Below are 124251 nucleotides of genomic sequence, written 5' to 3'. Positions count from 1 at the left end.
TCCTTAGAATTTTGAAAGAATTCATTAGCTAGAAAATCATTGATTCCTGAAGATTTTTTGGAGGTAATTTTTAAATATTTATGCTTCCATAACTGCTCTCCTCAGATATTCTATTTCTTAAGCAATTTATGGTTAAAATTATAGTCTCCAGAAACTTTCCACATTAGTAAGATTTTTCAAATTCACTGTCAAATAATTTTGCATGACATGATAATTTATTTTTAAAAACCTCCCTTGAGGCAAGGAACATCCTAAGAGCAGGGATACAGCAGGTACAGATAAGCAAGAGCCTTGCCTTCACGGAACTCATGCTCTAGTGGAGGGAGTGAAAAATATTTAACAAACAAATAAGAGGATATCAGATCATAACAAACCCTCTATTTAATTTGCTCACTAAAAATTTCTAGTTTTCTTTCTGGCCACAGAGAGTTTTGCTGCTCTTCCTGTTGGATTTAGATATGGCCATGTGATTGCTATCCCAGTGAAATGTGGACAGAAGTCATGTGTCACTTCAAGCTCTGTAACCTGCCACATGTCCCTCTACCATGACAGCCACGACTTCTGCTGCAAATTATTGAGCACAGTAAGTCACAAGGCCCAACTGGTATCAAAGCTTGGGGGAACTGGTATCTCCTTCGTGAGAGGAGTTGCAAAATCACATTGCCAAAGGAGTAGATTCAGGTAAGGGTGAAAAATTGTGAACATTTTGCAATCAACAGACAGCAATTATGCTCTGCTTGGATTTTTAAGTTTTCCTTTTTAAAAATCACTTTCATTTTTTTCCTTAATATTTAAAAATTTTTCAGTCGAGTACCGATTTCAGTTGTATTTAAAACAAACCCAAGTACGACTATTTTGATCTGTTTCTATCCACAGAACACTCCGGACACCAAATGTGTGGAGGTTTTTTTTCTCCTACCAACCAGTTCTGCTGCTTTCTGGGCACCCACTGGGTGTACTACAATTAAATTCAATTCTGATGCTAACTACTCAGCGTTGGCACAGACCCCACAGTTCTACAAGACTGCCTCCACTTCAGATGTCAGTCCAAAGTGTGGGCAATCTATACTTGGGACTTACCAGCTACGAAGTTGGGGGGTTTCCATGACCCCCTCCTTATATTTTGCTAGAATGGCTCACAGAACTCTGAGAATCATTTTGCTTAATGTTACTGATTTAATTATAAAGGATACAACTCAGGAACAGCTGCACGGAAGAGATGCATAAGGAAGGTATGTGCAAAGGGCCAAGAAACTTCAATGCCCTCTCTAGGCATGCTGCCCTCCCAGAACTTCCATGTGTTCACTAGCTCAGAAGCTTTTGAACCCTGTTAGGGGTGGAGCTGAAAGTTCCACCCCTCTAATCACTTATTTGGTTCCTCTGGCAACAAGCCTTCATCCTGAAGCTAAACAGGGCCTACTGAGAGTAACCTTATTGGCATAAAATCAGATATAGTTGAAAGAGGCTTAAAATGAATAATAAAAGCTGTTCCTCTTAACCGTATCACTCAGGAAATTCCAAGAATTTTAGGAGATTTGGGCCAGGAACCAGGGACAAAGATCAAATATATTTGTCTAATTATATCATAATATCACAAATACATTTAGACCTACAAATTTCCATTTGAGTAAGGCTTTGGGTATCCTACCAGTTACCACACATTGTGGTGGTCTTCTTTTTTATTATTCTGTAAATAGTCTAAAGTTGTAGTTTTTCTTTCTGTTTTGATCTACTAGCCATTTAAAGTTATGTTCTAAAATTTTCAAATCATCGGGATTTTCTCTTTATCTTTGTTATGAGTGACTACATTACATTTTGATTGGAGGACATGTTTCATATAATTGTGTTGCATCGAGATCAATTATTATATGGGCAATTTTTAAAAATGTTTCATGGATGCCTGAAAAGAAGTTGTGGACATTTTTAAATTGTATGTAAAGTTTGAGATACATCTGTATGTAAATTCAAACACATTAATTAGAATACATGAAGTCTTAAAGTACACACACATAATTTATCATAGAGTAGTATGTTAAATATCCTATTATAAGCAAGTTTCTGTCCATGTATCTTCTTTTTTGTTTTAATTATTTCAATGCTTTGTCATTGATATATGAAAGATAATTATTGTTAGTTCATCATCTTAGATTATGTATAATTTAATTTCTGGTCTTTATCAAGCATTCATTTAGATCTGCCTGATTAAAGTGGATCCCTATCAAGTTCCTTTATTCTGTGTCAGGAAGCAGGAATTTCTGTCCCCTTCAAGGTCCTTCTAGCCAGAATAAGAATCAAATTGACAGGAGACAGATTAACAGGGGAAAATCAAATTTAATAGCATTCATCTGGGGAAACCACATGGACAAGGAAATTCCAGAGATAGGTAAAATGAAGTATATGTCATTCTGAACTAAGGAGAAGGGGGTTGGGGTCTGGGACTTCAAAGGGAAGGAATACAAATTATAGGAAGAGGAAAAAGAGTAACCACTTGGTAGACAACTGTTTGCTGGGCTACTGGGGAAACAATGGGACATAGAGGACTTTGACCAACAGGTCTTGATAGGTTCCTTCCTATTATACCTAGTTCATACTATGGTGATGGTTTCCGTCTTGCAGGAGGTCCTGTATCTAAATTCTTTTTAGAGGGCTCCTGGATGTCTCAGTTGGTAGAGCATAAGACTCTTAATCTTGGGGTCATGAGTTTAAACCCTGCATTGGGTGTAGAGCCTAGTTAAAAAGAAATATTTTTAGGCAGTTGAGAGGGAGGTAAAAAACCTTTCCTGACCTGCTGAGTTTTTATTACTTTTTAACTAAAATTATCTTCATGCTAACGTGGCCCATTTTGGGGCAGCCTGCCTTTGGCCTCTACATCTGATAATAGAGTTAATGGTTAAGTGATCTTGTCTTTCACATCTTGGGGAAACTAAGATAACAAAGAAGTACAAACAAGTGTATTGCTTGTTGTGATCAAAATGAATGTATGACACTCACCTATCAAAAGGGGAGGACTGGATTAAAATACTAAATTTAATTATATCCTATTTATTCAATTATATCCTATTTATAAAAATCCCAGTTCAAATGAAATACTATTAGTCAAACAACTCAATTGGCCACCGACAGTAAATGCGTAAGTAAATTGCGGTATGTTCATGAAATGGAATACTTTATTTATTTATTTATTTTAATTTTATTTTTATTTTTTGAAATGGAATACTTTATAGCAATGAAATTGAAGCAGAGCTGGACACAATCCTCAAACATTAAGATGAATAAAAAAATGACAGACAGGAAAAAAATTTATTACTGTTTAATTTATACAGCTTTCAAAAACTTGCACCCAGGGATGTATTCCCAGACAGTAAAAGCATAAAACAAAAACAGAAAGTGTTTGCTTTAAGGCATGAACAAGAAGGGACACAAAGGGACATTTAAGGTTGGCAGTGTACTATTTCTTAATTTGAATTGTTGTTCTGTATAAGCATTCATCAGACTGCACATACTTTTTTATTTTCTTTTTCTTTTGCACATAAATTTTTCAACACATGAATCGAGCATTTTATTAGTTTCCCATCGTGCTTAATAAATCATCACATATTTAGCAGCTTAAAACAACAACATCCATTTCTTATCTCACTGTTTCTTTTAAAAATTATTTCATCTTTAACTTTTCCCCCCAGCTGTATTGAAATATAATTGACTTGCAACACTTGTAAGGCTAAGGTGTGCAACTTGTTGATTGGGTGTATTTTACAGCAAAATGGTTACCACCATAGCATTCGCTAACACCTGTCCCAGTGCATAATTTTTCAACATAGAAAATTTACCATTGTAACCACTCTGTAAGTGTACAGTTCAGTGGTGTTGACATTTCACATTGTTGGGCCGCCATCAGCACCATCCACCCTGGAACATTTTCATCTTCCCAAACTGAAACTTTCTCCCCATTAAACAACTCCCCATCTTCCCCATCTCTCCAGGCCCCGGCAACTACCATTTTACTTTCGGTCTCTATGGATTCAGCTCTTCTAAGTACCTCATAGAAGTAGACTCCTTACAGTATTTGTCTCTGTTTTCTCTTTGGCTGTTAGCCAGGGGTGTGCTCTCAGTTATGAGGAGGGACTGCCAGCCTTTCCCTGTCACGTGAGGACAGCTGTGGGCCTTCTCAGTGAGGAAGCCTGATTCTGCAAACCAGCAAGGGAGAAAAGTCTCTCTCCTGGCTACTAAGGTAGGGTCTTATGATGCAGCATACTCAAGGTGGTGACGGCCACCTTTGCCATGTTCCCTTGCTTAGAACAAATCACAGTTTCATCTGAATTCAAGAGGAAGAGGAAGAGATTTGGACATAAATGTTTTTATGCACTCTTCTGTATGATTACTATATTAATAATCCTCTTGCCCTGTTGGTGGGAATGGGAACTGGTGCAGCCACTCTGGAAAACTGTGTGGAAGTTCCTCAAAGAGTTAAAAATAGACCTGCCCTATGACCCAGCAATTGCACTGTTGGGGATTTACCCCAAAGATACAGATGCAGTGAAACGCCGGGACACCTGCACCCCGATGTTTCTAGCAGCAACGTCCACAATAGCCAAACTGTGGAAGGAGCCTCGGTGTCCATCAAAAGATGAATGGATAAAGAAGCTGTGGTCTATGTATACAATGGAATATTCCTCAGCCATTAGAAACGACAAATACCCACCATTTGTTTCAACGTGGATGGAACTGGAGGGTATTATGCTGAGTGAAGTAAGTCAATCGGAGAAGGACAAACATTATATGGTCTCATTCATTCGGGGAATATAAAAAATAGTGAAAGGGAATAAAGGAGAAAGGAGAAAAAAATGAGTGGGAAATATCAGAAAGGGAGACAGAACATGAGAGACTTCTAACTCTAGGAAACAAACAAAGGGTGGTAGAAAGGGAGGTGGGCGGGGGGTGGGGGTGACTGGGTGACGGGCACTGAGGGGGGCACTTGATGGGATGAGCACTGGGTGTTATTCTATATGTTGGCAAATTGAACACCAATAAAAATAAATTAAAAAAACATTAATAAATTAAAAGGATAAAATAGCACAGATAGGTAAAAAGATGGCGATTGTCTACCTACCTATCAACTATAGTAAATTAAAAACAACAAAAACAAAAAAACCAAACCAATGCAGGGCAGCAATGGTTATCCCAACCATAGTGGAAATCAAAGAAAAAGCATCACATAGAATAATGAAGGTCATTTTATACTGCCCATATTTCATAATTTTTGTTTTGCAAAGGTAATTTTTTTCCATGAATGAATGATTTTCAAGATTCTTTATTATTCTTTAAACTTCAAACTTTTTTTTTTAATTTTTATTTATTTATGATAGTCACAGAGAGAGAGAGAGAGAGGCAGAGACACAGTCAGAGGGAGAAGCAGGCTCCATGCACCGGGAGCCTGATGTGGGATTCGATCCCGTAAACTTCAAACTTTTAAAAGCCTGTGTCTTGGAAGAGATCTCTATTTATTATCTTTATCAAAATACGGTGATGGCTCTCCTAAGGCTAAAGCTTTGCTTAATGCTGGAAAACGGATGTCAGTTCTGTCTTGAACAATGCTTTTATTCCATTTGGTTTGACTGGATTCAATTAACTTTGAGGGAATGCCACCATTCTTGGGAGTTCATGTCACCATTTCATTTGTCCCAGAGTATCTATCCCTGTCTTTTTTCTCTTGTCATTTTCATCTCCTTATTCATGTCCCATGTGATCAAGAGTGTTTCTCCAGTTTTTCTTCTGTATCACCAAGTTACAAATTTGTCTTTGGTAGCATCCAGTGTATCTGTTTTATGTCTTCTCACTGGGTGTTAGTTTCATTGCCCTTCCTTCTTATTTTGGCTTATCTCCTCATCAAGGCCCCTTCTTGTTCAAGAGAGGCAGTTCTTTAGGGGAACAAAAGTAAATAAATATTTTCCCATTTTTCTTCCAATCCAGAAAAAGCATTTTCCACTGAATTATTTGGTCATCAGAAAGCTTTTACTTTGTGCTGTAGAATTTCTTCATAGATCTTATATTGATTTTAATTCTATTGTTGGTCCTAGAAAGAGGAGAGTTCTATGTAGAGCAAGTGTTAAAGAATACTTATGTCAGCTTCAATCAGAACTCTCAGATCTACGCTTCCTTGGGCTACCTGCAGGTTCAGCTTGAGTTTAAGGCTGGACCTACCTTGCTGGAAAAACAATGCTGGCTTTCTTTCCAAACATAAAACTCTTCAACGCAAATACACAGAGACTCACATTGAAATAGCTGTTACTTGATTCAACGAGTTATTCTTTTTAAATTTTTATTTAAATTCAATGAATTAACATATAACATATTATTGGTTTCAGTGATTCACCAGTCATATAACGCCCAGTACTCATTACATCACATGTCCTCCTTAAATGAGTTCGTATTTGACAGCATAAGAAGGCAAATAAGGATAGGCACCTGGCTTATTGTATATTTGCAGACCCCTCCTAGTTTCATGACATTTTTTTTCATGTGGTAAAATAAATACATCATCACTGGACTCAGAATAAATCTATGTGCATCTAAAGCTGCAGTTGCAAAGAGGCAGAGAGGATTTTAGGAGAGCCTTTTGAGGGGCTCTTAACTTTGCCCCTTGGCCTGTTTTTCTGGTTAATGCAATGCTGCTTGTCTGGAATGGATTTTTATTCTTGCCTTTGGAGTCAGCTTCCCAGATACTTGAACAGCTGCTTATCTGAGGCAGATCCTCTGTTCTGCTCCATGCTCCAAGGCCTTTCTTCTTGGAGCAACCCTGCTCATCAGGGCAGCCTCCCTTCTCATCTTTAAGTTGGACAGTATCCCTGGGGCCTCAATTCTATCATCCATGGGTTCTCTCTTTTCTCCTTCCCTTTTCCCTTCCTTTCCCTCTACCTCCTTCCTTTTGTTTTCCTGTTTTCCTTCCAGCCTATTTTTCTCTGCAAAAATTGACTAGATTGAGACTCTGTGATGGCCTCAGCTGTGTCCCTCAAAATTCATATGTTGAATCCCTAACACCCAATGTGACTGTATTTGGAGACAGGGCCTTTAAGGGGGTAATTAGGACTACATAAGGTCAAATGAATGGTTTCTAATCCAATAGGACTAGTGTGCTTACTAGGAGAGGAACAGGCAGCAGGGACACATGAGCACAGAGAAGACACCCTATGGAGACACAGCAAGAAGGCAGTCATCTGCCAGCTGAGGAGCGAGGCTGGAGGAGAATCCAGACCTGATGACACTTGGGTCTTAGTTTTCCAACCTCCAGAACTGTCAGAAGTAGGTTTGCATTTAAACCACCCCGTCTATGGTTATTTTGGTATGTGAGCCCTAGCAGACTAATACACGCTCCATCTCCCCTGTCATTTGGCTCATCGGTAGAGACTCCTGGGGATCCTGGCATATGTCTAATTTTTATCCCTAATATCTGATACTGCTGAGTTTTTCTTACATTTTAGATTTTTTATGGCCCTTTTAATGGGCATTGGGAAAGAGGGGTCTGCTTGGCCTTCCCTTAATCTCCTCTGAAACTTCACATTTCTTATGATCTCTCACATATAATTTAGCAGTTATGTCCTATCTTGTTCCATTCATTAATAGCAACAGCTTTAATATCATCTGCCCAATTAACCTATAGCTTGCCAGCAGCAGGTTATTATGCTCTGTAATTCCTGTCTAACACCCGGCTACACTTAAAAATGCTGGAGGGTTGGTGGGTTGATTTAAAACCTCGAAATGGATCCAGGGCACAGGGATCTTCTTGATCCTTTCCGTTTCCCAGGTTCAGATGGTGAATCCCAATTCCATGAAGAGGGAGGGTGGGGGGGCTGGGCCTTTTCCCAACAAATATAAGTTCCAAAAAAATTTGGAACCCTCAATTCTGGTTTCCACATGAAGTGATGTGCTGGTCTGTTGTTTTCCTTGGGGACTTAGAGGCAGATGTAGACAAATAGCAGGTGAGGGGGAAAGAGCTGCTGGAGCAGGCTGAGGCTGTAAACAACCAGAGCTATATTAAGAAAGGTCTCAAAAAAAAAAAAAAAAAAAAAAAGAAAAAGAAAAAAAAAAAAGAAAGGTCTCGCATGGGCAGCACTGGTTTGGATGCTGCCACCCACTGGGCATTTCCTGAATTGACCTCAGTCAGCTGCTCAGGGACAGGTGTGGAATGATTGAGATCTTGGAGTTGGGAGGAGACTTACCCATCCTACCTGCTGGTGTTTTACAAAGTCCTGTTGTGGTACCTGAAATGATTTTAGGTCGTATACCAGATGATTTCAGGTGGAGACATACTCATGTTGGGTGCGCGTGAACACTGAATTGCTTTTCCAATTTTCTTTCAGTCTTTTTGATCCCAGAAAGGAGAAAAGTATCTGTCTGGTGCCGGTAGACTTTGTACTCCATAACCGTCCTTTCTAACAGAGAAAGCATTTTCCCTCCTACGTTGTTTTTCTGCTACGACCATTAGATAATAACATATGAATGTCTTTCCTCATGTAAACAAGGTGACTTCCCATAGAGACAAATATTAAATAATAGTGGAGGTGATATTTGAATAGGGCAAAATTTGTGAAGGTAGTCCACAGTGAAATTGCTGGCATCCCCTCCTCTCCTTTGCTTCTTTTTTTTTTTTTTAAGATTTTATTTATTTATTCATGAGAGGCACAGAGAGAGAGAGAGAGCCAGAGATACAGGCAGAGGGAGAAGCAGGCTCCATGCAGGGAGCCTGATGCGGGACTCGATCCCGGGACTCCAGGATCACGCCCTGGGCTGAAGGCAGGTGCTAAACTGCTGAGCCACCCAGGCTACCCTCCTTTGCTTCTTTTGTAATCTTTCACTGAGAGGCTGAGTTGGGATAGTTGGGATCATTAGTTGGTGGTATCTGTTATGACCAGGATGACCAAAGGGAAGGAGAGGCTCCCCTAGAAGTAACCAGAGCTTGGCATCTGGATGGATCTTCACAATGGCAATGCCTGCTACACAGAGACGGTCTCCTAGCAGCCACCCTTCCACTGGTCAGCAGAAGAAAGAGAGAAGAACAGTGCTGGGAGAAAGAATATAAAAATTTGGGAACGTAGTCTCTGTGGCGTTAAAAGGCATAAGAAACCAGGGATTTCCAGTCATATCAAAGGGGCATATAAGCTGTCCGTGCTGTGTGGAGGCAACAATGCTTGCTGTCAACAGTTGTTGATCTTGGGGTCTTAAATCATATTTTGGATTTTCCCTTTCAATCCATCAAATAATTATTGTTACATGTTATATACTTCAATGTAGAAAAATATGAAAAATAGAAACTATGTATAAAATCCCTATGCAGAGCAGTTAGAAATCTCAGTTGTGCAGGTAAGTGAATTTCTTCATTTTCAGAAGCCAACTGACTCACCATTAGGAACTCCCATTCAATCCGAAGGCAGGCAAATTAATCGAAACAGTGCCTCATTTTTCCAGTCATTTCAGATGAAAACAGTCAATCCTGTATTTTGTCTCTGGTCCTCTATCCTTCTTCCTTGATGGCACCTACATTTCTGACATTATGGCTTGGAGATGGAGAGTGGGGACCTGGCTGACATCTGCTCAGGATCTTGGGAGTGGATTTCACCTCCCAGTTTCTGCGGACGTAACTCTTTTTCATCATTGGTCATCTGACTTTGGTTCTGTTTCCTCCTCTCAACTGTCTGCGGCCTTTTCAGACTCCAGCCTCAGAGAACCCATGGCCTTATATATCTAGCAGTATATACAATAATGGAAGAAATATATATATTATATTATGGAATTATATATGTATATGTAAAATTATACCTATATTAAGGAATATTATGTACGTTATATATCCTTTCTATGTTTATATCTATCTATCTATCTATCTATATATATATATATATACACATATATATATCCTTTCAAAACGTTTCCCCCTTCACTTTTGAACTTAAAGAAAATACTTTGCCTTTTCCCCTTAAGATTTGGAAACATTCCTTATTCAATATCACTTTAAAAAACTAAACTTATTTTGAATCTACAGATTTACATAGAGTTGTAAGAAATCATAAAGATTCCATGTACCCTTTACTGTTTCCCTGAACGGTTACATTTTGCAAAAGTATAGTGAGATATCACAAGCAGCATATTGACCTTGATACGTCAAGATACAGGAGTTTCCAACACTACTAGGATCTCTTGCATTGCCCCTTTTTAGCCATACTACTTCCTTCCCACCTGGACTCCCTCCTTCACCCTTGGCCACCACTAGCCTGTTCTCCATTTCTATAAGTTTGTCATTTCATGAATGTTACATAAATGGAATCATACAGTATGTAAACTCTTGGAATTAGCTTTTTATTTTTTTTTTAACTCAGCATAATCTCTGGAGATTCACCCAGGTTGTCTATCACTAGTTTGTTCCTTTTCATTGCTGAATACTACAGTGCTGATATACCACAATTTGTTTAATTATTCATCTGTTAAAGGACATCTGGACCATTTCTAGTTTTTGGCTATTGCAAATGAAGCTACTATGTGCATTTGTGTACAAGTTTTTGGGTGAAACTTGTTTTTATTTCTCTGGGATAAATACTCAGGAGTGCAATTTTTGGGTCATAGGATAGTTGCATATTTAGTTTTTTTTTTTTTTAAATGGGTCTTTTAAAAGATTTATTTGTTTATTTTAGAGAGAGAGTAGGAGGAGGGACAGAGGGGGGAGAATCTTTAAGGAGCCTCCTGCTGAGCTTGGAGCCGGATACAGGGCTGGATCCCATGACCCATTGAGATTAGGACCTGAGCTGAAACGGAGAGTTGGATGCTTAACCAACTGCATCACCCAGGTACCCCTTTAATAGACTGTTTTTAAAGAACAGTTTCAAATTTATAGAAAAATTGAGAAGCTAGTACAGAGAATTCTCATATATCCCTTATCTAGTTTCCTCTATCACATTAGTATATTTGCCACAAATAATGAACCAGTAAATTTCCTTTAGCTATTCCTTCAGAGGAGATACAGTAGGCTGAATGGCGGCTCCCACAGTTATTGGGTCCTAATCCTTCGAGCCTGTAAATGTTATTTACATGGTAAAGATTTTGCAGATGTGAGCAAATTAAGGATGTTGAGGTAGGGAGATTATCCTGGATTATGCAGATGGCCCCTGAGTGCAGTCATAGATGTTCTTTTAAGAGCAAGGCAGGGAGATGTTTGACATAGACTGAAGAGGAGAAAGGGTGACCACCGAGGCAGAGACTAGACTCATGTGGCCACTCCAGTGGAGTTCAAGGAACGCTGCTCTGGAGACTGGAAGAAGCAAGGAACTTATTCTTCAGTCCTTCCCTGGAACGTTCCAAAATTCAGAAGTTACTAGAAGAATCTAGAAGCTTCTCTCCCTTTCTGAAGACAGCCGTATTACTACTTTCTTGCTTATCTTTCCATAGATATTTGATGCATATACAAGCAAAGTATGTTTGCACTATTTCCCCCCTCTTTTTAGCATGTACATTGTTCTGTTCCCTGCTTTCTCCCCACTAATGAGAACTCTAAGAGATTGTTCTGTATAGTTTCTTTTTTCCTTTTTATGTGTTCATTATATTCCATTGGAAAGATAGATTAGGATTCATTTAACCAGTGACAATGTTAGTTCTCAGTGTTTTATTATTGCAAACAGGTATTAATGAATTTTGTACATCTATAATTTTGTTTGCATTCCAGTATATTTGAATATCCCTGGGATAGGTTAGTAGATGTGGAATTTCTAGGTCAAAATATTGGTGGATGTTAGGGACTGACTTGTGTTGTTTTGAAATTCATCTTGAAGCTCTAATCCTCAGTGTGACTATAGTGGGAGATAGTGCCTTTACAGAGGTAATTAAGGATAAATGAGGTCATAAGGATGAAGTTCTAATTCACTAGAACTATGTCCTTATAAGAAAAGGAAGATACACCAGAATGCACACCCAAGGAGAAAGACCATGTGAAGACCCAGCAAGAAGGCAGCCATCTTCAAACCAAGGATACCAGCCTCACCAGACACCAACCCTACTACAACCTTGATCTTAGACTTCCAGTCTTGAGAACCGTGAGAAAATAAATTTCCGTTATTTATGCCACCAAGTCTGTGGCATTTGTTATGGCAGCCTGTGCAGACTGTTACAATGCATAAGCAATTTTGACAATTATTGCCAAATTACTGTCCATGAAGATTGACTTATTTGTATTTCGTCCAGTCTCTGCTCTTTTGCTAATGGACTTTTACATTATGTTTAACTGTTCATAAAAAGACAGTGCTACATGAACATCTTTTAAATTATTTTTTAAAAAGACTTTTAAAAATATTTTATTTATGTATTCACGAGAAATACAGAGAAAGAGGCAGAGACATAGGCAGAGGGAGGAGAAGGCTCCCTATGAGGAGCCTAATGAGGACTTTGATCTCTGGACCTGAGGTCATGCCCTGAGCTGAAGGCAGGTGCTCAACCATTGAGCCACCGAGGTGCCCCTAAAAAAAGACTTTTAGAAGTAGGTTTTTTTTTTGGCTTTCTCACTAATCATTGTATACCTGATCAAAAGACAGCCAGATACCTGCCTTAATCAGAAACCCAAATCGGACCCAGTTATACAAAAACAAAAATTTTAAAAAAGGAATTACTGGCTCTTATAACTCAGGAAAGTGTGTAATCTTTGTGTTGCCCGCCAATAACAGGAGAGGCTCTAAAGTTTCAAACATTTCACTCATTAAATTAAACTTACGATGTTACCCCAAATTTCCAGGAAGCCATGGTTTCTTAGAAGATTCACAAGGCAGAAGAAAAGATCCATGCATATGTTAGTGAGGACTTGTTATGGTTTTGTGGGACAGAAATCCAAATCAACCTAGCTTAAGGAGAAAATGGAATTTCTTGGCTTTTATAATGGAAAAGCTTATGAGGTTGAAGCTTATTTCAGGCATAGTTAGATTTGAGAGTTTAAATGATGTCATCAGTTCTTTCTTACTGCCTCTGCCCTTCTCCTGCCTACTTGGATTTCATGCCCATATAGATTTTGTCATAACGCAACATGATTGCCTTGGCCACTACAGACTTATGAAATCCTTTGGGTGCACAACCTTGGAGAGAAGAGAGTGGCGCCTTTCTCTCAATTGTTCATATCCATCTCCCAGAAAGACTCTGCCTGTGACGGTCCTGTCACTGTATTTAAGGGATTGAGAAATTTGATAGTGGAGTTGCCCTTGGCTCAGTGAGGAAGGTAGCGGGGTGAGACTGACCACAATGTTAGTCACTATAAGTTGGGGAGGAGTTGGCCTCAGATGTCAACTTTCTTATAGAAAATAAAAAATAGGATGTTACTTGCTGAAAATCCAACCAGAGCAAAAGGATTTAGTTGGATGATTCAAAAGGGTAGTCATTTTAGGCAATGATAGCTTTAGGTTGTTCCTCAAGCTATACACACCCCGGTGATAGGAAAGTGGCATTTTTGGAATTGACAGTCCCCATCCCCTTTGGTGAATATATATGGATATCTGTAGGTCTCTCTGACTTCAACTTTCTAAGTTTGCATTAATGACTAGGTTAATTTTCTAGGGCTAACATAACAAACCACTACAGACTGAGTGGCTTAAACACCAGAATTTATTATCTCACAGTTTTAGAAGCTTGAAGTCTGAGGTCAAGCAGAGTTGGTTTCTACTGAGTCTGGTTTGCTCTCTCCTTGTCTGGCTGTCTTCTCCCTATGCCTTTATTTGGCCTTTCCTCTGGGTGTGTCTGTGTCCTAATCTTTTCTTATAAGGACACCAATGCTTTTGGATTATGACCTTATTTTAATTTAATTACCTCTTTAAACACTCTATCTCCAAATACAGTCACATTCTAAGATACGAGATATTAGGAATTCAACATATGAATTCTGAGGTGACACAATTCAGCTCGTAACAATGACCGACCACCTCATTTCGGTTAATAAATTCTTTTCATATTTTAATATCTGTCTTCAGGTTTTGTTCAGCCTGGAAATTATTGTATTTTCTCCTCTTGATGTGACTTTTCACATCTTTGTTCTGATTTGTTGTGGATTGATTTTATAGTATAATTCTAAGAAGGCAAACTTAATTCAAATTTTTTTAGAGGGTGGATATTTCTCCAGTACGCACAGTTAGCACCAAGTATTTATTAAATGCCTACATAGCATCAGACGCTGAGCCAGGCATTTTCCTCTAATTATCTAATCTTCATAAGGATTCTGGAAAGTAAGTGTTACCCATTTTTACATAGGGCTAAAACGAGAAAATCATCACTCCAGTGTGGTTATATGAATGGTTCAAGGTCACAGAACTACATGCAGGTGACAGAGCAGAAAATACGTCTCATATCTCTTGACTCTTGACTCATAATCTCATCATCTCTCTCTCCCCTACCAACTACTCCAGATTTGTTTATTTTAATTCCACATTAGACTGCATGTTCCTAGAACTCAGAGGCAGCTGTGATGGTTACTTTGAACTGTTAACTTGACTGGGTCACAAAATGCTCAGATACTTGGCTAACCACTGTTTCTAGCTCCTCTGTGAGGAGGTTTCTGGATGATATTAGCATTTGAATCAGTAGACTGAGCCAAACGGTTTGTCCTCTTCAGTATAGATGAGCAGCATCCAATCTGTTGAGGAACTAAATAGATCAAAAAGGTAGAGGAAGAGAGAATTCTCTCTCTCTCTCTCTCTCTCTTCCTCTCTCTCTCTTTGCCTGACTATCCCAGCGGGGACATCAGTCTTCTCCTGCTGTTAGACTGGGTATTAAACCACTAGCTTGCCTGGGTCCTAGCTTACAAATGGTGGATCATGGGACTTCTCAGCCTCTGTAATCATAGGAGCTACTTCCTCATACTAAATTCATCTCCTTGATATCTAGAATCAAAATATTTCCTATTGGTTGTGTTTCTCTGGAGAACCCCGTCTAATACAGCAGTGTCTAATGAATATTTCAGGCAGAGAGGATAGCAAGAAGAAGTATATACGGACTTTTTGACCAGTACAAGGACCAATGTGGTTGTAGTAAGTGGGTGGAAAAAGTAATGCTCCTTGTTTGTCCTTATGAAGTCTTTGGGTTTTCCTCTAACCAGGATGGGGAACTACAGGAGGGTTTTGATCAGAGAAGTGAAATGATCTGACTTGTAATTTTGTCAAGACTAGAATTTGTTGACTGATTGGATCTGAGGATTTAGAGCAAGGTGAAGGAAGGATGACCCTTGAAGTTTACCTTGAACTAAGAGGTTAAGTGAAAGAAGATGAAAAAGACTGTGAGGAGAGAGGGTTTTGGGGGAGGATGTGGAGTTCTTGAGGCAACATTGTGTTCAACTGAGTGCTAAGCATCTTATGTGTATTATTAGCTCATTCAATTCTCCTAAGAACATTACTACTACTATTGTTCCCATTTTCAAATAAGGAAATAGAGTCAAAGAAGTTAAGAAATGTGCCCAAGGTCAAACAGCTTGTAAAAGTAGGGACTAGAATTTGAACTCAGGTTTATGTCCGTCCAAAGTCTGCAATACCCAGAACCATAGCCCAATACCATACAGATAATAATGTCCATATCTGCTCATTAAGACTGAGGCCTAATAAGTATCCTCAGACTTGACCATCCAAAGGACAACTTCTTCCTTGGGTAGGTGGATAAGGGAAGTGCCCAAGATGAGACACTTGATTCACGCCCCATTAGTCAGCTTGGGCTACCATAACCAAATACCACAGAATGGGTGGTTTAAGCATTAGGAATTTATTTTCTCACAGGTCTGGAGGCTAGAGGTCAGAGGTCAAGACAGCTCAGGTTTGGTTTCTTTGATTTGTAGTTGGCTACCTTTTCTTTATGTCCTCACCTGGCCTTCTGTGCTTATGCATCCCTAGATGTGTCCTAATTCCTCCTTGAAAGGACATCAGTTGTATTAGGGGCCACCCTAATGACTTCATTTTGTCTTTATTGTCTCTTTAAAGGCTCTATTTCTAAAAACAGTCACATTTTGGGGTACTGGGGGTTAGGATTTCATCATGTGAATTTTGGGAGACACAATTCAACCCATGACACCCACCTTCAGATCAATAGACATAAACCTTAACTTATTTTAACATTGCACTGTACTGTTACTGATTGTTAACAAGGAACAATAGTTTTGTTGGAGAAAGGGAGTCATGAGTCCAGGTTGCTAAAAGGCCACTGAACGTGGAGTTGATTCCTGGTGCTCACATATAGTCTCTACATAATGGTTTGTGGGTGATGAAAACCAGAGAAACCTCAAAAAAGAATGAGGAGTTCTGGGATCCCTGGGTGGCGCAGCGGTTTGGCGCCTGCCTTTGGCCCAGGGCGCGATCCTGGAGACCCGGGATCGAATCCCACGTCGGGCTCCCGGTGCATGGAGCCTGCTTCTCCCTCCGCCTGTGTCTCTGCCCCTCTCTCTCTCTGTGACTATCATAAATAAATTAAAAAAAAATTAAAAAAAAAAAAAAAGAATGAGGAGTTCTGAGAATTCTTCATGATGTCATGTTGCTGAGAATATTTTTTTTTTGGTATAATATATGTAATATGTGCTAGTGAAAGATAATCTTGGGTTTTTTTATGGTTGGTGAATTTTTGGAGGGGCAGAGGTTAGGGGCATTAAAAAGATTGGAAATGTTAAGGAAGGTTGGAGAAGAATGATGTTTTTTCTTTTTCTAGAAATACAAAGGATAGCAAATCTCAACTAAAGCTCAACTCAGCTAGCCATGCTCTGCCCCCCGCCAACCTTCCTGTCACAGTTATTTTTTAAGATTGTCATGAAGACAAGAAAGTGTAGAATCCAAATTGGTCTATAGAAACTTATATAATGAAATTAATTACTACTACTAATAGCCATCCCTAGGTGTGGAAATAAAGATATAAACATTGCTCTTTTCTGTAATGATAATGGCCAAGTGGGATTTTATTTGCATTTGGAAATTGTGCTTTCTGTTTGAGTGGGAGGGATGTCCCAGGAAAAATTTATAACAAGATAAACATTTAAATCACACAATAAATAATAAACTTTTTTTTTTTTTGGAGAAACATTACAGACAATTCAATGGCAGATTTTTGCACAAAAAAATTAGGGATTAATTCTACCTTTCCATCTCTCTCCAGAACCTCTATTCATAAGTTGAAAAGAATATAGTTTTTAGTTAACATTTGTCAAAAACGGGGATCCCTGGGTGGCGCAGCGGTTTGGCGCCTGCCTTTGGCCCAGGGCGCGATCCTGGAGACCCGGGATCGAATCCCACGTCGGGCTCCCGGTGCATGGAGCCTGCTTCTTCTCCGCCTGTGTCTCTGCCTCTCTCTCTCTCTCTGTGACTATCATAAATAAAAAAAAAAAAAACACATTTGTCAAAAACGTCGCAATTTTTCTCATTATATAGAAAATCAAGCCACATAGTAACTATGGACAGAAACACAGTTAAATTAAATTGCAGTTAAAGTTCCTTTGTTTCAAAGTATCTTTTTCTCACCCTCCAAAAATTGTGAAACTTTATAAACCCCCAAATTATAGGGCTTGGGACCGTTGCCAAGTATGGCTTTTTCTAAAATTGTCTTTTGCTGTCCTGCAATTACTCATTTCAGGCTATTATGTTTCCTCGAGGCTGAGAAAGCTCATTCCTCAAACTTGAATTCTAGCTTTAAGAAATTTTTATAAAATTCATCCTATACTTTTGAGCTCATTCTTAGACCCTATACAACTAAAAAGCACAAGGAAGAAAGAAACGGCTTCCCATATTTGGAGTTTGAAGATGGAACGGATGTCACCAAATTAGAAAGGATGTCAGGTAGAGTCCTAAACACTGGACATCACTTCTCAGTTCCTCAGACTCCTTCATGAGGACTTCCCTCGTGTCTTCACTTGTTTGAGGATCGAGGAGAAGGTATTTATTACAGATTTTCTGGGGCCAGTTACCAGTAGTGAGTCTCATGTTGGACTCTTCAGTGGAAGACTGCAGTTAACTAGGGGTGGGGTCTTGAGCATGTTGCTTTGATTGCCTAAGCTTTTGGCATTGTTTCTTAGTCTATAGGAATTATGGAGGATTCCTACAGAGGTAGGTGATGGTGGAGGGGAAGATTAGGGAAGATAGAAGTTGGGATAAGAGGCGGAGGGAAGGGAACCAAACTTAATGACTCCTAAAATCAGTTCATGGACTCAACTGCATGAGACTTTGGAGTCTCCTGAATGGCTTTTTCTGATAGACTTTTTGGACCACACGATGGCAGTAGTTGTTTAGAAACAGCCTCGCTCACATCAGAAAGCCCGCTGCGGCACTCCTGAATTTGTGGAGAATGAGCTGCAGCTGACGTTTAGAGCAATTAATAACACATTAGAAAATTTACTAACAGGGATAATCCACATTGAGTTAATTAGAAAGCAATTTCAAGATTGGGGAAGTGGGGGAGGAAAGAGCATGTAGAGATGCTGGCTCTACGCTACCAGTGCTGTGGCAAGTTTGCATTATCACCGAAGGCTCTGATCTAGCAGTGACCTATTAAGGTTCTGCTTCTTTGCCAACTCAAGTTCCTTTCCAGGCTAAGGGAAGCCAGATGGCATGGGGGTGGGGGAAGGAGGGATGCTCTGTTCCCAGTGTAGTGGAAAGAGTCTTGTCCCGGGATGCTAGAGACCTGATTTGTAATGCTATTTCTGCTACTAATTCCCTCCTGTGACATTGAGCAGGACACTGCCCTTTGGGGACTATTTCTCACCTATGAGATGTGTTCATTGGGTCAGATAACCTCTAAGTTCCCTTTTAGCTCTGGCATTCGAGTTGGTGATGTCAGGAGGCAAGAGTTTTGTGAGCTGGAGATAGATAGATACAAGCTTATATATGTAATCACAATGTCAGTAAATAGCATCTGCTGGATTATGATAAGAGCACAAAATGCCACATTCACACACTCGGACCACGGCTGCAGGAGTAGATTTTGACTGATAGCGGCTTGAGCTTGTGGCTGTCTGGGAAGAAATTGAATTTGAAAAGTTCTCTTAAAAGGGCCTGCGGAGAACGAAGGGGAATAAGGGTAGGCAACTTGTCAAGGACAGTTGGGGGCGTGGATGGAGAGGCAGGGGAAAGGGGGGACAAGCCTGCCAGGCACAAATGCCCCGAGGGAGCCAGGCCAGGCCAGGGACTGTGGACACTTCCAGGATTAACCACAGCTAATCGCTCAGCTGGGAGTGCTGTGCTCAAGGCTGGAAACTGGCATCGAATCGTCCAAACACTAGTTTGGCCTTTTCATTCTTTTCCTCCTGCTAAATTTGGCCAAGATCTGTCAGCAGTGTTTTATTTTTAATTTGCTTGGAACAACGTGGCATCCTAGGCAGCTCTGATTTTGCTATTTTATGATGGAAGTCCAGGTTTGCTCCAGGTGGGATTCGTCACGTGGGAAAGATCTGGAGCAAGAATAGTGGGTAGAATTTTAGTGGCCAGGAAAAGGGACAAGGATTCATGGCTCAGCATATTTGTCCTGATGATTCGATGGAGGTCTTAATTCTCAGCAGAGGACAGGTGACAGTGACACATTTTTGACATGGATGGGAAAAAGACCCTGGGTAAGAACAAAGAAATATTGGAAATCCTGACCTTGAAGAATCTGATATATACAAATCTAGACTTTCATAAAAAAAAATTAGAAGTCTATTTTCATATGCATCCAATATTTTATTTTGCCTCATTTAAAATTCACTAAAATATTTTTACTTATTTGTAAATCTCATGGATTTTTTTCCTATTTTTAAGGTAACACATGACTGATAAAAAATTAGATGATATAAAAATCTATGGTAAATATGGTTCAAAAAAAAAAAAGAAGAAAGATAAAACTCTGGCTAGCTGGTCTGACCCTCATGTCGCTGTCCCCTCTGGCCTGGTGTATACTCTTTGAGGAATTTCTGTGAGCATCTAACTTCCCTAAGAGAAATTGAAAAGAATTCCATTTATGAATTTTTGACCCTAGAGAAATTTTCCAACTCTGGTTTGGGCTTGAAGGGTGACCAACTGACCCTGTTTGCTTGGACTTTCAGGTCTAAACTCAGGGAAACTCACTTTCCAGGAAAGTGGGATGATTGGTCACCTTAGTTTCACTTAACTTCTAGGTGAGTCTTTAGAACTGAAGAGTACCTGATCCTTGGAAGCTGGGACTGGCTGTTTTTTCTAATTCCGTGAGATATTTCCTTCAAGGTGAGGCAAGAACATCTGGCCCTTTCTCTTTCTGCGAGTCCCGTGAAGATGCGGGGTTTTGGAGTAGGGGAGGGCGGATGGATGGGAAGGACATTGTCTTCCATGTCAGCCATGCTGTGCCTCCTCTCTACCTCTTCCCACTGAAGAGGACTTCAAGGCCACAAAGCCCACCCATCTTGGAGGCCCTCCATCCTGCTGATTTGAATGTGGATACCGTCTTTAGGAGACTCTCAGCTCCCGACTGCCCAGTCTCACAGTATCATGGGAACCTCAGGTAATGGGTCTATCGCCTTGGGCACAAACACACCTAGAAGGATTTAGAAGCCACAGGCCATCTCTCCAAATATTATTGCAATGGCTTCTGTTCTGTCTTTATCTTAGTAGAAGCTGTGTCCCCAGGACTGTTGTACAGTTAGGTAGGCCCAAGTGCAACATAGCGGAGCCATTCGAGGAGTGTCTTATGAGGCCAGGACAGCACAGAGAAATCCTTGCACCTGCCTCTTTGACAGTTTTTGCTAAGAATCAGATGTCAGAGAATCCCCTCACATATTAGCTAGACAGAGAGGTACTTTGGGGAATCAGGCCGGCCTAAGAACTATGAAAAGCGTTTGAAACAGAGATGGTACTAAGTATATAGAAGTATGTGAGTCATCCTCCCACTACTACTACAAACTGGCTTTCAATATGCAGTGGGGTGCAAGTGCTTAAGGACTCCACATTCACCAGTCAGTGGCTGTGTGACCATGGATAGGTTCTCCATTGCTCTCAACTTCTGCTCCTCTTTAGAGATAATAGTGTTAAATGTGTAGATTGTTGGGAATGTGAAATAATATGTAAAGCACTTAGAAGCCTGGGACCGAAATGATCAATCCAAGCTGTAGATGAGGAGATTATGGCTCCCGGTTTAACTAAAGTATCGAAGACCTAAGGCAAGATTCAAATCCAGGTCTGTTGACTTCAAAACACATGACTTGTGTTTTGAACTCAATGTTGTTACCAGGAGCACAACCTTCCCTGACTCAGAATTGACCGGGCAGCAGGATTCTGGAATGGGTACGGATACTATTTCAAAATAATAATAACAATCCGGGATCCCTGGGTGGCGCAGCGGTTTGGCACCTGCCTTTGGCCCAGGGCGCGATCCTGGAGACCCGGGATCGAATCCCACGTTGGGCTCCTGGTGCACGGAGCCTGCTTCTCCCTCTGCCTCTGCCTCTCTCTCTCTCTGTGACTATCATAAATAAAAAAAAAATTAATAATAAAAATCCTCATAGAGTTAGTATTTGATGGGTATCTACTAAGGGCAGACACTGTCCCAAGTATTTTCCCGTGATAACTCTCACCGTACAAGCTCACCGACCCTGAGGTATATGCCATTAGTATTTCTATCTTACAGACATTGGAAACTGAGGCACAGAGCTCTAGAATCTTTTGGCAGAAGCCAGAGCTTATGTTGACAAGCTCATTTCCAACCCAGACAGTCTTGGGGAGGGAGCTAGCAGCCCTGGCAATGCTCCAGCACACACCCGTGACACTCAGGTCCCCCCGGCCAAGCTTCCTGAAGAGCCAGGTGTCAGCTGGAGCTGGGGGCTCCTGGCCTGTGATTGGCTGCTAGCATGTGTGGTTAGCCCTCTGTGGTGGGGGAGGCGAGGAAGGACAGTGGAAGCTGATAAATAATGCAGCACCTGCTCTGGGGTACAAGAGAACAAAGAGGGGGAGGAGAATACACTTTGCCTTCTCTTTGGTATCAAGTAATATCAACCGAATTACAGCCATCCCAGCACTTTGGCCAGGCGGCCTGCTGAGCAAGGTAACACTCGTCACTTTCATGCTCTGAGCCACAATATTTATTACATTTTTATGTTTCTAATTAGGAGGACTTGGGCTTTTTTTCCTTGCAGGGGACAAGGGGACGGATGAAGGGAAGCTGATAACAATTTGATTTTTCTTTCCCGTGTATAAAAATCGGAGAGGACTAAGAAGCTAGGTTTAAGAAGACAGCGTAGGTTCATAGAGAAGATGCCGATATCCAGATGGCTGTAAATGAATGTTGGGGGCAGGGGAGACCTGTAAGGAGTGCTTCTTGAATGAATCCGTAAATGAATTATCAGAAGGAAAGGTGTGACTCTTGGAAAAGAGATGCTGTGCTTGTCTAGGCATGATAAGTAATCAGCAAACGAATTCTAGGGTGGGAGGAAATGTTTCCCAGGTATTCCCAGGTATTGCCAGCAATTTCCTGAACCAGGTTGGACTGAGCTGGAGACCAGCTTCTCTCAACGCGTGACCCGTGGGCTACTCGTAGCAGGATCAACCGAAATGCTTAACACCTGCAATTTCTGGACTCTTTCCTAGACAAACTGAATCGGAATTTCTGGAACCTGATGGTCTGCATTATTTTTTTTTTAAACACAAGCTCCCCTATAATTCTAACACATAATAATTTTTTAAAAGATTTTTTAATTTTGTTTATTCATAGAGACACACGGAGAGAGGCAGAGACACAAGGCAGAGGGAGAAGCAGACTCCATGCAGGGAGCCTGATGTGGGACTCGATCCCGGGACTCCAGGATCACGCCCTGGGCTGCAGGCGGCGCTAAACCGCTACGCCACCAGGGCTGCCCACACATAATAATTTTTAAAAATACCTTATTTACTTACTTGAGAGAGAGTGCAGAGGTAGAGGGAGAAGCAGACCCCCACTTAGCAGGGATCATGACTTGAGTCCAAGGCAGACACTTAACCAGCTGAGTCGCCCAGGTGCCCCTAATAGATAATAATTTTGAGAATTGACACTATAGAGACCCTATGCAGAGATTATGTTCTTGAACTGGGATTCCTGACCAGGGGTTGTGACAGTGCCCTTCTCTTTCTGAAGTAGTTCAAGCAAGAAGTTGCCTGGGGGGAAGGAAAAAAAAATCTTAGGGTCATTTTGTGGATGGCTGAGACTTCTAGAAAGGCGGCTGATGCTGTCAACTTTTTGAAGATTGTGTTTGGCAAACAGTAGAGAATAGTATTTGTAGAGTGGATGAGTGAATACGTGAGCGGGGTAGGTGTGACAGCCAGGGGGTCACCCTTGGGCACACAGTGGTCGTTTGGAACATTGTATATGGACCAAGTCAAAGATGTGAAGAGGGGAGATTGTGGAACAAGTGCTAGGATGTAGGTGTGTGTAGGGCGGGGGCTGGGCTGGGAGTGGGAGGTGGTGCTGCTGCGACCCTGCCTCCTGACCTAACTAATTATACAGTCACCAAGGTGCAGCTTCTGCCCAGGGCCAGGCCACCCCAGCCTAGTTTGTCCAAATGAATCTGTGCCCTGTGTTGACAAAGACCCCACAGCTGTGATGGCAGGTGATGGCCCCACTGAGATGGCAGTGCCTCCTGGGAACGGGGCTGAGCCAGCACCCCAGGCTGGTCTGAGGCTGGGACCTTTCCTTAGAAGAGAGATCAAGCGTTTGTAAGATTCCCGAGTGTCAAACAATGACCACAGGATAACGCTTACATAATCCCAGCTTCGTGATCTGTATAGGCCCATATTTTGGTTCCCTTTCTACACATTTACCAGAAAAGAAAGATAAGGATGCTGGTCAGATTTGAGGCTTAGCCAGGTCTTAAAATTTCTTGGGGGTTGGGAAGGGTGGATTTAGGAAGAAATAAAGAAAAGTGACAATGGGTATGTACCTATAAATCTAGTCTTTAAAACATTTTTTTCCCTAAAGTAAATTGATCACAACATTTAAAAAAATACATGTTTGTTGCGAAAAATTAAAATGACGTAAGAATGAATAAAATAGAAAATTAAAGAGACTATATTACCAGTGTCAGTTCTATTTTTTAAGATTTTATTTATTATTATTATTATTATTATTTTTTTTTTTTTGAGAGAGAGAGAGATAGTGAGAAAGAGCAAGTGAGAGCACAAGCAGGCTCACTGTTCCTCCCCTGAGCAGGGAGCCTGACATGGGACTTGACCCCAGGACCCTGGGATCATGACCCAAGCTGAAGGTAGATGCTTAACTGACTGAGCCACCCAAAGGCCCCTTTTTTCTTTTCTTTTCTTTTCTTTTCTTTTCTTTTCTTTTCTTTTCTTTTCTTTTCTTTTCTTTTCTTTTCTTTTCTTTTCTTTTCTTTCTTTTCTTTCTTTCTTCTTTTCCTTTCTTTTCTTTTTCTTTCTTTCTTTCTTTCTTTCTTTCTTTCTTTCTTTCTTTCTTTCTGAGGGTAGTTCTATTTTTGGAGAGTAAACATTGTTAAGATTTTAGTGCATATCCTCCCAGCAGGACTGTACTTCCAGGGGTGTGATCAAATGTGTATAAAGGGAATCCTACTAGCTATCGTTGTCCTGTTCTCTGCTTTGTCGTGTATCTTTCCGTATCATTGATGCATATGGATATTGCAGATATGTATTAATTCATATAGAAATGTTAAATGTCTGTATTGTTTTCCATGGTATATCTGGATCTTAGTTTATTTAATAATGCCCTATTGGTGATTATTTATGCTGTTTCCTATTTTTTGAAAGTAACAATTTTTTTTTTAAACAAATCTCTTTCTGCGTCCCGGCCTCTCTCCATGTAATATTCACTGTGGGAATAACCTGTGGAATGTTTATTCCCACCCGAGAAATAGCCTGTGAGAATGTTTCTATGGAATAACTTCCTAAAAGCAAATTTATTGCACCAAAGATAAGATATACTTAAACTTTTAAAAAACAGTGCTAAATTGTTCACTAGAGATATTATACCAATTTATACTCCTCCTAAGAATGTATGAAGATACTTACATTTCCCCATACTTTCATTAATGCTGAGTAATAATATTTTAAATCTTTGTTAGCCAGATAGATAAAACATACCTCATTAGATCTAGTTATTAAAAATTCTATCTTCTTCTAAAAGTAATACATGTTTATTTCAGAAAAAGTAGAAATCATAGGTAAGGATTAAAAAAATAAAACATCAATGGTGGGAGTGCCTGGCTGGCTCAGGGGGCGGGACGTGTGACTCTTGATCTCAGGGTTGTGAGTTCAAGCCCCACATTGGGTCTAGAGATTACTTAAAGATAAAAATCTTTTTTTTTATTTTTTAAATTTTTATTTATTTATGATAGTCACAGAGAGATAGAGAGAGAGGCAGAGACACAGGCAGAGGGAGAAGCAGGCTCCATGCACCCGGAGCCCGACGTGGGATTCGATCCCGGGTCTCCAGGATCGCGCCCTGGGCCAAAGGCAGGTGCCAAACCGCCGCGCCACCCAGGGATCCCCCCCCTTTTTTTTTTAAATAAAACATCTATAGCTTCCACAGATAACCACGATCAGCATCTCAGTGTATATTCCTCTCAAGGCAAGAAGAATAATATCCCTTCTACCCACTTCTTGCTTCTAGTTTGGATAAAGTTTTAGCAGTTGAGTTGAAAACAACAACACATTCAATTTGGATGTCAATGGCTAATAATTGGTTGGTGACGGTATGCTTTCTTTGGGAGTATTTAAATAAATGTATTTTGGCAGATTTTGACATAACGTTTCCAGCCAGTGGGAGTCAGGAGAGGAATGGGGAGGGAGGGGAGATAGTTCTAGAGTTCTATCTAGGGGAGATAGGCCTCCAACATGCCTTGTGGTTGACTTACTCATTGAGAAAGTTCATTATTTAGCTCCAGAGATGGTGATGCAGTTTTTTTTTTTTTTTAAATAAAAACTCAAAATATTATTTTGGAAATCCAGAGAACAAGCATGTTAGAAAAAGCCTGGGTAGGACAAGTCTAATGGCATGAAAAGGCCTTTGGGAAGGAGTTCTAGCCAATGGGGGAGGGGAGACCCAGAAGGCCTTCACACCTGACACAGGACAGAATTGAGGAACATAACTGAACCCTAAGCAATGTTGAGGTGTTTGCTGGGCTGCAGGTGAAATACTTTTGAGGTTAATGAGACCTTTGAGACTGCAGTTGTTTAGATCTCACACAGTCCTGCCTATAGAACAATTTCACAGGATTTCCTTTTTAACTGTGTCTTGGAAATTGGCTTTTAGTTTTCATTAAGAACATCAGTCCCTGCAGTCTAGAGCATACAAGATAGAACAGACTTCAGTAGTTTAAAGGGATGACTTAAAAAGAAACTTCGGTAGCAGCAGTCAGGATTAGCCACTGCACCTCCTTCCCCCCAAACCTCGTTGTCCAGTAATGACCTCCAGGAGGGCCTGGATGATTTTTACCTGAAACTCCTTGAATTTTTCACCTTAAAAGTCCTTTAGGATCTTTGTTATGAGCACACTATGGTTTGTTGCAGGTTTAGAGAGTTCTGTGGGATTTTTTTGTTTTGTTTTGTTTTGTTTCTAATGTAAGACACAGCCTTATAATCTACAGCAGTGTTCACTAATTAAAATTGTAAGCATAATTACTATCCATGATACTTATTATTAGTTAGCATTCATAAAGCCTCAAAATTCACTTCATCCTTTCAAGTAGTGAGTAATTAGTTTCTTTGAGTTTGTAGCTCTAGTATCCCTTTATGACCCGTTTGGAAGAAATAAACAACCAATCTCCCAGGAGACTGTTTTAAAAAGCTGGAAATATATTGTCCAGCTAGTACAATGAGGCTAATACAATGCAGAAAATATGACTTTTCTGTGGTTTTTACTAGCCAGTTTTTCCTTGTATTTATTCAGCCTTAATGCGTACAAGGAATGTTGGAGAGATAGAGATGAATCACTCGAAGATTCTGTCCTCAAAGACCTTCAGGTTTTGGTGGAAAGAAAATAAGATGGTACATATATACGTAAATCGAAGCGTAGTGGTGCATGTTGGTATAGATGACCTCGGGCACTGGCAAAGCAAGGAATGACTGTTCTCTGATGTATGTTCTGCACCTAACATAGTCTCTTAAAATAGGAGGTTTAGGGACACCTGGGGGGCTCAGCGGTTGAGCGTCTGCCTTCGGCTCAGGACGTGATCCCGGGGTCCCAGGATTGAGTCCCACACCGGGCTCTTTGTATGGAGTCTGCTTCTCCCTCTGCCTGTGTCTCCCATGAATAAATAAAATCTTAAAAAAAAAAAGGAGGTTTCATAAGTAACTTTTTGGAGGATCAACAAATGAATGAATAATTGAATGTTTTAATTTGTATTCCTCCCGAGATGCATCAGTGGGATACTGATTTTTTTTTTTTTTTTGGTCTTAATCTGACTTGTTTTCATTGTTCTCAGGTATCTCAGGCAGCATGGCTGTCTCTTTGCCACCCACCCTGGGACTCACTTCTGCCCCAGATGAGATCCAGCACCCACATATTAAATTTTCAGAATGGAAATTTAAACTGTTCAGGGTGCGGTCTCTTGAAAAGGCACCTGAAGAAGCTCAAATAGAAAAGAAAGTTTCCTCCGAGGGGAAACCCTCTCTGGAGCAATCTCCAGCAGTCCCGGACAAGGTTGATGGTCAGGACGCAGCCCTGAGTCCACCAGCATTGAAAGCTCACCCCAAGTTTCTGAAGGAACCCCACAATGATGGGAAAACAAGAGACAAAGCGATCCACCAAGCCAACCTTCGACATCTCTGCCGTATCTGTGGGAATTCTTTGAAAACGGACAGGCGTAATAGGAGGTATCCGGTCCACGGGCCCGTGGATGGCAAAACCCAAGTCCTTCTACGGAAGAAGGAAAGGAGGGCCACATCCTGGCCAGACCTCATTGCCAAGGTTTTCCGGATCGATGTGAAAGCAGACGTTGACTCCGTCCACCCCACCGACTTCTGCCACAAGTGCTGGAAGGTCATGTACAGGAGGTTTAGCAGCGCCCCACGCGGGGTTTGCTTCCCGAGGAAGGCGGCCCCGGAGTGGCTCCCCCACGCGCCCTCCTGTGACCTCTGCCGCGCTGCCCGCCAGGGACTCAAGAGGAAGAGTCCTCAGCCAAGTGCACAGCTCAGCAAAAGGCTCAGAACCGTGCTTGAGCGGGCGGGCAGGGCCCGTGGGCACCGGAGAAGAGCCCGGGCCAGGCTCTGCGACAGCGGGGCAACTGGGAAGGCCTCCGACTGCGGGAACGTGCACCTTGGTACCGAGCTCCTGGCGGTGGACTTCCCGGCCCACTTCGTGAAGTCCATCTCCTGCCGGATCTGTGAGCACATCCTGGCGGACCCCGTGGAGACCACGTGCAAGCACGTGTTTTGCAGGGTCTGCATTCTCCGCCGCCTCAAAGCCACGGGCAGCCACTGTCCCTGCTGCCGGTATCCCTGCTTCCCTACCGACCTGGAGAGCCCGGGGAGGTCCTTTCTGAGCATCCTGAACTCCCTGATGGTGAAATGTCCGGCCAAAGGGTGCGACGAGGAGGTCAGCTTGGAGAGGTACAACCAGCACGTGGCGGGCCACAAGGACTCCGACCAGACTTTTGTGCACATCAACAAGGGGGGGCGGCCGCGCCAGCCCCTGCTGTCGCTGACCCGGAGGGCTCAGAAGCACCGCCTGCGGGAGCTCAAGCTGCAGGTCAAGGCCTTCGCCGACCGGGAGGAGGGGGGCGACGTGAAGTCCGTGTGCCTGGCCCTGTTCCTGCTGGCGCTGCGGGCCAGGAACGAGCACCGGCAGGCCGACGAGCTGGAGGCCGTCCTGCAGGGCCGCGGCCCCGGCCTGCAGCCGGCCGTCTGCCTGGCCATCCGCGTCAACACCTTCCTCAGCTGCAGCCAGTACCACAAGATGTACCGGACCGTGAAGGCCATCACTGGGAGGCAGATTTTTCAGCCGCTGCACGCCCTGCGGGCCGCCGAGAAGGCCCTCCTGCCCGGCCACCACGCCTTCGAGTGGCAGCCGCCTCTGCAGAACGTGTCCTCCAACGCCCACGTTGGCATCATCGACGGCCTGTCGGGCCTGTCCCCCTGCGTGGACGACTACCCCGTGGGCACCATCGCCAAGCGGTTCCGCTACGATGCGGCCCTGGTGTCCGCTCTGATGGACATGCAGGAGGACCTCCTGGAAGGCGTGAGGGCCCGGGGCCTGGACGACCACCTCGGGGGCCCGTTCACCGTGGTGGTCAAGGAGTCCTGCGACGGCATGGGGGACGTGAGCGAGAAGCACGGCGGCGGCCCGGCCGTCCCCGAGAAGGCCGTGCGGTTCTCGTTCACGGTCATGAGGATCACCGTGGCCCAGGGCTCGGAAAGCGTGCAGGTGTTCGAGGAGGGCAAACCGAACTCGGAGCTGTGCTGCAAGCCGCTGTGTCTCATGCTGGCGGACGAGGCCGACCACGAGACCCTGACAGCCATCCTGAGCCCGCTGGTCGCGGAGAGGGAGGCCATGAAGAGCAGCCGCCTCCTGCTGGAGATGGGGGGCACGCTGCGGACCTTCAGGTTCATCTTCAGGGGCACCGGATACGACGAGAAGCTTGTCCGGGAGGTCGAAGGCCTCGAGGCCTCGGGCTCGGTCTACATCTGCACCCTCTGCGACGCCACCCGCCTGGAAGCCTCTCAGAACCTCGTCCTGCACTCCATCACCAGGAGCCACTCGGAGAACCTGGAGCGCTATGAGGTCTGGCGCTCCAACCCCTACCACGAGTCCGTGGACGAGCTGAGGGACCGGGTCAAGGGCGTCTCCTCGAAGCCCTTCATTGAGACGGTGCCTTCCATCGATGCGCTCCACTGCGACATCGGCAACGCGGCCGAGTTCTACAAGATCTTCCAGCTCGAGATAGGCCAGGCCTACAGCAAGGCCGGTGCGTCCAAGGAGGAGCGGAGAAGGTGGCAGGCCACGCTGGACAAGCATCTCCGCAAGAAGATGAACCTGAAGCCCATCATGAGGATGAACGGCAACTTCGCCAGGAAGCTCATGACCAAAGAGACGGTTGAAGCAGTCTGTGAACTAATCCCCTCTGAGGAGAGGCACGAAGCCCTGAGGGAGCTCATGGACCTTTACCTGAAGATGAAGCCCGTATGGCGATCTTCGTGTCCTGCAAAAGAGTGCCCAGAATCCCTGTGCCAGTACAGCTTCAACTCCCAGCGTTTCGCCGAGCTCCTGTCTACCAAGTTCAAGTATAGATATGAGGGCAAAATCACCAATTACTTCCACAAAACCCTGGCCCACGTCCCCGAAATTATCGAGAGAGATGGTTCCATCGGGGCCTGGGCCAGCGAGGGCAACGAGTCTGGCAACAAACTGTTCAGGCGCTTCCGGAAAATGAACGCCAGGCAGTCCAAGTGCTACGAGATGGAAGACGTCCTGAAACACCACTGGCTGTACACCTCCAAATACCTGCAGAGGTTTATGAATGCTCACAATGCGTATAAAAAGTCCGGCCCTCCCTTCGACTCACAGGCAGGCTTAGGCGATCCATTAGGCCTAGAGGACTCTCTGGAAACTCAAGATTCGATGGAATTTTAAGGAAGGCAGATGCTTTTGAGTTGGTTTTTTGCAAACCAGTTTTCCCCTGGGTTGCACTGGGGCCTTCTCACACCCTTCACTCCTATGTGTGTGTGTGTGTGGGGGGGCTTTGCCACCCAAGCAGTGGTCCATAGGAGAGGCCAGCCGTGCTGAATCCATGTCAGGAATGGATAACTGATGAACTGATTGCCCGAACCGTGTAGGGAGTTCAGAAGAGCAACAGGAGAAATCAGTTATTTGAAAGCTCAATAACTGAGAAGAGGAGTAACTGCAGGGGACCAGACATGAACAAGGAAGTGCGTGTGTGTGACTGAGTGACACAGAAAATCAAAGTCAGGGTTATCAAAGAACAGCCAGGGAAGCCTGGAAAGGAATTTGTCTTGTGGGATCCGTTCCCCACCCCTTCGGTTTAGCATAACTTTGTATTGAGATATGCGTGTTTTTTTTTTTTTTTAATGCCATTTCTGTAGAATTCCTTATTTTACAAATTTCACAGATCTGGGCTTATTCTGCAAGATCCAAAACTCTTTAAAAACTTTTATTGGATTTCTCTACCAATAACATCTTACACACTTGGATGGCATGACCTTCACAGAGTGCTCTCAATGCGTTTTCTTACTTGGGACATTTATGCAGAAATACCTTATATCCAGGAAAATTTTGGAAAATCTGCCCCCCTTCTGGGTTTCAGTGATGTCAGCATTGAGTGACTGTAAGAGTTTAGGAAGTCACCTGCTACCATGAAATTTTCAATAATGAAGTTGGAAGAATAAAAAACTGTTTTCTACAGTTATTTGTTGAATCTTCTGGTAATACATTTTTACTTAGCTGTCGGTAGCCAAGTATGCTTCTTATTTTTACTTTTTTAATTTCAATTAATTTAGCATCTCCAGCGCTTTTCTATAGGATCTCGAAGCCACAGAGGCTTTTAAGATTTTTACTCACTGTGTAAAAACAGGTTTAATGTCTTACTGAAAATTTCTGCCCGATTTTCTCCAGATGAAATCTGGGTCAATTTTGCTAAGTCCAGATTTCATGGAGTCTTTTCCTCTGCAATGTGTTACTCTTTCTATTAAGGTCAGTCTAATTTCAGTGTATTCGGATTTTTGTAGCTGGATACTTTTGTACTCTTCTTACTTGCTAAGTTTAGATGAAGCCTGTTCATAGCGCAGGGGAAGGGTTAACATTTGTAGAGTGGGTTTCCCCCCACTTTTGAATATTTTCACATTCATTTTGCTTCATTTCTCCTCACAACAACTCTGTGAGGGTAGACGTTGTTACTATTCCCGCTTGATGGAGAGTTAAATCATCAGCCCAAAGTTACGGTGTTGATAAATGCCTAATCTGGATGCAAAGCAGGGCTTTTGTCTCCAAATTCCATGTTCTTTCTACCAAAATAATTAACTACCTTTTTTTTTTTTTTTTTAATAAGACAGTGTCATAATTTGTTTAGGATCCCAAACTAATCACTGCAGTTTATAATTCTTGGGAGCAGGGATGGCTGGGTTTTATAAGTCATTATTGTGCTTTGATAGAAGAAAGTTATGGTAAAGCTCCCAGGAGCCCCCCATAATCTCTGGTGGCTCCAGTTATTTGGAGACTATTGTCTTCATCCTTAGGAATTTGGGAATTGCCAATTGCTGGCAATTTAGAGCAGGCATGGGATTTTATATGCTAGTGAGTCATAATGATATGTTGGTGTTAATTAGTTTTTTTTTCTTTCTTTGATTTTATTGGCCATAATTGCCACTGTTCATACACAGTATATCAAAGAGCTGTGTAATTTAGTTGTCAAACGTGTGTCAGTGACATTATCCTAAATGATATGCTTTTGGTACTTATACAGGGATTGAGCCCCACAATTTCCATTAAAAAATACAGCAGTTTTCCTTGCTTTTCCTATACAGCATATATATAAATTACAAAGACATTTGTAATTTAGTTATCAAAAATATATACACATTTTAATTGTATTTTTTTCTTGAAAGTGTCGAGTTTTGTATTTTGCAAATTAACGGCCTTCTGAGCCACCCCTTCCCTTCCTCTCATTTAATTCTTACAGCATGCCTCTGCACTAATAAACAGCTAAATTCATGTAATCATTCATTTCCTGAAGCATGCTGGTGCTGGTTATTTGTAGATTTTTTCCCCTCATTTTCACCCTGTTCCTTGATTGGTGGCACTGTAAATGCATTCCAATATTAAATTCTCCTTTTCTAGCATTGTAGGAATGCATGTGACTAACAGCATGATTTATAGCACAACCTTCCCAATAATCTCTTAATCAGATCACATTTTGATGAACCCCAGGAACATCTGGCTGCAGGAATTTCAATATATAGAAATGCTGCCTATCGTGGTTTTAGCCCTCATGGTTGAGATTGCAATACCCAAGACCTGGTTTTATTCTTGCGTTTTAGTTTTGACAATGCCCATTGTAAGTCACTTACTCAAGAAAAATTCACCACACTGAATGGAGCATTTTTGAGGGGGTATAGACTGGGGCTTCAGAAGGGCAATGCATTTTCCTCCCATGAAACCAGATTCTACAAGTTTTCCTGTCAACCCATGGAGGCGGGGGCGTGGGTAGTACAGGGACCAGAGATAACAACTGATGAAGACTTGTTGAATGGTCGGGGTGAGGTCAAGAAAGTGCTTTGGGATTAATAAACATGCCCTGTGAAGCAAGAGCAGGAGAAAAGATGTCTTTTCTTTCCAGGTGAGCTGGAATTGAGGTTTGCCTCAATTTGTTTTCACGAAATATAAATGAAGATAAAGATTTTGTGGGTTGAGTATGTAGGTCTCGCATTACATCAAACAGAATTCAAATTCTGCACAGCCAGGAGGCAGGATTTGTAAGCACCAGCGGTGTTTGGGAGGGTCAAAGCATCATGTGGATGCAAGTGATTTTTGATTGCAGCTGTGTATATGTCTCCGGTTTTTGTATGAGAGACAGGCCATTCTTTTAATGTAAGGAGGTTTTAAGTAAGAGTGGATATTTTGTTTGATTTTTTTTTCTCTTTATAGTAATCTACATAAATATACCTCAGCCATCATTTTTGGTAAGATTTTTGTGCAGAACTGCACTTTGCTTTATTTTCTTAACAAATAATCATAAAGTTTGTTTAGCGGCTCCCAAGAGCCTTCTTTTTTGTGTGTTAGGGAGAGTTCAGGCGCCAGAATGCAGTGGAAGTTATTTGATGCAGGTCGCCTGTGTTTCCGTGGCAAATGTCTTCAAATTAAACAAAGTATGTGTTTCAATACTTACTTTTATATTTTAATGTTTTTACTCCTTATAAGTATTGTGGTTATTGTTAACTTTGTTTTAAGCATTTGAAATAAACGTTTAGAATTTGGAAAGAGCGTGTATTGTGGTTTATAGTCAAATAAGACTACTGAGTGCAACATTTGAAAGAATGAGGTAACGCATATTTCTTGGAGGAAATACAAAATAAATTTGGTGGCCTTTAGAATAAAGGGCAACAGGATAGTGATTAATAGGTATAATTTACCCTAATCTCGGCTGAGACCATTCGTTTCTGGATATTTGAAGTGAAGAGTAAGCCTTTCGAAGATGTAGAATTGGAAAAATCAATGGACTCTTTTGAGAACCTGATAAGAATGTGGGCCTGTTCCCCAGAGAGTTCATGTTTTCATATACTCAAAAGTTTGGTCAGAGTGGTTGACTTGTCCACGATCACATGGACTGTGGCAGCACTGGCCAGTGCTGCTCCTGATGGCAATGATGATGGTGATGATACTATTACTACTACTAAAACAACATCTGCCTCTTAGCAAACAGGGTGGAAGGAAGGACACGTGGTTTTCTCACTGGATCCTTTCAGGGGGGTACTGCGATTACCTCTGCGTTGTGCACGTGGTCGCTGAAGCTTAGCTCAGCCTGTAAAGGGCAGTGCCACAGCTCCACTGTCCCCCCACCCCCCACCCGGCTCTGCCCATCCTACCCTCACACGACTGGGTGGTCTCCTTGTAGCCATGAAGTGTGTGAAGCAGCTCAGCACCCCCTTCGCTGGAGACCTCCCAGCTCTCTTCTGCTCAGGACGGAGATTCAGTCTGGCGCTTCTGTGCAACTGTACCAGTTTGTAAAATACTAAAATATGTCTGTACTTGTAGGCAAACAGCCTGTGTCCTGAAGGCCCCAGTACCCTTTCAGCTCTGGCAGCCCGCTCCATCCTCCAGGAACTCACCATCCAGCAAGTCACAGGTTCATACCAGCACCTCAGGGAGCCTTCAGGGACTGCTCCCGCCCCATTTTCTTGGATTGATTGCTTTTTTAAACCCTGCTATCCTTGCCTTGTTTTGTCTTTTTTCCAGCTTCATTGAGCCATAATTGACAAACAGAATTGTGTATCACGTGCATGACACGCTGATTCGATATATATTGTAGGGTATTTGCCATAATCTCATGAACATATCCATCATCTCCCATCATGACCTTTTATTTTGATGGGGTGAGGGTGTTTAAGATCTACTCTCCTCAATTTTAAGTGTACAAAGACAGAATTATTAACGGTAGTCACTGTGCTGTTCTTTAGATCCTCAGAACTTACTCATCACTGAAAGTTTCTACCCTTTGACCAAGTATTTGAATATTACGCCTGCATTAGAGAAGGAAGCATCTCTTCACCCTTGAAAGCCTGGCTAAATTCTATGTCACTCCTGATACCCTTTCTAACTGTTTCAGCCTTTATTTTTATTTTTTGAGAGGGTAAGAGCAATAGAGTATGTGAGTGGAGGGGGAGGGGGCAGGGGAGAAGGGGCAGAGAGAGGGAGAGAGAGAATCTCAAGCAGGCTCCATGCCCAGTGTGTGGAGCTGGATTCGGGGCTCAATCTCAGCCTAAATCAAGAGTCGGATGCTTAACTCACTGAGCCACCCTGGTGCCCCTTAGCCGATATTTTAAGTACATATGTATAGGATGCCTTCTACATGTTTGCTTGGCACTAGACATACAGTGGTGAACAACACAGTTTCTGCTCACTGAAGAGCTGGGTGGAAGCAAACATTAAAACCAAGGTAAGCCTGATAGATGCATCATGACACGCCCTAGTAGGTGTTATGAAGAAGAAGTACTGAGTACAATCTGAGGACAGTAGGATAATGGAATTTAAACTGGGAGATTGGAGAAAGCATCTAGGAAGAAGTAACCTTTGAGGAGAGATGGGTAGAACGAGTGAGGGGTATAGACCTGGAGCATACTTAGCCGGTGGGAAGACCCTGAGGTAGAGAGCACTTGGTAGAGTCTAGGAACAGAAAGAAGGTCCCTCTGGCAGGATGGGACTGAGCGAAGGCGGGGAAGGGGTCGTGTGTGTCTGGAGAATCAAGCAGAGGCCTCATTTTGCAGGGCACGGCGGGCTGGGTAAAGACTTTGAGCCCTACCCCAGTGCAAACGGAGATCTCTGAAGAGTTTTAAGCAGGCGATGGATGTCATCCATGCCAAGCCAGGGGTGGGACACGAGTGAAATGCTTTCAGAAGGTACAAATGTGAGGGGATTTGTCCAAGACTGAGAAGGGTCACTCATATTTATTTAAATGACAGAGTAGCAATTTCAAACCTTTTTGATGTCCAGTATACATGCCTGCTAATGCACACGTCTCACTCCCTCAGACAACTGTGGCCAACCCTAGGCAGGAGGACACCAAGGGAGGTTTGGCCGTAGCATCGTCTTCTCATGGATTTAGCATTTCTTCCTATGACAGTTTTCCTCTTTCTCTTGGGAAGTTCCTTTGCTCCTTAGCTTCTATATAATCTCCACCCCCACCCCCCCAATAGTGACAGTGTATCTCTGCCTTTACAAAATCCATGCTGAGCTCCTTGCAGGCCAAGAGGTTGAGCTTGAGCTCCTGAGGTGTGATCAAAGTTGCATTCAGTTAGGCATCTTTCCATTTTTGTCTTTAAGAAGTTCCTTGGTAAGTTTTCACCCACAGAGATCAATTCTCCAATCCTCTAATACCCTCTGGATGTCCTAAAAGTCAACTCAATTCTGACATTAACTATCCAAAGTTAATGAACAGCTAAGTCCCCTAAGACTGCTCCCCACCCTAACACCAGACACAAATGAGAAGGTGCTCGGGCTGCCCACACGTCTGCCTGGTCAGCTACAAGTCTGAAGGTCCCCCCAACCCTCTTTCCCAGGTTTGGTAGTTCATAGGAATGGCTCGCAGAAATTAGGAAGCCACCTTCCTTACCTTTTACTGGTTTGTTATAGGGGATGCAAATGAACAACTAGGTGAAAAGGTCTGGGGATGCCTTGAGTCCTGAGCTGCTGTCCCCATGGAACTGGGGTGTGCTATCTTCCCACTCCAGAAGCTCTCCAAACCATGTTGTTTAGGGGCTTTTGTGGAGGTTTCATCATCTAGGCACGATTTATTGAATCAATGGCAGAAGTTGGGGAGTGTGGTTGGGGGTGAGGCTGAAACTTTGAAGCTTCTCATAAAGGCTTGGTGTTTGCGGTGACCAGCCCCCTTCCTGAAGCCATCTAGGGCTGTCAAGGGTGGCCTCATCAGCACAAAAGACTCTCAGGGCACCTGGGTGGCTCAGTTGTGATCTCAGGGTCATGGGATGGAGCCTGGAGGTGGGCTCCCAGCTCAGCGGGGAGTCTCCTTCCCCCTGTCCCTCTGCTCCTCCCCTCATTCTGCACTCTCTCTCAAATAAAATCTTAAAAAAACAAAAACAAAAAACAAAAGACTCTCCTATCACCCTTATCACTCAAGAAATTCCAAGAGTTTTAGGAGCTCTATGCCAGAACAAGGGACAAAGACCAAATATCTTTCTATGATGCCGCGTTCATATTTTTTAATGGTACAAGACTGGTGATTTGGTCATCTTTTACATACACACCCAAACCCCTCCTCTTTTGAGTTATCACTATACATTTTGCACAGCACTTCAAGCCATCTTTTCTACATTTTATGGTTGTCTTAGACATATCTTTTAAGCAAATGTCAGTATAATGAAGGAGACCTGGGCTGTTACAGAATATTTTAGTCCAATTTCTTAATTTATCCAATTTATTCCAGGTTAAAATAAGAAAAGTAAACTGTTATTGCAGGGATAGTTTGCGCTACACAATTTCAAATTTATCATGCACTACTTCAAGTGTATTATTTCACTTTCTGTAACTCTCCTGTCCTGACCCTTACCCCATTCTACAGCAGGACAGTAAGTTCTCTAAAGATGGGGCAATTCTTTTGTTCCTTTTCAGGTCATATAATTTTTATTGTGGATCTTGGATTTTCTTTTCTTTTCTTTTCTCTTTTTCTTTTCTTTCTTTCTTTCTTTCTTTCTTTCTTTCTTTCTTTCTTTCTTTCTTTCTTTTTTTTAATTTAAGATTTTACTTATTTATTCATGGGAGACACAGAGAGAGGCAGAGACATAGGTGGAGGGAGAAGCAGACTCCATGTGGGAGCCTGATGCAGGACTCGACCCCAGGACCCCGGGATCACAACCTGAGCCAAAGGCAGACAGATGCTCAACCACGGAGCCACCCAGGTGCCCCAGATCTTGGATTTCCAATAAATATTTACTGATGGGTACCTTGAAGAGGCCCGCTAATAGAGGAAGTAAGCCAAGGGATCTTTATCCTTAACCTATACATACTCATCAGCCTTTTAAAAAGAATGTTATTGACTATTTTTCCTTCTTATTCTAAAAATTATAATGTAAATGAATGTACATTTACTGGATTGATATCTAGAGATGGAATAATGTATTAGTTCTGTTAGAAATAAATGTGATTTGTTAGATGTTTTCTGACAGATCTAGGTTTGGGAAAATGTGATATCATTTATGGTAACTTCCAAATCAAAAAACAATATTCTATGCTAGCATGAAATTTGGTGGCGTATACATAATTTGGAATTCTTGTCACTGTGGATTAGAATGGCTGCCTATTCGATCTAAATTTACTATGAAATGCCCCAGAGTGATACAGAAACAGACTAAGTCCCAGGTGGTCTTACAGAGGGAACTGTGGCCATGCTGGGAGAGGAAGGGACAGAATGACCTCCTCCTCATCATGTGATCCCACTAGGGACCCAAAAGCAGCTGAGAGAGAGCTAGATCTAATGATATCTTGTGTTTAAGGCTGAGATACAACTCAGAGGTTATCATTAAGCTGATAACCTCAGGCCCCTTGGGAGTGTGGATGTTGTAGCAGGAGCTAGTGAGAAGGGATGATGACCTTAAGAACCAGATGCTTCACCCCCACTCACTCCTATTTCTGGCAATTCAGCATTATGTTTCCCCCTGGAACTTGGATAAAAAGTTGGGTGAGAAGAGGGAGGACCCTACATTTATTGAAATTAAATTTCCAACACACAGTAAAAAAGGATGCATAATACAATGTGAGTTATACAAACATACAGTTTCATTTCTTGTACTTGTGAGTGTGTAAGTGAAGATTTGTAAGTGCTATGGCCATCGAGGAGGTGATGGGGTTCAGAGCAGTCTTCCTGGGGGAGCAGGTATCTGAGCTGAGATTTAGAGTGGATAGGAATGGGCCAGATGGACTAGGATATTAGCAGGAGTTAGAAAGCACAGAGGAAAAGTATGCCCAGCAGAAGGGGTGGGTTTGCTCAAAAGCCCTGAGTACTAAGAATGTTATCAGTTTAGCATTTCTGGAGATTGAGCACAAAGTGTGAAAGGAGTGATGTAACAGGAGGTGGAGGGGAATGGTATGAATGAGTTGTATGTGACTTTGTTTTACAGGTGAAAATCTCAGGGTGCCAGCCCTTGCTTACCTTTTCAGGCTCATGCCACTCCCCATCCCTCTTGTTTGCTCTGTTTTACCCGGATTGACCTTTCAGTTTTCCAGAAGTGATAAACTTCATCTCACCCCAGGGTCTTTAGACTATTCCTTTTCTTTACACTTCCCTTCCTCATGACACATTAAGTTTACTTGTACTTGGAAATGGGTGCAGTCCTTTAAATGATCACCTAGGAAAGCCATATACTTATTTATTGATATTATTCTGATAAACAGTTTCCAGACTTATCTTTAGAACCTATTTATGAACCATCTTAGAAAGTCCATGTTGTAACTTGTACTCAGACTTTCTTTCTTTCTTCTTTCTTTCTTTCTTTCTTTCTTTCTTTCTTTCTTTCTTTCTTTCTTTCTCTCTCTCTCTCTCTCTCTCTCTTCTTTCTTCTTTCTTCCTTTCTTTCTTTTTCTTTTTTTACCTGAAGTGGTAATATAACACTGAGAATCATATCTACTAAGCTTTGGATGATGTTTGTCTGTTTCCAGAAACCAACCCCATCTCTAATGGTGGGAGAGGGGGAGTTGCTAAGTTTTGCCAAAGGACTGAACCATAGGCCTTGAAGGTGACTGAAATGTGAGTCCTAGAAATGCTTTAAGCATGGGGCGCCTGGGCAGCTTAGTTGGTTAAGTTCAACTTGGCTGAACTCTTGGTTTTGGCTCTGGTTATGATCTCATGGAGGTCCTGGGATCAAGCCCTGCACTGGGCTCCGAACTCAGTGTGGAATCTGCTCCAGATTCTTTCTCCCTCCTCCTCAGCCCCTTCTGCTCATTCTTGCTCTCTCTATCTCTCAAAGAAATAAATAAAATCTTAGAAAAAAAAAAAAGGAAATGTTTTAAGCAGAAGCGGTATATCATTGGAGTGAGTACTCTCTTAATGTGGTTCATTTGAACATTTGCATATGCTTATTAGAACACAAGTCTCATTATCTTTAATCTCACATCCGATGGACTCCCTGGTGAGGTGACTTCAAAAGACCTATTTTTACTCAAATATATGGTAAGCAAAACCAAAGTACTTGCTTTTGTAACACACACTCATATAACACACATATATATCCCCCAAAGTAGCTATGCTGGTGGGATCTGAGTTTAACCATAGAACCCAGTGAGTTCAGAATTAAATCATTTAGATTATCATATCTGAACCTATTGACTACAAAATAAATACAGTAATAATTCTTTAGCCACTCAGTCACTATAGGCCAGTCAAGATAAGGAAATGTAGCTACTTCTTGAAGAAATAACCCTTTTGAATTCTATGAAGGATATTTTAGTTTTAACTTATGTCACTTCCTATTAACAGGAAAAAAAGAGAAAGAAATCAAAGTAGAGGGATCCTGAGAAAATTAAATAATAAAATTTTGTCCCTAATTGGGACAATGAATAATTGGAAGAAATCACTATCAACGGAAAACATTTTAATGTTTTATTAATTTTACATCGGTGACAAAAACAACAAAAAATCAAAACAATGGTAAATAGTTCAAAAGGAATATAAAAAAAAAAAAACCAAAAGGAATATCCATTAAGCAACATTACTGAAATGAACTGAACATGATTTAATTTATCCAAGTTACTTTTAGCGTCTAAGACATGGAACTAGTGCAGATGAACTTGTGTTCCAGGGGTTTATCTCCCATATGGTCATGTTTTCCCTAAATGTGGTAATATGACTTCACACACTGTGGACTCTCAGGGAAAACTGATGAATAAGAAACTATGGCTTAAGCCTTTTAGGATAAGGTGAGATGCTTTGCCAGAAAAATACCCCAAAGGAAAAACATTTCTTTCTAAGATAATTTCTAATTATCTATCTCTATATTGATAATTTCTATTTCTATATTGATAATTTCTATTATCAGTTGATGTCTTAATGGCTCAAAACAGTCTTTTTAACCTTCTTTCTAGGAAGTATCTAATTAAACTTCAGTAGACTCACTGATTTTATAAATTTCATTGGCAGCAAATTCCACATATCAGCTAGACTCATACACACACAAATTTATTTTTCCCCATTTAAAATATTTTAAAATTAACTTTAGAAAATTATTTAAACTTTTTTTACTTGGGGGAAATAATATTATTATTCTTTTACAATTTCATTGGTGGTCCTCTCTTAGTGTGCTCTCTTATACTCTTTCCCCAGAATGTTAAGTAGCAGTGGACTTCAGTTTTCATTAAATCTCTCAAAGAATTGGTTCAAGTGACTTTCCTTGGTTGGTCATCTGTGCACCAGATGGTGAGGGGATCCTCTGAAGAAAGTTTATGCAGGTAACTTGGTAAGTATAACAAACTTGACGTAGATTCATTTTCTCTTCCTTCACCTCAGTGGAGACTTATAGTTTAGATAATCTATATGGAACTTATTCTGTTCACAGGCATAATCAAGAGGCCAGTTTAGAGTTAGAGGTATATAAAGAGCACTAGCGTGGGATACAAGTGTTCTTGGTTTCAATTTTTGGCCAACCACCAGGTTGTTGTATTGTACAAAATAATTCATTCAATTCCTTTGGGAGTTAGTTTCTTTATTGGTTTGATTTTGTCTTTACTACTTTATAGCTTGTTACCAAAAATCATAAGAGGGGATATAAGCTTATCTTATTATTACTGCTTCTGTATAAGATTCCTTGAACGAAAAAAAATTCAGGTCAGAAATTCTCATTTAAGATATCTTTGAGTAAGAGATTTTCAAGTATTTTTTAGCATTGTATTACGAACGCTTTCCCCAGGCACTTAATTGATAAGACTAAAAGAACACATAGATGTTTTCAATAAGTCAAAATAGAAACATACTTCTCATCATTGTCATGACTCTTTAAAATAGGTCTAAAACGTTGATGCACTTGAATTTGAAAGGCTTTTGTGAAACTAATCAAATAGCCTTCTAAGAAAGGATTTCTTGGCGGGGGTCAAAATTTTCCCAGGACCTTTTTTGTGGAGGGATTTCAGTGGAGGCTTTTTTAAGGGTGGGGCTTTTTTGGGGGTTTGCAGTGCTCTTGCTATCTTCACATGCTCATTGCAGTAATACTTGTTGCTTCCTTCCGACAGATGGATGAGCGTGTGTTCTGCTAGATCCATGCACTGGGCATGGACCCAGTGCCCATCTCCATGAGAGCAGTAGATCATGGCAGGTTTGTTGAGCTCCGTTGAATAAAATGGTACCCAAGTGTTGACATCCACATCGCAAGTAGGGCAGCATGTAATCCAGTAGCCTGTCTCTGACTCATCTTCCTCATCGTCTTCATTATAGGTGTCAAATTCATCATCACCATCAAAACTATTTGCTTCTGCGCTGAAACAAAACTCTTCTGAGTCTTCAAAGGGAGTGGAGTCCCCTGGATCTTCTGTTGATGTCTGACTATTTGCGAGTGTTTTCTGATCTTCATTCGCATCATCTTCAACACATTTCAACGTATAGAAATAGAAAGCTTCTGAAGTAGCCTGTTTATTGTCTCCTGGTATTCCAAGGAAGACAGTTCCATTTCCCATGTTGCTCCCAAACCAGATCTTGCTGTGCTTAATATCTGGGGTCCAATCTGGAGTCTCCATCTCATGAATTTCTATCTTATCGCCCTCAAAAGACACCGTGTTGCAGACCAACCTCTTTTGATTTTCAAGCTGATAGCCACCAACGATAACAAATTCATCACTCTTTGTTTGAGTCAGGATTGCGCTGGAGACGGAGATCCCTCCTGGCAAAACTGTGCAACTCACAGCGGGGCTACCCAGTGGGAGATCAACTTTTATTTTGTATAGGTTGGCAGGGCGGATGTTATTGGCAAGTGAATGTCCTCCTAAGATATAAATGGTATCATTTCTGGCAATGGAGACGTGAAAAGATAGCCCATCCTGAAGTTCTGGAAGTAGGTATGATGTAGAGCACCCAAATTCAAAATCCACCAAGAAGACATGGGGCAGACAGTCAGCTACGCTATTCCATTTTTCCGTGGTTCTTTGGGCAGCAGGAATGTAAGACCGTCCTCCAAAGAGAACTCCCATGCTTCTCCCTTGACTATACACCATGTCAATGGAATGACCATATCTGGCTTCAGGAACATCTCCTTCCAGGTCTTTCTCCGTGCAGCGAAAGGTCACCTTTTTGTTGTTCTTGCCAACAATAGACATGACGTAAATCTTATCTGAAAGCTCATTGTTTGGTGTTTTCCCTCCATGGATGATGTACTCATGCTTTCCAGATTCTAAGCTGCCTCTGAATATGCAAGTGGCCGGGTAACGAAGAGGAGGAAGGTAGCAGGAATCCTTGGAGAAAACTGCAGGCTTCAGTTTGAGGTGGTTATGCTTTACATCAAAGTGGAAAACTCCAGTGGGGCAAGACCTCTTCGGCCACCCTTTCTGGCCAAAGAAGAAAACTTGCCCATCAAAGTTCATCAGTGAGAAGCCTGGTTGAATTAAGGCCACGTTATTACTGACTGTTACCATCTGTAGTGACATATTTTCCAATCCTGGGTAGATCTTTTATCTGGAAGAATTGTAAAAAAAAAAAAAAAAAAAAGACTTATTGTATCTAGTCATATAAAAATCACTATGCTTGGATCATCTCATGTTTAAAAAGTAAAAAAAAAAAAAAGTTCTACAAGCTTGTAATTAGCTGAATTAGCAAACCCCAGGCAGTCAGGTAAGCAAAGAGCCTCAGAACCTTCCTTCTCAGTACGCATCCAAGCAACTGGGACCTATTTTAGACCTGGACCATCCTCCCTTAGGTTTCTGGGAATTGTAGTCCCTTCCCCCCCTCACCTTGCCCGCTTGCCGGCAGGAAGAACTACATTTCCCAGGAATCCGTTCTCCCGGCGAGGGTTTGCGCTGCCCCAGGAGAGGAGACTCCTAGGATGCGTCCCCAAATAGAGACGCTCCGAGTGCGAAGTGATTAGAGATGCGAGCCCAGGCGGGAAACTAGGGGACGGGAGGTGAGAGTGGCTGACACGCACCCCGCATGCGGGACTCGGGCGGGCCGCGGCAGCGGGGGGAGCCGGCGGCTTCCGGGGCCTCGCGGACTGGTGGCCGGTGGGGAGCCCCGCTGCCGGGGGCCCCGGGGCGGTTGCCTAGCAACGGCAGCCTGGAGGACGCCGTGGCCGGGGCGTCGTTGCAGACTGGACGCAGCTGCACCCCCGAGCGTCCCTAGGATGCCGGGACCGGGCGGGGGCGGTCGGGGGGGGGCGTGCACCGGGGGCCCCGAGGTCCCCAAAGCCGTGACCCCTTCACAAGGATCCCCTGCTCGCCTGACCTTAGGGCGAGCCGCGAGGACCCCCCCCCCCCCCGCCTTCTCCTCTGGTCTCTTGTCTTCCCCTTGCCTCTCCCTCCCCCCCCATTCTCTCTCTAGGAAAGTTGGTTCGCGGCTTGACCTCCTCCACAGCTCTTTACAGCCCAGGACATTGGAAATGATTCTTTAACACCCGTCGCAAGGCAGGCCCCAGGACCATTCAGGAGGCTTCCTGCTAGTGTCACAGTATTTTCAAAAAGGCATTGACGGAGTAAGCTTGATAGGCTTTTATTTACATTATTAGCACTCACCTTAGAGAGAGAGGCCAGGAACCTTGATAACACAGGTGCAGTTTGCAGAGTGAGGTCACCTTAGACAGAGAGAGAGGCCAGGAGCCTTGATAACGCAGGTGCAGTTTGCAGAGTGAGGTCACCTTAGACAGAGAAAGAGGCCAGGAGTCTTGATAACGCACGTGCAGTTTGCAGAGTGAGGTCAAAGACACCGCAAGAGAACAGATTCCTGACTGTTGAAATTGTTACCCTGCTCCAAAAACAGCTGGAAGCGGAGTCTCTGCAGGTGGCTCTCAGGCCTTCAGAGTCTGGATTCAGACCCACCTGCTAACTCTATGAACTCGGCATTTAACATCCCTCTCTGTCTCAGATTTCCCCATCTGCAGATGAGATGATTACCCACCTCCTTGGTGGATGTAAGTCATGATTGGTAAAAATCAATACAGCATTTATTAAGTCAGTGAGTAAGGCTCATAGAATGGGGCCTGGCACGCTGGTCGTCTTTATGATCATGCCTGCACTTCTTAATAGTAAAGATTGTTAGTGCCCAGGTACCTGCCAGTCACGGCAGGTGGTGTTTGTAACGTTGGACATGGTGAGAAGGGATCCGGTCAGTGGGTGTAAACCCATTAACTTTTTAGACTGACGAGAATTGGATAAGCACATACAAGGGAGATGCTGGTGGTGAGCCCGAGTTAAATAACAGGAAATAATTCATTTATTCTTCTGTTCCCCTTTCTCTAGCCCTTCATTAATTATGCAGACTTTGACGTCTGAGTCCAAACCTGGGCTCTGATACTTAGCTGCCAAGATGGTGTAACAATCTTGGGCAAGTCATTTTTTTTTCCCCTCTCTGTTCTTTCTTTCTTGTAAAATGGGAGGAGTAGTAGGACCTGTTTGTTGGGTTGTTTTGAAGGATAAGTGGGTTAACACATGTTAAGTCACGAAGCACAGTGCTGCTCGGCGCATTACAGGCATTTAATAAATGTCATCTGATCCTATGTTTTTATTCTCCCCGCAGAACTTCCTTGGACCATTTAGAATCTGTGGCCAGTCTGATGAGATGTTGGTGGGGCTTTTTGGCTTTGAAGCACTTTTGTAGATCAGACGTAGTTGATGGAGAACTCAATGTTCTCTGCTTAGTGTAGCTGGGAAAGTCCTCAAGGTGTGCTAGTTTAATGATCCTTTTGAGAGTCATTAAACCAAACGAGGACATGGTGAATGAGAAGGATTATTACTGAAGTCATGAAAGCAAGCCTGCCTCTTCTTCAGGCCCCGGTATTTGTAGGTTCAGCAACTTGCCCTACTAATGAAATAACATGGGCATTTTCTTTATGCATGGCCTATCCAAGTATGCGTAAGACAAAGCTTTTGTGGACTAAGAAAATGCTCTGCATTGGAATTAAAAGGAAATGTTGCTGACTCTCGATTCAGTAAACAAAAACCATAAGTGGTTGCACTCAGCATGGTATGTTGATGATTGTCAGAGAGTTGTCCACTTTTGGGTGGAGGGAGCCCTGAAGCCAAAACTGTTCATGTTAAACACCTCTGAAAACTATTATTGGGATATAAAGCAAGCCATGCCGGGGTAATGGATTCCAGATCTCAAGGGATGAGCGAGCATACACCAGGAACACTTGCTTTTAAACAGCGAGGTTTTTTTTTTTTTTTTTTTTAAGTTTTCATTATAGCCCACTGGGTTCATTTTAGGGAATTCCGCTTCTCATGAGTGAAAAACATGATTACTGTAGATTAACAGACACATTTTCTTAGGCAAGACATAAGGAATACTACCCACTTTTTGTAGCTTAGTTTTTGGGTGCCTGAAGATTCCTGACCTGTTCTCCTTTGGATGCCTTGCTCTCGGTACACCTCTTGATTTCAGGGCCTTAAAAACAGTCGTGAGGTTTATTACTGTTAGGATGAATTATCTCTCCTCTTGTAACACAGTTCAAGGATTTGTGCGTTTAATTTTTAGAATACTCCATTTTAGCCGTGACCAGATGACTTAGAATTTAAAGAATAAACAGGAACATTGAAAGCATCTTCACAATTATTTTGCCATATGTATTTTTAGTTTTTGAAATTTGCTTTATTAAATGTTTTCACTGGCCGTAGATAATTGTATAGTTTCCATGGTTTTAATATGACTATATTAGTTGCATCTTGGTTTTTAAGAGTTTTTAGAAGGTTCTACTAGAACTAAAATAATCTACTTTCTTTAAATAGGCTGGATAAGAAAGGGCAGCTTTTGAAAAAGAAGACACTGTTCTCCAGCTGAAGGAAGTTTCAAAGTCAACACATTAAAGATTCTTTTTAACAGACAGAAATAGAGGACCAATAAATTTATACAATTTTCCCAGCCCCATGCTAACATTCCTCAGCAGGGAGGTTTTCATTTATTCACTGTGAAGCTAGGGCATAGTTGAGAATCAAAAGAGGGACTAATGGTGTGGGGTCTGGGTTTGTAGTTTCTTGTGTCTGAACTAACTCTTTCTTCCTTCCAAAGAAAGGTACTGTACTCTGAGGCATTAAATCTTACTGATCAGTGTTGCCCATGTTTTCCTGATTGCTCCAAAATAGCAGGTAACCTCATGTAGCTGCAATCGTTTCGTGCATGAATTAACACTATCTTGCACAGCTAATCAGGTTCGAGGCATACATTATTTGATTTTTTTGCTGGCACCGAAGCTAGGATTAGGTCTTTTTCCTGACACTTAATGCCAGAGAAGTATTTACGTACTGAGATTAACACGTGGGTTCTCATGCCACAGGAATTAAATCCTTGCAGCAGCCTGATACCAGAAAGCCCCATAGTTTCCAAATTTTACGGCATCCCTTCCCCATCTGGACACCCAGTCCATCTGTAACTAACACGCTCCTGAAGTGGGGCATCATCCTTCCCTTACCGTTGACAAACGTGGGTGCCCATCTTTTAGCTTTGGTAGAAACGAAGGTATTGGACCTACCTGAAGGCCAGAGGGGATGCTCACCCCTCTCTGAATCTTTGCTGCTAAACCAGGTAGTAAATGTCAGCACTTGGGTAAGATTCACTGACTGCCCACTCTGACCGTGGCAGGCAGAAGGCGCACAGTAAAGAGAGCGTGTATATGTGCCTACAGATGTTGCAGTGAACACTGATCTAACGGGAGTAACCGGCTGTGACCGTTTTTTTTTTTTTTTTCTTTAGATGGTTGAGGGAGATATCCACCTGGGTATACTCTCAAGATTTAACTATTTCCTAACTGGTGAACAATAGAAATACAATCCACTATTTGTAAAGACCAAAAAAAAAACAAAAAACAAAAAACAAAACAAAACAAAAAAAAAAACCACCAAGCCCCACAAGAACCATCTGGCTGAAACACCTGATTCTTATCTTTATTAAAAACATTTTAGAAAAAATGTAGAAGAAAATGAATATAATTCCTGTGACTTAAATAATACTGTTCAAATCAAATGAAACATTACTTTTCCTAAGGCAGAGACCACTAACACGTGCCAGTCATTTTGATCTTGAATTGTTCTTCAACAGTCTCATTTTCTTTAATGCAGAGCTCAGAAGTCATTGTAATTATTGGAGGCCTCCTACCAACTTTGTATCAGGAGCTGCTGTGTAATATTGTTCAGCAGAATGATTAAGAAAACGGGCTTTGGAGTCAAACTGACCTGGTTTTCTTCGCCAGCTCTGCCATTTGCCAGTGGAGTCATCCTAAACTCTAAGCCTCTGTTTCTCTGTCTCTGAAGTGGGGATGCTAGAAGTAGTCACCTCAAAAGATTGTTGCAAAAAGATGAAGTCAGATAATGTCTGTAAAGTGCTCGGTGCCCGTAGCAACGAATGAGAGTTCCTGTTGCTGCGTATCCTTGCCAGCATTTGGTGGTGTCCGTGTTCTGGATTCTGGTCATTCTAATAGCTGGGTAGCGTGCTGTCTCCTTGTCTTATTTTCTATTTCCCTGATGACATATGATGTGGAGCATCTCTTCATGTGCTTTTCTTTTTTGGTCATCTGTCTATCATCTTTGATCAAGTGTCTGTTTAGTCTTTAGCTCATTTTTTAATCAGGTTGTTTGTTTTCTTATTGTTGAATTTTAGGAGTTCTTTGCATATTTTGGATAACAGTCCTTTATCAGATGTGTCTCTGGCAAATATTCTCTCCCAGTCTTTGGCTTTTCTTTTTATTCCCTTGTCAGTGTCTTTGCAGAGCAGAAGTTTTTAATTTTAATAGGTCCATCTTACCAATTATTTCTTTTGTGGATTGTGCCTTTGGTATTGTATCCACGTTGCCATACCCATGAACTATGAACTTTTTAGTTTTGCATTTTTTTGTTTAGGTCTGTGGTCCATTTGAGTTAATTCTTACGAGGGGTATAAAATTTGTGGCTAGATTCATTTCTTACCTGAAGAAATCCAGTTGTTCCAGAATCTTTGTGGAAAAGACTATGCTATACTGTATTGCCTTTGCTCCTTTGTTAAAGATTAGTTGATTGTATTTATATGGATCTATTTCAGTGCTCTCTGTTGTGTTCTGTTGATATGTTTATCTATTCTTTCATTAATAGCATACTGTTTTGATTACTGTAGCTGATTTAATTTTAAAACAATTCATTAAAGACAGTTACATCAGGGATCCCTGGGTTGCTCAGTGGTTTAGCACCTGCTTTTGGCTCAGGGTGTGATCCTGGAGTCCCAGGATCAAGTCCCGCATCGGGCTCCCTCCATGGAGCCTGCTTCTCCCTCTGCTTGTGTCTCTGCCTCTTTCTCTCTGTGTCTCTCATGAATAAATACATAAAATCTTAAAAAACAAAACAGTTACATCAGGAAAAATATATACCACTCATTAGCCCATCACCTAATCATAGAATTTTTTTATTGATTTGTGCTCTATTACAGTTTTATCCAAATATATACACCTTTTACCTGGTTATAATGAGAATGAATTACGATTTTTTTATCTTTTTAATATAACATTTCATATATGCTATGAAATGTATATTTTACTTCCACCTTTATCATTTTTGATAACTTCCTAAAATTCCATTAAGTATATGTAATTAATTTATCTGACCATCTACCATTTGGTCAATCAGTTTCCATGCGGCTTAGGTGATAGAACGCATGATCAAAGGTAGACAGGTCTGAATTTGAGTCTCAGGTCTGCCACTTGCTTGCTAAATGATCCTTCTGAGCTTCGGTTTCCTTATCTCTAAAACAGAGATGATACCTGCCCTATTGTAAGGATTAATGAATATAAAGTGCTTGGCATAGAAGAGTATACTCAGTAAATCTTGTCTGATGATGATGATGCTGTAAATATGTATCTACAAATGACTTTTAATTCCTAGCAAAATTTTAGGATATATTTTTAGAGCTGACTTTTTAAAAACTGATGAGTAGCTCAGTTGTTTGACTGGTTTTCATCATTTGAAGTGTTGGTCCATCCTTCAAAAAAGCATCATCATCTCTTCTGGTAACTTCCATGATGATTTTTTTTTTCTTTGTCTGCAAAAGAGTATTGGATTATTTCCAATACTGTTTATGGTGTCATATAATGATTATAGTACTTGAAATTCCAGCATCATAAAATGACAGCTCTCATGAAGTTGACACATTGGTTATCTCCACATTAAATACAAAATAAGAAATATAGCAGAGAAACCATGGGTAGGTTTAGGCAAGTATTTTCACCTTTGTATTTTACTAACATCAAAAAACAAACAAGTAGTTGCTGAATGGGTTAGTTGTTTTTTGAAGCAGCTGGAAATTAACCACACATTTGGATATGGGTTTTAAAACCCTCAGCCTTTGCCACACCATTAGGAGGGCATTGAGCTTGCAGCAAGATCCCAGTCTACTAAAGTGCTCAGCATAGAAACTAAATATGAAATAATAAACAGTATTTACTGAGCATCTACTATGTATAGAGGCATGTGGAGAATTAGAAAAATCATCACAGACACAAGTCTTGCCTTTAAGGAACATACATGGTATTGGACAAAGCAACTTTACATTCTTCTTACCGTCACCCTTATTTTTTTTTTTTTTAAGATTTTATTTATTTATTCATGAAAGAGAGAGAGACACAGGCAGAGGGAGAAGCAGGCTCCCTGCAGGAAGCCCGATGTGGGACTCAATCCTGGGACCCTGGGATCACGCCCTGACCCAAAGGTAGACTGCGACTGCTGAGCCACCCAGGCATCTGCTTACCCTCACCCTTAAAAAGTCTTACAAGTTCACCAAGAAATCATAATTATCATTATCATAATTATCAAATCATAATTATAGGTTACTCGGCCCATTCTTTTTTTTTTTTTTTCTTTTTTGTATATTTTTTTTATTGGAGTTCGATTTGCGAACACAACCCCCAGGGCTCATCCTGTCAAGTGCCCCCCTCAGGGCACGCCCACCTCCCCTTCCTCTACCCCCTGTTTCCCAGAGTTAGGAGACTCTCATGCTTTGTCACCCTCTCTGATTTTTCCCACTCATTTTCTCTCCTTTCCTCTATAATCCTTTTCACTATTTTTTATATTCCCCGTGTGAGACCCTATAATGATTGCCCTTCTCCGATTGACTTACTTCTCTCAGCAAATACGCTCCAGTTCCATCCACGTCGAAGCAAATGGTGGGTATTTATCGTTTCTGAAGGCTTACTCAGCCCATTCTTAAACTTTGAGGCAGAATCAAATTCAAACTTCTGAAATATATTGATTTCTCTCACCTTACATCCAAAAAACAGTGGCTAATTAAAGAATGCAAGTCAGTGCAATTACAGAAGAAAATAATTTTTATTTCATAGCAGGGAGATAAAAGTAACAGGCTGTTCTGACATAGTAATTGAACAATTAGGAAGCATAATTGGAGAAAAACAGAATGCCAGCGATGGAAGACAGCTTCAAATCCAGTCCCTTTAGCTTTACATTCAAACAGCCTAAGGTCAGAAAAGTTAACCCACGTGACAAGGGTAACACAGCTGCAGGGGTGTATAGGGTGGGTTGAAAGGCGGGGGAGAAGCACTCTTGTGTGAATCCATAACTGTTTTTCGAGAAGTGCAGAGAGCCCCTCAAGCATTTCCATCCCCGTTTTATAAATGGAGAAACTACGCTTTGCGCAATGAATTAATAAGTGTTAGGGATAAGGTCAGGAACAACTTTTTGTAGCACCCCGATCAGAATAGACAATTTTTACTTTTGAAATAAGTGGCTGATTTTTAAGGAAATAATATAAATAGCATAGGAAAAGGAGATACTTGACTTGTTGTTGAGTAAATCCCATACTAGGAGCCACAACTGAAACTGGCAAAGAAGAGAAAAGAGGAAGGAAAAGGAAATACACAGGAGGAAGCAATCTGCAGTTAGCATGATGGATTGTCAAGAACATGACAAGTGACTTGTCACTTTTTATTTAGGGCAATTAATTAAATATGGCCTCCTGCCTGGAATGACTGGTATTTTTCCTGTGTGTTTCATTGTTCTGTGATTTAAGGTGGACTCTTCGCTGTAAAATAAAGTGGAGAAAAATTTCAGAGGTGTTGTACTAGAAAAAATTCACTTCAAAAAATCTTATTTTTAGAGAAGGAGTGATTTTGTGTTTCTTAGTTACTATCTTTGGATGTAGAAGCCTTGTTGATGTGTTTTATGTTGTGTACACTGAGGCAAAATTGTGAGTAAAATGCTGAGATTAGTTGGGAGCTGGGAAAGTATTGAAGCACACTTATTCTACAGTCATGGGAATTTAGAATAAAAAATAGTTGGGAAATGTATCTCTAAAATCTTTTAAGAGAATGTCAAATGAAAAGGTCGATTTTATTAGCAAGATCTGGCATTTGGAACACTTAGAAATGAATTTCTGTAAGCAGAGTTGATTTAGTTGGGTTTGTCTACACCTGCTCCTAACTAGCTGTGTGGCTTTTGCTTTAAAGCAAGCTTTCTGGTATTGTAAAAGTGCCGTGACAGGCTCAGGAAGCTGGAGAGAAGGGATAACTTTAATTAAGAGTGGATGCCTTTCGTGTTACAATTGTTATGTAGTAGAGAAAGCATAAGCATTAATGGGACATTGCCTCCCACGTGAAAGTGGGATTACAGTTTTAGCTCAGTTGAAATGATTGAATATTATTGCATGATTATAGAGCTATAAAGTTGACTCAGACACTCTACTGCCTCTGCTGGATTTGCAGCTTTACCAGGGTCCTTGAAAAAAGTGTTCAGTGAAAGATTTACTGTTATCATTCATAACTCACCGATGTCATTGATTACATTTCTGAAGATAGGAGATCAGTTTTGAATGTGGTTGAAATACGTGTAGTGGACATTTTTCTTGATAAATGTGCTGGTCTAGAGCTCATGTGCTTGTAGGAGCTTTATTAGGGGATGAAGGTAGGGTATTTACTTGGTGATTACCCATAACTTGATCTTTTTTTTAAGAAAGGGAATAAACAAAAGTGGTAGTGAAAAAGAAGTCTTTCTGATATCCAAAACAGTAGATTTTCTGAAATTTGTCTTATGGTATATCCTTCAGATTCCATGTTTACTGGTAATCTGCTTTTTAACAAAACAATAGGGAGTGAGTGAGTGAGAAGTTTTTTTGTTTTTGTTTTTAGGGTAGAGGAAGTTTGAATAGATAACTGCATTTTTCCTTGTTTAATGGAATTGATAACTGCGTAATTGAGAATAGTCCAATACTCAGTTGACCTGCCTCAGTGAGTCAATGCAGACATTTCTGGATTGACTTAAACAGCTTGAAGGAAGAGTATATTTTGGGTAAATAAAATTGATTTTATACAATCTGCTGATGAACAGCAAGGCTTAATGAATGATAGCCTCAAGAAACCTCATTACATCCATCTTGGATGGATGAGCAGGAAAGGGAAGCAAATTTTTCAAGAGGAAAGTTTCTGCTTAAACATGTAATTTTATAGATTAGTGTTATTCCCATCCCCCCAGAGCTTTCTACAGGGGGAAAACAACATACATTCCAACATTCTTGGTAAACTTTTAGTGATGATTTTCTTTTCCTAAATCTTTTTTTTTTTTTTGCCTTAATTGGCTTAGCCTTTTTTCCCTGCCCTTCTTCCCCTCCTTCCAAACTTTTAACTTTGAAATAATTACAGATCACAGGATAAATTCACATAATGTTGCAAAAAAAAATGTACAGCGATTTTATGCACACCTTGCTTCAGCCTTTTGCAGTGTTAGCATCTTGTATATCTGTAGTATAATATAAAAATCTGGAAACTGATATTGGTGCAATCCATAGAACATATTCAGATTTTACCAGTTATATATACACTAATTTGTGTGTGTGTGTGTGTGTGTGTGTGTGTGTGTGTAGTTCAACTATATCACATGTGTAGCCTTGTATAACCACTGCCACAGTCAAGATACTCAGCTGCACCACGGCTACAGGACTCATGCTACCCTATTTATATTCGCATCCATCCCCTTCCCCAGCCCAATTCCCAAGTAGTCTGTTCTCTAGCTCCATAATTATGTTGTTTCATGAATGTTACATAAGTGGAATCATGCAGTGTAGCCTTTTGTGATTGGCTTTCTTCACTAAGCACAATTTCTTTGAGATTCATCCAAACTGTTGCATAAATTAATAGTTTGTTCCTTTTTATTGCTGAATAGTATTCCATGGTATGAATGTACCATGGTTTGCTTTACTATTCACCTATTAAAGGACTTTTGGATAGTTGTCCCCTTTTTGGCTGTTAACAAATAAAGCTGCTATGAACATTCACATACAAGTGCTTGCATGGGAATAAGACTTTATTTCTCTGGGAGGAATACCCAAGAGTGCAATTGTTAGTTTGTATGGTAAGTCCGTTTTCAGTTTTGGAAAGAAATGCCAACCATTGTCCAGAGTGACTGAATGACAGCAGTGAATGAGTTAGCCAGTTCTGCCTCCTTGCCAGCATTTTGTGTTCTCACAATTTTTCTGATGATTCTTCTCACCCATTCCGAGGAGTATGTACTGATAGCTCATTGTGGTTTTAATTTAGATTTCTTTCTTTCTTTCTTTTTTCTTTTTTTTTTAAGGTTTTATTTATTCATGAGAGACACACAGAGAGAGGCAGAGACACAGGCAGAGGGAGAAGCAGGCTTCATGCAGGGAGCCTGATGTGGGGCTTGATCCCAGGACTCCAGGATCACACCCTGAGCCGAAGGCAGACACTCAACCACTGAGCCACCCAGGCATCCCTAATTTATATTTCTTTAATGGCTAATGATAGTAAATACCTTTTTATGAGATTATATGTCATTCACGTCTTTGGTGAAATGTCTGTGCATGCCTTTAGTTTTTTTTTTTTTTTTAATTGGATTTTTCTTTAATATTGGGTTTTAAGAGTTTTTTTTTTTTATATGTTTTATGTGCTGGTTCTGTGTTGTATGTATAATTTATAAACATTTTCTCCCAGCCTGTGATTTGTCTTTTCATCTTAGTAAGATCTTTCACAGAACAAAGTTTTGAATTTTGATGTGGTTTATCACTTTTTCTTCTTCTAGATCATGCTTTTGGTGTCAAGTCTAAGAACTCTTGGCCTAGTCCTATGTCCTAAAGATTGTTTATATTTTTTTGTACTTCTTTTATAAAATTCACTATTTTGAGTTATGTTTTTATTGTTCTTACTCCTATTACTGCCTTCATTTAAAAATACTTCCACTCCATTCCATATGGCTCTAATTTAAAAATAATAACCATATGAGTCATCAGAGCCATTCTTGTTCCAAAAATGGAGTCTTGTATAGAATGCGTAGATTATAATCATCTTTAGGAGAGGAACTAGATCTGTTTCTGTTCAGGCAGCTTTTGTGGTATCTGTGTTTATGGTAAGCAGGTACTTAGCCCACATTTTTTATTAGATGCAGTTTTTAATATGGGTGTCTTCTTTTTCTCTTTTCCTCATGGTGAGATTTTTGTCAACCAAAAAAAAAAAAAATATAGCAGAGACATGGCTTCTATACTAAGACCTTTGCATGGATGACTGCTTCTTCCTTCTGAAGCTTTGTAGTCAGTAGTAATCCCCAAGCTTTTCCCAACTCCCAAATGCGTCCTTTAAAATTCACTGCAGAAGTGTACCTAAAGGAAGTGTTTTTTTGTTTTTGTTTTTTCCTAGAGAGGGAGGGAGAGAGAGCAGGGGAAGAAAGGGGGTGTAGAAGGGTGGAGGGAACAGGAGAGAGAGAATCCTAAGCAGGCTTCATGCCCATCACGGAGCCCGATGCAGAGAGCCCTGAGATCATGACCTGAGCCAAAATCAAGAGTTGGACACTTAACCAACTGAGCCACTCAGGCGTCCTGGGGAAGTCTTTCTATAGAGGTCTATATGCTATCAACATTTTGGTGATAATGAAGAATTCTGTACCTTCAAGTGTTAGGAAAGGTTTGTTAGGAGAAACAGAACTTGAAGTGCAGCATATTCTTTGATGCTAGAATTGTTTTTTATCTTACCCTGATAAAACACAGTAAAGGAGTTACTGTACACACATACATGTGCATAACACACATGCTTTGCCTTGCTTCACCTCAAGGTGTTTTGTATGTTACTGGGGTACAAAGTGTAGTTGGAGGTCTAGGTATACCCAACTGGGTGGGATTGCTGCCTTTCCCTTAATTTCTTGCTGACTTCTTGGATGCCTTAAAATTCATAATGAGAAGCATGCCATTTACTACTTTTGATATGAGAACCACAATACTGCTCCTCATCAATAGTCATTACTTGGTAAAAACCCTACCTAAAGTTTCCTTCCCAGATTTATTCATTTATTCTTTATCACTGGACTAGATGACCAATGACCTTCAGGTTTCTGTCAACCCTGAGAATCTGTGACACTTCCAGTCATTGGATTTCTTTCTCTCTCTTTAATATGATCTAAAAGACACGAAAAATATTAGAGGATGCAAAATAGGTGTAGTTCAGTCAAGGGAGAGGAAACCAGGTCTCTTCTATCACATATATAAATCTGTACACTTGATGTATAATTTGGTCTTTTAGAAATTTGCCCATTTTCCAAAATATAAAAGAAGACCCAACCTGTGAGATACCAAGGTTGATGGCTTCATTTCCGTAGGCAAGGTGAATTCTTTTGATAATATTCCATCTTACCAGCCAGCATAGCAGGAGATTCTTGTTGAGCAGAACTATGAAATTTGAGAAAGTGGATTTTGACAGACTCTTTAAAAATGTGTTATTATTTATTATTTTAGAATATTATCAGTAAACCTCACAGCTTAAAAAAGACAACCCCCTTTTTTTGCCAACACACAACTCTCTGTGCTGTTAAAAGGTTACACACATTAGGAGGAGACTACCTCATTGGCGCTTTGTTTCCAAAGACTTAACCACTCTTTGCCTCTGAAATTGTATTGTGTTTAGGTAGGTTGTGTTAGGCAGAGATCTGAAGATAAACGTCCAAGATGTGCTAAACCAATGGTGATAGTTCCACATGCAATATTTCATAAAAACGTCCTTTCAGAGAGCACAGAACACCAACTGGCTTGAGTGATTGTTAGTTTCATTATTTGGTAGTAGAAAACAGGACCCCAGGAAGATTATGTGATTTTTCTCTCCACCTCTCAGTGACTGGAGAGGAAGAGAACCAAGCCTGTGGTCTTCCTGTGAAATTTAGTAGTCCAGGCAGAGGAAGACACTCCCTCCCTGTGTTCCCTCCTAGAAACTGTGATATTCAAAGTGTTGTGTGGGATTTACTGGCCAATATTTTCTATACATATATTTATCATCACAGCATGTTCTGGGTCTTTTATGTGGGGTCTCTAAGCCTTAAGAGTCTCATGCTCTACTGATGGAGCTAGCCGGGTGCTGCTGTAAGCCTTAAAACTTAAAAACCAACCAAACCAAAACAAAGAACCCTGTTATGGGCAAGTGTCTCTCTCTCTCTCCCTTTTTTTTTATTTAGAAAAATACTTCATGATAAAAAACACAAACATGTGAATGGCAACTGAAAAAGTATCGCTTCCTTCTAGAAAACCACTAGGATTTGCATAAACCGCTTGACTGTCTGGTAAATGATTATCTGCTCCGTCAGTCCCTGGGGACTTTTAGCATTAGGTTATGTATTTTTGTAGATAAGGAAAGTTCTGAATTTGAAGGTGGGTATTTGTTAAACTCTTTAAATAATGACAGTTTATGAAACTGGATTTTCCAGAAGTCTTCATAAAAAGTCAATAGAAACACTACCTCTTCTGTATTGTGATCACCACATGAATAAAATTAAACCTCGAAGGAGGTTGAATCCTTGCTGTCAAAGACTGTTAATTATTTCCCTTTGGTAAAACTACGACGTGTTAAGGCTAAAACCTCAAAATATACCACTTTGAGAATTGGAAAGGAAGTTTGAAAGAATTTCTATTATCACTTTTAAAGCATCCACAAGGAGACATTTACAGCAATGTAACACAACCTGGCTGCTTCTGTTTGGTATTTGCTCGCCGAAGTAGATTACCCAAGATGGTTTGAGGAAGAGATTGATGTCATCCAGAGTTGGAATTTTGCTGGGGTCCAATTCGGGAAAAGCAGATTGACATTAACATTCTAGTAATTAAGTACATGCCCTACTGACAGTGAAATAATAGCCACCTTCAAATTTATTTATTATTTTTTTTTATCTAGCAACTGCAGCATAATTTATTAAACTTTGGCTTGCTGAAGCCTGGCAGTGTTACAGGTAAATTTGCATAAACCCTAACTGATGCTTCTTCCTATATTTAATTTTCAGGTACAAATAATTTGAAACAGTTTCCCTCATTTTGAGTTCATATACAGCTACATTTAAAATACTCATTTTAGTTCTATTTTATTTCTTGTGGTTCTTGGTCTTCTCCAACACCGTGTTTTATCTGGGGGTGTAAAGCATGAGGGGTTATCTTGTTTATCTTTAGGTGACATCAGTGCCTTCAGAGTCCGAGGGGTCGCAGTCAAAGCAGGTCTTTGTGTAGGCAAAGGACAGAATAACTAAGGCTGATCTGTTACCGTCATGATCATCGCAGCTAACACTTCTGTGGGGCTGCGTGTGCCCATTTGATCCTCATAGCGATCCTGTGAGCTGTGTGTAGATTCACTGGTTCCTTATTACAAACCCTTAGGGTCAGATGTGTTTCAGAATTCAGAATTTTTTGGAGTTTAGAAAGGTAACCCAGGATAATGCCATGTATGACACAAAATCTCTAGTGGGGTGACACAAAATCTCCAGTGGGGTCTGGGAAAGCACCTCAAGAGCAAGCCCGTTAATAATTCTTCAGGGAAACGTATGAGTAGTCACACTGAGTAGAATAAATAAAAGCCATAAGTACTTCCCTGTCAATTCAGATCAGGTCTTGCCCCCAAATGAGGTTGGGCATCATTTTTGTGTCTTTCCGAACCTTTGGTAAATACCAAACAAATAAAGTTAATAACAGATAACAAAATTTTACTCTTGTTTTGGAAAAATAGAAGCTTGGTGCTTTCTCTTCCTGCTGTAGGCTATTGGAGAACCTGCTTCTTTTTATTATCCCCCACGAATTATTCTGACTACTTAGGCAGTGATTACTCTTCTGCTTTCTGTAGATAGTGAATTTCTCAAAGCTATGCAGGAATGATATTTCGTACAGAATGAATGGAATTTAACAAGATGAAAGATCACAAGGGAAAAACAAAGTTCAGACTTCAAGGATTGAGGCATTGTGTCTTAGCTGACAGGCATTTAGCAGTAGGCTAAATGAAGTGACAATGTGTGTGAAGAGGCTACCAGCAATGTGGCTGCACTTCAGCTACATAGCAGGAGTGCAGTATTTGGAACTCACTGGATCCAGACCATATCTGGAGCCTTGGCTTCATTTCTGGATGGCATATTTTAAAGGGATGCCAGCAGTGTGAAATCTTCTCCAGGTAGATTGAGCAGGAGGGTGGAAGCACTTAAAAGCCATGTCATGTAAGGCGCAGGTGAAATAATTGGGCAAGTTTAGCTGAGAGTTTTGCCAGCATCTAGCAGTATTTTACTACCATACTCGCTCAGATGAGTAATTTTAGCTTCATTTGGATTGGCTGCCAGCCGTATGCCACATCCTGGGCTGTTAAACATTTTGGGATCCAAAGACGAAAGGACATGGGCCCCGCCCCGCCTTTCATGGGCTTCCTGTCTAATAGGACACAGGAATGTACACAGCTACAATATGATCGGTGTGTAACGTGGACCCAGTGCAGAGGCAGCACGGAGAAATTATGATGAGCTCTCTGTGGTGATAGGAGATGGAAGCCTCCAGCCTTTAGAGAGAAACCGAATTCTGAGCTGCGTTTTGAAAAAAGAAACTAAGGTGAATGAAATAAAATTGAGAAGGAGCAGAATAGGCCTGTTCAAATATTTGGGAAGATGTCATGTATAAGAAGGATTGAAATGATTCAATATGATCTCAGGGGCTCAGGGACCGTGTTGGGGAAATATACAGGGAGAGAGATTTAAAAGAAGCCTTGAATAGAGCTTTCCAGAGGTTTCTTTGGAATGCTCAGAGCTCCTAGTCCCGGGGTGTGTTAGAGCGCAGACAAGTCAATCGTTTGGCAGCAATCGTAGGATAGTACATGGTAGGGGCAGTGTCGCACAGTGGATAGAGCGAAACATGGTAAAGTGTGTAAGGTCATGGATTCTAGAATCTGGCTTTAGAACCAGTTACTTCTACCTACTGGCTCTGGCAGCCTGAGCTCGGATTGTTATGGAGTTAGCATTAACATGCCCAGAACAGCCCTTGATACATAATAACGTGCTAAATAAGTAGCTAATAAATATTAGCTGTTACTGTTGTCATTGGGTGGGTGGTTCACATACCCTTTGAAGTCCATCTCACCTTGAAAGACTTTGAATTTCTGTATTTTCAGGGAGGCTCTCTCTAGCCGATGTTTTTCTTTGTCTCCTAGATAAAGTGGCCTCATGACTAGGAATGCCTGCCCAAATATCAGAATTGGAGGTCATGGATGAAGATCGATTAATTGAAGAAGTCTTGGATAAGTTTGTTAATTGCCATGAGCAAACATATGAAGAATTTCTGAGCACTTTTACTCATCTTTCAAAAGGTAAAATGGAGAAGTAAACTTTCTACAGCAGTAGTGAGAAATAATTTTATTATAATTTAAAGTCTTTCCTGCCTTTTCAAAAAGACTATTTAATAAGCGTCATTCATTCCTTTCCTTTGATCAGGTGATTCATATCAGGCGTGTGAGTCCGATGCATGTCAATACCAACATTTTTATACAACCAAGAGTTGTATCAGGGCCATCACATTTGAGAATTAAAAAGGACCTGAGAAATCATTTTGTAGAATTGCTTTATTTTTGAAGAAACAGTTGTTTACAATTATTACAATTATTTTTGTACCTGCAAAGAGTAGAGGTTTTTTAAGGTGTATTTAAAGCTTTTAAGAAATATAGTATAGGATAGGCTATGGAGTCACACTGTTCATTTGGATCCTGGCATCCAAATGGGTATGTGAGCTTAGGGGAAGGGTTTGACTAAAGGAGGTAATAATAGTACCTTAAAGGTTGATAAAGGTTAAGTAAGGTAATCCAAGTAAAAGTGAGCATAGTGGCTAACACCTAAATACTGAATGAATGGGTACTGTGTTGTCATTGTGATGGTGATGGCGCCTAGGGTTTCTATAGAATGGAAATAAGCCTTTAGACAAGAAGTGATGAACTGAAACCTAAAGGCCAGGCCCATGTTGTGTTTCATTATGTGTCTTACGTTTTTTTTCAATTGAGCGAAATTTTAAAAGTTGGGACATTTTACATGAAAATCTTGACTTGTAGGTTTTTGTTTGTTTGTTTTTTCTGATGATGAGGGAAGACCTGTTACCTTTTATTTCCTCAATGACAATAGCAGCTAGAGCTTGGGAACCCTTGCACCGTACCACCCCCCCCCCCCCCCCACCCCGCCCCCCTGTCGTCTGTCACACCCTCTGGCACTCACACATTCTAAAAACATCTGTATATATACCTTGCATGCTTCATTCACCCAAGTGGCTCCTGTAGGCGTTTGAGCTTGTAATGTTTGTTCTGGGTTCTGTTTCAGACGGACCTGCTGTTAAACATTTTGGTCTCTCCACTTGGTCCTTTGTGGGTTATTGATCTGCATGGATCTACACTTGGTTCTCCACCTTCCTGCACTTTGGGCTCACCTGGGGGGGCTTTTAGAGCATGGTGATCCTAGAGCCCCCTCTGAATCTTAGCTGGGGCCCAGGAATCTGTATTTTTAAAAAATTCCTGTGGTGATTCTAATGTGTACCCGATTGAGAACAGGGTGTTTCATAATCTTGGGGGTGGGGGTGGGGGTGATGACCCTTTCAAGATACTTGACTTCGTGATTTTAAGTCATGATTCCTGTGTCCTTAACAAATATGCAAGAAGGATATTTACAGTGAAGAAAAGTGATTCTACCCTGTTTCTTCAGTAAGATAGTTGGAATATCGATATTTGTCTTGTTTACACATTTAAACTGTGGACTATGTTTTTATTTACACTTAATGGAAAAATTAGGAAATGTCTAGTTTACTTTGGGGCTGTGAATGATCTATTTTGACATGAGATGTGGATCAAATGAATCTAGATTAATGGCCAAATCAACTTCTGGTGTATGAACTTGGTTTGGGTAGATGGTTTTTCTTTCTCCCAAACAGGGCAGTGTGAATGGTGGGTTGGGGTTGTGGAAACAAGGCTAAAGCTAGCAGGATTAATACGTTTTGAATGCCAATGGTATTTGATAATCCAAATTATTTTGGAAATTACTTGTAAAGCTGACTTTATTTTCATGCTCTGAGAACGTAAGAACTTCTTGCAGGCACTTGGATATTTTGAAGAGGTTGTGATGTTTTTGTTTTGAGGGTAAGGGATATATACTGTTTTCAAATTTCTGTAAGGTCATTGCATGCTGAGAAAGAAACTGTTGTGGAGTGGTGACTTCATTTCAAGCTCAGTTTTGGGTCTCAAACTGAGCTGAAATAAATGATGACGCAAGTCACATAAACTGCATTTCCAAGCACACTCTTCTTCTTCTTTTTTTTTTTTTCTCCTTTCAAAATATCCCTAGGCGCCAGTTCACATTATAAACTAATGACCTGAAAAAATTCCTCCTAAAGCATAAAGAATTGTGAGTGCAAAAATGTGTCTTAAATCAGTAAGCATCCTTGTCCCCCCTGAAACATTGAAGTACCTTCCGAAAAGCCAAACAGCAATTAGGGACAGCCTAGGAGTCGAGTGATAGCCCGCGGGATTGAGCGAAGTGAATGTGGTTAGTTCTGTTTTAAGGAAAACATGAAAGCTGTTTCTTCAAACTTTCCCCCTTCTTTCCAGCCCTTCATTTGTCTTGCTGTGCTTGGTTGTTTTGCTGATGTGTAGAATCTTCCCTCCATAAGTGGTTATCACCTCGCATAGTCGTGTACATTTCTTGACTAAGTTTGGTTTCTAGAATCTATTACAATTTCCCTTGATTGACTGTTCTGTTTATTTTTATAATAGTTATATGCCAGAATGCTTATAGGATTCATTTTCTTTCCAAGAGTGTTAAAAGGGTCAGTAATCCTATTAAAAATATTTCCATGAAAAAATTAAACTATAGCCTGATTGAAAGAAGTTCGCATAGCTGCTACAGACTGTTAAAAATCGTTGGAAACTGTAAATATTGTAGCAAAATCCTTTCTCCAGTAAGCTGATGTTCATCATGTTTTGCAGGGTTTGTTTTTGCTTTTTTTTTTTTTTTTTTAAAGCAACTCTGGTGTTTTAAACAATGGTACATACTTGGTAATAGATACAATGTTCTATCAAAATGTCTAAAGAGACACATTAATTATTTGTTTTAAACAGGTGGTTATAATTGAATTCTCAGTAGTGTCATCAGTTCGAGAGAGTAAGACCGAGTTGTAAAATTTGTATTAGGAAAATCAGTGTGCAGATTTTAGTTTTACTCATTATTGGTGAAGATGTTATTATATTGTTGATATTACTGTGGGTAAAGATAAGAGGCCAAGTTTCAATCTTTGGCATCTCCATTTCTTTGTGAATGTGATTAATTTACAGGTCTTTCTAAACTTCCCATCTAAAGGAAAAAAGTGCTTTTTCCTCGTCCGACATATTTCTATCATTTGCTTATGTTATAAAAACACAGATATGGGATCCCTGGGTGGCGCAGCGGTTTGGCGCCTGCCTTTGGCCCGGGGCGCGATCCTGGAGACCCGGGATCGAATCCCACGTCGGGCTCCCGGTGCATGGAGCCTGCTTCTCCCTCTGCCTATGTCTCTGCTTCTCTCTCTCTCACTGTGTGCCTATCATAAATAAATAAAATTTAAAAAAAAAATAAAAACACAGATATGCAAATGTATATTTAATTTTCTGCTAATTCATTCATTCATTCATTCATTCATTCATTCATTCAGTGTATCTTAACAATCTAGATACTGTTTTAGGTGCTGAGGATCCAGAAATAAGATATAGTTTGTGTTTTCAAGCACTCATAGTCCAGGAAGAAAGATAGATAAGTAAATAAAACATTACACTAGTGAATGATAATGAGTATCATCATGGAGAAAGGCATGAAGTTCTCTGACAGCTCAGAGGAGGGCCGTCCAGCCCTTGGGTGGGGAGGGCAGTAAAATCTACCCATTGGAGAGGATGCCCACGGTGAGTCTGCGGTAACCACTGAACCAAAACTTGCCTTGGGTCCTAAGACATAAATAAAATAGAGCGCAGGAAGTTTTGACAGCTGAGAGCCAAGTTAAAAATGTTAAAAAATGCCTCCATTGTTGATTGTCCTTTGGATCATGTTTCCATTTGTCTTAGTATTAATGTGTATATTCTTTAATGTATGGCGGAGGTGGAGACGTAGCCTTGTTTTAGTAAGGGTGAGAGTCATTTCTAATTTCTTTCCACACCAGGATTACCCCATGATCTGATTTGGGAGACATCTACTCCCATTTTTTAGTGTTAGTGACTTCTCATATCGCAGTCACACCGAAATTCTATATTTAAGAAGCCAGTGACTTAGAAATGGACATTCAATCTTTTCAAGTCCATTTTGTTACATATAGTAGAAACCTTGGGGTGGGATGGGGTTACAGTAGTTACATCCAGTTCTCAATCTTTCTCTCTCTCTCTCTCTCTCTCTCACACACACACACACACACATTTATTGTTCTGATTTTGTTCTTCAGGCGACATGATCAATTTTCTCTCAAGTTACGCACTTTACCAACTGTTTAACTTAAAATAGTTTGGAAATTGAAATGAATCTACTGTGATTTTTATGATTGTTAAATAAGTCTTTGTTTTTCATTCTCTCAATCTTAAAACGCACAGGCTCCAGTTCCCTAGTGATCCTACCAGTTTCTGTATTACCATATAACAGCTTCCTAGGCACTGCTGTATTTATCTACTTTAACCTGTTTATGTCTAGATCAAAGATCTTGTTTCTGATTTTGATGTGTGATTTCGTTTCTAGTTTTCTTTATGCCATTCTCATTTTGCTCGCAATACTTTGTGCTTTTAAGCATTTTATTATTCTTTCAACATATCTTTGAAAAATATCCCATCAATTCAGCCTCCCTTCTCCATTGATACTTGTTAATATTTGAGTTAAATTCCCTCTAAGGTAGAATATTCAGGACAAATGGCCAGTGCCTGTGGCTTTACAGACTGGTGTTGGTCTGGCCTTTCATTGTTCCAAACTCTTAAGAGTTTCAAAGCCTCTAAAGGGGTTTCAATTTTTCTTAGTTTTTAGTAATCTTATGTAATCATGAGAGCTTAATCCATCTTTTTTATTTTATTCACGTTTAGTTCTTTAAGAAGCTATGCCAATGCTCTATCACCATTGCAAATTTCAGGAATGTACAGTTACCTTATTATGTGATCGTTAGGTCTGCATTGTCCAATACAACAGAGGCTGTAATCACATGTGGCAGGCAGTTGGGTACTTGAAATGTAGCTAGTGCTGCCTACTGAGTTTTAAATTTCACTTAGTTTAAGTTTTATTTATTTTTATTTTTACTATTTTTTAAAGATTTTATTTATTTATTCATGAGAGACACAGAGACACAGGCAGAGACATAGGCAGACAGAGAAGCAGGCTCCCTGCGGGGAGCCCGATGCGGGACTCGATCTCAGAACCCCAGGATCACGACCTAACCTGAAGGCAGACGCTCAACCCCTGAGCCACCCAGGTGCCTCCAGAAAACCTTTTATAATACCAAACTCGTATGAGATTAAAGATATCCAGACACAATCCTGGGCTTAATAAACAAGAGGCTCTATAGTGAGGGATCTGGAATTTTTAGGTTCACAGGGCTCTCAACTGATAATATGGCTGGCTGTACCACTAGTCTTGAGAACCACTGGTTTAGACGACAGTTCTGATAATGCAGTCCCCCACACAGAGAAGCAGACATGGCAAGTGATTTTGAAAGGCAGAGGAAGAAAAGGAGAGAAACAATTAGAGTCAGGGAGACCAGCAAGGACCCTGAGCTGAAGTATGTCTGTGGAGATGTGGAGCAGGGCAGTGGAAGGGGGACACGTAGAGCAGGGAAGGCTGATGAGATTCTCACAGCACTTGGCAGCAGGTGAATGACACCAGATGAGGGAGAAGAAGGAGTCAAAGATGAGTCACAAGTGTCTTTCCTGGGAGAGGCCAAGGCCCACAGAGGCCGAGTGACTTGTTCAAAGGTGTGCAGTTCTCATTTCAGGAGGCTTTTGTTTCTTTCCTTATTGAGCGTCTGTTCTGTCAAGAGCTTAGAATCCTGGGCTGGGATTTGCTTTTACACTTCCGGCCTGATAAGTTGTGAGTTGTCAGTTCAGCCAAAGGAATATCACTTCTCATACGTGACAACTTCTAAAAAATGTAATTAAAAATGAAAGTGGTGACAGCGCATAAAACAGCACACCTCCAAAGCTGACATATCATTTTGGTCCCCAAAGCTCTCTTGAATTGTAATGTTAGAAAAACGCATCTTTAAACTTCCATAGGGGTGCAAAGAGCCTCTTCCCAGTCTGAAGGATGCATTTAAAATCTGCTGTAGAAAAATACCGCAGAGAAAAATATAGAAAGCAGCTGGCCCTCTTACCAATCTCAGAGCAGGCAAGGAATTTCAGTGGAGCATAAAAACAGCTTTCTCTCATAAAAAGAAAACACAACAACAACAAATAATCCTTGCTGTGTAGCCTTTTGCAGTTGTTTTCAGTCGAGAATTAGACAGAGACCAGCGGGCTTAACATTGTTTTGATACCCTTGCAACTGGCAGATTGCCTGCCAGAGGAAGCTGGAAACGAACTGCCCGGCTTTCTGCTTCCAGGTGGCACTCACGCCACGTTTTCTGTGCCGTTGTTATCACTCACTTTAATTCCCTACTGAATAGTGAGTGGTGTTTTTACTTCACAGGCCATTTGCAGTGTCTTTCTGTTTCTCTCTCTCTTTTTTTTTTCTTCTTTTTTCCGTTAGCCACACAGGAAAAAAAAAAAAAAAAGCAGCTTGGGAGGCACTTTTGCAAATATGAGTTTAACAGTGAAGCGCACAGTGGAAAACAGGGCAAATAGCAGTAAACTTACTTTGACTTAAGACATAGGTCATTGCCATGTTAACCTCAAGAGAAAGTTGTAGGAGGCATCATATGAGGAAAACCCCACTAATTAGCCTGGCATCCCAAGGGAGAGAATAAGGAAGCCCTGTCAAAGCTTCGAGGTTTTTTACTTTTTGGTATTGCTGAAAAGAATAAAAGAAGAAAAAAGTTCGTGGTTTTATATTGACTTTTTTACTTTTTGGTATTGCTGAAAAGAATAAAAGAAGAAAAAAGTTCGTGGTTTTATATTGATTTATATTGGTTTTTATATCAGTAGCCATATGGATGTGACTTCTTTGTCAAAACACAGTACCAAATATCACCAAGAAGGCCGAAGGAGGAAAAAGTGTTGCACAAAGTGAGTTTATAGCAGAGCCCTGTGGAAGAAATAGCACCAGCAGCATTAACCTATTCTTTTTCTGGGGGAACATCTGTAAACTATAGTTAAGCAATTTTCATTTGTTTCTCTATTTCTTTTGTCATCACTAAATCACTACATTTAGGGAACAGATTGACAAATTAGGAAACACAGAAAACCACCAGTTCAGTGCTGGAAGGAGATTCCCCCCCTGCAAATTATGATACATTTTGAGCTTATTAAGCTATTTTGTTTTAGATGTATTAGCGTAAATCTTCAGCTGCGTTTGTTACAATTCATATTCTACACATGAATGTTTGGTCCATAGATGATCATTTGTTTTGTGTCTCCTGTAGTTCAGGTGTAATTGGATAAAGGAGAGAAAATGTGTTTAAGTATTTACAACATTTTGAATTATAACCATTAAATTTATTTTTGGCAGTGTTTTTAATGCATAGTATTTTGTTGCAATAAATTTCCAGTGTGTTTTCTCAGTGAAATAAAATATCATAGCTTTTTAATTTGGTTGGTGTACAAATAAAGAATAATTTTCTTTGTATGTTTTCAACATGTATATATTATATATATACATTGTGTGTGCATATGAAAGAGAGGTGAATTTTCTTAGGCAAATGGAATCTTGAACTTTTACAAAATAGGAGCAGAAAACTGCTAGTGGCCAAATAAACTTTTAAGATGGTCACAGTCAACCTGTAAGTAGCTGATGGAAACAGTAATGAATGCACAGTTGTTTTGGATGTGTTTGTCTTTCACTTGAGACATTATATTTTTTACTAATCACTGTTCAACGTATTGTTATACTTGAAGAGAAAGAATAAATTCCTTAACTTGAAACCAAGGTGGTTGTAAGACTGTGTTCTTTGATTCAGTTGAGTGGGTCTGTATTCAAATGTGAGTGGCTTTCAAATCTGGAATCTTTCAGCCGTGGAACAATAATATTTTCTTTGAAATGGTCAGCTAAACCCAAAAGGATTCAAACAGGAAACTTTATTGCAACCCAACTCATCTTTGTATGAAAATCAAACCACAGTCTGTCTAGTCTGAGGTTGTTACTATCTCCCCACCCCCTCACTTGAATTCCTCCAAATGAGATAGATTAAAGTGGTGCGAGGTAGCTCATTGTCCTCGAAGCATGGAGAAGAATCATACTATCTTCATGTGTTTCTGGGCTAAGCCTACCATAAGTCTACCTTCGCATTTGGTTTTATGTGTATGGATTGCTGATTAGAAAAAAGGGATTTTGGATCAAGTGCCGCATTTTCCCTTTCTTCTCCATCAGTTATGCTTTTTGTGACTTGTAGCCAGTCATCTAATTTCTGGGTGTTAAGCTTAGCCCTCAGTTAAAGTATCCATGCAGTTCTTACAAATGTTGAGATCGTTTCAGTTTCAACTGTGTTCCTGTCCTATATTTTAGGCATCGAGCTAAAATCTGGGAATATAAAATAAATGAGACAGAGTCCTCTAGTCTGAGATGTCATTCTTATTTCTGTGTGCTCCGTGTTTCAAATGCTCTAGATGTGTGAAGGCACACTAGCAGTCAAACATATTGAATGCTTAGAGGTCAATTGGTAAAGTAATACTAACCACTCTTTGCATAGTGCTGATAAAATAATATCCAGAATATTGCCTTTGGTCTGGGGGACTCAGTTGTAGATTAGAATAAACACTCGCTAGGAGTTTAAAAAGGAACAATCAGAATGATTGTTTTCAGACTTTTTCTCCTTTTCTGACTTCAAGCTTTAAAAAAAAATTATGAGGGACATGCTGAAGTACCCTCAAAAAATGAGGGAGTGTGAAAGACCTGTAACAATTTAAATGTGTTCTTGCATTGCCCTAATGCTGTATGCCAATGAATGAGCCCTAGATTGTGACAGATTTGTGCAGAAGTTGCTGTTCTACCTCATAAAGCTAGAAAACCCCTAAAAAGCATTTATTTGTAAAGGAGAGAGAAAAAATTACTTGCCCTGCCTTTCTCCAACCCGTGTGAATAAAAAAGGTGTCTAGGTCGATGCACCGCTGTGCAGGCAGCAGAGGAAGAGCCTGATCTCAGGGTGAAGGAAAATTTCTTAGGCTGTTGGGATTTAGTTTTATGAAGAGTTTAGTGGACTGCCCTTATATTTCTCATTTTGTTGCGGGCAGGGCCGGTGTAATGGAAAGGGTTCTGTTGGAGCTTAGGATTCAGAAGACCTGGTCTAGGCATGTATTAATTCTTTGACACTGCAGACCTGCCACTTGATCTCTCTGAATCTGTAAATCAGGGATAATTTTTCCTGTTCCGTGTGTCTCATACGGTTGGGATGTGAATCAGGTGACACATATGTGAAGGTACCCGGTAGGTTTTAAAGATGTACTCCAGCGTCGTTTCATTTATAGGGATGATTTATGACTTAAAAGAGAAACATCGAGGTTAAATATTAAAGAAATCTTGAATCTACAATATAAAATAGGTAAAATATTTGTTTACAGTGTTAGCTGTCCGCGTCCTGTTCCTTGATGGAGTCAGAAAACCATGTCTATGGTATATATTGTGGAATGTGGGGTCTACTGTATCGTGTAAGACTATGCAGTTGAGGGAACAATCCTACACTGGCCTCTGGTGGATAGACTACGTAGTATGTTTGCACAGAACCTTATGCAAAGGTATTTAAATACTTTGACAAAGATATCAGATACTACATTTTTTTTTAATTGAAGTGTAATTGACACACAGTGTTACATTAGTTTCAGGTATACAACAGTGTGATTCAACAACTGTTTACTTTGTAGTGTGCTCACCATGTGTGTAGCTACCATCTGTCACCATACAACCCTATTAAAATTCCATTGACTATAGTCTTGTGCTGTTACCTTTCATCCCTGTGATGTACTCCATTCCATAACAAGGAGCCTGGACCTCCCTCTGTTTTTAATTCTCTATTATTACGTTCTACTCCAAGGAATCTTTACTTGGGCATCTTACCTTAAGTATCACCTGGGAGATGCTTATTAAAATGTGGATTCTTGGGGAATCAGTCCCCAGATTGTGGCTTAGCAATGCTAGTGTACAGACCAAGAGCCTTGACTCCTGGACCAACTTTTGGAAATACGCCCTCAATGAGATCAAGGAGAGATACGGGGAGATGTATGTATTCCACAAAATGCTTTTGTACATGTTGCATTTTTCCTAAGAATAAGGTCCACAGCTTTCATGAAATTGTTTACACCCCCCATCCATAGGGCAAGAGCCATTGTTTTACTTTAGCCATAGTCTTGTTTGTTTGTTTAATGTCACCATTTTATATTATTTAAAAGGAACTTTGACAGTAAAAAAGAATGATGGGTTACAGGAATAATTTTACTGTAGTCTTGCTGATACAGATGCTAGGGTATACTCGCTTACAGAATCTTAGGGTGACCCTTTGGTTCAGCATACATTCTGTCCCAAGTGCAAAGGATGATAGAGCATGTGTGTACAGGCGAGAGTTACTCTATCACAGGGAAATCTGGCTACTTGTGTCATTACCAGAAGAGGTGTGTTCTTTATGAGCATTTCACCATTAGCAAGTGCATGGGCAAGAGCCTTGGGAGACAACATGGACACAGAGGCCTCTTGTTGCCTATACTTCTAGGAAATGTGCCTCTAATAATTTTAGTGTGTTTGGTACCTTTTTTTGCTGTGTATTTCATACATGAGGGTACTTTTAAAGACTTATTCAAGTGTAAAATTTTATGGCTAGGTAACCTTGATGTAAAAGAGGGACATCAAAGTTGAATATTAAAAGAATCTTGGGTCTATAATATAAAAAAATGTAAATGAAATGTGTATGTAGATGTGGTTTTTTTTCTTAGTATCTCTAGGAAAGACTTTTTAAGAAGAAAGGAGATACTTATAGCTTATCTCCCTAGATTGGAGATTAGAAGACACTTGGTTAGATCAAATGCTTTTCACCTCTACAGATAAGTTTATTTTTTTTGTTTGTGGTGGAAAAGTTACAAAATAACAGAGGCATGAACACACGCTCACACACAGACAGGAAAACAAGAAAATTTACTCCTTCTACAGCAGTAACATTTTTAGCTGCTCCTTGGTCCCTCAGAATAAAGATGACATTTCCCAGCCTCCTTGCAGCTGGGTAGAGCTGTTTGCCTAAGTTTGTGCCAATAAGAAGTGAGGGAATGGATACATGTAACTTCCGGGTGCTATCTTTAAGAAACATGCCCTAGACTCTTTTGATCCTTTTCCCCTGGCTGGAAATAGGCAGTTGTGGAAGCAATCCTTAGTAGATACAGAGATGGAAGCCATGTGCCAAAGATGGCAGAGCAGCCTGCCAGCCTGGATCCCTGGACCATCTCATGGAACAGAGCTTGCCCACTTGCCCTAAACTGTTACTTGAGAGAGAAATGAAATTCTTGTTTGAGCTGCTTTATTTTGGTGCCTCCCTGATACAGTATCTTAAACCATGCCTTCCTAATAACAGAAGGGAACAGAGGTACATGCTTTCCTCTCTCTCTCTCTCTCTCTCTCTTTTAAATTATCTTGCCTGGAGCAAGGGTGTGGTCATGTACCATCCTGGACCATGTTAGAGAAGGGGTGGTGCCCTAGGGATAAGAGAGCAGAAAGGAGGGAGTCTGGGTTCTGGCATGATTCTGTGAAACAGAATAACCGTATTATCATGGCTTATCTGCATCTGTATTAGCACATGAGAGAGAAATAAACTTCCATCCCATTTAAGCCATGGTTATGTGAGGTGTCTGTTTCATACAGGTAAGGCTATATCCAATTAACTAATTAATAAAACTGTAATCCTGTGTGTTAGAGATAAACCATGGGTGTACACCTCCTTGCTGAATTGTTCTGTTTTATTAGTTTGTGTATAGATACAAATATTAGTTAAGAACATGGGACTTAGAGACAATGAGGATTTGAATCTGAGCTCTGCTGCTTCCTAATGAGGTGGTCTTAGGAAAGTTTTTAAAATCTCTGAGTTTCAGGGGATCCTTGGGTGGCTCAGGGGTTTAGCTCCTGCCTTCAGCCCAGGGTGTGATCCTGGAGACCCGGGATCAAATCCCACATTGGGCTCCCTGCACAGAGTCTGCTTCTCCCTCTGCCTGAGTCTTTGCCTCTCTCTCTCTGTGTGTCTCTCATGAATAAATAAATGAAATCTTAAAAAAAAAAAATCTCTGAGTTTCAGTGTTATCATCCGTAAAATGGATATAGTAACCTCTAACTCACAGATGTATTATGAGGTTTAAATAATTATATATGCAAAAACCACACATATATATTTATATTTATTTAATTTAAATTATAGTACAGGGTCAACTGGATATTTTCATCCATTTATATATTCTGCAAATTTATTATAAACATTTTATAAAAGTGATATCATACTATACATACTTTTTGTAACTTGCTTTTTCACATAATATATGATGAACTTCCCAATTAATAAATATGATTATTTAACAGAATTATTAAAGACTGCATAGTATTCAATTATGTGGATATGCCATAATTTATTTAATCATTCTCTTTTTTGTTAGACATTCAGTTATTTACAATTTTTGGATATTACAAGTGATGCTATATTGCACATCCTCATTCATTCAGTAAATGTCTATTGAACACCTACTGTGTGCCAAGTACTGCTCACGTAAGTGGCCAAAAGAGACAGAAGTCATTACCTTCAGGCCCTTTGCATCCTAGAAGGGAGAGAAAGCCACAAACAGTAAACATAAGAATAAAAATGTTTGTGTTAGAAGATAGTAACTGCTCTGGGAAAGAAGAAAAAAAGTATGCAGAGCAGGATTTGGGGGATCATGAGTGCCGGCGGGGGGTATATGGTTGCATTATTATGTAGAGTAATCCTATTAGGCCTCATTGAATGAAGATTAGTAGGAGCTGGTGGAGTAAAGCCTGTGGATTCTGGAAGGAAAAGCATTTGAGGCCAAGGGAACAACCCATGTGGAGGCCTGGTGACAGCAGCGCCCAGCCTGATCGAGGAGCAGGGAGGAGGTCATCGTGGCCAGAGTGGCATGGGCAAGGGTGAGGGGGGAGCTGAGGTCAGAGGGTGTGCAGGTGTGGGGCAGACAAGTCATGCCTATGGGTAGCCTTGTAGGTCCTAGCAATGCCTTTGGCCTTATTTATATATTTATTTTTCCAATAGCTACACCTTTGTACTCTTCTTATTTATGAGCTTTGGGTAAATTTTTACACGTGAAATTCAAAGAGATGCAAAATCTAAGGCCTTGATTAAGTAAAAAATTTTCAAGGGAATAGATTAGACATTTTTAGCTTTGTAGTGAAATCTTTACCCACATAATTATTTCTTTTGCATAAATTCTTAGATGTGGAAATGCTGGCTGAAAGATACGCAAAATGTTGTGCCTTTGAGTCAGAGTTTTAAGCGAATAAATTCTATGTTTCTCACAGGCAGAGGCCATGTCTTATGACTTTCTTAACTCCTCCTTGAGTCTTCCAGCTCGGCAATGGTGAACTCACTGGTAGAAGGGTCGAGCATCACTGTACCTTCAGTCTTAAATGTTAATATGCCCTTTGGAGTGGAGAAGGGATATTTTCCCTTTCAGGAACTGGGAGTAAGTAATTTCCTGACAGAGAGGTCCCTCTTTTCTTAGGCTTACACTTGAGTGGGAAGAGCTAGACAATGAACAGTAAGAAAGGTAGTTTCAGGTAATTTCAGACAAAGTTGAAGAAAACAGGACCACATAATAGAGTGGCCTCCTGCTAAGGCTGTGACCATGTAAGGAGAGAAGACGATCAGAGAATTTTAGCTTCAGCGAGTATGTGCATTCTTCCCATTGTCTGGGTGTGGAGGGAAGCTGGCACTCCATCCTCGTCTTTTGTTTTGGTTTCATCCTGCTGTGGCACTGAGTTGTGTTAGCACTGGTGGTCCTTGGATCAAACTCAACATCAGAATCAAGGGGGTACAAAATGTGGAAGCTATCCACATGTCCATTCACTGGTGAATGGAAAAAACAAAATGAGCTGTATCCAGACAGTGGATAAAAAGGAGCGAAGTACTGCCACATGCTACAACACAGATGAGCCTCAAAGATGTTATGCGGAGTGAAGAAATCAGGCACAAAGACCACATATTGTGAGATCACATTCATATGGAATGTCTAGAGAAAGCAAATCTGTAGCTATAAAAAGTAGATGAGTGGTTACCTGCAGTTGGACATAGGAATAGTGCTGCAGACGAGCACCAGAGATCTTTTTGGAGCGATGGAAATGACCTAAAGACTTAGTTGTGGCGATGGTCACACAGCTCTGTGTTTACTAAAAATCATTGAATTGTACATGTAAAATAAGTGAATTTTGTAAATGGTGCTTCAGTAACCGAGAGGTAGAGCTACTAATCACCGATATTTAGATTTTTTTACCGTACGTTCTTCACTGGATGAGCATATGGCCTTGTGACTCTGAATTTGTCTCAAGAACGAGGAGAGCCTGTTTGAAATATTTCTTACTAAGAAAATAAACTGTGTACATAGACTAGAAAGCTTTAGGTAGGTAAGGATTGCGATACGAAGAGAAAGGAACTTCCTGGATGCAACAAGATCCTACCTTGTGTAGACTGTCAACAGCAGCAGTCACCCGGTTAAGGACTCTGGGAGCTAAGGGAAGTTGTGCTCAAATGCGCTGTTTCTGCTGCTACTGTGGGCCACCTCCCTTCCGTAGCCTTGACTAAATCCATTGGGAAGGTGAGCTTATCTTACGGGTGATATGTGTTGCCTCTTTGCACCAACATGTAATCCATTTCACAGGTTGCAAGCCTGCTGTGTTATCTACTTCCATCATCACAGAGATTGTTAAAAAAAAAAAAGGTCACTTAAGGTGTGCCAAATTAAAAGAACGGTACAGATCGCAGTGGGAAGATAAGGTGAATATTCTGAGTTATCTAGAGGGAAGAAATATAACCACTTGGAGATAATATCTTCCTTTCTGTTTTAGAGACAAAAAAAAAAAAACTCCCTTTGTGAGCTCTTTTTTCCTTTTTTAAATCCTTTGCTGAGGTTCCCTTTTGTTCTTACCCAGATTACTACCTGTACTGCTAGCTCCAGTGTCTGATCTAGTCCGCCCCATTCTACCCATTTCATGTATTAGAGCACAGCTCTGATTGTGACTCCCAAGGGCCTAGGTAAACTACCGAGTTTTTGTCAGGCCCTCCAAATATCAGCCCTTCCAGGAGTCCCTGGGTGTGTGCTCCCATCTTCCTGGAATACTTTGGGACTCTTCCATAGGCCCCGTGCTCTCCCACCATGGGGGCTTTGCTCATGCAATTTTTCCTCTGTGGGATAACCTCAGCAGGGCTCGCCTGTTGAAATCGTCGCTGTCTTTCAAAGCCTGGCTCGGATGCACCACACCTATGTGATTCTCTCAAATGTATTGCGATTTCTAGCATTCTCTTACTTTGTACTCCCTCACGTTGCCTGCCATACTTGTGTTCTCTTTCGGTGGTCGGCATACCTGGCATAACTTCTTCGTTTGCAAACTCAGTAAGGGCAGAGACTGGGTCTTGGCCGACTTTGTCAGCTTGCATATAGTTGATGCCCAGAATGTAACTTTTCAGATGGAATGGATTGCATAACTCAACTGCCACTCAGATTTTCTTCCTGTAAATCAACTTTCAGCTCCTTTGCACTCTCTTCACATTTTTCTCCCTGTAAGTACCTCAAACTGGATGTTTCAAAAATTTCAACTTACTGCTGTTGTGTCCCTCATCTTGGGCTTTGACACACGTTTTTCCAGGCCAGGGTTGTGCATTTGTGTCTTGGCAGCTTGAGAGCTATGACTGTGAATAATGAGTCAATTATCATCCAGCCTCGGGGAAAGCACAATTATTCCTGACTGGCCAGGCTGAGGTAATCCTCTCCTCCCTATGCCCTTTCAAATGAAGAACATAAAACAGTTGGAATTCAGAGCACTGCAAAGGGAATTTAGACAAAACATTTGTCTGCCGAATTTAGCTTCTTTGGATTTATTCTGATTTATGATTGATTGGTTTTTAAATTGCTTATTTAATCCTAACGACTATCGCTCCAGGGGAGGCCCGATACCAAGGAGCATGTGATCAAGAAGCAGCGGAGTGAAGTAGTTTGGCTGGACAAATCAAGAGCAAATATTATTGTCCAGAGAAACATTGCTCTAGGCTAGGAATATAATGTGAAAATCACCCCCTGACTTTCAAAATACCCAACCTTGTTATAAGCATGATTGCTTATCCCCTATTCTCTTTGCAGAGGGCTTTTTGCAACTACCCACTGTTGCACAGAATTTCCCCTCATGAATTTTTCTTTCCTTCTAGCAACATAGTCAATATCTCTTCGTGACTGAGAACATGCTCTTGATTTATATTGCCGTTGACCATGGCGCAGAAGTACTGACACTCGAGGTTGCCGTCAGGATTTGGTCATGAATTCTGATGTTGGTCGTGTTGATCTGTGAAAACTCTCCTGCAAGTGTGGTGATGCTTCTCAGCATATGGGGTTTAGTCTAGTCTGGCTCTTGTATGAATACATTTGAAATTTTTTTAAGGTTTTTTTTTTTTTTTTTTTTTTCAAAATTAGATTCTCTAAAAGCGATCACTTTCATCTGGAAGATATGCAATCAATATGTGATTAGTGTTTAATTTATCAAGGCATCTGTGGTTTCCACCTCTTCAAGGAGTGCAATCTTTTTCCTTGGCCTGAAATTAGACACAGTAGATATAGTTGGTGGCCTTGTAAGGGACATCTGTTGGAAGCTTGTCTGTTTGGTATCAAAAGAAAATTGAAATTCCATTGCTTCAGAATAATGAAACCTTTAAGAAAAAAAAAAAAAGAGCCTTTGTTTCATCCGTATCGAAGTTTGACTCAGAAATGCCCAAAGAAACTCTCTTTCAGGTCTCGATAACCTACTTGTGCTCTGAAATATTGCTGCTAGATTTCTAAAGTGTATTATGTCTGACACTTATTTCAAAGAAAGAAACATTGGGGATAAGATGAAAGGGGGAAAAGGACTCTCTGATGGAACACAGCAACAGAAGGAGATGAGACGGACACTTGGGTGGCACGTTTGGATTGCCACCAGGATAACTCTGGGAGGCAGCAGCTGGCTCTCTGATCAGGCTTCAGGCCACTTTGGATTCTGGGCTGTGCCAGCATCTGCCATTTTGACATTATCATATTGAAAAAAGAACTTTTTTTTCCCCTATCTTATTCTGCCAAGAGATTTATTATTTGCTGTTTTTTCAAAAAATGATAAAAGCCTTTATGAGAAGCACTTCTGGGTCTTTGGAGTGATAGAGTATATATTCTCCAGAAACTACTTTCAAGGTTCAGGAAAGAGGCTTAAACTGTAGGCCCATCAGAGAGAGAACAAGTTCTTTTCTGAGTCTTCTGGTATTTTTTTTTTTTTTTAAATGAAGGCTTTGTGTTTACGGAAGGAAGTTTTAAAAGGACGAGCAAGATATTTCGTTAGATCTGAGACCCCAACAGTAGCTCAACATCAGCATCAGAAGCTGGGACTTTGTTACCTATTGCTTTTTGGTTTAAAGGAGTTTCATCTGGTTCTCTGTCAAATAACCTGGGTGTTTTGTTGAAAATGGCAGAGGCGTACACTGAGTGAGTATGAGAATAAATAGAACTTTGTCCTTACAGAGCATCTGTTCTTCCCAGACTTCAGTGTGCTTTTCAGGTAGTGAAGTCAATAGACTATTACAGTAGTTGCTGGGACGTAGTATTTTCTTAGTCAAGACTAGATTTAGGTTGTGGTAGCCTTAAAGGATAAGCAGGGAGAAGGGAAACTGTACCCCCTCCTATTAGAACAGTGCACTGAGGAATGCAGGTAGCCACGGGAAGTCTTGCTTGTATCTCTGATGGAGTTTGAGGAACCATTTCATTCCCCAGATAAGTCCTCCTGTTTCCAAGCATTTCCACCGTATCTTGCTCCACCCTGCTACCATTGCTTAGCTTTGCCTTAGGACTGGTTTAGGACCTCTCAGCAGCTGTAAAAGGGGAAGAAGTCTAGGATAAGTCCTAGGACCATCTCTATCTCACTTATCTGATCTGTAGTGCTGGTTGGTTACTTGGGCAGTGTTCTTGGCAACACTCCCAACTACCTCCTCCTGCCCCTCCCTACCCCTCCCTGCCAGCTGCCAAGGCTGGTGCTTCACATCAGAGTTTCTACACTCCCAGTGGAAGCTAGCTAGGAGTCATGGATGCTGGTGCAGAGGTCAGTAGGGACAGCAGGCCTGAGCTTGTGTTATTTATGAATACAACCCTTTTAAAGAGAGATTGATGTAGTCTGTATTTACATTTTCCCTCTGCCTTGTGGAGTTTTTTTTTTCTTTTTCTTTTTGAAGATTTTATTTATTTATTTGACAGAGAGAGAGAATGAGAACATGCAAACCAGCACAAGCAGGGGATGCTGCAGAGGGGGAGGGAGAAGTAGACTCCCCCCCTGAGCAGGGAGCCCCCATGTGGGGCTTGATCCCCAGACTCCTGGATCATGACCTGAGCTGAAGCAGATGCTTAACCGACTTAGCCACCCGGGTGCCCTCAGCTTCTTGAGTATTAATACCCTGTTATAGACTAGGTTAGTGTACCTCTGTGCTCCAGCAGTGTTCCTGTGGTAATGTCCTATTGATAACCCTACAGGTCTTAATTCTGCCAATGACGGGGTAGAAGGAAGCAGACAAAGGACTCTGGACTTGAACCAGGCTGTGAGCAAGAGTCTTACTGATTCTGATGCCGGGAAATTAATAGCTCAAGAGAAACAAGCATGGCCACTAGGCTGGTTAGGCTGTCTCGTAACCTGCCTACAAAGTTCACAGATCAGATAGTCCTTGTGGCTCTGGAGCCCTTTGATGGTGGAGAACCATCAGGGGATGGACAGGGTTCCCCAGTCTGCTTATAGCTTGATTTCTGCCACTTAGCCTCTTTTGATTTTCTTTATCACTTTTCTATCAATTACTGTTTAGATTCCTGTATTTCCTATCATCATTTGCAGCAAGCCAGTTCTGGTTTTGGAATGTACTGAGCACCCTTGGTTTTTCCTGTGCTATTGTAAACTTTTCTTCTTTGTCTCTTTCCTGGGATTTTTTTTTTTTTTTTTCTGCTTCATTCTTCTGTTCTCCAAGGACTCTTTGCCTTCATTTGCTGTATTACTCTAGGTGACATAGCACTGTGGTTGGGAGTGTGGATTCTGAGTCAAAGGCCTGGGTTCAAATCCCTACTGTGCTATTTACCAGCTGTGTAACTTTGAACAAATTACTCTCTCTCTCTGTAGACCTTGGTTTCTTCATCTGTAAAATGTGGATACCAATGGTACCTACCTTTAGGGTTGTGGGGGCCTTAAATGAGATTTATGAGATGCTCATAAAGGAGTATCTGACACTCAGTAAATGTTAACCCTAATTTTTAATTCTAATGTACAAAACTATTTTATGGCTTAAACCATTATCCCAATATAATTTTTACCAGATATTTACCTATAGCTGTGATCTCTCTCCCACGTTTTCACCTACATTTGCAGCTCCTTCTGGGACATTTCCCTCACAATTTCTACCAGCAACCCAAATGAAAATGATCATACCTTCATTCATTATCTCTCATCCGAACTTATCTCCCGTATTTCTGTTAATGGCATCATATTATCATAATTTTTTCAATCTCTTAATTTAAGATTAATCTTAGACTTCCCTTAGCCCAGGAAAATAATAATGCATGTGTATAGATTTAGTACAAAGGTATTAATTGTTTATAGTTTTAAATAGTCAAGAGTAGTTAAACATTGCTTTTTAGTAGTATATGAATGCACAGATAAGATATGAGAAAGTCATTGAAAAAATTGTTACAACTTTTCTGTTTTTAGGATTATGAGTGATCTTCTAATTTTAATTTTTTTCTCTTACAAATTTTCCAAAATTACTCATACTTTGCTTCCATATAAGGAAAATCTCCCCTCAAATTTAGAAAAAAATGAGATAGATAATGTTTGAGTTTTGAAATAAATACTGTACTTTATTGGCCTTTTAACAATGGGTGAGAACAGTGCTGTGTATGTAGTAAGCACTTAATAAGTATTATTGAAAAGTAAGTGAAATAATGTTATCTTTCTGTGCATTTTTAGGAATAATTTTGTAGAGTTTAGAGTGCTTAGTATCTCAAGCATTCAGCTTGTAGATTCTGAAAAGCATTTTGTTGTTGTTTGGAAGAAAGACTCTCAGGAAACACAAAATAAACTAGACTGGGTGTGGTATATATTTTCTAATATGTAGCTTATCATTTCAGAGAAAAATGTGACCAAAAGAGGAGCATGTGGAACCGAGTCTTCAGAAAATATATGTCCTTCAGTAAAATTGGCTTGTGAAAATGAACCAAATGTTCATCATCCTAGAAATAAAGCCATATTTCTTCGGGTTTCATCACAATGTTCAGAAGAGGAACAGGTAATACCATAGGACACTTAGAGAAACAGGAAAAAGCATTCTTTATGAATTAAAAAAAGAAACTGTAGACCATAGGAAACATTGGACAGTTATTGGATCAGTAACTTAGACTCCTGATTCTAGAAGAAGTGCCATTGGGATACTTTATTAAAAATCATCATTATATTTCTTTTTCATTTTTTAAAGATTCACTTATTTATTGAGAGAGAGTGTGTGTGTGAATGTGAGAGTTGGGGGAGGGGCACAGGGAGAGAATCTCAAGCAGCTTCCCCACTGAGCACGGATCCTGACAACATGGAGCCCAGTCCTACAACCCATGAGATCGTGACCTGAGCTGAAACCAACGGTTGAGCACTTTCAGGCCACTCAGGTGCCCTAAAAATCATCATTACATTTTATGATTTCAGCAGCCAATGTTTATGATGGTAACTTGGTTGTCCCCAAGTTTTTAAGTTTGCTTAAGGAACTACCATCTAAAAGTTCTTGCAATTATTTACATATTTTAGCTTGTCCTCTATTTGGGACAAAAGAGTTCCTTTTTATAGTTTTCTGTGTAAAATGGGAGTTTCTTTTATCTGCTCTAGATTCATCTCTTAAAGTAAAATCTATTTTCTTATTTTTTCCAAGATTTAGTCAATAAATATTGGATGCTTTCTTCCTAATCTTTAAGACTTAATAGACGATATTCTTATTCTCCTTAGCTATGGTTTTTAACTCTTAAGGACTCCTAGTAGAAGCTGTTCTCCTTTTTTACATTTGTGTTTCTACTTTCTAGCTCATCATGTTTTCTTTGTGCTATCGTGGACAAAATTGTATATGAGATTGTGGTTTCAAATGAGGGAACAAAAGTCTCTGTGTTAGAAGAGTGTTTATATACAGCAGAGGCCTACAGATTCTTTAATTCTAGAACTTGCTTCCAATGAGATCATTATGGGACCAGAACTTTTTTCTTTCCCCCCTAGAAGATTTACTTTCTACTGGTAATCACTGGCAATTGGAATTATATTTTCTATTGAGTCTTTAACCAACATGTGGAGAGGCAAAGAATTGTTCAATGATATTGTTTCCTAATAACCTGAAAATGTTGTATTACCCTTCTCTGGTTTGTCCTTGAAAGGTTCATTGGGATGGGATGGGAGGTGGGGTAATGAGGTGGGGAGTGTTCCTATTTTACACATGAGAAAACTGAGGTTAAGTAATTTACTCTAGGTTACACTGTGGATGAGTCTAGAGGCACAAGTAAAAGTCAGACCTCCTGAAAACTATTCCCTGACCACTACTATGGCTTAGTGGATCTGGTCCATCATGCATAGCTAATTAACAAAAACCGGAAGGGGAGTTTTATTGCCTGAAGGGCTACAAGATCAGCTCCTTTATTTTTGGTTGTTTCATTTTCTCATCAAGATGTCCTCACTGTTTTTTTCAGATAGTGTTAGATGAAGGCCAAAAAGTTGGCAGTTCCTTTCAAGGTGATCTGAAACGGGCAGGAAAGGTGAAGGTAAGGCATGATTCAATTTTCTTCTATGGCAAAAAATACAAAAAAGTAAAAACAGCACAAAAATCCCAAAGGACTCATTTGCTGTGTCTCATACAAAATTGGAGAATTCAGTAGATTTTGTCCCCTATATATATATATATATATATATTTTTTTTTTTAGTTGATGTTTAAATATCTTAAAGTATGCTTGGCTGGCTGGGTTCCAGATCCTTATTCCTCAAAGCTTAGCAAATGGAATGGGTGCTTCAACAGAGAAACATGACTCTAGTCACCCTGAACATACACCATTAAGAGAAATGACAACGTAACAGTTTTAGTACTGAAACCCTCGTGGAGAAGATAAATTTTTGCTGTCACTTGGATGCCAGGAAAGAACTGCAGCTGTGTACTTACAAACCATGGAAGCTACCATTTTTAATTCCTATGTAAGAGCCGTGGTCTGGGATGTAGAGCTAGGGGACGAAAGACCCAGGCTATGTTTTGAATTCCACTTATGAGATGTAAATTTGTAATTTTACGGTATTTTGTTATGAACATGTTTTAGGCCATGAGTGTAAGAGGCTCCACTAAGTCTCCTTTGCACCAGTGGTGAAATCATTTTCTTATTTACACTCCTTGATATTCACCTGAGATGAATTAGTTCGTGTCTGAAATGTTACCATTTTGTTAATCTGAAATGCCTCATTGTCAGCTTCCTGTGGAGAGCAGTATTCCATGCGGAATAGTCTTTCATTGAAATGCTGCTATTGTGTCTGTAAAGGTCATTTGCTCTGCTTTTTACCTTTGAAGTAATTTTCGGTTTTATTTGCTTGAAAGAGAGAACACTTGAGTTTTGGCCCTGCTCACCTCTCTTGTGATTTACCTGGGGCCAGATGATTTTGTTTCGAATGAACCTTTCTCTTCTGTTTTCTTTAGTTCCTTCTCTCTGACTCTTTAGAGTGAAAAGCCCATTATGGTAACAGCCAGACCCACCACCACCATTTGCTTGAGAAGCAAAAGCCATAAAACAAAAACAAAAAACAGAGATTGTTTTGGACTGTCTTGGTGGTGGTTTATGTCTTGGGAGAGAATCTGGGAACAAAGTCCCTTTTCAAAAACCCCTGAGACGGTTCTTTCCCTTTCAGTATAGAGATCTTACTATGGTGCCCATGAAATCCAGGCCAACTTCCAATTTACTGCTTCTTTCAGATGTCTCTGGGAAAGCACAGTGAATGCAAAGACCTTTAGCTGGGACTCAAAAGTTACTAAGAAAAGTGGATTCAGTTGCTTGCTTTGAATGCTGTGGAAGTGGATTCACTGATTCTTAATTGTATTTTTTCATTAGGTCTAATATGTATAAAATGATGTTAATCCTTTCTCCTAGGTAGACAATTTCCTAGATTTAGAAGATTTGGATGTGGATGAAGAGATTCAGCCCCAAATGAGCAAGGGTATGCTGTTTCCTCTTTATACTGCTTGACCTCTTTCTAGAAACTACAAATAAGACTTAAAAGACAGCTGCTGCTGCTGCTGCTGCCACTTCTTCTTCTTCTTTTTTTTTTTTTTTCTTTTTGGTAAGTCCTACTTGTACCTTCCTTGACTTAGGGAAGGCTTACAGTCCTGCAATTTCTTTTTCAGTAACAAAGATTTCAGCTGAAAGGTCAAAGCCTGTTGAAGGTTGTGAAGTCTTTGGTCTAAAATGAAATAAATGTGCCCCCTCCTTCCCATTGCCCCCCCCCCCCCCCGCCCTGTGTTTGAATTTTGGATAATTTTCTCAAGTAGAGTCATTTGAGTCAAACTCTTGTTTTTTTTTAGAAGCACCATGTAAATTGAATTATTTTTGAGTGACATATCAGTTGATCATAAAAATAGAATTCATCATAAAATAAAAATCTTTACTTCTATAAATATTTATTAAATATATAAGCCAAACACTAAAGACTAAATATATATTGTAAATGTTTCTTCAGAGCATTTTCACAGTTGGGCTGGACTGGGAGAGGTTTAATGCTAGTCCTATCTGATGTTTATGCAGATGAGGCCTTTTTTCCTTTCCTGCTTAATGTTACTGTGTAAACATAGGTATCCTTTGTCGCTCAAAAGACCTTTGAAATATATCCAAAATTAGAATTGTTTGTTTTGAAGATTCTCATTGCTAATTTAATATGCAAGAATATCTCAAAGTTAATGTTGAATGTTTGGAAAGGAGCTGTTTCCCCGGGGGTTGCTGGTATTGAATTATTGTTTACAATCTTTTAGGTAGTCATAAACATGGATGATGGTGATTATTGTTGGGGAAAGTGATTTTATTTATTATAATCACACACAAGTTACAGTGCTGGGTGTTGTCAGTTTGGGAGTGGCAACACTATAAACTGGTTGTATGAAAGACCCTGCTGTGGCTTCTCTGGTTGCCCAAATTTGAGAGGCTTTGGTAATTAGAAGCAGTTACCATTTTTATTCGTCTTCCAAACATCACTACTACTCCATTGAAGGGATTGTGTCTCATGCACTCTATTAACCAGTAGACTTTGCAGATTTTTTCCTTACTTACTTGGTTCAAATGAGATCAGAGATCTAAAGGAATCACATGCTCTAGGGAGAGGTTTTCTTAACTTTGAAACCCCAGGCAGCTCTGAATTTCTCTATGTGAGCAGCTTAGAGGGTCCAATTGGATCAGAAGGGATAGCTAAGGACTTATCAGGAAGCCAGGTTTGTAGAGCAAGCACAGTATTTTAGGGGAAGAGGAGATGTCAAAAATGCAGATTCCTGGGTCCTGTTTTTGTTTTTTTTTTTACAAGAGAGAGTCTAATTCAGAAAGTCTTTGGTGACAGCTAGTGATCTGCGTTTTTTACCACTACCCCAGGGGATTCTGATAGAGTTGTCTTTGGAAGACACTTGGAGACAAATGATTCTGGTCTGTATATAGTACATTTGCAATATAAATTTAATTTTATAGGAAGACACAAAAGTGTATGGGTTGGGCATTTTTTTCATGGCTTTTATTTCTTGCTTCCTGCCATTAGCAAGAAAGTCTGTATACTGGCATAAACTTACTAGGCAAAAGATTTAATTATGATTATATTCAGTCTTTCAAATTAGCCTTTTAACTTTTTTCCATTATTTTCACATTGTTTTTTTATTTGTATTTTATTTTTTTTTAAGATTGTATTTATTTATTCATGAGAGACACACAGAGAGAGAGAGGCAGAGACACAGGTAGAGGGAGAAGCAGGCTCCATGCAGGGAGCCCGATGTGGGACTCGATCTCCGAACTCCAGGATCACACCCTGGGCTGAAGGCAGGCGCTAAACTGCTGAGCCACTCAGGGATCCCCTCACATTGTCTTTTCAAACATTTTTTCAAGTTGTGTGGTGTGTTCTTACCAAATCTGTTTCTTTAGTTAAAAAAAATAGCATAAAAACATCTCACTACTGTGATTTTTCCAGAAATTGGGCAACAAATAGTGTTGCATTTGTGTATAAGAGGTTGCTAAGGCTGAACCAGGTCTTGGTAGACTTGAACGAGCTAGTCAAGCCCATCGCATGTGTAAAATAATGTGGACAGGCTGGGCTGAACAGCAACCCAGGCTTCAATGATCTATTCTAATTACTGAAGAGTACCACCAGGGCTTCACAATTTTTATAATGCAAGATCTGGGTCATTTGTAAGGAAAAAAAAAATTAAACAGTTGTGCCAAGGTGAATTTTAGTTTGGGCCTAATTTGTATTACACTTCAGGAATGTGAGCAGACGGCAGATATTTATATCAGATGGGGAATGTGACATTTTAAATAGGCAAGTTGCTTGTATAATTTTGGCAGCTGAGAGGTTTACTGATTAGATCCCGTTGTTACTGTTTAAGCAACAGATTTGCCCAGGGCAACAGGGAAGAGAGTCGCGTATTTGTTTTTCTATCACTGATTTTATTTGTTCACCTTATTTGCTTTCATAAATATTCTTCAAGATTCAGAAGCATGATTCTTTCCCAAGATTCGCCTTATCATTTTGGCAGCCTGGGCAGAGACAGTTTTTCAGAGGAGCCGGTCCAGGGCAGCTGAATCGAGCAGTTGTCTGAGGGTAACATTTGCCACAAACCTTGGTGCACTGTGGTTATTAGACATCAAGTTAACCACTTTTTCCTCCTTTGAATTGGAGGTAAGGTAGTTAACCTGGTGATTACTGTCCTGCCCCAGACTCCTTCCAGAAAAAAATGATTATTTGGAATAGGTATTAGTTATTATGCTGAGGCCTTAGAGCAGGAAGGATCTCCTGGGCATCTTTATTCATTTTTTCCCCCTCAGCTGGCTGAGCCTGTGCTCTGGCTGAGTGCAGTTGACCGAAGAGTCTCCCGAGGTCTTATTCTCAGAATCATACTGCCTTATGCAGGGCTCTCGACTGGTGGCCAGTGTGGTTACGCTATGGCCGATTGTGTTGGGTGAGAACAGGCAACTGACCCCTGCTCAGAGATTGGCAGCCCTATTGGATTTTCATTTTCAAGCTGTCCACTGCTCCCAATTCTAACGAAGGCATCAGTCACCTTTAAAAAAAAAAAAAAATTATTTTCTTGTCTGCAACTTTAAGCAGCTTTTGTCCTGGGAGTCTTATTCAACAGACATGGAACAACTATGACTGGAGCCTGGAATCCAGCTTCTGTCTTCATTGAATTCATTACTTAGACATTAACCAGAGAATCACAAATACAGGATTAGAAATTATTCTAGATCTCATGAGAACATATAGCAAGGGAACTTAAATTTGTGGGATCAGAGAAATTTCTCTGAGAACCTGAGATCTAAAGGATGAGTGGCAGTAACTAAATGAGAGGGGTGGGGTCGAGGTGAGGGGAGGGTAGAAGAACATAGGAACAGCATAGAGAATGACACATGTGAAGGTCCTGAGCTCTGAAAGATCTATTTCAGCCAACTTCTAGTTTAGGCATTTTGTTTATTTTATACTTAGTACTGTTAAAAATCATTCTTTCGGGGATACCTAGGTGGCTCAGTTGGCTAAGAATCCAACTCTTGATTTCAGCTCAGGTCTTGATCTCAGGGTTGTGAGCTCAGGCCCTGCGTTGGGCTCCATGCTGGGTGTGGAATCTATTTAAAAAAAAAAAATCATTCTTTCATGGCCCAGAAGATCACTAAAAACATTGAGAAAGAAAAACCCTTGCTTCAGAATGTTCCTTTATCCCTCTTCCTCCAATTTTTATGTGTGCTATGAAAGCCCAGCTTGACATGTCAGCCACAAGGATAAACTTGTTGCCCGATTCTCGTGATTGTACAAGGACACTTCTACTCCATTCCTGAGAAGGGAACAGAATTGGGAAGATACTTCTGCCCCTCCAAATCCTTTGTTTGTTTCTCCCCAAGGGAAATGTAAGGCTTTATCTACTTAGATTGGGAAAACAAACTATGTATATATGGATCAACCTCTTTGTTCTTTTGGGTTCATGCTGTTTGGAAATGTATGTCTTCTCATCTGTATCTGTACCATCTTTCTCATAGTAGACACACTTGAGATGGGGCCACACACACCTACCTTAACCTTAGAGATACAATGAAGTTGCCTAAAAAAGAAATTAGATAATTGAATCCTGCCTTCGCAGATTCTTTTTCCATGGTCTGGTGTGTGTCCGTTTTAAAGCTTCTCAGGTGATTCTCCTGTGCAGTTGAGGCTGGGAACCATCTCTAGACAGACATTTGGAGGGATGACTCTCTGAGGCCTGACTATAAGGGCTCTCGTGATGTGAAGCAGTTCTACTTACACCGATGGATCCAGGTCAGCTGTGTGCACTTTCTGTCAGGTGGGATTCCAAGGTCTAGACTTGTAGGAAAGGTTGATATGTAAGAAGCCCAATCGTGGCTGCAGGACAAGCCCTATTTTCAAATTCAGCTCTATTAGTTGGAAAGCTCATGTTTTATCCCCATCTTTCTGACTTCTGTATATATTTCTCTTTTGTTTCTGTATTTAAAGATGGAGGGATACGATTTATTATCACTGTCAAATGCCAACCCCACCCACAGAAGTAAGTCTTCATGCCCCTCAGTTTTTCCTCTTTTCGTGTTTCCATTTTTTTTTATTCTGCGACTTTTTTCTCAAAGTAGGTGTTTGTTAATGTGTCTCTTGAAAGCAGCATATGGTTTGTATATATGCATCTATACACCTACATTCTAAATTTTGTCTTTTATTGGGGGTATTTAGTTCATTTACACTTATTGTAGTTGCTGATACATTTGGCTTTAAACCTAGTATCTTATAATTTTGTTTTCTACTTGTCCCGCCAGTTTTATGCCTCCCCTCACCCATTTTTTGCCTACTTTGGATTAATCAGCATTACTGTATTATTTCATCTCCCACTATTTCTGCTGGGTTGAGAATTCTAGATTTGTAATTATTTTCTTTCAGTATTTTATAGATGATATTTTATTCTTTTCCGGTGTTAATTGTAGAAAACTGTTGGAAACCGGATGTTAAACCGGTTGTTGTTCCTTCGAAGATAATATGTTTTCCCCTCATTTGGCTGCTTTTATAATTCTCTCTTTTGTTTTTCCATTAATTTCACTATGCCTTGGTATTGTTTTATTTGAATTTATTTTGTTTGGGGTTTGTAGGGATTCTTGTAAATATTGGGAAATTCTTAGCTCTTGTCTTTTCAAATATTACTCATGCCTTGACTTTTTCATTGTGTCCCATATATCTATCTTTTATGTTCTTTTCTATCCTTTTAAAAATTTCCTTTCTTGCTTCAGTTAGAATATTTTCTACCATTGGGGCTCCTGGGTGCTCAGTCTGTTAACCATCTGCCTTTGGCTCAGGTCATGACCCTGGGGTCCTGGTATTGAGCCCCAGCTCTGCTCTTCCCCCTACCTTTACATGTTCTTTCTCTCAAATAAATAAATAAATAAAATCTTTAAAAAAATATTTTCTACCATGTATATTCTAATTTACTAATCCTTTGTTGAACTGTGTCTATCTTCTGTTACAATCATCAATCTTTCAAATATTTTAGCTTTTTTTTTTTTTTTTGAGACACAAAATGAGGGGCTGAAAGAGACAGAGGAAAAGAGAAAGAGAGAGAGAGAAAGAGAGAGAAAGAGAGAGAGAGAATCCTAAGCAGACGCCCTGCTAAGCACAGAGCCTGAGGTGAGGCTTAATCTCATGACGCTGAGATCATGACCTGAGCCAAAATCAAGAGTCAGATGCCTGAGTCACCCAGGTACCCCTCAGTTACTTTAGCTTTTAAAAGAGATCTGGAATATCTCTTTTGATAGGTTTCAGTTCTGTGCTGAAATTCTCCACTTTTTAATGTATTTTGGGGGAACACATAAGTAGTTATTTTAAAAGTTCACATCTGGGATGCCTGGGTGGCTCAGCAGTTGAGCATCTGCCTTCAGCTTAGGGTGTGACCCTGGGGTCCTGGGATCGAGTCCCACATCGAGCTCCCTGCAGGGAGCCTGCTTCTCCCTCTGCCTGTGTCTCTGCCTCTCTCTCTCTGTGTCTCTCATGAGTAAATAAATAAAATCTTAAAAAAAAATTAAAGTTCATGCCTTATAATGCTAATAATACCTGGTGGGATCTCTTGTGGGTCCATTTATATATTATTCATTTTCCTTTTGATTTCATGTCTTTGTATACCTGGTAATTTTTGTTTGAATGCTGAACATTGTATATAAAATATTATGTAGGGTCTAAGTGACATTATCTTTTTCTAGCGTTAGCTTTTCTTTAACATTTGCTAGCAGTTATTCTTAGTAATAACTTATATAGTAATAACTTATATGATCACCGTCATCCAGTCTAGTTTAAGGCCCTGTGTGGGGGCTGATCTACTTCTAGTTCTTACTTACCCCTATGGTGTAGCCCTTCAGGGTAGATCATAGCACTACCTTCTTTGGAGGCTCTGAACTCTAACATTTGTCTTCATAGTGCTGCGATTCTGTTGGTAATTCTGCTAAGCTTCTCAGCCTTTTAGCTTCTCTCATCTTTGCATTTCGGCTTCTCAGCTTCTCCTTGCAAATCAGTAAATGCCATCAGTTGTAAAGGATCTTAGACTGTTGGACTCACGTTTCAGTACTTTCCATCTCTCTGGGATCTTGTCTCCTCAAGTCGTGGGCTGCCCTAGTGGTTCGCTAATGCCTTTAAATAGTTGATTTAAGGTTGATTAGGTAATCTATCCAGCTTTTCTAGTGCTATTGGTGGGGGGATTGGACTGATATTACCTAGACCAGCAGATCCCTGGAGATGTGGTCTAGGAAATCCTAGGGAAACCCCAAGGTCTGAAGGTCAAAAGTGTTGATATTTGCACTGATGTAGCAAAAGCAATGTAGGTGAAGATGCTGGTAGCTTAGTGCGAATCAAGGTAGTGTCACAAAACTGTACTTGGTAGTCATCGTAATCTTCATTGTCATGAATTTGTAATTAAAATGAATGCTAGGGGGATGCTGGTTGGCTCAGTCAGTTAAACATCTTGACTTTACCTCAGGTCAGGCTCTTAAGGTCCTGTGTCAGGCTCTGCTCAGCAAGGAGTCTGCTTGTCACTCTCCCTCTACCCCCCTGTCCAACTTGTGTACACTCTCTCTCACTCTCAAACAAATGAAGTACTTTTAAAAATAAAGTGAATACTCCAGGATCAGGCCCTGGACTGAAGGCAGGTGCTAAACTGCTGAGCCACCCAGGTGTCCCCTATTTTTATTAAATCTTGATCCTTGAATACACTTTTAAAAAAATGTTTGTTTGCTGAAATCATAAGTATGCATAAAGCACTTCTGCTGCATTCTGAAATATAATGGTTATCTCACAGAAAAGCACTTGTGTGATTGAGTGCTAGACTGAACTAGTCCCCCTCCCCTCCATTATTTTCGTGGAACAACATTTTTACTTGAAAGAATGACAGACAAACTATAGGTCTCAAAAAATGAGTGAAGGAAGCCTGTCTTCAAGAGAAATATACTGGCAGTGTTCATTGCCAATGACAAAATTGGCAATGGATCAAGTGAAACTTCATTTTTGGAAAACTTGTATTCAGTACTGTGAGCTTGACAGCTTCCCAATATTTAATGGCTTTTCTGATAAAATTGGTGATGTTAACTAATGTGATCTTTATGCCATATAATGAAATGTGTCAACATTTGAGAGATCTACATAAAACAGTGAACCAGTATTTTCCAAATGACCAATTTATGATGTTACAAAATTACACATAGGAGAAATGTCCATTCAATGTGTAAGATAGATCAATGAATTTTAATGTAACAGTATGAAAAATTCACTGAGATGGTTTCAGATTGCACACTGAAACTATTTTAAAAAACTTTATCATTTGTCAAGGTCTGGTATAGCATCAAAGAAGAATATCCACAATTATATAAAAAGACTATTAAAGTACTCCTCTCTTTTCCAGCTACATTTCTGTGTGAGACTAGATTTTCTTCATTTGCTTCAATTGAAACAGCATATTGCAAAATTGAAGGCAGAGGCAAATATAAAACCTAGCTTTTTTTTTTCCCTTAAGGCAAACATTTACAACATTTCAAAAATGTTAAACAGTGCTTTCTTCTCCACTATTTTCTTTGTTTTTAGAAAAGAGATTTTTCATAAAAACATTTATTTTAATATATAATGGTATTATTGTTAGTGGTTCAATAAACAAATATTTGCAGAATTGTCAGTTTTAATTTCTAATATGGTGAATATTGATTGATATAACCCACATAAACAAAAGCTCTTTTGGGGTCTTCAAAAATTTCTAAAAAACAAGAACCAGGGAGATAGACTATCATAGCAGAAAACTGTGTGCTGAAGAGGCATTACTAGAGCAGTTCTTATCTGTATTCTTTTTGGTTTTGAGTGCCCAAAATTTCAGAAAAATTTGGCCATTTCTACATGGCAACAAAGAAACAGATTGATTAATTTTTATAAATATGCCACACAGGTTAGATACTGTTATCTAAATTATGAGACCTCAGGTAGATTGCTTACTTTTAAATGTTGTATTAGATTATGTGATAATAGCTTTTGACTTGTGATTATTGACTTACTACAGAAAGACAAATGGCATAAACACATAGTTTGTAAACGTTGAAATTCTTGTCATGTAGTTGGGAAAGAAAAGATTGGAATGTTTTCAACCAGGCTTGCCATCCAACATGAAGATTCACTTTTGAGAGATGCCTTGACTCTGCAGTGCACACCAGCCAAGATGGTGGTATTTAGTTGAGGTGAAAACAAGGCCTTTGGTTCTTTCAGAAACAACAATTAATAAGATCAGATTAAGTTTCATAAAGCATTTCAGTTTTGGAGTTTTGTAGAGAACTTCAGAAATTCCATCCCTCCCCAATCAATGAATACAACCATTTTTCTTTCTGAGAGAATGCGAGTGTATAAATAACCCATCCATGATTTTAAAATGGCTGAAAGATAAGGTAACCTTCTTCATGAAATACGCCTTACCAGACTATTCCGGTACGGATTAGTTTCACTCTTTTATAAATCTGTCCTTTTCAGGACAGATTTTTGTCCCATTCAGTTTTGTTCTTGATTATTCTTGGGTTGATTTTTGTGTGTGAAAATCTCACCCCTGGAAGCAAAAGGTAGTATTTGAGGGTAAAAACTACGTATAGTTTACATCATCTACAATGTCCTATTGGTAGGTAGGCTCTTCCTCGATACTCAGGGTTTAGTTTAAAAGTTGAGATGTGGGGAATTCATTCCCTGTCTCAAGTATTTGTTGAGGATTTGCTGTGTGTCAGGTGCCGTGTTAGGCATCAGTGAATATGCATTTATGCATTTTGTTATTTCACTGAAGAAACAAATGACAAGAATTGGAAGTGTGGAGGAAACCAAATCTTACTGTTTTGAGGGAATTGTTTCCATGGCACTAGAATCTTTATAAAAGAAACCACTTTTGTTAAAAATCCTACCTTCTCTGCAAACACATCTGGGAGGCAAAGAGTTTCCAGCTTAGGAATTAGGGAGTTGTCCTCCTCCATGCATAATATTGTCAATCAGATTTTAAACAGCTCTGAAAGCAGAATTGATTTTGATCCACATTTGAACTGATGTTTGCCCTGGCAGACAGTGGGACTTGTAGGTCCTGGTTTTCAGGTGAAAAGGCCTGAACCTTTCTCTTCCTTCCTTTGTTGTTGGCCGGCCCCTGACCTGGCTTATCTCAATCCTAGGTGATTATACCAGGGAGCTCAGTGAAGGGAGTTGGCTTTGAGCTCATTAATAGATGTATTAGAAAGCCAGTCTTTCCATCAACCTGAGTTTAAAAATAGGACTTTTCTGGGTATCAAATGTTTAAGTGTACCTAATACTGACTAACCATGCTCATGTGCTATAGTAGTGACACTCCTTGGCTCTGAGATCGGTTGTGATAATCTGATAATCTTAAATAATTCATAATCATGAATGAAATGTAATGAAATTGCTTGTTTAGAAGAAGTTCATGATGTGACATCGTGGGCAGAGTATGGGCTCTGCTGCCCGGCTCTGACCCTTCCTAGCTGCAGGCCCCTCGAATGAGGTTGCTCTCCTTGCTTAGAGCTCCTGGCCTGCGAAACCCAAGTGCTAGTGCCCTCAGAAGGATTAGCTGAACTATGCATACAAAATGTCAGCCCATATAAGGCTTGACTGTTGTTTTTATTTTTGCTGATTAGGTCATATTTTAAGGTCCCAATAATTAATCACAGTAGAAATATCTTCTTCACCAATACCCCTATCCACGCGCAGGTTCAGTTTCTAAGCTGACTAGGTTCTGTTGCCGGAGTCCTACGAATTTTGTAATTAATGTGTTTTGTGAAGGTGTTATCTGCAGCGGTGAGAGACGTATTTCAAATAAGTTTCAGCTTTTGAATATCAATACCTGCTTAATTACCTCCCATACATGCTGCCATTGGCAACAGCCAAGGCACGCCTGGTGTTAATTAATCACTTCCACTGAGAACTTAATTAGTGTCTTCATTAGGATCATCATCGAGAAGCAGGCAGTGTCGTCCTGAGCCAGCTGCAAGCTACTGGCTAGCTCCTGCAGCCCTTCTGGTCCTGCAAAGCTGGGACTGATGAGGAAGCCTGTTGTGCTTTGATTTGTTTTTATTTTTATTTTGTCTCCCTTAAAGAAAGCTGTGGAAGGGCTGACCATGATGCCTCCATGTTCTGTCACACATGCAAAAATAAGGCAACAGATCCCCTTACAATGGCTAGATCAGAAAACCCAGATTGGTTATTGAACTCTTGTCATGGTGCTAAACAGGCTGGAAACAAGTTGTTTGCAGCGTCGAAAATCAGAGCATGATTTCTGCATGTGACAAAGTGTTTCAGTGAAAGCCCTTTCCTTCTGGCATCACTGTTTTTTTTTTTTTTTAATATATAAATTTTTTGAAATAGTGCCATAGTGTTACAGGATGAAGTCAGCACTGCGTTTCCTTTCTCTCCATCCCTCAGGAAAATATGGGAAAATGAGGCAAAGGTAGCATCTTCTTGCCTTACTTTCCTACAGGGGTAGAAATTGGATGGGGGGTGAGAGGCACGATCAAGTCGGTCCCTAAGGATCCTTTCCCCAGACCTCTTGGACGGAATGTGACCTTGAGGCAAGAAGATAAAAATAAATGTACCGATGACTTCTATTTTATGGAAAAGGGAATCTCTTGGGTAAATCTCCAAAAGAGGGCAGGCATTGTGAAAACGAACCTATTTTACTTGAACATTTTTACTTCATTCTTTTGACTATTGTAGGCTTTTAGGTGATTTTGGTCAATTGTGAACTTGGTGAAAGGATCCAATGCAATATTTTGTATCCGACAGATTTGCTGCTGCTTCCAGGAGAAGTGGAGGAGGACGTGTGCACGCGTGTCCCTTCTTACATTCCTTCTGTGGCCCAGCCCCTCGCCCCTGGGGTAAAGCCAGGACCCGCTGTGAGAGGACCGGACAAACAAATGGAAGAGGTACTCCATAGGAAGTTCAATTGGTCTTGAAATTGTTTTGACTTTGTAACTTGTCCTTTCAGAGAAATGCTGCTATATGCATGTGCTTTTTTATTTTTCTTAGATTTGAGAAAATTCAGAATTCATGTTGCTTAATTGAGTCCCTCTGACTGCCCTCTCTCTCTCCTGTGTAGATTTCTTTTTAAGCATGGAGGGCAATTATGTTTTTATGGGGAAACTATTTTTGTGTCATGATGTGTGCCATGCTACAGGACAGTGTTATCTGGGGACTATGCAATAGATTCTCTCTTTTTGTCTGGACTGGCTATTTTCTTTTTACTATTGTTTCCAAGGTCCTATAAACATCTTGTGTGGGTTAAGGTAAGGCCAGGCTGTTGTTGTAGAGAATCCCAACAGTAAGTCAGTAGCTGAAAGGGGATAGAACTTTATTTCTCTCATATAATGGTCTGTGGAAAGCCCCCCGCCTTTTTTTTTTGAGATTTTATTTATTTACTTGAGAGAATGCGAGAGTTTGCACACAAGAGCAGGGGGTGGAGGAGGGGCAGAGGTAGAGGGAGAAGCAGACTTCCTACTGAGTGGGAGCCACACATGGGGCCCAATCCCAGGACCCTGAGATCAGGACCAGAGGCAAAGTTGGATTCTTAACTGGCTGAGCCACCCAGGTGCCCCTAAGGTAAGCCTCTAAAATGAGCATTTAGCTCTGATTGCTGGGGTCACTGGGTCCAGGTTCCTTTTCTCTGGATCTCCACTATGCCTTAGGACACTGTCCTTGGTCTGTTCCAGATCAGGTCACCATCCTACCTGGAGGGGCAGCAGAAAAGAGCATGGGAACAGCGTATTTTCCCAACACTTAGGACTCAGGACTCTTCATTTCTGTTCAGAGCCACTGGCAGCCACTTAAGTCACATGTTCCCGTCCAGCCACCAGGGGCGCCGGGAAGTGTCATCTAGCCAAGCACTTCACAATCAGGGGGAATGAAATCTTGGCCACGTGTGTGCTGTCCCACGTGCACATCCAGGACGTCATCTCTTGTCATCATTTACAACTCCCTACATATCCTTCACAAACTTGCACTGACCAAGGCTGCTGGTGGTGTTGGGTAATGACCTTTATCACCCAGGTTACTCCCAACATAAAAGCATTATCGGGGACAAGAAGTTGCTTCCTAATATAATCACTAGGGATTGATTATTTGATCATTCAGGTACTACCCGTCTGGTCACTTATTCTGTTATGGAAGCAGTCATTCCATCAGAGGTAATCCATACATTTCAATTTTAAATTGTCTTTTTTCTCATGGAACTTTTGTTTAGTGACATCACAAACCTATGTCTAGGATGCTTGCAGGCTTATATCACGCCGCTGAATTGGTTACCAGATAAACTGGTAGCGAAAGCCACTCTTCAGCTGTGCTTTTTGAATCTCAGATCGCTTTCTCCAAGTACTGAGAAACTAAAATTGCAATGTTATTTCTAGGAGGAATCAGTTTCTTTTAAAGACTTGCTCACACTCTTGACTTCAGTTGTGACCATACAAATTGCTGGACCAGCCAGTGGTCATGGCACCTAGCGCCATTATAAGAATTGTTATAAAATTGTTTCAGTTGATGGGTTAAAAAAGCTGAGTGATTCCTAGAATCCATCAAATAGCCAGTAAAAATGCAGGTTAAAACCTTGTATACGATTGTATCTTTAAAAGGAACATCAATTTCTTCCCAGCGGACGTGAACCTTTTTAAAATGTTGGAATCAAAACGATAAGAACAAACTTTGTGTTGGTAGACTTACGAAATATAGATGAAGAACTTTTGCTGTTTTTTGAATATTTAGAATGTCTTGGTTGGGATTTTTATTTCTTACCAGTACCTGTTAGAGAAACTTTTCAGAACTGTCTAGAATCCTAATACTGTACAAACTGCGCCTCGCTTTAACAGTATCCATCTTATTTTAAAGCACTCACTGCCAGTAAAAGATCATAATAATCAATTTCTGGCAGATTGATTGTAAGGACCTACCAGGGGGCAAATTTGGGCTAGATATGGTAGTTGCTTTCTGTGACTCCAGTCTCAAAGATGAAAATGTATCCTGGATGTCTTGACGTCCTCTTTTTTTTTTTTTTAAAGGTCATGTTTACTAATTTAGCACCATAATTCCAGTCAGGCCATCTCCAGTGGCTGGGAGGAAGAAGGGACGAGGTGAGGAAGGTGGAAAGGGTGGTTCTTAACTTCTGGCCCCATCTGTGCTCTCAGGCAAGGCAGGATCTAGCAGAGATGAAAATGGTTGAGGCTGGAATTTGAAACAAAAGCTTTTGGTTCAGATGGTAAGGAGGCCCTCAAGAACAGCAGAATCCGTGTACCCAGAAGGCAGTGCTGGAATTCGCCTCATGAACTAGGGGGATTCTTCTTGGCATCCAAGTCCTTTTTCATTTCTTTGAGTTTTTTAGCCACGTTTGATATGTCATACTTCTGAGCCAGATACATTCCAACCACGTTGCCAAAAGTAAATCCAAGCAGGAACTGGAGCAGGGTGTCGGCGCGGAGGGCGGGAAGCGCGGTGCAGCTCGGTGGGCCCGGTTGACGTCCTCTTAATTGCCTAAGAAGAGGCCATGACTTCCTGATCCAGATTAGACCAATTTAATTTTTTTTTCTAATTTTATCACTGGGTTTTATACATTTTCATCTCCCCTTTAGAGTCACACATTTGCCAGGAACCTTCCATTTTCCATCTGTGAATAACTTCTTGCCTTAGTTATTCTGTCTTGATGGATTTCGGACAGCTTTATAGAGCAAAGAGAATCCACATGAGGAGGATGAAAAACTGTGTGTGCCTCCTCCCATCCTCCCGTCTAGCTCCAAATCATAGAAGGAACTTTTGTGGTATTTCAGTGGGAGATCTCCTGTTTTTCCAATTAGTAACGGGACTCTAAATTTTTTTTCACCTGTGAAGACAGTTTATTTACTATATTACTTTATAAGATAGCCTACAGCTAAATGCTGCTCTTATTGATTTGAGCATTAGTTCTGTTTTCTTTAATTTGGCTGTGTGGTACTATGAATGAAAATGATTTCTCTGGTAACAAGGTCTCTCTTTGAATAAGTCACATAAGCAATTTTAAGGAAACTAGCCGTTTTCTAACAGTGTGCAAATTCTATTCCCTGAGAGGCTATGAAAAGATTTCAATTAGATTTGAAATGAGACCCCTCAAATCCACATATTTCTCTCCACTCCTTAGGCAAAAATAACAAGTTAATAACTTAATTCACAGTTGTTTTCTTTTTAGTATCAGGGGATTTGGTTTTCCATTGCACAGATTCTTCTTTTTGAAATAAATCAGAATTTCAGTTTGTAATCCCAAAGCCTTGGAGTCATATAGCTTAGAACCCTGAAATGAACCTAACCTGAAGGAAAAGAATTTCCAGCATGTGCGGCTGTAGCCAAGAGCCGAAATACATAGGATTGCAACCTTCTTGTATTTTAAAAGCTGCCATTGTGAAGATCACAGTGATGTCTTCTGAATTACAGTGTCCATCTATTTGGATTGCATATGCGCCCCTTGTCTTGGAGGACTCTGCATTCACTGATGTGTGTACTCATCAGCTGACTTAATTAAAAAGCCAAAAAGTGGGAACTAGTGCCAAGCTCAGTGCTATGCACATGGTAGACATGCAGTGAATGTCAAATGAACACATAAATAAGTGGAAAACCTCATTACCCACAGAGAGTGTTTTTCTGGTATAATAACATGGTCAGGGTCATCCTCTCTTTTCTTCTCTATTGGTTCATTCTCCTCAACATGTAAACAGGTTCAAGTCTCTTCCACCCTTAGTGAAATGAAGTAAAACAAAAGGAAGGAAAAGCAGCTTTCTCTTTCTCGGGCCCTCTTGGGCTACTGTCTTTTCTTCTGCCTCTCTTCCTTTTTTTTTTTTTTTTTAAGATTTTATTTATTTATTCATGAGACACACACACACACACACACACACACAGGCAGAGACACAGGCAGAGGGAGAAGCAGGCTCCATGCAGGGAGCCCAACGTGGGACTAGATCCCGGGTCTCCAGGGTCAGGCCCTGGGCCGAAGGCGGCGCTAAACTGCCGAGCCACCCGGGCTGCCCCACCCTCTCTTCTCATCTGACTTCAGAAAATATTAGACTTGACTCTACTGGTTGACTCGGCTTCCTTTCCCCTCATTCCTCATTCATTATACTGCAGAATGTCCTTGGTTCCAGTCACCTGCCTGGATGTATTCAGAATAAAGGTACCAGTTACTCTGTAACTGCCCGATCCCAGTGGACACTTTCCAGTCTTCTTTTGGAGGCTCGGGATTGGACTGAGGGGCATGGAGGGGGCGGGGAGTGAAGGGAGGGGCAGAGGGAGAAAGAGAGAGGATCTTTTTTATTTTTTTGTATATTTTTTATAGCAGTTTGATTTGCCAACACATAGTATAACACCCAGTGCTCATCCCAACAGGTGCCCCCCTCAGTGCCCGTCACTTAGTCACCCCATCCCCCTGCCTGCCTACCCTTCCACTACCTCCTGTTCGTTTCCCAGAGTTAGGAGTCAAGGAGAGAGAATCTTTTTTTTTTTAAGATTTATTTATTTATTTATTTATTTATTTATTTATTTATTTATTTGAGAGGGAGAGAGAGAGAGAGAGAGAGAGGCAGAGACACAGGAAGAGGGAGAAGCAGGCTCCATGCTCGGAGCCCGACTCCAGGATCGCACCCTGGGCCAAAGGCAGGCGCTAAACCGCTGAGCCACCCAGGGATCACCCAAGGAGAGAGAATCTTAAGCAGGTTCCACGCTGAGCATGGAAGCTGACGTGGGGCTCGATCCTGACCCGAGCTAAGATCAAGAGTGGTACACGTAACTGATTGAGACACCCAGGTGCCCCCTCCGGCCTTATTTCAGTGGGTCACTCTTCCATGCCTGACTGTCGTGGTCACCGCTTCTCGCCTCACTGCTCTCCTCAGAGTCCTGGTGCATTTCTGTTGGTGCTTTCTCTGCTTCATTTGGGGGTTTCCCTCCACCCATCCCTTATAAGTGGGTGTTGCTCAGGGTTGCGAGCTAAACCTCTTCCCGCGTACATACTTGGATCATTTTCATCTCTAGGTTACTGCCTTCTCTGTATCTCCAAAGCTGTATCTCTAGCGTCAGACTTTGTTGGGTGCTTCAGTTTCCTGTTTTCAGGTGTCTATTGTCATCTCTATCTGAATTCTTTGGGTACCTTCAAATCAACATGTTTGAAACTGAGCTTGTTTCTTTACCTGCTTCCCTTCATGCATTCTTGCCTTTTAGTATCCAAGTCGGTTATCCAGTGCTGCCAGTTTTACCTTCTGATATTTTTATTTATTTATTTTTAATTAATTAATTTATTTATTTGTTCATGAGAGAGCAGAGAGAGAGGCAGAGACACAGGCAGAGGGAAAAGCAGGCTCCCTGCAGGGAACCCCATGCGGGACTCGATCCCAGGACCTTGAGATCACACCCTGAGCCAAAGACAGACGTTCAGTCACTGAGCCTCCCAGGCGTCCCTCCTTCTGATATTTTTTACATTTCTGCTTTCAGCTCCCTGTTCTCATTACCTCTTGCTGGGCTGCTCCAGCAGGCTCCCAACTAGTCTACCCTCTTTTTACTCTTCAAAGTAACCGATCTAGATGTAATCTCCAAGGGGGCAGGGCATCTTCTGTTTTGTACAAAGCCACCTGTCCAGCAGCACCTGTCTCATTGTAGGTGCTCAGTTAAAATTTGAATGAAGGAAGGAATTTACCTGAAATGCATATATGGCCAAGTATCTACTTTGCTTTAAAAAAAAAAAAAATCCTTTAGTGATTTCATCATGTCTAGGATAAATAGCGTGTGAAACCGTCGTGGTCTGGCACCATCTTATGTCTCTTGCTTCTTTCTACCTTAACACTTACCGGCTTGCAGATCTTCACATGTGAAACTTGGTGTCTCTTTCCTTGGCCTGCTCACTAGAACTCCCCATACCTGCAAAGTTGTCCTTCCCTCAACCTTGTTAACTACTATCCTTTGAGGTTCTGCTTAGATATCGCCTCTCCCACGAAGCCCTCTCTGATTTCTTCCCCAGCCCCTTTGTCTGTGCTGGGTTAGGTGTCTCTTCTCTGTTCCCATCACTCCCTAACTATATGGTTCGTACTTAACTATATTTCACTATACGAACTTGTTTGTATGTCTGTCTCCTTTCTCTGTGATATGGTACAAGGCTTCATCTTTGCATCCTCCGCACCTAGCACAATGCCTAGAATTTTGCAGGAACATAGTTTTCAGGGATCCCTGTGTGGCTCAGCGGTTTAGCGCCTGCCTTTGGCCCGGGGCGTGATCCTGGAGTCCCGGGATCGAGTCCCATATCAGGCTCCCTGCATGGAGCCTGCTTCTCCCTCTGCCTGTGTCTCTGCCCCTCTCTCTCTCTCTCTGTATATCTCATGAATAAATAAATAAAATCTTTAAAAAAAATTAAAAATTAAAAAAAAGGAACATAGTTTTCGTGGAAAGAATGGAAAGTAAGTGAATGATGCCTGGAAGCTGCCCCTTTGACATTTTGAATTAGGGACCTAATGGCCACATTACTGGCCCCCAAAAGGTTTAAAGTGTCTTGAGTATCATCACATGTTGGCATTGCAAATATGAAAGTACTGCTACTCTTGGTTTCTTGCTTTTATGGTTCAGCATTTAAATGATTGTCCAGGGAGTTAATCTAACAATAGCTGCCGTTAATAACTCATTTTCCAAGTGAAGAAATTTATATTTTCAGATATATTTTTATAACTTTAAGCGTATTATAAATGAATAACTCTTGTGTCGGCATCAAATTTATTGACCAGCTAAAAACTTTATTCGTTGCTATTGTTTCGGTTAATACCGAATGACTGATGAAGGGAATCATACTCCTTAACAGAGAAAAATTTGAGTGTCTTAAAAAAAAAAACTTAAAGGAAAATAAGATTTTTTCACTTAACCATAAACTTCTAGTACCATAATGTTGGATGTTACAGCTGCAAGGTATGTTGGGACCTCAGGGAAGGGAGAAGAGTAAGGAGGTGATGGGTTGTGCCGTAGGTAGAGCTAAGTTGGCCATGGGAGTGAGCCCTTCTCAGAGAGTCTAGAAGGCCAACACATGAGCTGTTCTCTGTCTGGGTTGCTAATACAAGGTGGGTCATGAGTGGGGTGATGCGTGCGGAGGCAAGCAAGATTTTCTGGAGAGTGGCAATGCTCAGCTGAGGGGAAGGTAAGCTTCGGCCCTTCCCCTCTGTGCTCCTGCAACCCTTTTTGCATTTCTCTGTTAGAGAGCATGGCACACGACCTGGAAATTGTGCATTTACTCTGTCTTCTCCCTGAAGTGAGAAAACATTGTAGACACAGATTTTGCTGTTTTCATCCTCGTGTTCCCCGTATCAATACGTGCTGAACACCTCAACACATGGTTAGGGAGTGGACAAGTAAAGGGGAGGGAGGTGGGGATGTGAAGGCAGAGGGATTGTGAGGAGGATGGTCTGGCATCACTGGGGTTTTAGCACAGAGGGAGGTGGGTGAAAGCAAAGGGACTGCATATTGTGAGAGTGGCTGGTAAGGTGTAGGTAAGGTTTTCGAGGCCTGGGGGTGGGAGGGGGGTTCAGATTCCTAGTGCAATGGGCCCACATAGGTACTTGCAGCCTCAGACTCGGTCGACAAGTGGTTGCCAGGCCTGGAACCAGGCATAAAAGGGCAGCAAGAATCCCATCAGACTGGATGTGGGGCTCCTTCTGGTCCTCTCCCAGGATCTGTTGGAATCAGCTCAGGATGAGGTGTGGCCAAGCCTGCCAGCTGCAGTGCTTACTACCAAGTGGAGTTGGAGATGGCAGGGATGCTTCTGTTCAGGAAATGAACACATTGCGTCATTGTTTGGGTTTCCTCATTCGAGCTCTTCTTAACAACATCATCACTCACTTTCCCTGTGGTGATAAATTCAGTCTCAGAAAGTGACCACAATGGACAGATCAGTTACTCCGCAGCCCGATTGGCTCCCTGTGTACAGCTGCTCTCGTAAAGACGGTCACGGTGTTACGTGGAGCCCTGGATGTGTTTCTTATGAGAAGCTGGGGCAACTGCTTAGCCTATTTAGAAGAGCTATGCCTTGGCTTAGTGCAAAGCCCAAGGCTGACTTTTGCTGGTGTTTTTGTTGAGAAGGTGTAGCTTTACCTGACGCCGATTGCCCTGGATTCCAATCTTGCTTCTCGCCCCTACTAATTGTACAGCCTCGGGCAAGTCACTTAACTTTTCAGAGCTTGGGAAGATGGGCTGTTTGAAGATTACTGCTGATGCCTGGGCCATTGCTTGTACGGGGCTGACACGAGGTGGGAGCTCACTCAGTGGCAGCTCCCATCGTTACCTTTGTCAGGGAGCCACCCGGGCACTTTCAAATAAAGAGGCAATGGACAAGTCTGAAGTCTGTTCTCTTGCTAGTTTTACTTAGAAAGGATGGTGCATGGCTGTGTGTGTGCCCCTTTAGTAACAGCACGTAGTTTCTCAGCCACACGGTCTATTTTTAAGAATATTGCGAAATCCACTCAATGAGATAATCTTGAATGCAAGAATATTTAAAACTGATTATAGCTTCAGGGCATTTTTTTCATTCTTCTGTAATCCATAGTTTTCAATTATTTTAGCATCTCCATACATAGAGGTGTTGGATAATTTCATTGTATCACACACCATTTGCTTTTGGAGAGGCTCTTTAAGGGGTGATACAATGTGATTTAAGGTATTCTCTTTTTGTTGGTTGGAAAATATCTACTTGCCTTTAGGAAGTCTTTAAAACTCACAGATGATGAATAAATAGATACAGAATTATTTCGTTGCTTTGCAGCTACTCTGACTCGTAGATAAATTCCGTAATATTTTTTAAATTCTTGGAATGAGAAAGGGATCCTGGACTTTTGAGGTGATACTAAGTGTTTATTTTTTATTTTTTTTATTTCTAGGGTGTTTTTTTTTTTTTTAAGATTTTATTTATTTGTTCAAGAGAGACACAGAATAAGAGGCAGAGACATAGGCTGAGGGAGATTTGGGCCCCCTGCAGGGAGCCTGATGTGGGACTCGATCTCAGGACCCTGGGATCATGACCTGAGCCAAAGGTAGACCTTCAACCACTGAGCCACCAGGTGCCCCTATAGTAAGTGTTTTAATTCCCATTATTATTGGCTGGGGAGTTATAGGTACTATCTGAAGTGGTAAGTACATTAAGTGTAGTGTATTTTTATTTTTGAAAATTGTTTTGTTGGTACAGGTCCTTTTTAGTAAATGGTAAAGGTGTATTGAAGGTTGATCAAAACTTCAAGGTATATTTTCTCGCATCTTAAGGTAACTCTTAGTTTTTCCATATGCCTCCAACCCTAACACTACAAGTGGTAAAAATGTAATGAATGTGTGCAAGAGAAACTCTCCAATTCTTGCCGGGGGCGGAATTAATTAATGATATTCATTCAGATGCAGGATGGTACAAATGGGGCATATTAAGAGACTTAAATTAGGTCAAACTGAATAATTGAATTTATTCCTTTACTTAAAAACAGCTTCATCAGCAGAGAGTGCTGAAGTCTAAAAAAAGTTGAATTAAATATTAATAGGGAGTTTATGTTTTCAACTTTTTCTTCATTTATGATGAGTGTAGGATTTTTCTCCTGCTACCTTTTACAGACACTCGGAGATGAAGTTCAGCCCTTCTCACTTGATGAAGAATTTGATTATGACGCTGTGATGCTAACCCCCAAGTTCACTCCTGCAGAGATGGATGCGATCACAGAGCTCTCCAAGCAAAAGAGGGACATCGCCAGCACAGGCTTAGAGGAACCCCACGACTGACTCACCGAGACATCTTTGTGTTAATGTGTATTTCGTTGTTATTCAAGCAACATTGGAATAAAAGGTAATCCTACTATAATTCCCTTTGTAGAAATTGACTTGTGCATTCCTGAGAGAGACGGAGCTATTAACTAACAAGAGCAAAGAGATCTGTACATTTATGGGGCTCTCCTCTGTCATGGTGTTGCTGAATCCTGTGTCAGGGAGGGGGGATGGAGGTGGCACATGAGGACAGGAGCCACACCTCCAGAGGGTCCTTTTTTTCATTAAATTTTTTTTCTTTAAGCATAGTTGATGCACAATGTTACATTAGTTTCAGGTGTACAACATAATTATTTGACAAGTCTATGCATTACGCTACACTCACCCCAAGTGTAGCTACCACCTGTCCCCATGGTACGCTATTACACTGTGACTGACTGTATTCCCTAGGTAGCGCCTTTCATTGCCGTGACTGGAAGCCTGTATCTCCCACTCTCCTGCACCTGTTTTGTCCATCTCCTCAGCCCCCCTCCCCTCTGGCACCCCACTTTAGTTTTGGCTATCCCACCAGGGTGCCCTCTGTTCAGAGAGCTCAGGGACCTCCTGGCCCACACATTGGCTCTGCTCCCACCACCCTGCCAGGGCACCCCCCTGCGCAGTGCACCCAGGACACCCTGGCTTGTGCCGCTTCAGCCTCAGCACCCCTCCTGGAGTACCCACAGTGCACAGAACAGAAGGGCCCGTTTTGATGCGAGCACAGCAACTAGGTAATGTGGGGTATTGCTACAAAGATCGGAAACATCATTCCACCTCCCTGGGGGTGAAGGACGTTGCACATGTATAACACACTGTAGCACGTAGAGAGGAACGATGGTGTGGGGAGCTCACTGGTCCCAGCTCTCCAGAAACAGCGGTGTGAATGTGAGTGCTGAGAGGTTGGGCTTCTAGGATCGATCCGGAAAGGCTTCACTGAAAAAGAAGGCATCTGAGAATTGATTATATGTCATATGCTAAATTCTTGTACTTTATTATTGCCCCTAAGCCATGCATGATGATAGTTAGAAAGTACAAGGAATGGTGTCTATCTCCAGAAGCTCAAAATATAATTTAAGACGGCAAGACATAGGTGGAGAAGATAACTGGAGAATGTGGAGGCATATCACGAAGTGCTAATTGTGAAGAGTACCCATGAATGTGTTAAGGGAAGGAGCAAAGAACGGGGAAGGCGCAGAAGAAGGGGGAAGAGTGTGTCTGAAGCCATTTTCATTATTAAAGGACTCGGTAACAAATGTGCATGGGCTTACTGAGTTGTCATGCGGCCCTGGGCTGGGGTGTGCCACTTAGATTCCTTACAAAGGACGTTCTTGAGTTGATGTTGTCATAGAGTCAAGAGATTTCCACATCTATTTTTCTTTATCCAGTCATCAAACCCTCATAAAGCACCGTTTTCATGCCAGACCTTAAACTAGATGATGGGCAAGAGAGAGTAAATTGGACATGGTCTGGTTTAGTCTGGGAGGCAGATACCTACGCTAATGACAGCAGAGCTGCTCTGTCCACTAGAATAGCCACTAGCTGCGTGCGGCTCTGAGCACTTGAAAGGTAGCTAGTATGACCGAGGGACTGATTTTTAAATGTTAATTTTACTTTGATGTGAAATAAAAAGTTGATGTAATACACAGCACGGGGCATATAGTCAAAAACATTCTGTGAACTTTGTAAGGTGACAAGTGGTAGGTAATTGGACTCATTGTGGTGACATAACCATTTTGCAGCGTGCATGAATGTCAAATCCCTACTGTGTACACCCGAAACTAATACACTTTGTGCCAATGACCAAGCAAGCAAGAAGGGCCCAAGTCTTTTTTTAATAAGTTGATATTTGATGCATTTATTTTAAAACTTTCAAGTATATTTGTAACGATGTGGGTATGGGGATCTATTTTTTTCATCTGTAACTTTTATGACAGATGTAAATGCAGACCAATTATTTTTTATGACAGCGTAGTACCTAATGTAAATATGCTATAAATGTGAAACACACAAATTGGATTTTGAAGAATCTAAAAAATTGTATTATATTTTTTTGTGTTGATTACATGTTGATATGATAATATTATAGACATATCTGGTCAAATAAAATCTATTATTAAAATTCACCGATTTCTTTTTACCTTTTTAACGAGGCTACCAGAACCTTGAAAATTACTCACATGGCTTGCATATTTGTATTTGCCAGCACTGCAGTGGGGCGCAGTGTGTGTTGTAAGACTGGTAAGCACTGAAAGCTACTGGAGCAAAGTAAGTGGAGTTATTTAATCACGAACGGAGAGCTGGGGAATCTTCATAGGGGGGGTGACATCTGAGCTCGCTCAGGAGCAGTCAGTGGGAGGTTTTGGTTGGAGACTGTTGGAATAGTTTGTGCAGGAAATGATAAGAGCTCTAATTAAAGCAGTGGAGGTGGAGGTGGAGGGCATGGATCTGATTAGAGATTTGGAAGTAGAACAAGCAAGGATTATTGATCAATACGATGTGGGAATGAGAGAGCACTTGTGAGGTTAAGACAAGATTTTAGCACATGGTCTCTCTGCATACTGACTTGAGGACAACACGTCGTGACATAAGACCAGGGACTCTCTTGACTTAGCATATATGCAGCATTTTGGCATTTGAATAAAGAAAAGACATTTATAAGACAATTGTATGGGGCAGCCCCGGTGGTGCAGCGGTTTAGCGTTGCCTGCAGCCTGGGGTGTGATCCTGGAGACCCGGGATCGAGTCCCACGTCGGGTTCCCTGCATGGAGCCTGCTTCTCCCTCTGCCTGTGTCTCTGCCTCTCTCTCTTGCTGTGTGTGTCTCTATGAATAAATAAATTTTAAAAATCTTAAAAAAAAAAAGACAATTGTATGGACTTAACTCATTTTATAATAGAAAAAAAAAACCCCGCAACTATCTTTCTAAGTGTTTAAAAAAAGAGTGACATTTTAGTGGAGTATTTTATTAACCAGCCAGTCTAAATGGCAGGTGGATATTACTGCAGAGCATTCTCTGTATATAGTTGCTGCACTAGGTTTTGGCTTTATTCCTTTTGTCACTTTGATTCCTGCATCATTTGGGGCGATTGCGCATTACAGCAAAAGTGACACTGGAAAATGGGTTCCTTAAAGCCTTTGTGTGAAGTAGTTGTGTCTCCGTTGTACCATTACTCTTGCCCCTAAGTAGCAAATGCTCCTCCATGATTTTGAGCTTCATGGATCCCTTGAATCAATGTCGTTAGTTTGTGTCACATTGGCTGGCAAGCCCTAACCAAGTGCCTGCGGAAGAAGCCTGCACGCATATTGATAGGTGGCGCTCACCTAAATTAGGTAGCGGCATACACATGTAGTGTAAGAGTAATCGAGAGCAAAAGATAAGGAGAAACACCTGCATGTCTGTACCGGAGTGGGAGGGAAGAACATGGACATTTTAAAGGTGTCTCGAAATAATGCAGCAGCAGCAACGCAAACTAGCTCGGAGAGAGACGATTTCCTGTCAGGCCTGCAGTGTGGTGGCAGGCCGAGCCATCGTCCTCTTCCGCAATCCACCCAGTGTGGAGTAGCACAAGGAGAAAAAAGTCAGATCTGCTATTGAGTTTCCTTGATTCCTTCATCAAGAACTCTCTCTCCTTTTGCTACGAACGTGATAGAGCTGTGTCCTCGTTTAGAAAAAGAAATTTCCCTTATGTGTTCAGTGACTGTACAGTTGAATTAACATGGAAAAAGATAGTTGAAGAAATTTTCATTTTGTTTGCTTCTTGGCAGTTGGTGGTGAGTGACTACAATAGCATTTTATTGTCTTATTGTTGTCTTATTAAGAATTTTCTAGAAAAATATTTCTCCATATGTGAAAGGAAATCCATACCATGGTCCCTGTTTACCTCTCCGATCCCATCTTGCACTGTCTTCCTCATTTTTTGTTACGTTATGACCAGTGGCTGGTTTTAAAATATTTTTTTAATGTTTTAAATAGACTACCTTGTTTCCACCTCCACGCGTTTACCCTTGTTTTTCCTCCTGCCTGGTCTCCCCTGGCCTTTGTGTGGCTGGATCCTCTCATTCCTCAGTCTCAGGTGAAATGTAGCTCTCCAGTGTCTCTCTGACTGCCCTATCTAAAGGAATTCCTATCTCACAGACCACCCTCCCACCCCCGTCACTGTCACCGTGCATCCCCTTGCTTGTTTATATCAGATGCTCCCAGCAGGACATAAGCTGCAAGAGGGCAGGGACTTACTCTGTCTTTTTATTGATGACAAGGGCCTGGAGTAAGGTAGGTGCTCAGTAAACATTTGCTGAATGAATCAAACCTGAAAGTGTAAGCTTATCACTTGGAAGACCCTGGAGGCCCATTTCATCAGATCAGTTTGGTTAGACATATGTTGAGCCCTGTTTATGTGCACCTTATGAGCTCATATATGGGAACATACAAGTTCTTACTTCTCAGACTCAGGGTAGTCCAACGGCCAGTGCAAATTTGGGATGCCTAATATGACTTGAACTGAGCCATTCCGCTTTCCACGCACAACTTCTTTTCCTCACCGTAACTTCCCTGGAGAGTTGAGAGAACCTGGTTCACGTGGGAACTTCACCCACTTCTCAGGTGCTCTTTTGAAATTTTGTTAGGACTTCTTTTATGAAAGATCCCATAAAGGAGCAAGTCACATGATTCTGATATTGCCAACGACCTGCATGGAGAAGTGTGGACTGATGACAGAAGCCAAACTGGGAAGGGAAAGGCAGGCAGGCCTCGAAGAGAGAGGTGGGAAGAGGAAAAGCTCCATTTCGGTAGCTGTCTGTAAAGCACAGTCCTTTGTCCCCTCATTTAGAAATGTTGATGCTCATGAGAGTCATCAAACTTGCGAGGTGTCTTCAAGTCCAATTCCTCTGTCTTCTTTATATTTGTATTTATTCTGAGAGCAGTGGAAGCCACAGAAGGTTTTATTTTTTTTATTTATTTTTATTTTTTTATTTTTTTTTTTTCACAGAAGGTTTTAAACAGGAGGGACACGGTCTGACGTTGGAGGGGAGATGGGTGGCGAGGCGCCTGGGCCATGTTGTCCTGGGCAGAGGCGGCCCCGGAGGGAGGGGGATGCAGGGCTGGGCTGCGAAGGGCCTCTTCATGGTTTTCTCTCTGGAACTGGGTGCCATCGTGGTAGCCTCCGTTTTCTGAAAATGTATGATGATGCTCAGTGACGTAGGCCTATCTCCCTCCTTTGATCCTGGGCACTCAGTAGCCTTTGAATTTAGAAAACTATGTCCATGGTTCTGAGAAATTATCTTGATTTTTTTATTATTCTCTTCCTTCAGTTCTCTTCCTCTTTTCTTTCCTCCTAGAACGTGCACATTTCAGGTGGTGAACTTCTTAGATTGCTACTCTAATGCAGTCCCCCCTGTCCTATTTTGTATACTCTTCTCTCCTGTTTTCTTTTTTGCTCTCTTTTCTGAGATTCTTTTCAACTTTATCATCAACATTTTAAAATCACAATGGGTATGTTCTGTTCTTTTGAATTTTATATTATTTTTATTATTTATATTTTAAAGATTTTTATTTAATGGGGGCACCTGGGTGGCTCAGTGGTTGAGCATCTGCCTTTGGCTCACGTGGTGATCCCAGGGTCCTGGGATCGAGTCCCACGTCGGGCTTCCTGCATGGAGCCTGCTTCTCCCTCTGCCTGTGTCTCTGCCTCTCTGTGTGTCTCTCAGGAATAAATGAAATCTTTAAAAAAAACTCTTTAAAAAAGAAAAAGATTTTTATTTGTTAATTTGAGGGAGAGATGGAGCACATGCAGAAGAGCATGAGTATGAGCAGGGGGTTAGGGCAGAGGCAGAGGGAGAAGCTGACTCCGGCTGAGCAGGGAGGCCCATGCAGGACTTGATCCCAGGGCCCCAGGTCATGACCGGAGCGGAAGGCAGATGTTCAACAGACCGAGCCACTCAGGCGGCCCTGAACTTTATGTTAAAATCCATAAAACGGTGAAACCATTTCCGTGAACCACAGAACCAAGAGGAACCCCAAGGAAACACCTCCTGCTCCGTGCGAGTTGCATCCGGACAGGAGCTCGGGAAGCCAGAAGGTGACGATGGGGTGCCCGCCCGGGGTCCTGCCGAGGAGTGGGCTCCTCATGGGAAGCACGGGTGCTTGCTGCGTGGCAGGGGTGTCGGGGGGCCTGGATACCTGCCTGGATACCTGCGGCCGGTAGGAAGCTCCAGGCCTGAGCATGTGCGGCCTGCATCCCTGTTCCGGCTGCCTCGCGGCGGGGGGGAGGGGAGGAGGGAGGGGAGGATGGAGGGGAGGAGGGCGGGAGGGAGAGGGAAGGAGGGGAGGGGGAGGTGCCTGGGGGCAGATCCCGCGACTCTCCCGGAAGGCGTAAACCCGGGCGTCGGGGCCCCTGGTCGTGGTGTTCCCGTGGAGTCCATGGTCCATGCGTCAGCAGCACCTGTGCCGCAGGACCTGTACCTGCCAGAGTCGGCCTGCGCCTGCCCCCCCCAGGCCACCCCCACGTCTCCCCCCACCTGGCTCATCCCGTCCCTGGGGTCGCCTCCTGCTGCGCCGCCCCGTGCACTGCCCCCCAGGCCCCCCTCCAGGCCGCCCTCCCAGAACCCCTCCCAGGCCGCCCCACTCCAGGCCTCCCCCCGGCCCCCCGAGGCCACCCCCACGTCTCCCCCCACCTGGCTCATCCCGTCCCTGGGGTCGCCTCCCGCTGCACCGCCCCATGCACTGCCCCCCCAGGCCGCCCTCCCAGAACCCCTCCCAGGCCGCCCCACTCCAGGCCTCCCCCAGGCCCCCCCAGGCCACCCCCACGTCTCCCCCCACCTGGCTCATCCCGTCCCTGGGGTCGCCTCCCGCTGCACCGCCCCATGCACTGCCCCCCCAGGCCGCCCTCCCAGAACCCCTCCCAGGCCGCCCCACTCCAGGCCTCCCCCAGGCCCCCCCAGGCCACCCCCACGTCTCCCCCCACCTGGCTCATCCCGTCCCTGGGGTCACCTCCCGCTGCACCGCCCCATGCACTGCCCCCCCAGGCCGCCCTCCCAGAACCCCCCCAGGCCGCCCCCCTCCAGGCCTCCCCCAGGCCCCCCCAGGCCACCCCCACGTCTCCCCCCACCTGGCTCATCCCGTCCCTGGGGTCACCTCCCGCTGCACCGCCCCATGCACTGCCCCCCCAGGCCGCCCTCCCAGAACCCCCCCAGGCCGCCCCCCTCCAGGCCTCCCCCAGGCCCCCCGAGGCCACCCCCACGTCTCCCCCCACCTGGCTCATCCCGTCCCTGGGGTCGCCTCCCGCTGCACCGCCCCATTCACTGCCCCCCCAGGCCGCCCTCCAGGCCGCCCTCCCAGAACCCCTCCCAGGTCGCCCCACTCCAGGCCTCCCCCAGGCCTCCCCCGGGCCCCCCCAGGCCACCCCCACGTCTCCCCCCACCTGGCTCATCCCGTCCCTGGGGTCGCCTCCCGCTGCACCGCCCCATGCACTGCCCCCCCAGGCCGCCCTCCCAGAACCCCCCCAGGCCGCCCCCCTCCAGGCCTCCCCCAGGCCCCCCCAGGCCACCCCCACGTCTCCCCCCACCTGGCTCATCCCGTCCCTGGGGTCGCCTCCCGCTGCACCGCCCCATGCACTGCCCCCCCAGGCCGCCCTCCCAGAACCCCCCCAGGCCGCCCCCCTCCAGGCCTCCCCCAGGCCCCCCCAGGCCACCCCCACGTCTCCCCCCACCTGGCTCATCCCGTCCCTGGGGTCGCCTCCCGCTGCACCGCCCCATGCACTGCCCCCCCAGGCCGCCCTCCCAGAACCCCGCCAGGCCGCCCCCCTCCAGGCCTCCCCCAGGCCCCCCCAGGCCGCCCCCGCGTCTCCCCGCACCTGGCGCGTCCCCTCCGCCCGCGCACCACCCCCAGCCAGTGCACCTGCTTCACCAGGACGTCCCCCCCCCCCCCCCCCCCCGCGGTGTCCCCGCAGCCCACACCCCTCCGGCCGTGGCACAGTCCCCCGGGGCCCCAGGGCGAGCCCCAGGCCTCCCCAGGCAGGCGCGGGGAGCGGCGGGGCCTGAGGGTCGGCGAGGCCCCCGCGCGGTTGGCGGCGACGAGAGCCCACCTGGGAGAGACGCAGGGACCGGCTGGGGGCCGGGAAGACCGCTGCGGCCCGGGCAGGTGCCAAGGCCTCTCCCGCCCGCAGGACGCGCCTCCCCCCAGACCTGCCGTCCCGGTGCCCTCCCGCCCCGGAGCATCTCCATTTCGTGCATCCCCGTTAGGACTGACAGTACGTCCAGTGACTCCAGGTCGTGTGGTATGGCCCGTATCCTCAGAAGAAATTAGCATCGTTTTAGTTTGGACAGAGAAGCGTTTTCAGAGGGCGGCTTCTGTGCCGGGGCGGTGAGGACGCCCGAGGCAATTAGGGAGTTTAGCAAAACCCATTAATTATTCTCCCCTCCTTCCCCCTCCGTCCCTGCCCCCACTGCCCCCACGAGGATGCGGAAACCTGGGAAGGATTTGAATCTCTCACACAGGTTGGGGCCCTTTTATTTATTTTATTTTATTTTATTTTATTTTATTTTATTTTATTTTATTTTATTTTATTTATTTTATTATTTTTATTTTTTATGAATTTATTTTTATTGGTGTTCAATTGGGGCAATTTATTTTATTTTATTTTATTTATTTAATTTAATTTATTTTATTTTATTTATTTTATTATTTTATTATTTTTATTTTTTATGAATTTATTTTTTATTGGTGTTCAATTGGGGCAATTTTATTTATTTTATTTTATTTTATTTATTTATTTTATTTTATTTATTTTATTATTTTATTATTTTTATTTTTTTATAAATTTATTTTCTATTGGTGTTCAATTGGGGCCCTTTTATTTTAAACCATGGTAACAGGTGCTTTTGCAGAAGTGATTTCCTAAGTCCTGGGGTCTTATTTTTTTTTTTTTAAGATTTCATTTATTTATTCATGGGAGACAGACAGAGGCAGAGACACAGGCAGAGGGAGAAGCAGGCTCCATGCAGGGAGCTGGATGTGGGACTCGATCCGGGGACTCCAGGATCAAGCCCAGATGCTCAACCACTGAGCCACCCAGGCGTCCCCAAGTCCTGGGGTCTTAGGAGGGTTGGTGTCTTGGACTTACAGAGGGCTTAGCTTGGGAAAATCAAGGTCGGTTGATTCCCAAATCAGCTTCAGTCCCTAAAAAATAGTTTTGGCCTCTCTTTAAATCTTTGGGCTGCAGTGTCCGCATCCTGCAACTGCTGCATCTTTGTGTGTATTTTCTATGCACCCGTATATACGTCATTTTGCAGTGAATCCGACTTTCTTTTGCAGGTCAACGAATCCCACAAATTAGTCTGTGTTGCCTTTTCGTTTTGCTGGAATTGAGTTTGTTAACCTTTCTCGGGGGAAAAAAGGAAGCACGCAGCATTTGTCTTTATTCAACCCTCTTTCTTTTCACGGTTCTGGCCTGTGCTGTGGCCTGTGGTGTGGCCTGTGGCGTCTGTCTCTGCTTACCCCAGGCCACCCAGTGGAAGCGGGACAGAGAGGCACATGTTGCTTGTTGGCTTGTGTTTAAACAGCTGAACACCTGGCTGCTCGTGTGCAGGTGCACAGAGCTCTGGAGAAGGGGTTTTGCAACTGAAGACACACAGAAGAATGGGTGCGAGGTGCAGGTGAGCTCTGGGGTGTTGGACTCGAGATGCTTCTTCTGGGTGCAGAAACACTAAGGACACGTGCGCGTCTCCTACGTCCCGGACCGCGGGAGGTGCTGGTCATAGTTTTTCTGGAACCCGCTTCCCTGACATCCCGGCTTCCATGCTTGTCAGCCTGCACCCGTCTATTCTAGCCTATCTGGTCACTGTCTTCGATTTGCGGGGGTCACAGAGTCTTGCACCGATGGCACCCCCACCTGTGATCACTTCTCTTCACGCTGAAGTGCAAACTCGCGTATGCTACGTGTCACGTTCATAACCAGCCTGATGCTGCCACAGTGGTTCAGAAGAAGAAACAAAATACCTTTTGCAAAACGTGTGCTCACGTGTTCATTCTCCCCCAAGTTGGACAGTTATCCCAGTTTGAACAATAATTTGATCAAAATAGAAAATATTGGGAAAGCACTAAGAATCACTGAAGCGTCTGCCGCCCGTCCCAGCATCATCTTAGGTGAGACGCGAGGGAAGGAGCAAAGAATGGATACGCACTCGAGAACGTCACGGGGGCCTAGCTGTGGCCCCGGGAGGGCAGGTCGACGCAGCCTCCTGGGAGATCCAGCGGCCAACTTGTGCCACCCTGGCTGGGCCCGGGGCTTCAAATCCTGACTTTTTTTTTTTTTTTTTTTTTTTTGCAGCTAAGAGCAGAAGTAAAAGGACTTTCCTTCTGAGTTTCCAGAAGCCAAGTTCCTCGTCCTTGTGGGGGAAGGGACGGCTCCTCTAGATCACGTAGCATCAATGGCAAATGCCATTTGCATTACGTACCCTATGCCTGTTCTGATGGCACATCCTTGGCCTGGCCTGCTTCCCGGCGAGACAGGTGGCACATGCTCACCGTGGGGCTGACATGAAAGGCAAGGAAGCCCTTGAAGTCCCTCCCTCTGAGCCCACAAGAGCAGCTCCTCCCTGCCACAGCGATGGAAGCCCGAGATAACGGGGGCATTCCCACCGCTGCACCCCCTCTCGTGGGCCGCTGACGGTTGGCGCAGGTGGGCGGACGGGGCTGCCCATCTTCTGAAGGTTGTCTGTTGAAGGCAGTGCCACCCCTCGGGACCAGTGCCCTGCTTGGGCACACGGAGCTGCTCCTGGGAAGTCGGCAGGTGGCAAATAGGTGGCCGACTTCTCAGAGAAGCGCAGGTGGCCGCCAGCAGGCCCATCGTGGTCCCAGGCCGTTGGGACTCGGGCCGTTGAGGGGCCTCCTTGATCCCTGTGTTCTTCGGGGGGCAGGTTGGGTGGCCGTGTCCCGGAGCACACGGCGGGGGGCTGGCCGGCTCAGCTCGGGCCCCGGCTCAGGCTCACGAGGAAGGGAGCCAGGGTCCCGCGAGGCGGCCGGCCCACAGGCCCACGCGATTCGAGTAGATTCCGCTCTGCCGTTTGGTCTTGACCCACGGAGCTCACTGTGGTCCGTTGTCGCCTGCAAGGCTGGGGCTCATGGATGAAACCCCAGGACAGAGCCCATAAGCAGCGAGAACTCCAGCACAGCAGGCCCACGACGAACTACAGTTTCTGTCCCTCTTCCCATCAGGTTCATCGAGGAAGCCAACAAACAGACCCCTCGGCTCCTTTTACTGCACTTTTTTTTTTTTTTTTTTAATAAACTGAATTAGCTATTTTTCATACTGAGTAGCAACTCAGTCCATAAATATTTATTGAGTGCTTATCACCTGGAGGCACCCACGTTCGGGGGTGAGTGGGCAAGTAGGGTGGGGTGCCCGTCACCGACAGGGGTGACAGGGAGCCCCGGTTCCGGTGCAGCGGCAGGTGCATTTGGGTGCAAAGGGCACGCGTCCTGGCGGGTGCTGGGCAGGCTGCGTGTGGGGTGCAGTCAGAGCCCCACTCGCCGGACCCCGGGCGTGCACCTTCCTGGCTGAGCCAAAGGACAGGCGAAGGCCCCGAAACAGGGGCAGCCTTGATGGCCAGAGTGGGAAGAGGGGACGCAGAGGTTGTTGGGGAGGGGGTGGCTGGGGGGGCCGGTGGCGGAGATGCAGAGGTCACGGTGGGGAGCCGGGTCTTGGTCTCGCCATGGGAAGCCATGGGGTTGCTTGGCCAGCCTCGGATGCACTTCAGGGTTTGGGGGACCAATCCTCCCCGACGGTGGCGGTGGGGTGGGCAGGGGAAGCGGGGACAGCGGCTCAGTGGCTGGCGTTGCAGTGACCCGGCGGGGAGGCCTCGGTGGCGGGCGAGGACCGGGCCGTGCCCCAGAGGCAGAGCTGATGGGCACGGGGGCCATTAGCCGGGGAGGTGGGGGGAGTGGACCCCGAGGCCCAGTGTCCCATTTCTGCCTTTCGGGTTTCTCTTGTCCCATTGCGGGGTCAGAGCCAGGATGGAGAGAAAGGCGATGGTAGCCGTGGGGGTTTGTCTAGAACTTCCAGGCACGGTGGCAGCGGGTTGCGGTCCCCATGAAGCATCATCGCCTCGGACGTGGAGGTGATGTGGCTCAAGCCACCCGCGATCTTCCCTCTTCTCAAGTTGAGGCCTGTGGGTTACTAGCACCAGCCTCACTATGAGGCCCGGCCCCAACCTGGTGCATCTCGGCTCCCGGGGGTGGGGGGGTTGAAGCGAGTCCCCTAACTCCCACCGGTGCACACAGCACCCGCACCTTGCCTACAGGAGTCTGGGGTTGAGCTGGGGGGTTCGGGCCGTGCCCCCCGCGGGGCTGTGAGCCGCCAGCTGCACGCCAAGCCAGACGTGGGGACGGACAGTCCACGTGGAGCAGCTTTCCCACGATCTGGAACGGCTGTGACGCCCGGGCTGCACCTCATTTTTGCTTTTCTTCAGTGATTTGCTTTTATTCTATTTTATAAAGCGCCCGCCTGAGCTGGATGGGAAATTAAACAGGCAAACTAATGCCCCCCCGCCCCCCCCCCATACGTAGAAGAAGCACTGGCTGAGGCCACGAGACAGCGTCCCCGTGTTTCCAAGTGGCCAGTACTGGTAGCCGCGTGACAGGCGGGAGGCGTCTGGGGCAGGTCGTGCCTTCTGCTCCTTCGTCTTCTGGCTCGTTGCGGTCGCGAGTGGCCCGCGGGGAGTCGGGGCTCTGGTTGCGCATGTGACCCCCATGGGTACCTGACACGCAGACCCCAGAAACGCCCGGGAATCCCGGGAAGCCCATGATCCAGGGAAGCGGGAGCTGGGCTCCGACGGGTGGGAAAGCCTCGAGCTTCGTGGGTGTCGCCTTCTACATGCGACAGGCCGCCCAAGGGGCCGCTTGATGTTGCTTTTGCCGTTGCAGAGACACGTGGAGTTTGGAGCCGGAAGGCCCTGGGAGCCCTCGTGGCCCATCTCACAGAGAGGCCCCTGTCACCCCAGGGCCCTGTCCGGAGGACAAGCAGGCCGGGCCCCAAAGCGCAGGACAGGGCCCTTGCCCGCCTCCACCCAGCCGGGTGGCTCCCAGGGTGGGATTCCAGGCGCTCGCCTCACCGGCCGCACCCCCGAGCCTGGAGCCTGTGTGCCCATTTGTCGCCCCCGTTCGGACGTGAACCGGAGTCCCGACCGGGTGTCCAGGCCGAGCGACGCCCCTGCGTGTCACAGCGGCCCTCCTCGGTTGGCACCCCCGTCGCTGGAAACACTCGCCAAGGAAGCCTCCCGGTGCCTCTCCGGGGAAGCAAGCGGCCTGCACCCCCTGTCTGGGCCCCCCTTCACCCACTTCCAGGGGGGTTCTCTGAGCGCTTGACGGTTCGCTCGAGGGTCTTCGGGGCTGAGAGCTGGGCAGGTTTGGGGTCAGGAAGAGCAGAGTTGGGGCTCGGCCGTGTGAGGGCTGGTGGGGACAGTGTGCCCCTGGGCCGGGCCTTCCTCGTCTCGGCGGGGCTGTTACTCCTCGGTGCCCAGGGGTTGAGGGATGGTTGCTGGCGGGCACCAGGTGCTGCACCTGGCGGGGAGAGGGGGTGAGGGGCCCCCATTACTCCAGGGCAACAGCACACGCCGGCTCTATGGGTTACTGGGTGCTGATGGGGGACAGAGGCCAGGCCGTCGGCCAGCGAAGAGGAGGCCGGGTGTCCGCCGCTAGGATCGGATTTGGGGGTGGGCTAGGGGCTGTGGGCTTTGCACCTTGTGCCTCGGAACGGTCCATGGACGGCAGCTGGCCGAGCGCCAGGTGCACCAGGCTTGGCACATCGAGCGCTCTTCTCCGCGTCTCGGGGCTTATTCTTCCGGGGGCGCCAACCGAGTGTGGTCCTGCCCGGCAGGGTGGCTGTGCCACCCGAGAAGACGTGCTCCGGCGTCGATCGCAGTGTCCCGTCCGCGCTTGGTTGAAACGGTGGCTGCTGTCTTTATTACGGGGCCTCTCTGCCTCCAGAGGGGTATAAAGGCCCTGGGAATTGGGGGCCCAGGAAGATGGCAGCGCGGTCCTTTCCATGCTCAGGTGGATGGAATGGTTTCCTTGGAGCAGCAGTTCCAAAGGGGAGCTCCTCAAGGCCTTGAGATAGTCTAGAGGAAAAAACAAAAAGGTGTGCTCCTTTGAATTTCAAATGGCACGTTAGGACGTTAAAGGCTCTGAGAAGTCCTGCAGTAAAGAAAACTTTCTTGTTTAACCTTGCGTGGGGCATCTCCCAAACACTGAGGTCTCGTTTTTTTTTCTTCCTCCTTTCTTTCTTCCTCCCTCTATCCCTACCTTTCCTCCTTCTCTTTCTTTTCCTCCCTCCTTCTCTCCTTTATTTTCTCCTTCCTCCCTTCTTTCTTTTTTCCCCTTTTTTCCATCCCTGCATCTCTCTCTCTCTCTCCTTCCCTCCCCTTTCCATTTTCCAGGACACCCCAACAATCTGGGGGGCTTTGACTCCTCTGAATGCCTGAATAAGCCAACACAGGGACTCAGAAATGCCTACTGTTTTCCATCGTATTTAAATGACAGAGAAACTGCCTAGACACTAAGGTCCGGTCTCACTCTTTGTCACTATGTCTGAAAAATCACTTTCTCTTTTGTGGATTAGTATGAATCTGATTGGATATATATATATATATATATATATATATATTTTTAAGAGCAATGTCTCTCAAACTCTCTTGTCCCCCCGGAGACACTGTCACGGTAGAGATGCAGGCCAACAGGTCCGGGGTGGAGTTTGAGATGATTCCAACCAGCTGTCTGGCGATGCTTGTTAGAAAAGCAGACTCCCCTAAAGCCTCACCCTAAATCTCCAGAGTCAAAATACGTACCTGAATGAGATCTCCAGGTAATTTGTATATATAGGAAGGTTCGAGAAGCATTGCTTCAGATCAGGGTTTCTCAAATCTTCGCTCTGCTGATGTTTTGGGGCCGTGTTGTGCGTCGCGGGATGTTTAGCAGCACCTCTGGCTTCTGCCCACTGGGAGCCTGTGGCGCTGCCCTCCCATTTCCGAGGGGCAGAAAGTCCTCCGGAAACTGGCAGGAGGGCCCTGGTCTTGGGGGGGGGGGATGGGCAAAGTTGGCACCTGTTTAGAACTTCTGGTCTGGATCCCCCAAATGGTCTCATATTTCTGTTCCTGGGCCATTTGGAGATATTTTTTCCCCTTCTTCCTATAAAGGCCTCATTTCTTTAATTTTTTTTAATTGCAGTATAATCGACATATATCATTAGTTTCGGGTGTATGACATAATGATTTGATATTTGTAGATATTGTGAGGTGAGCGCCGCGGTGAGCCTGGTAAACATCCGTCACCACCCAGAGGTGCAAGTGTTTGCTCGTGATGAGAACTTGGCGACTTTCAAACACGCAGCACGGTACCGCCGTCTCTGCGCTGCCCGCCCCATTCCCATGGCTTGTGTCTTACAGCTGGAAATGGGTGACTTTTGACCCACTTGGAGGCGCTTGAAATGGGAGGACCCAATTATGTTTTCATTTAAAATAATAATAAAAAAAAAACAAAATAAAATAATAATCAAGTTGCTGATGCGCAGTTCCCAAGGCTGCTCCACATCAGAATCACCCAGGTGGAGATTTGCAGATTCAGATTCACTAGAATTGGGGAGAAGCCTAGGAACCTGTATTTTTTTTTTTTTTTAAAGAAACGTAATCGTTTAGACTTCTGTAACAATCTGCGCCCGGGCTCTGTTTTGGGAGCTTTCTGTACATTGACTCCTTTAATCCTTACAAAACCCCATAAAGTAGGTACAGGTGTTCTATTTTACCAACGAGGAGATCAAGCCATGGGGTGGCTTCTTAAGAATACAGAGCCAGGAAAAAAAATAAAAATAAGAAAGATTAGAGAGCCCGTATTGTAAGCTGATAGGGGCAGGGGGTGTCTGCACCGAGTCTGTCCCAGAGCGCTGGTGGCCCGGGGGCGGCTGGCATGGGGCCTGTGTGGCCCCGGGTCTCCCCCACTGGGTCGTTACCCATTTCGGCACTCAGAACACCACGCCCCTGCCATTGGCCAAGGTCTTGCTTGATGCCAAGATCGCTGGAAACTTCATTGCCTCTGGGCCTAGTAACGTAGGTTACCAGTTAGGGCATTTTGGCCCATTTCCCCCAGAAAACTGAGAGAACCAACGGACTTCTCCTGCCCTTTGATGACTGCTCCCTCTTCCAACGGCTTGTCTTCTATCCCACAAAAGATCATCTCAAATGAAACAGGAAATAGAAACAATGGGTACATCCTAGTAATGAAGGATGTACCCATTTCTTCATCCTCATGAATGAAGAAATGGTTATTTTAAAAGACCTAGAGTTCCTAAAGCTATAATTAGTTACAGCGGTGAGAGGCACATGAAAAGAAGGTGAATTTTTATTTAAAAAAAATTTTTTTAGGATGTATTTGAGACAGGGCTTGATCTCACAACCCTGATCTCACAACCCTGAGCCAAAATCGAGGGTCTGACACCTAACCCACTGTGCCACCCTCGTGCCCCAAGCTGAATTTTTAAAAGGCCGTTATGGAAAGCCCTTCACTTAGGACCAAACACCCAGGAACACGAGTTTCTAGGAGTATTTCCTGGAGATAGTTCTAGAAATAAAGTTGTTAAAAAAAAAAATTAGAGCCAGCACACACATTAGCATTCACTATACTTCAGTGTTACGAGTCCTTTATGTTAACACACTTAGTCGAATAACTTTAATCGGCTAGTACTATTATTACTAGCAGCTTACAGATGAGAAAATCGAGGCACAGAGAGGTTGTGCAACTTGCCCAAAGTCACACAGCTGGCAAGTGGCACAGCTGGGATCCTAACCCAGTGGCTCTGGCTCTGGAGGTTGGGCCCTGACCCACTCTTTCGAGACTTTGGTTGGGGGTTAGATCAACTCACTGCAGTGATGTTGGTTTCCTCTGTCCTTTATTAATAATAATAAAACCCAATAGGGAACAAAGGATTGTTAGTAAATGCTCTTAGTTTGATTGGCAAGATCGTCCAATACATGGACTTCATGGAGGTGCGGGGAAGGCTCCGATAGAAAGGATCCTAACTGGGAAGATACTGGGCAAGCAAGCGCACACGATGCCCGCCCACGGCACCGTAGTGTTGCCATCCTGCCACATTGTGCCAGACGGGGGTTCGCTGGGGTGACTCTGGAGCCATGGACACGCTAGCTAGAGATTGGGGCCAGGGAACCCTTTGCGAGTCCCCACTGCAATGGCAGTGTGTCTGTCGTCTACAAAAGGCTCTTAGTGGCTCTTGGGGGAGGGCACCCATCCTCCGGCTTATTGCAGGTGAACAGGTGTCTGGTTGTTTTCTGCCCGGGGACTCAGAGGGGAACCGACACGGCCAGCAGTCTCCCTGTCGCTGCTCTTCGTTCTAAGAGCTGCCAAGGGTGTCGCCCCACTGGGCTGTTCAGCTCCGCGGCTCCAAGCTGCCCTGGAGCGTGTGTGGTCATCGATCCTCCTGCCCCTCTTGACGGATTGGGAGGGGATCCTGACCACGAGCCCTGGGGCCCCCGACTGCAGCTGCTCCAGCCTGTGACAAACTCACTGAGCATCCCAGTGTCCCCCGGAGCCTGCGAGCTCTTTTGGGGGCCAAGTGTGATCTCCGTTGAAGAAGTGTGTCAAAACTCTGCTGAGTTGAGATATTTTTAGAAAACCCAGTCTCTCAGAATTGTTATTGGAAACATTAAAAAAAATATATATATAGATGAAAATCAATTAACTTCACACATGGAAAAGTTCCTCATATGGTTAATCTTCCTTTACATAATTTCTTGATTATGTTTGGAAGTAAATTGCCTTGACTGTACCTTGGATGGAAAGGAATGTCTTTTCATTAATTTGAAACCTGCTATCGTGATGCTGGTTTGTACCGCAGAACGTACATTGGGTAGAAAGCACTAAGTCTCTCTGATAGGCGTGAGCTGCAGTTGAGTTTTTCTTTTGTTTTTGGCTGCGTGGTGGATCCAGAATTCGGATTTCCCAAAGGGCCAAACCAAAGGACTCGTTCCTTATCTGGGAGCCGGGCTGAGTTTTACTGGCTTTGGATTTCACGAGCATCTGGGAGAGTGTTTTGGCGACTTCTGTTTTCTTTCTGTCCAACAGCAAATGACCAAGGTCGTATACGGAGACCGCAGGTGACTGTGAAGCCAAGACCTCCGGTGCCTTTGGAGGACACAGCCCGATGGAGCGATTGTCCAGCAGTGCTAGTGGCTGCTCTTTGCTGAGGGGGGCATCGCCTCTGATTTTAACTCACTTTCGCCTGAGGAGACTCTGTAGTGGCAGGGGGCGGGGGGGGGGGGGAGCAGAGACAGGGTCCTGACCAAGTTCCCACTGTTTTCCCACTGTTGGTTAATGGTTAATTCTGCCTTTAAAATCAGATCTGGGGGATCCCTGGGTGGCTTAGCCATTTGGCACCTGCCTTCCACCCGGGGTGTGGTCCTGGGGTCCCGGGATTGAGTCCCATGTCGGGCTTCCTGCAGGGGGCCTGCTTCTCCCCCTGCCTGTGTCTCTGCCTCTTTCTGTGTCTCTCATGGATGAATAAACTTTTTTTTTAAATTTAAATTTTAATTTTTAAAAAGATTTTATTTATTTATTCATGAGAGAGAGGCAGAGACACAGGCAGGGGGAGAAGCAGGCTCCATGCAGGGAGCCCAACGTGGGACTCGATCCTGGGTCTCCAGGATCACGCCCCGGGCCAAAGGCAGTGCTAAACTGCTGAGCCACTCAGAGAT

At 42.6% G+C, this 124251-nt stretch overlaps 3 protein-coding genes across 3 annotated transcripts; 2 read left to right on the top strand and 1 right to left on the bottom strand.

Moving 5' to 3' along the window:
* Positions 1 to 27405: 27405 nt before the first annotated feature.
* RAG1 (recombination activating 1) lies at positions 27406 to 32473 on the top strand. The gene has a single exon (XM_041773539.1). It carries the CDS (start codon positions 27406 to 27408, stop codon positions 30535 to 30537), a length of 3132 nt encoding a protein of 1043 aa, XP_041629473.1. The 3' UTR covers positions 30538 to 32473.
* Positions 32474 to 42186: 9713 nt separating this feature from the next.
* Positions 42187 to 43770, bottom strand: RAG2 (recombination activating 2). Its single transcript, XM_041773423.1, has one exon. The coding sequence runs from the start codon at positions 43768 to 43770 to the stop codon at positions 42187 to 42189; it is 1584 nt and encodes a 527-aa protein (XP_041629357.1).
* Positions 43771 to 44112: 342 nt separating this feature from the next.
* LOC121472133 (intraflagellar transport associated protein) lies at positions 44113 to 107628 on the top strand. The gene is made up of 7 exons (XM_041723204.1): positions 44113 to 44243; positions 60726 to 60881; positions 81054 to 81211; positions 82638 to 82709; positions 84073 to 84139; positions 95492 to 95631; positions 105323 to 107628. Exons 2-7 carry the CDS (start codon positions 60749 to 60751, stop codon positions 105485 to 105487), a joined length of 735 nt encoding a protein of 244 aa, XP_041579138.1. The 5' UTR covers positions 44113 to 44243; positions 60726 to 60748; the 3' UTR covers positions 105488 to 107628.
* Positions 107629 to 124251: the final 16623 nt, after the last annotated feature.

Source organism: Vulpes lagopus, chromosome 11, assembly GCF_018345385.1.
Source record: "Vulpes lagopus strain Blue_001 chromosome 11, ASM1834538v1, whole genome shotgun sequence".
NCBI classification, from domain to species: domain Eukaryota; kingdom Metazoa; phylum Chordata; class Mammalia; order Carnivora; family Canidae; genus Vulpes; species Vulpes lagopus.
The sequence above is the reverse complement of the archived record's forward strand: the minus strand, read 5'-3'. Positions and strand labels throughout refer to the sequence as shown.

What these genes read in the sequence shown, in the direction of transcription:
- RAG1 (XM_041773539.1), top strand. Translation starts at nt 27,406, where the DNA reads ATGGCTGTCTCTTTGCCACCCACCCTGGGACTCACTTCTGCCCCAGAT.
- RAG2 (XM_041773423.1), bottom strand. Translation starts at nt 43,770, where the DNA reads ATGTCACTACAGATGGTAACAGTCAGTAATAACGTGGCCTTAATTCAA.
- LOC121472133 (XM_041723204.1), top strand. Translation starts at nt 60,749, where the DNA reads ATGCCTGCCCAAATATCAGAATTGGAGGTCATGGATGAAGATCGATTA. An exon ending in TTTTACTCATCTTTCAAAAG is followed by an intron (nt 60,882 to 81,053) that starts GTAAAATGGAGA and finishes TTATCATTTCAG; the next exon opens with AGAAAAATGTGACCAAAAGA. An exon ending in AATGTTCAGAAGAGGAACAG is followed by an intron (nt 81,212 to 82,637) that starts GTAATACCATAG and finishes TGTTTTTTTCAG; the next exon opens with ATAGTGTTAGATGAAGGCCA.